Source organism: Rutidosis leptorrhynchoides, chromosome 8 (assembly GCF_046630445.1).
Source record: "Rutidosis leptorrhynchoides isolate AG116_Rl617_1_P2 chromosome 8, CSIRO_AGI_Rlap_v1, whole genome shotgun sequence".
Classification (NCBI taxonomy): Eukaryota; Viridiplantae; Streptophyta; class Magnoliopsida; order Asterales; family Asteraceae; genus Rutidosis; species Rutidosis leptorrhynchoides.
In genome coordinates, this window is record NC_092340.1 from 321,784,947 (window position 1) to 321,929,125 (window position 144,179).

A 144,179-nucleotide genomic window follows, 5' to 3' on the forward strand; every position below is an offset into this window, starting at 1 on the left:
TCATTAAGTTAAAAATATGATTTTTAAACTTCGTCGTAAGTTGAAGACTAGGTCTTTGAACCGAAATTGCTTTACCCGAGGGAGGGACGAGAACTTTTATTATCATTATTTTTAATCTTATTGAATTAAAGTATGCCAAAAACATTAAAAACCCAAAAATCTTAGCTTTTAAAACAATCGCTACAAAAAGACAAATTTTAAAATTTTATCGAAGGACGGACTAGGACATCGATCCGAAACGACCTCGTCCTAAATAACAAGGGAAACAAAATTTTAAAATTAATTACTTAATTGTTTTAATTAATATAAGATGTTATAAAAAAAAAAAAAAAAACAAACTCCGCGACTCGTGGAGTTTGGAGGTTTAAACCCCGCGACTCGCGGAGGGACCGAAATACAGAAAAAAAAATAAAACGCAAAGAACTGATCAGTCCACACCACAACTCAAACATACATCGAAAATACTCCGAAAAAACCCGTAAAAACACCCCCAAAATCACAATTTTTAACCGTTAATCATCAAATCTTTTACTAAAATCATGTTGAGAAGGATGCTATCAAGGAATTACTCAAGAAAAACGGTAAATTTTTACACCTAAACACCATTTAATCCGAAAATTAGTGTTCTTGAGCAATTTTTTCCCCAATTTGATTTTGATGCTTTTTATTGTAATTATGCTTAAATTGTTTATGTATTATGCTTGTATAACCTAGATTGATGCTATTTAACATGATTAGAAGCCTTAAACTTCAAATTTTGAGTAATCTAGGGTTTGTGTTCTTGAGCAATTTGGGGCTTTTTGATATAAACAGGTTATGGCCAATTTTTGTCATGAATTGTTGCTAAATTAAGTAGTGTAACATGTTTAGGTAGTTAAATGATCCAAACTTTGAGCCTAAACATGATTTTGAGAATTAAAGTGGACTTTTTCAAGTCTAAAATTCATGAACTTGATTTTTGAGAGATAATGCCATTTGAAACTTGTTTAATTGCTAGTAATGATTATTTTGACATGTTATTTGAGTTGAATGCTTATGAACTTGGCGAACATTTTCGTATATGCTTATTTGAAAAAGTGTAGATTTGATAAAAATGTGAAAATGAGCTTAAGTTTGATATAAATTGATCATGTCATTGTAATTATTTTGATTGATGATTTTGCTGACACTAATGCATATTTGGATGCACAAAAATTGTGTTTGATGTGTTTTGCAGACTGAAAGGGGTGAATCTTCATCCCAAGCTCGCAATGCTCCTGCTGAGAATGCGGAACAACAGGAGGTGGATAACTACTACAAGCAAGATATACCTCATCCAGTCATGACATTTTCTGATATGCACTTGAAAGATTTGCACCCGAACCTGAGATTTGACAGACTTTGGATAGATTATCCAAAATACCAAAGGGGTTTGCATACTCTTCATTCTAAAGTTGTTGAGGTACCTAGGGTCATAGAATGGGGACCATTAGAAGCTGTAGAATTGGCCGGGCCAATTAGAGAATTACTTGCACAGAGGTATGGTAATTCTACTTTTAACGACTGGGTACGTTTATTCACCATGCGTAGACCTGTATATAAAGTATGGTGTGAAGAATTGTTGTGTAGTATAGAATTAAATGATCGGGTAGCTAGTTTAATCGATCGATCTTTTATTAGATTTTTGTTAGGAGGTTCGATGCGCCACATGTCTTTACTAGACATGGCTCAGGCTTTACGTATATATACGCCTGAGGAGTTAGCATCTGCCGATTGTAGAGGGTTGATACTAAATGGTAGAAAGATAGATGAAAATTTTGATACACATGGTGTATGGAGTCAAATGACAAGCCATCACCGATTCAAAGGGGGAAATTACTCTTATTTGGATATAGATACAACTGAATTAAGAGTGATTCATAGGTTTTTAGCTAATTCGATTACACAAAGAGGTAAGAACAAGGAAAAGGTAAATGAACAGGATTTGTTTTACCATATGTGTATTCGAGACCCACAAAGCGCTGTAAGTATACCTTATTGTGTGGGTTATTATTTATCAGCTATGGTTAGGGGGATGAGACCGCATAGCATAATAGGAGGTGGTATTTTTATTACTTTGATTGCTGAATATCTCGGTGTGGATATAAGTCGGGGGGGATTATTAGTAGAAGAACCAGAACCCCTCGATACAATAGGTTTAAATGTATACCATGGTGCGAAAGTTTTGAAGAGGCGAAATAACGCCGCAGTGCAATACCATGGTAGACATCCACAGTTTGAGAGAAACCAACAGCAAGGTAATGTAGGAGGGGGAAATGAAATGCAAGAAATGCAAAGGTTTATAGCTTCACAGGAGTACGAAAATGCTAGACAGAGAGCATTTGAAGATTGGCAAGTTCATCAAAACCAAATCATAGCTCATTGCCAACATATAGGTAGAAACTATATTCCTACTCCAAAACCCATATTCCCTCCCTGGTCTATAGAGATGCAACCACCGTATCCTACGTATAACTCAGCCGAAGCATTCTATAGCACCTATGGTTATGCATGGAACCCCTATTGGTATCAGTATCATCCCTAGTCTACTTAGTTTTATTTATTTTGTAATTTAAATACTTATGTGATTTTCTAATTTATGTTAATATTGTAATAGTTTTTATAATTTTCTAACTTTTATTCTTAGATTTTAATAATTTTTGAATGTGGGGTAATATACCAAACTTCAAAAATATGTATATATGTTTGCAGTTTATCTTATGTACACAACAGGGTAAAACAACGCATTTTCAAAGACTGGCATTAAGTTCAGCAAAAACAACTAATTTTGACGACAAGATGCAAAATATATGTGAAATAACAACAAGACGGAATGAACAAATGATGTGCACCATTTATCATTCAGCAAACAAACGCCAATATATTTGGAAACTTTGGTAAAATTTAATCATTTTCACACAAATCACCCTCAATAATTTAAATTGTTACTGATTTCTTGCAAATGAGGGCATTGCAAGATCTTAAGTGTGGGAAGGGGTTAAATTCTTTCGGATTTTATAATTTTTATCTTAAACACTTGGTTACCATTAAAAATACTAGTAAAGCAGTAGTTGTATTAGAATCTAGAGTTCTCTGATAATAAAGAACAGCCCTAGTCTTATATACTGACTACCCAATTCTAGTAAAAATTTTCAAAATTTTCAATTAAATGAACTCAAAATCATGTTTATACATATTTATGAACGATAAAACTAGGTTTTAACACCGAAATTATTGTAACCTCGGAAAGGACATAAATTGAGAAACAAACCAAAATGTTAAAATTCATTTAAAATGGAATAGAGGACAATAAATAGGAAAATAAAATCCAAGTGTAGGAAAATTCTCCAAGTTATTCAAAACATATATCACATATTTTTGTACAAATAACTGAAAATACTTTTGCTTTGGACTAAACTAAAAAGTTTTACCTGATTTACTGTAAGAGAGATGGATCTACACGATGAATCAATTCCATCATTAAAAGGAAGTAAAGTCTTCCGAAAAAGACACGCGCTTCTTGATTTAGGTTAAGAAGTTGTCGTCCAGACCAGCTGTAGGTTGACGAAAAATCTAGAAAAGTCATCACTAAAATCAGCAGGAAATCCACGGACCTCAGCATTAAACAGGGTCGCCAAGTGGTCAGATTTATCCTAACCATGAGAAGGATTTATCTCGTAAAATGGGAGGGCACCATGCAAATTAGCTGGATAAGACTAATGAATCAGATCCCCAGAAAGGATAATCTCCTTAAAAGATCAAAAATCAGCTTTTAAGCCTGATATTACTCAATCCTTGAGATTGACCTTAAAGATTGAGAATTACAAACTCATGGAATTCAATGATATCTAAACTCGAGCTTGAACGAGAAAATATTTTGATCAAAATTACAAACCGATTTGTTTTCTGAAAACCCTATTTTCAATGCGTTCATTACCATTGAACGTAAAATTCTAGGAATTCACCTGGAATTTATTAGGTCACCTGAACTAAATCGGGTGTCAACCGTAAGAACGGTGGTTGCATAGTGGTCAAAGACAGGACCTTGTGCCAGATCGAAAAATCATAAGGGTGAGCTTTACTATTGCTCCTACCAAGGATAGTAATTGCGTCCGACACGTTATAGACCATAATTAAAAGCATGTCAGGGGACATTGCCTTAACAGTTGCTTGTTCAACGCTTTCCTTTACAACCGGACGGTAGTTTACCGAAAGGTAATATACGGGACAAGTAAACTGGACGTGTTACTTTCCAAATACAAGGTTAGCAAGTGGGTGACACAAAACCATAAGTTTTGAGCTAAAATTTTCAAATCTGAAACCCACCAAATCCACAAAAATATTTTGCAAACACCGGTAACGGGTTATTCCGGAAAACTTATCTAGGGTAAAAACTAGATTTAATTTTCAAAAGATCAAATGTTTTCATAAAGATCCAATTTCCTTAATGGATCTAAATTTTTATAGTCATGTGGGACTGTAAACCATATCGTTACTACCATTGTTTATACCGCCGTATAGAAATCACTGATGTACAAAGTGTGAAGAATAAAGAAGTGATTCTAGTATTTCAAGACGATATTGCTTGAGGACAAGCAACGCTTAAGTGTGGGAATATTTGATAATGCTAAAAACGAACATATATTTCATAGCATTATTCCTCAAGAAAGACAAGCTTTTAGTTGCAATTGTTCTATTTACAAGTGATATTCGTTTAAATAATAAAAAGTGAAGACAAAAGACAGATTCGACGAATTGAAGACGCAAACGACCAAAAAGCTCAAAAGTACAAAAGACAATCAAAGAGGTTCCAATTATTGATAAGAAACGTCTCGAAAATACAAGAGTACAAGATTCTTAACGCAAAGTACAAGATATTAAATTGTACGCAAGGACGTTCGAAAATCCGGAACCGGGACCAGAGTCAACTCTCAACGCTCGACGCAACGGACTAAAAATTACAAGTCAACTATGCACATAAATAAAATATAATATTTAAATAATTCTTATAATTATTTATATATTATATAATATATTATAAACCGTCGGCAAGAAAGGCTCCAAACTTGTGTGAGCTGTAAAAGCAAACTCCGCGAGTTGCGGAGTTTGCAGTGCAAAAACTACGCGAGTCGCGGAGCCCCTAATTTTGAAACTGCCTATAAAGCTCGCGCATTCTGATCGTAAAAATCATCCAATATATCCATCTCTCTATCTATATACGTAATATTTATAATTTATATTTTAATTTTAATTTTAATTTTAATTTTAATCCTAATAATAAGGGTATGTTAGCGAATATTGTAAGGGTGTAAGTCGAAATTCTGTCCGTGTAACGCTACGCTATTTTTAATCATTGTAAGTTATGTTCAACCTTTTTAATTTAATGTCTCGTAGCTAAGTTATTATTATGCTTATTTAAAACGAAGTAATCATGATGTTGGGCTAATTACTAAAATTGGGTAATTGGGCTTTGTACCATAATTGGGGTTTGGACAAAGGAACGACACTTGTGGAAATTAGACTATGGGCTATTAATGGGCTCTATATTTGTTTAACTAAATGATAGTTTGTTAATGTTAATATAAAGATTTACAATTGGGCGTCCCTATAAATTACCATATACACTCGATCGGACACGATGGGCGGGGTATTTATATGTACGAATAATCGTTCATTTAACCGGACACGGGAATGGATTAATAGCCACTAGAATAATTAAAACAGGGGTGAAATTATGTAAAAGGACACTTGGCATAATTGATAACAAAATATTAAAACCTTGGGTTACAATCAGTCGACATCCTGGTGTAATTATTAAACAAAGTATTAAAATCTTGTTACAGTTTAAGTCCCCAATTAGTTGGAATATTTAACTTCGGGTATAAGGATAATTTGACGAGGACACTCGCACTTTATATTTATGACTGATGGACTGTTATGGACAAAAACCAGACGGACATATTAAATAATCCAGGACAAAGGACAATTAACCCATGGGAATAAACTAAAAATCAACACGTCAAACATCATGATTACGGAAGTTTAAATAAGCATAATTCTTTTATTTCATATTTAATTTCCTTTATTTTATATTTAATTGCACTTCTAATTATCGCATTTTTATTGTTATTGTATTTAATTGCACTTTTAATTATCGTACTTTTTAATTATCGCAAGTTTATTTTATCGCACTTTTATTATTCGCAATTTCATTATCGTTATTTACTTTACGCTTTAAATTAAGTCTTGTATTTATTTATTATTTTACATTTGGTTTTAACTGCGACTAAAGTTTTAAAATTGACAAACCGGTCATTAAACGGTAAAAACCCCCCTTTATAATAATAATAGTACTTATATATATATATATATATATTTGTATTTTTATAAAAGTAAACTAATATAGCGTTAAGCTTTGTTTAAAGATTTTCCCTGTGGAACTAACCGGACTTACTAAAAACTACACTACTGTATGATTAGGTACACTGCCTATAAGTGTTGTAGCAAGGTTTAAGTATATCCATTCTATAAATAAATAAATATCTTGTGTAAAATTGTATCGTATTTAATAGTATTTTCTTGTAAAATTTAATAGCTATTTTATATACACCTCGCATAACTATCAAGAGCTGTGTAATTTGCGGTACACTTTTCGTTCGAAGTGTTAAGGATTGGTTGAAATCCTTCATGTGCCGAAGATTGGAGCGTGATGTAGTGATGGGTCGTGTGAACCCAATTGTTGGTAAAGTCTACCTTTGGTAGCATTGTACGGGTGTACGAGATGCGGTTATGGAACGTAATTCCAAGTGGGGGAGTTACACTCCCGCACGAGGAGGTTTTAGTGTGAGATTTCGGACAATGCTTATGGTAGATCCGAAATTTGTGTCGGGACCTAGATTTGGTCGATTTGTGGTGGAGTACAATTTCGGTAAAATTGTACCTATGATTTTGAATTTGAATTATCACCAAGGTGGTAATGTGGTAAATCTCATTGAGAGATAATGGACGGGTATGGCAAGCAAGGTGGAATCCCTCGGTTAAGGGATGTGCGCGGTGGATTCTCTTATAGAGAATTATTGTTTTGTGCCTATGTTCGATATAGGTGGTTCTTGCTCGAGTGCGTGAATGGTTAGTGGTATCCGTTAGGATTCACTATGGCGTAGCAGAGCGCGATGTTACGCTACTCGTCGTTCGAGGCTAAAAGGGCGTTGATTGATGAAGCATGTCTTTCGGAGTCCGCTGACTTCATCATGGGCGTAGGGTTTTATCGGTGAAGCATGACTTTCGGGGTCCGCTGACTTCATCCGGTGTTGAGATTGGTGGAGCATGACCTTCGGGGTCCGCTGACTTCATCAAGGGAGTAGTGTTACGTCATCATAGCATAACATTATCGGGAAATGCGAGTACCGGTGGGAAATGAGAGTACCATTCATGAGTTGTGTTGTGGGACGTGAATATCGGGTTGTTCGTATTCACAATATTTCGGATTGTTTCGGCCATGTTGTGTTGTGATCTATCGGTTGTTTTATACGCCGATGGTGGGGTCGTGAGGACCATGTTGTATGATTAGTGATGCGATAACCGTGCTTCGCTCACATGATGTTACGGGTGTGACCACAGTCGATTTTGTACGCCTTGGGATTTACGTTACCATAGTCGTTTTGGGCGTTATCGGTCTTAACCGTTTGTTATGATGTTACGGTAGTTGCGTATTGGTCGTATTGCTCACTACAAGGGATGTATAGTGATTGGTGTTATCCGTAAGGATTCGTTCGGTTCGGTCTTCATCGCTTCGGGTGTTGACCTTAGGTTGAGACTTGGTTGTTTTTAGCGTCGTACTCGGTAAGGGTATGCTAAGTAATTGGTATCTCGATACGAGATTGGTTGAGTTTTCCCGATGTGAGGGATTGAGTTAGTGCTAGAGCTCGGAATTATGGAATTTGATAAATCGCGGGTGACGATTTAGATGTTAAGGGTAACTCTTTGAGAAGAATTGTCTAAGGGATCGTTGTAGACTTTGGTTTTTGCGTGTATTGTACGTCTCGGGATGCGATCAAGTGTGTAATTTGTCATTGGATTAACCATCGGGTTAGCGAATTTGTGGTAGAAGTCGGTTTGAAATGCATGTTCGAGGACCATTGAGTGTGGGTCCGTTTGGGTTTGTGACTAGGATCACGAGGACGTGATCGAATTTAAGTGGGGGAGAGTTGTAACACCCCGTTTTCCCCGTATATGATTTATAGGTAAATTGGGTATGTACGAATAGTGTAAGAAAGGTTCGGGGCGTTTTCTAGTATTAAAGCTTTAGGTGCGAGAAGTTATGACAGGTCACGCCTTGAGTCGCGGCGCGACACAGAAGGCCGCGGCGCGGCATTACACTAGAATCAGGATCAGAAAGCTTGTAAACAAGGTCACCAGTTCGAGGCAATCATCGCGGCGCGACGAATTAGGCCGCGGCGCGACAATACGGGCAGACTGGCACCGATTTGTGTAATTTTAAATGAGGAGCAAGGGCATTTTAGTCTTTTCACGTTTGAGCCAGATTTGGGGTTTTAACCTCATCCACTCATTCATTTTCTTATTTTCTTTTATCTTTTCTTTTTATTTTCTCTCAAGAAAACTCAAACACCCAAGTGATTCAAGTGGGATTTTGGAAAGGAAAAAGCGGGTTTTGTTCTTTGGCGTAGTTGACTAGGTTGTTCTCCTCGTTCTCAGCTACACGGTGATACTAGTGGTAAGCTCTAACTCCGAATTTCATTTTCGTGTTCATCATTCAAATTTGGGGCTTTTGATGGTACGAGTCATAGGTGAAACCCATTTAGTTGTTATTTGGAGATTAACACCAATATTCGGGCTTATTGCCGTTAAAGGCGGGTTTTGGGTTGGTTAATGATTTAACCATGTTTAAGACTTGTAAATGGTGTACAATCACTAGCTTTAGTGATTATTGGTGTTTTGGAGACTTTTAGGGTTTTCGTGGTTGACTAATTTTGACTAGAGTCAAAATTAGGGTTTGTTGAGGATTATGACCCGAATGTCGATTCGATGCGGTTTGTAAACTTAAAATGGATTAAGTTGAAGTATAAAACCGAGTTAAACATGTTTTGGTGTCAAAGCTTGTAAATGGTGAGATTTTGACCTTATGGGTCAAAATTAGGGTTTATGGGCGATTTTGAGAACGATAAGTGTTTAACACTTGTGTTCGGGTTTAATTGGCATACTAGGACCATTATCACTTGTGTTAGTGATTATTGGTTAGTTTGGGCGCGATTTGTCCTTGGAAGTGCATTTGGGTCGAAATTGCACTAAGTGTCGAATTGGGTTGGTTTGTAGATCCAATCTAAGTGTGTTGTTGAATTTGTGATAATGGATTAGGTACTTTCCATTGACGAGTTGCGGATTACTTGGAAGCATTTCTTCAAGGCAACAGGTGAGTGTTAATATCCTATGTGCATATGTATGTGTAGGATGGGTGTGGGTCGGGTGAAGTAGTTCTCGGTTATAGAGCTCACTTCACATATAGGTGGATTGATGGACTTGTGTATAGTTCCAATTGGCACGGTTGTGCGTTTTGGTTAACCACCTTTGACGAGGTGTACACCTTGTGTGTACGTTATCACATGGGCGTGTGATGTAGATTATATAACCCCAATGGCGAAGGGTTAATATTGTGAGTGGAGTAATTATACGTATGTGTATATGACGTATTTATTTGTGGGTGTTATGATATGAACCATCGAGCCGGTAGTGCCATAGCATGTGTGTGATAAGATGTGAACCACGAGCCGGTAGCATCGAGTGTGAACCACGTGCCGGTAGCACTATAAAATAATTGATGTGAACCACGTGCCGGTAGCATCGAGTGTGAACCACGAGCCGGTAGCACTATAAAAGAGTATGACTCAAATGCGTATGGTGTGAACCACGATCCGGTAGCACCATAGCGTTATGGTTAACCTTGGGAGTTTTACGCGTTGTTATATATATATTGTATACGTATAATGTTGTATTGACGTGATGTAGCTAACCTTCTGGTTGTAGCTTGTTGGCATTGTTCACACGTTGTTTGCGAACTTACTTTGTTGATATCTTTAGCTTGTTGCTTAGAGATTGTACGGTATGCTTAGTGTAGTTGCCTTATTCATGGATGCTTCCGTATGCGGTAATTGATATTTGTGTGGCGTGTCCATTTTATACATATATATGTATGTAGTATATTATCATTCACTAAGCGTTAGCTTACCCTCTCGTTGTTTCTATTTTAATAGGATCGCATGCTTGGCGGCTCGGGTAAACTTGGAGATTAGAGATCTTGGCTAGGTTGCTAAGAAGATCTTGCTTTTGTATTCGATTAGGATTTGGGTAGCGTAGTCCCAAATCACCATGCTCGGTTTTGGTTGGAAACTAAACTAGTCGGGTCGTGTATGTCCGTTTGGACAATTAATCAATGTATTAAATGTTTTAAGGTTTATTAAACCTTCTATTGTATTAAAGATGTTTATGGAAACACAATTGGGACCTAAAGTATTATTTAACGCGTATTAAAAGGAAAAATTTTTACGGGCCGGTTTTAATACGGGTTGGGACGTTACAAATCGAGGTTACGCTTATGTAGCTATGGAGAACCAAATCACACGACTCTCCTATGAGTCGGCTAAAGCAGGTCTCTGAGAATTCTATCTCATAGATAAGTATGTACAGTTTTTATTTTTATTTTTTATTGCTTTTAACCTTTTGATAATAAAGGCTGAATCGTTCGCTATAAAGTATAAATTGGTATTCATTAAAATTAGGTATGCGAAACCGAAATTATTGATATCATACAAAAATTTATTACATCACTGCGAAATTTACCGTTTATTCTTAAGGTATAAATATCTTTAATCAATTAACCCAAAATATTTTAAAAATTCGTCAGGAGTAAAACTAGGTTATGGAACCGAAATTACTTTACCGAAAAGAGGGGCGTATATTTTTGATAATATTTGATTAATTAAAGTGGGATAAAAGACCAAAAAGATTTTTAATTTTAATTTTTATCTTGTTTTTAAAATTAATATATAAATATTAAATTAATATTGTAAACTTTTTAAATCATTATATTTAAGTTTTTAAAAATTAATATTTTTAATATAAGTTTGTAAAATTAATGTACAAAAATATTAATAATATTAATATGAAATTTTATGCATTTTAAATTTAATTTTGGTGTAAATTTAAAAACAAAAATATACTTTATTTCATTAAGTTAAAAATATGATTTCTAAAAATTCATCGTAAGTTGAAAACAAAGTCATTGAACCGAAATTGCTTTACCTGAGGGCGGGACGAGAAATTTTATTATCATTATTTTTAATCTTATTTGATTTAAAGTATGCCAAAAACATTTAAAAAAAAACTCAAAAATCTTTGCTTTTAAAACAATCGCTTTAAAAACGACAAAATTTAAATTTTGTCGAGGGACGGACTAGGTAAACATACCGAAACTACCTAAAGTAAAAGGAAACAAAATTTTAAAAAATTATTCATTTAATTTGTTTTAATAAATAAAGATTTTATAAAAAAAAAATAATAATAAAAATATTATGTATGTATGTAATTTATCTTATGTACACAACATGGTAAAACATCACACTTTCAAAGACTGGCATTAAGTTCAGCAAAAGCTACTAATTTTGACGATAAAACGAAAAACAAATGTGATGTAACAACAAGACGGAATGAACAAATGATGTGCACCATTTATCATTCAACAAACAAACGCCAATATGTTTGGAAACTTTGGTAAAATTTAATCATTTTTCTACACTAATCACCCTCAATAATTTAAATTGTTACTGATTTCTTGCAAATGAGGGCATTGCAAGATCTTAAGTGTGGGAAGGGGTTAAATTCTTTCGAATTTTTAAAATTTTTAACTTAAACACTTGGTTACCATTAAAAATACTAGTAACGCAGTAGTTGTATTATAATCTAGTGCTCTCTGATAATAAAGAACAGCCCTAGTCTTATATACTGACTACCCAATTCTAGTAAAATTTTTCAAAATTTTCAACTAAATGAACTCAAAATCATGTTTATACATATTTATGAACGATAAAACTAGGTGTTAACACCGAAATTATTGTTACCTCGGAAAGGACATAAATTGAGAAACAACCCAAAATGTTAGAATTCATTTAAAATGGAATAGAGGAAAATAAAAAGGCAAAGAAAGGAAAATAAAAGCCAAGTGTGGAAAAAATTTATAAAATTATTTAGAACATATATCACATATTTTTGTACAAATAATTGAAGATACTTTTGTTTTGGACAATTTTATCAGTTTTACCCAATTTCTTATAATATATTTGAAAGAAAGATGGATCTACACGATGAATCAATTCCATCATTAAAAAGAAGTAAAGTCTTCCGAAAAAGAAACGCGCTTCTTGATTTAGGTCAGGAAGTTGTCGTCCAGACTAGTTGTAGAGTCTACGAAAAACCTTGAAAAGTTTTCTCAAAAATCAGCTGGAAATCCACGGACCTCAGCATCAACAAGGTCGCCAAGTGGTCAGACTTATCCTAACCATGAGAGGATCTGTCTTGTACAATGGGGGGGGGGGGCACCGTGCAAATTAGCTTATAAGACTAATGAATCAGATCCCCAGAATGGATAATCTCCTTAAAGATCAAAAATCAGCTTTTAAGACTGATATTACTCAATCCTTGAGATTGACCTTAAAGATTGAGAATTACAAACTCATGGAATTCGATGATATCTAAACTCGAGCTTGAACGAGAAAATATTTTGATCAAAATTATAAACCGATTTGTTTTCTGAAAACCCATTTTTAATGCGTTCATTACCATTGAACGTAAAATCCTAGGAATTCACCTGGAATTCATTAGGTCACCTGAACCAAATCGGGTGTCAACCGTAAGAACGGTGGTTGCATAGCATGGTCAAAGACAGGACCTTGTGCCAGACCGAAAAACTATAGGGTGATCTTTACTATTGCTCCTACAAAGGATAGTAATTGTATCTGACATGTTATAGACCATAATCAAAAGCATGTCACGGGACATTGCCTCAACAGTTGCTTATTCAACGCTTTCCTTTACAACCGGATGGTAGTTTACCGAAAGGTAATATATGGAACAAGTATACTGGACGTGTTGCTTTCCCAATACAAGGTGGGTGACACAAAACCGCAAGTTTTGAGCTAAAATTTTCAAATCTGAAACCCACCAAACCCACAAAAACAATTTGCAAACACCGGTGAAGGGTTATTCCGGAAAACTTATCTAGGGTAAAAGCTAGATTTAATTTTCAAAAGATCAAATGTTTTCATAAAGATCCAATTTCCTAAAGGATCTAAATTTTCATAGTCATGTGGGACTGTAAACCACATCGTTACTACCATTGTTCATACCGCCGTATAGAATTCACTGATGTACAAAGTGTGAAGAATAAAGAAGTGATTCTAGTATTTTTATTTCAAGACTATATTGCTTGAGGACAAGCAACGCTCAAGTGTGGGAATATTTGATAATGCTAAAAACGAACATATATTTCATAGCATTATCCCTCAAGAAAGACAAGCTTTTAGTTGCAATTGTTCTATTTACAAGTAATATTCGTTTAAATAATAAAAGGTGAAGACAAAAGACAGATTCGACGAATTGAAGACGCAAACGACTAAAAAGCTCAAAAGTACAAAGTACAATCAAAGTGGTTCAAATTATTGATGAGAAACGTCTAAAAATTACAAGAGTACGAGCCGCAAAACGCAAAGTACAAGATATTAAATAGTACGAAAGGACGTTCGAAAATCCGAAACCGGGACCAGAGTCAACTCTCAACGCTCGACGCAACGGACTAAAAATTACAAGTCAACTATGCACATGAATATAATATAATATATAATTAATTCTTAAAATTATATATATATATATATATATATATATATATATATATATATATATATATATATATATATATATATATATATATATATATATATATATATATATATATATATATATATATATATATATATATATTATATTAAAACCGTCGGCAAACTAGGAGACAAATGATAGTGAGCTGTATCCTTGCTCCATGCGATTGCATGGCCTGGAGGCCTAATTCCCACGCGAGCACATGGCCTACTTTTTCTGGCCACATTCCTATAAAAGGCAGTCTGGTGCTCGAGCTCAATATACCATTCATCAATCTCTCTCTCATAAATATATATATATATATATATATATATATATATATATATATATATATATATATATATATATATATATATATATATATATATATATATATATATATATATATATATATATATATATAATTTATAATTTTAATTTTAATTTAAGATTAATAATAATAAGGGTATGTTAGCGAATGTTGTAAGTGTGTAAGTCAAAATTCTGTCAGTGTAACGCTACGCTATTATTAATCATTGTAAGTTTTGTTCAACCTTTTTAAATTAATGTCTCGTAGCTAAGTTATTATTATGCTTATTTAAATCAAAGTAATCGTGATGTTGGGCTAAAATATTAAAGACGGGGTAATTGGGCTTTGTACCATAATTGGGGTTTGGACAAAAGACCGACACTTGTGGAAATTAGACTATGGGCTATTAATGATCTTTATATTTGTTTAATTGAATGATAGTTCGTTAATTTAATATAAAAAATACAATTGGATGTACCTATAAATAACCACATACACTCGATCGGACACGATGGGCGGAATATTTATAAGTACTAATAATCGTTCATTTAATCGGACACGGAAATGGATTAATAGTTAATGGACTTATTAAAACAGGGGTGAATTACATACAAGAAAAATTGGTGTAATTATAGTTTAAGTCCGCAATTAGTTGGAATATTTGACTTCGGATATAAGGATAATTTGACGAGGACACTCGCACTTTATATTTATGACTGATGGACGGTTATGGACAAAAACCAGATAGACATATTGAATAATCCAGGACAAAGGACAATTAACCCATGGTAATAAACTAAAATCAACACGTCAAACATCATGATTATGGAAGTTTAAATAAGCATAATTTCTTTATTTCATATTTTATCGCACTTTTATTTACTGTCATTTTATTTAATTGCACTTTTAATTATCGTACTTTTTAATTATCGCAATTTTATTTATTGTCATTTTATTTATCACACTTTAAATTAAGTTATATTTATTTTTAATATTTTACATTAGGTTTTAACTGCGACTAAAGTTTTAAAATCGACAAACCGGTCATCAAACGGTAAAATCCCCCTTTTATAATAATAATACTACTTATATATATATATATATATATATATATATATATATATATATATATATATATATATATATATATATATATATATATATATATATATATATATATATATATATATATATATATATATATATATATATATATATATATTTATATATATTTATATACAAATTTAGTTTTAAATATAGCGTTAAACTTGGCTAGATCCCTGTGGAACGAACCGGACATACTAAAAACTACACTACTGTACGATTAGGTACACTGCCTATAAGTGTTGAAGCAAAGTTTAGGTATTTCCACTCTATAAATAAATAAATAACTTGTGTAAAATTGTATCAAATTTAATAGTATTTCCTAGTAAAAATTAATAATATTTTATACCCCTTCGCTTTAACATCAGATATGTAACATTTAGTTTAACCTTTTAGGGATAATGATTGGTCTATGATTGTTATCTTGCTATTTGTTAATATAAGTTATGAAATAAATAATATATTTCCCTTATGATTCACACGTCCTTGTAATCACTTCTCTTTTATAATTGTTTACTTTAAATCTTTATTTCTTGCATTATATTTTGTTATTTTGTTTATCTTCAAACATCTCTTTCCTAAGAGATAAATATCAACAACTTTAAAACACATAAAAATCTATCTTTAGTTCTTTAATAAGAGCTAAGCTATTTAATAAACAACTCTTATCTGCTTCCATGCTCTCTTGGGACGATCACCTAAAATACTACATCTGACCGGATTTTGTTGCTCGTTAGGGTGTTAAAAGTGTATTAAATAAATGTTATATAAATTTAAAAGTTTGAAAGGCAAATTAAGCACTGCACACTTTTGCACATCACATACTAAGCAGCATCCCAATGTAAAGCATAGGTTAGGTAACGCCCTGTAAAAAAAACAAAGAATTAATGGGTTAAAATAATCTTTCGAATTAAATCATTGCACCCAAAAAACAGTGTCCTCCTCACGAAAAAACCTCAAGAAAAACAACCGCACAACCCATCAAGATAAAAACAACCTATATCGAACGACTACGTAAAACTAAACATCTACAACATTCAAGCTATGAATGTCAAAGAAAATAATAAAACAACCGTGAGACACCGGAGCTTCTCTATCAATCGATGGTACTCGCCTTCTTCAACTTACCATTAATCGTGTCCCACAAAATCTGTTTTTCGGATCGATTCTCATAATATCTGAACCCATACCCACATTGCAGTTTCTTTATTAATATCTCTCATTTTGAAAATTCTACACTTTGACTCGTTAAAGTCAAAAAACACTAACTATTAATTATGGGTGTATCAATTATACAATAATGAATCAATAAATCAACCAATACAATTTTTGAAACTTTTAACATTCACAGCTAAAAAATCTCATATTTGGAAACTCAGAGGCTCGAAGCTTCCACCACTAACATCATTAGACTCAACCCTCGTCAGGCTGGAAAAAACCGAACGTCAATCACCAAACAAACACACCACCCAAATTAAATCTAATTCATCAATAGAGAGGCTCAAGTCTTTGATCTGTATCATTAAAAAAGGAAAAACCAAAATAAAAATTCATTATTAAACACAAAATACATACACAAATAACATGAAATCAATTAGGCGACATGATAGATAAGCATGCCATTAGATATTAAGAACCATGTAAACCTAAAAGACTCAAGATAAGGATCTAAGCAAATGAACCTAAGAACCATATGTTATAACACGTTATTTTGAAATGTAAAACAAATTAAATTATGAATATTAAATATAGATATAAAAAAAACTGAGATCAGCACCACAATTTGAAATAAAAAAATTGAACACCTTTGAGTGCAGTCCATCATTCAACAAAACAGTGTCACTTAATGCTTGCACTTATATAGAAGTTCCAAGAAGAAATTGCTGCTTAAGAACCTACAATACTTGCATAATTACACCTAAAATCATCTTTCTTGTGCTCAACCTAGTGGCAACTCAAACCAAACTCCATTCTGGTCCACCAATATCTAGCAAGTCAAGGTTTGCAGATCATAACAAAATAAAATAAAACAAATCAGTTAGCAGTGACCTTCTGCATTTTCTATTGTCAACCCACCTCGGGAATTGATTAATAAAGCTGAAACTTCAGGCCATCATAGTGATGCAAGACTGGTCTAAAAGCATCTTAGCATCTTCTTCTAACGGCATTATAGATCATACTCATAACAGATATGTGAGCAAACCAAATGCTAAGATAATATAACAGTGCCGGAAACCTTGATTCCCATTTACACTTCTTCCTTTCTCAAGCAGTTGTATCGATGTTCATACACTAAAATCATAGTGTTAAATCAGAAACAAAAGAAGTTCATATTATTTGTAGAGTTATATTATCATCTAATTTGTGTTTCCGTGGAGTAACCATTTTGCTAGCCATTGCTAATGAGAAAAAAACATCACAAACCCTATTGTGTCTAGCATCTTAATATAGATGCTTCATCCATCGTTAATAACAATGAGACAGCATGAACAGTTTCAACAATATATAATAAAACAATAAAATAACTACATGATTAAAATTAGGACAAATAATGAACCATACCTGAAATTACACAAAGCATTCAAAATAATTCTTAGACAAACAACTAACTGCAAATGACAAAACTGAACAAAAAAATTACCTAGGGTTTGAATATGAATGATAAAAAGATTAAATATACCTGCATCCAGAACAGGAACTGAAAAATCTGATTCTTTATCGGTTGATCGATAACAATCGACATAATAGACCTTGTGAATCGGATGCTAACATTCAATACACGTTGTATTACGATATTTCCTAAGAGAAACATGTACAAACAATTACAAATCATATTGAACGATTTCAGATAAATAGATATACCGAGGTTGAGTATAATGAAAGCATAACAGAAACATGTACAATCAAAACTAACCTGTATAAATTAGGTTTTCGAAATATCAATTTTGAATTGATATTAGATCCTCAACCTTATTTTGATACATATGCAATATATAGTTAGCGAAAATTGATAATTGGTTATCGAAATCATACACTACTCGATACCTTTGTGCCTACCATTTAGGTTTTCAAGCCTAATCCAATTCAATTTAAGATCTTTCATTCAATCACTTCTAAAGATAGCCAAATTATAAATTTGTAACTCAATTACGACGGATGATGATGAAATAGGCGAGAGATTAAGCAAAAGATTTGAGATAAAAATGCAGATGGTGAAGTTGATTACAAAACTCAAGTAGGATCAACTTGAGAGAGGAGGATGTTTTGAAAAATGTGGAACCCTAATTTTTAACCCGTAATTTTTAAATTTTAAAGAAAAAAAAACTTATTTTTAGGAAACAGTTATTGTGGGTATTGATGTAAAATGGGAATTACAAATTGATTAACTGGATGATGAGGATAATATCTACAATTTCGGATTTTATAATTTGGTTACATATATACAGATAATTGTGCATTGACTTTTTTAAAAACCATTCTTGATTTACAACATGTTTCCTATTTTTTAGTTAAACCGTGTTTTAATCATTATTGGTTAACAAAATAATTAGTAAGTAATAGGGGTAGGGTAGTAATATGTCTTTGAATTAAAATTTGTGTTAAGTAATAATCATTTCACATCTTGATCCAATGGTTATGATTAATTGTTTGAAATAAATTAATGGTCAAGATTTGGTTATTGAAATAAATATTACTTATTTTTGCTTTTCTTTTAATAAGAAGAGGGATTGTATCTTCTTGCAATTTGGCCAAACAATAAGCATCTTCAAGTGATTTTGGCCTAAACATTCTCACAGGAAATTCAATTTCTTTTTGTAAACCCCCTAAGAACAAGCTAATAGCTTGTTTTTCACTAATCTCCACTTTATTCAACAGAACTTCAAATGCATCTTGATATTCTTGTACACTTAAGGTTTGCCTCAAATTCTTAAGCTCGGATATGAGATCTTCTACACTCAATCCAAATCTAGTCTGGATTGCTTCTGCATACGTTTCCCAATCTACATGCTCTCCATATATCTTGATATATTGCTAATAAGGGTGTTCATCGGTTCGTTTTTTGGTTTTTCGATTTATTCGGTTCGGTTTTTTCGGTTTTTAACTTATAAAATCCAAACCGAAAACCAAATTTAAATATCAAAACCATAACCAAAACCAAACCAAAAACCGAATTTGATTTCGGTTTGGTTTCGGTTTAAACCAAAAATCACTAAAAATAAAAATCCTAACCGACATAAACTTAAGGAATAACGGTTGTGGAATTAATTTAAGTATAGAGGGTATATAACATGTTTATTGTTTGATAAAGATGTAATAATACATCAAATATAATATAAATATATAAATATTATAATTATAAATATGTTTTAATATGTTATTAATTTCAATTCGGTTTTTAATTCGATTTCCGGTTAATCGAATTTAAAATTTTCAAATCCGAAAACCAAACCAAAAACCGAATTACGAATTTGGTTTTGGTTTCGATTGATCCACAAAGAGTTTAAAAAATTCGGTTTGGTTTTTTTGGTTTGGATTTGATTTGATATTCGGTATTCTGTTTGAAACCAAATGGTTCACACCCTAATTGCTGATGCTAGTTTAATGCTTTATTATACAGATGAATGGAAGCAATTCTCACCTTATCTTCATCTTCTACACCATCAACAAAAAAGAACTGGTTACATTGGTAGATCTACCCTTTCACATCATCACCTTCAATTTTGAGAAAATCTATGTAACAACCCAACCCGTAATACAAACGATCACGCGGAAATATCAATTAAAAAATTTTTTTGCTGGAAAATACAAGTTTTCAATCACATGATTTGTAATACAAAATAAAGACCGAGCATGGCGATTGGGGATACGCTACCCAATCCTAATCAATCCAAAAGCAAGCCTTCTAAAGCAACTACGCAAGCCACTAGTTCCCACGCTTACCCGAGCCACCTCATCCAAGCAAATCTATAAAAAGTAATAAACGAGAGGGTAAGCTAACGCTTAGTGAGTGAAAATATACTACATACATATATATGCATAAAATGGACACGCCACACCAATAATCAAATACCGCATACCGAAGCATCCAAGCATAAAGGCAAGCTAAGCTAAGCGTACCATATAATCACTAAGCAGCAAGCTAGTAACAACAACCATAAAGTAAGTCACCAACAACGATGTGAACAACGCCAATAAGCTACACCCGGAGGGTTAGCTACATCACAACAATACATTAATATAACCCGAATAATTTAACATGCTACACTACAACGCGTAATCATGGTTAACCAATAACACAAGGGAATGGTACTTCGAATTTCCCATCGGTGTTCGTAACAACCGTTAGTGTACAACGAAATATATCACTAACCCCTAGGCGACACGGACAACGAAATATCCGTTCAAGCAATCGTTAGTGTACAACGAAATATATCACTAACTCTTGGGCAATTTCGACAACGAAATATCCATCGTTAGTGTACAACGAAATATATCACTAACTCTTGGACAATTTGGACAACGAAATATCCATCGTTAGTGTACAATGAAATATATCACTAACTCTTAGTCAATTTGGACAACGAAATATCCATCGTTAGTGTACAACGAAATATATCACTAACTCTTGGTGGTATAGACACGTATACCCAGCCCCATCCCCTGCCCTACAAATAGATACATTATATACACACATGTAAAATCATTCCACTCACAACCACGTGTGATAACGTACACCCAAAGTGTGTACTTCGCCAAAGGTGGTCAACCAAAACGCACAACTGTAGTGACCCGAACTTTTCCATGTTTATATATATTAATTGAGATTGATATTTACATGATTAAATGTTTCCAACATGTTAAGCAATCAAACTTGTTAAGACTTGATTAATTGAAATATGTTTCATACAGACAATTGACCACCCAAGTTGACCGGTGATTCACGAACGTTAAAACTTGTAAAAACTATATGATGAAATATATATGGTTATATATATAGTTAACATTATATTATGATAAGTAAACATATCATTAAGTATATTAACAATGAACTACATATGTAAAAACAAGACTACTAACTTAATGATTTTGAAGCGAGACATATATGTAACGATTATCGTTGTAACGACATTTAATGTATATATATCATATTAAGAGATATTCGTACATCATAATATCATGATAATATAATAATTTAAAATCTCTTTTGATATTATAAACATTGGGTTAACAACATTTAACTAGATCGTTAACCTAAAGGTTTCAAAACAACATTTACATGTAATGACTAACGATGACTTAACGACTCAGTTAAAATGTATATACATGTAGTGTTTAATATGTATTTATACACTTTTGAAATACTTCAATACACTTGTCAAAATACTTCTACTTAACAAAAATGCTTACAATTACATCCTCATTCAGTTTCATCAACAATTCTACTCGTATGCACCCGTATTCGTACTCGTACAATACACAGCTTTTAGATGTATGTACTATTGGTATATACACTCCAATGATCAGCTCTTAGCAGCCCATGTGAGTCACCTAACACATGTGGGAACCATCATTTGGCAACTAGCATGAAATATCTCATAAGATTACAAAAATATGAGTAATCATTCATGACTTATTTACATGAAAACAAAATTACATATCCTTTATATCTAATCCATACACCAACGACCAAAAACACCTACAAACACTTTCATTCTTCAATTTTCTTCATCTAATTGATCTCTCTCAAGTTCTATCTTCAAGTTCTAAGTGTTCTTCATAAATTCCAAAAGTTCTAGTTACATAAAATCAAGAATACTTTCAAGTTTGCTAGCTCACTTCCAATCTTGTAAGGTGATCATCCAACCTCAAGAAATCTTTGTTTCTTACAGTAGGTTATCATTCTAATACAAGGTAATAATCATATTCAAACTTTGGTTCAATTTCTATAACTATAACAATCTTATTTCAAGTGATGATCTTACTTGAACTTGTTTTCGTGTCATAATTCTGCTTCAAGAACTTCGAGCCATCCAAGGATCCGTTGAAGCTAGATCCATTTTTCTCTTTTCCAGTAGGTTTATCCAAGGAACTTAAGGTAGTAATGATGTTCATAACATCATTCGATTCATACATATAAAGCTATCTTATTCGAAGGTTTAAACTTGTAATCACTAGAACATAGTTTAGTTAATTCTAAACTTGTTCGCAAACAAAAGTTAATCCTTCTAACTTGACTTTTAAAATCAACTAAACACATGTTCTATATCTATATGATATGCTAACTTAATGATTTAAAACCTGGAAACACGAAAAACACCGTAAAACCGGATTTACGCCGTCGTAGTAACACCGCGGGCTGTTTTGGGTTAGTTAATTAAAAACTATGATAAACTTTGATTTAAAAGTTGTTATTCTGAGAAAATGATTTTTATTATGAACATGAAACTATATCCAAAAATTATGGTTAAACTCAAAGTGGAAGTATGTTTTCTAAAATGGTCATCTAGACGTCGTTCTTTCGACTGAAATGACTACCTTTACAAAAACGACTTGTAACTTATTTTTCCGACTATAAACCTATACTTTTTCTGTTTAGATTCATAAAATAGAGTTCAATATGAAACCATAGCAATTTGATTCACTCAAAACGGATTTAAAATGAAGAAGTTATGGGTAAAACAAGATTGGATAATTTTTCTCATTTTAGCTACGTGAAAATTGGTAACAAATCTATTCCAACCATAACTTAATCAACTTGTATTGTATATTATGTAATCTTGAGATACCATAGACACGTATACAATGTTTCGACCTATCATGTTGACACATCTATATATATTTCGGAACAACCATAGACACTCTATATGTGAATGTTGGAGTTAGCTATACAGGGTTGAGGTTGATTCCAAAATATATATAGTTTGAGTTGTGATCAATACTGAGATACGTATACACTGGGTCGTGGATTGATTCAAGATAATATTTATCGATTTATTTCTGTACATCTAACTGTGGACAACTAGTTGTAGGTTACTAACGAGGACAGCTGACTTAATAAACTTAAAACATCAAAATATATTAAAAGTGTTGTAAATATATTTTGAACATACTTTGATATATATGTATATATTGTTATAGGTTCGTGAATCAACCAGTGGCCAAGTCTTACTTCCCGACGAAGTAAAAATCTGTGAAAGTGAGAATATTTTTGGGATGAGAATACATGCAGGTTTTATAAAAGATTTACAAAATAGACACAAGTACGTGAAACTACATTCTATGGTTGAATTATCGAAATCGAATATTCCCCTTTTTATTAAGTCTGGTAATCTAAGAATTAGGGAACAGACACCCTAATTGACGCGAATCCTAAAGATAGATCTATCGGGCCCAACAAGCCCCATCCAAAGTACCGGATGCTTTAGTACTTCGAAATTTATATCATATCCGAAGGGTGTCCCGGAATGATGGGGATATTCTTATATATGCATCTTGTTAATGTCGGTTACCAGGTGTTCACCATATGAATGATTTTTATCTCTATGTATGGGATGTGTATTGAAATATGAAATCTTGTGGTCTATTATTATGGTTTGATATATATAGGTTAAACCTATAACTCACCAACATTTTTGTTGACGTTTTAAGCATGTTTATTCTCAGGTGATTATTAAGAGCTTCCGCTATCGCATACTTAAATAAGGACGAGATTTGGAGTCCATGTTTGTATGATATTGTGTAAAAACTGCATTCAAGAAACTGATTTCGATGTAACATATTTGTATTTTAAACCATTATGTAATGGTCGTGTGTAAACAGGATATTTTAGATTATCATTATTTGATAATCTACGTAAAGCTTTTTAAACCTTTATTTATGAAATAAAGGTTATGGTTTGTTTTAAAAATGAATGCAGTCTTTGAATAACGTCTCATATAGAGGTCAAAACCTCGCAACGAAATCAATTAATATGGAACGTTTTTAATCAATAAGAATGGGACATTTCAGTTGGTATCCGAGCGTTGGTCTTAGAGAACTAGAATTTTGCATTAGTGTGTCTTATCGAGTTTGTTAGGATGCATTAGTGAGTCTGGACTTCGACCGTGTTTACTTGAAAAATGATTGCTTAACAAATTTTGTTGGAAACTATATATTTTTAACATGTGAATATTATGTGATATATTAATCTCTTAACGCGTTTGATATTATGTGATAGATGTCTACCTCTAGAAAAAGTCCCATTGACTCACCTAATAATAATGAAGAGTCAAATGTAAATTGGAATGATTCGTGGACTGATTCACAAGTTCCCGAAGAGGAACCGAAAGAAGAGTCAGAACCGGAAGAAGAATCGGAACCGGAAGAAGAATCGGAACCGGATGAAGAAATAGAACCGGTGGGGGAAATAATAAAACAGTTAAGTAAAAGAAAATCCTCAACCAACCGACCAAGGTTAATTATGGTCAATGGTGTTTCCGCCAAGGAAGCAAAATATTGGGAGGATTACCAATTCTCCGATGAATCGGATTCCGACGAGAATTCCGATGATGTTATAGAAATTACCCCAACTGAATTTAAAAAGGCAAAAGAAAATAATAAGGGAAAGGGCATAAAAATAGAGAAATATAATTCCAACCCCGATGAACTTTATATGTATCGTCAACCCCCGAAGTCCTTAAGTTGTAACAATGACCCGGGAACCTCTAAACCACCAGGTCTTTCTAAACCAATGTGGATCACGACGGCTCGTATTAGGGGAACATCATATATCCCTAGAAACTTGGCAAAACGAACCAAAACCGAAGAAGAAGAAACAAGCGAGTCGGAATAAGATAGTTGTATTCGTGTGGTGTAATGTATGTAATATAGTGTGCTTATGCTTTATGATATATGTAAAAATTGCTTGTATTAATAAGTATTTTTTTTTTATGAATCTAACTCTTGTCTATTTTACAGTATAAAAACACAAAATGGATAGACAACCCAATATTTTAAGAGACCTACCCGGAGACATGATTGATGAAATCTTGTCTAGAGTCGGTCAGAATTCTTCGGCACAACTATTTAAGGCGAGATCAGTTTGTAAGACATTCGAAGAACGTTCCAAGAATGCCTTGGTTTATAAAAGGCTTTCGTTCGAAAGATGGGGGATATCACATTGGGAAATCCATAAGTTACGATGTGTTTACTTTGACGCATATATTGCGGGGAACCCAAATGCTATTTTACGCAATGGGTTAAGAAATTATTTTGACTCAATATATCCGAATATTGGACTTCGTGATTTAGAAAAAGCGGCTAACATGCAACATAAAGAAGCATGTTATGCTTACGGATTAGTAATGTTCGCTTCTCACCAAAGTGAGAACAAGAACATCGGCCTACAACTATTAAACAAAACGTTCCCACAAGTGACGGAGTCGGTAATTGGGGTAAGAAATGAGGTTTTTAGATTGTTACGGGACTGTTGGACATTACGTAACCCTCGTCCCTTTGACGACGTTACAACACGCTGTCTTATCAACGGCCATAACGGTTATGTTCCACAAGACCAAGGATGGGAAGTAGTCCTAGTAAAACCAGAATGCATGACTTGTTTCTGGACGTATGAATTACGTGTCTTTATTGCCTTTGCTGAACGACTTGTGTACTAGCTAGAATTATCTTCACAACTATCTTGTATCAAAGTTATTGTGTGCTATATTTCATGCTTTATGTAAAATAAGCGGTATTGTAAGTTTGTAAAATATTGTATAAAAGTTTGAACGCGAAATACTATTATAATCAGTTTTTCATATAGAATTGTAGTAGTTGAATTGTATATTAGCTACTAAGTATGAACTTAACGGGTAGGTACTACCCGAATTTAAACTTATAAAACGCTAATATGAAGAAAAAGCTTTTATAAATGAGTTCATATTATGCTACGAAATACTATTAACTACTCTTAATATTCTGTATGATTAACTTGTTCCATTGGACTATTTTGAAGGAAATGACACCGACTACTCGACATACCGTGAATATGAATGAAGAGGAATTCCGTACTTTTCTAGCTTCAAACATAGCCGCATACAGGCTGCGCTACATACCAACAATAACCTTGGATCTAGCAGTACAGGAAATCGTGTAGGATGCACCTACAAAGAATTCACTGCCTGCAAACCTTTGGAATTTGATGGAACCGAAGGACCGATCGGATTGAAACGGTGGACCGAGAAGGTCGAATCGGTGTTTGCCATAAGTAAGTGTACTGAAGAGGACAAAGTGAAGTACGCTACGCATACCTTCACAGGTTCTGCATTAACATGGTGGAATACCTATCTAGAGCAAGTGGGACAAGACGATGCGTACGCACTATCGTGGTCAGCATTCAAGCACTTGATGAACGAGAAGTACCGTCCCAGAACCGAGGTCAATAAGCTCAAGACAGAACTTAGAGGGTTACGAACCCAAGGATTTGATATTACCACGTACGAAAGACGATTCACAGAATTGTGCCTATTGTGTCCGGGAGCATTCGAAGATGAGGAAGAGAAGATCGACGCGTTTGTGAAAGGATTACCGGAAAGAATCCAAGAAGATATAAGTTCACACAAGCCCGCCTCCATACAACAGGCATGTAGAATGGCTCACAAACTAGTGAACCAGATTGAAGAAAGAATTAAAGAACAGACTGCTGAAGAGGCCAATGTGAAGCAAGTCAAAAGAAAGTGGGAGGAAAATGGTGATAAGAATCACCAATACAACAACAATAATCGCAACAATTATCCCAACAATCGCAACATCAATCGCAACTACAACAAACGGCCCAACAACAACAACAACAACAACAACAACAACAATAGCAACTACAACAATCATCCAAACAAAAATAATAACCGCAACAACAACAACAATCAGAAGCAGCTATGCCAAAGGTGTGAAAAGTATCACTCGGGGTTCTGCACCAAATTTTGCAACAAGTGTAAAAGAAATGGTCATAGCGCGGCGAAGTGTGAGGTCTACGGACCAGGGGTTAATAGAACGAAAGGAACAAATGGTGTCGGAACGAGTAATGGCAGAGCAAGTAGTGTCGGAGCAAGTTATGCCAATGTAGTTTGTTATAAATGTGGAAAACCGGGCCACATTATTAGAAATTGCCCGAACCAGGAGAACATGAATGGACAAGGCCGCGGAAGAGTTTTCAATATTAATGCGAGGCACAAGAAGACCCGGAGCTTGTTACGGGTACGTTTCTTATTGACAATAAATCTGCTTACGTTTTATTTGATTCGGGTGCGGATAGAAGCTATATGAGTAGATATTTTTGTGCTAAATTAAGTTGTCCATTGACGCCTTTGGATAGTAAATTTTTACTCGAATTAGCAAATGGTAAATTAATTTCAGCAGATAATATATGTCGGAATCGAGAAATTAAACTGGTTAGCGAAACATTTAAGATTGATTTGATACCAGTAGAGTTAGGGAGTTTTGATGTGATAATTGTAGTGACCCGAACTTTTCCATGTTTATATATATTAATTGAGATTGATATTTACATGATTAAATGTTTCCAACATGTTAAGCAATCAAACTTGTTAAGACTTGATTAATTGAAATATGTTTCATATAGACAATTGACCACCCAAGTTGACCGGTGATTCACGAACGTTAAAACTTGTAAAAACTATATGATGACATATATATGGATATATATATAGTTAACATGATACTATTATAAGTAAACATATCATTAAGTATATTAACAATGAACTACATATGTAAAAACAAGACTACTAACTTAATGATTTTTAAACGAGACATATATGTAACGATTATCGTTGTAAAGACATTTAATGTATATATATCATATTAAGAGATATTCATACATGATAATATCATGATAATATAATAATTTAAAATCTCATTTGATATTATAAACATTGGGTTAACAACATTTAACAAGATCGTTAACCTAAAGGTTTCAAAACAACACTTACATGTAACGACTAACGATGACTTAACGACTCAGTTAAAATGTATATACATGTAGTGTTTTAATATGTATTTATACACTTTTGAAAGACTTCAATACACTTATCAAAATACTTCTACTTAACAAAAATGCTTACAATTACATCCTCGTTCAGTTTCATCAACAATTCTACTCGTATGCACCCGTATTCGTACTCGTACAATACACAGCTTTTAGATGTATGTACTATTGGTATATACACTCCAATGATCAGCTCTTAGCAGCCCATGTGAGTCACCTAACACATGTGGGAACCATCATTTGGCAACTAGCATGAAATATCTCATAAAATTACAAAAATATGAGTAATCATTCATGACTTATTTACATGAAAACAAAATTACATATCCTTTATATCTAATCCATACACCAACGACCAAAAACACCTACAAACACTTTCATTCTTCAATTTTCTTCATCTAATTGATCTCTCTCAAGTTCTATCTTCAAGTTCTAAGTGTTCTTCATAAATTCCAAAAGTTCTAGTTTCATAAAATCAAGAATACTTTCAAGTTTGCTAGCTCACTTCCAATCTTGTAAGGTGATCATCCAACCTCAAGAAATCTTTGTTTCTTACAGTAGGTTATCATTCTAATACAAGGTAATAATAATATTCAAACTTTGGTTCAATTTCTATAACTATAACAATCTTATTTCAAGTGATGATCTTACTTGAACTTGTTTTCGTGTCATGATTCTGCTTCAAGAACTTCGAGCCATCCAAGGATCCATTGAAGCTAGATTCATTTTTCTCTTTTCCAGTAGGTTTATCCAAGGAACTTAAGGTAGTAATGATGTTCATAACATCATTCGATTCATACATATAAAGCTATCTTATTCGAAGGTTTAAACTTGTAATCACTAGAACATAGTTTAGTTAATTCTAAACTTGTTCGCAAACAAAAGTTAATCCTTCTAACTTGACTTTTAAAATCAACTAAACACATGTTCTATATCTATATGATATGCAAAATTAATGATTTAAAACCTGGAAACACAAAAAATACCGTAAAACCGGATTTACGCCGTCGTAGTAACACCGCGGGCTGTTTTGGGTTAGTTAATTAAAAACTATGATAAACTTTGATTTAAAAGTTGTTATTCTGAGAAAATGATTTTTATTATGAACATGAAACTATATCCAAAAATTATGGTTAAACTCAAAGTGGAAGTATGTTTTCTAAAATGGTCATCTAGACGTCGTTCTTTCGACTGAAATGACTACCTTTACAAAAACGACTTGTAACTTATTTTTCCGACTATAAACCTATACTTTTTCTGTTTAGATTCATAAAATAGAGTTCAATATGAAACCATAGCAATTTGATTCACTCAAAACGGATTTAAAATGAAGAAGTTATGGGTAAAACAAGATTGGATAATTTTTCTCATTTTAGCTACGTGAAAATTGGTAACAAATCTATTCAAACCATAACTTAATCAACTTGTATTGTATATTATGTAATCTTGAGATACCATAGACACGTATACAATGTTTCGACCTATCATGTCGACACATCTATATATATTTCGGAACAACCATAGACACTCTATATGTGAATGTTGGAGTTAGCTATACAGGGTTGAGGTTGATTCCAAAATATATATAGTTTGAGTTGTGATCAATACTGAGATACGTATACACTGGGTCGTGGATTGATTCAAGATAATATTTATCGATTTATTTCTGTACATCTAACTGTGGACAACTAGTTGTAGGTTACTAACGAGGACAGCTGACTTAATAAACTTAAAACATCAAAATATATTAAAAGTGTTGTAAATATATTTTGAACATACTTTGATATATATGTATATATTGTTATAGGTTCGTGAATCAACCAGTGGCCAAGTCTTACTTCCCGACGAAGTAAAAATCTGTGAAAGTGAGTTATAGTCCCACTTTTAAAATCTAATATTTTTGGGATGAGAATACATGCAGGTTTTATAAATGATTTACAAAATAGACACAAGTACGTGAAACTACATTCTATGGTTGAATTATCAAAATCGAATATGCCCCTTTTTATTAAGTCTGGTAATCTAAGAATTAGGGAACAGACACCCTAATTGACGCGAATCCTAAAGATAGATCTATTGGGCCTAACAAACCCCATCCAAAGTACCGGATGCTTTAGTACTTCGAAATTTATATCATGTCCGAAGGAGGATCCCGGAATGATGGGGATATTCTTATATGCATCTTGTTAATGTCGGTTACCAGGTGTTCACCATATGAATGATTTTTATCTCTATGTATGGGATGTGTATTGAAATATGAAATCTTGTGGTCTATTGTTACGATTTGATATATATAGGTTAAACCTATAACTCACCAACATTTTTGTTGACGTTTAAAGCATGTTTATTCTCAGGTGAATATTAAGAGCTTCCGCTGTTGCATACTAAAATAAGGACAAGATTTGGTGTCCATGTTTGTATGATATTGTGTAAAAACTGCATTCAAGAAACTGATTTCGATGTAACATATTTGTATTGTAAACCATTATGTAATGGTCGTGTGTAAACAGGATATTTTAGATTATCATTATTTGATAATCTACGTAAAGCTTTTTAAACCTTTATTTATGAAATAAAGGTTATGGTTTGTTTTAAAAATGAATGCAGTCTTTGAAAAACGTCTCATATAGAGGTCAAAACCTCGCAACGAAATCAATTAATATGGAACGTTTTTAATCAATAAGAACGGGACATTTCAGTTGGTATCCGAGCGTTGGTCTTAGAGAACCAGAATTTTACATTAGTGTATCTTATCGAGTTTGTTAGGATGCATTAGTGAGTCTGGACTTCGACCGTGTTTACTTGAAAAATGATTGCTTAACAAATTTTGTTGGAAACTATATATTTTTAACATGTGAATATTATGTGATATATTAATCTCTTAACGCGTTTGATATTATGTGATAGATGTCTATCTCTAGAACAAGTCCCATTGACTCACCTAATAATAATGAAGAGTCAAATGTAAATTGGAATGATTCGTGGACTGATTCACAAGTTCCCGAAGAAGAACCGGAAGAAGAGTCGGAACCGGAAGAAGAATCGGAACCGGAAGAAGAATCGGAACCGGATGAAGAAATAGAACCGGTGGGGGAAATAATAAAACAGTTAAGTAAAAGAAAATCCTCAACCAACCGACCAAGGTTAATTATGGTCAATGGTGTTTCCGCCAAGGAAGCAAAATATTGGGAGGATTACCAATTCTCCGATGAATCGGATTCCGACGAGAATTCCAATGATGTTATAGAAATTACCCCAACTGAATTTAAAAAGGCAAAAGAAAATAATAAGGGAAAGGGCATAAAAATAGAGAAATCTAATTCTAACCCCGATGAACTTTATATGTATCGTCAACCCCCGAAGTCCTTAAGTTGTTACAATGACCCGGGAACCTCTAAACCACCAGGTTTTTCTAAACCAATGTGGACAACGACGGCTCGTATTAGGGGAACATCATATATCCCTAGAAACTTGGCAAAACGAACCAAAACTGAAGAAGAAGAAACGAGCGAGTCGGAATAAGATAGTTGTATTCGTGTGGTGTAATATATGTAATATAGTGTTCTTATGCTTTATGATATATGTAAAAATTGCTTGTATTAATAAGTATTTTTTTTATGAATCTAACTCTTGTCTATTTTACAGTTTAAAAACACAAAATGGATAGACAACCCAATATTTTAAGAGACCTACCCGGAGACATGATTGATGAAATCTTGTCTAGAGTCGGCCAGAATTCCTCGGCACAACTATTTAAGGCGAGATCAGTTTGTAAGACATTCGAAGAACGTTCCAAGAATGTCTTGGTTTATAAGAGACTTTCGTTTGAAAGATGGGGGATATCACATTGGGAAACCCATAAGTTACGATGTGTTTACTTTGACGCATATATTGCGGGGAACCCAAATGCTATTTTACGCAACGGGTTAAGAAATTATTTTGACTCAATATATCCGAATATTGGACTTCGTGATTTAGAAAAAGCGGCTAACATGCAACATAAAGAAGCATGTTATGCTTACGGATTAGTAATGTTCGCTTCTCACCAAAGTGAGAACAAGAACATCGGGCTACAACTATTAAACAAAACGTTCCCACAAGTGACGGAGTCGGTAATTGGGGTAAGAAATGAGGTTTTTAGATTATTACGGGACTGTTGGACATTACGTAACCCTCGTCCCTTTGACGACGTTACAACACGCTGTCTTATCAACGGCCATAACGGTTATGTTCCACAAGACCAAGGATGGGAAGTAGTCCTAGTAAAACCAGAATGCATGACTTTTTTCTGGACGTATGAATTACGTGTCTTTATTGCCTTTGCTGAACGACTTGTGTACTAGCTAGAATTATCTTCACAACTATCTTGTATCAAAGTTATTGTGTGCTATATTTCATGCTTTATGTAAAATAAGCGGTATTGTAAGTTTGTAAAATATTGTATAAAAGTTTGAACGCGAAATATTATTATAATCAGTTTTTCATATAGAATTGTAGTAGTTGAATTGTATATTAGCTACTAAGTATGAACTTAACGGGTAGGTACTACCCGAATTTAAACTTATAAAACGCTAATATGAAGAAAAAGCTTTTATAAATGAGTTCATATTATGCTACGAAATACTATTAACTACTCTTAATATTCTGTATGATTAACTTGTTCCATTTGACTATTTTGAAGGAAATGGCACCGACTACTCGACACACCGTGAATATGAATGAAGAGGAATTCCGTACTTTTCTAGCTTCAAACATAGCCGCAGTACAGGCTGCGCTACATACCAACAATAACCTTGGATCTAGCAGTACAGGAAATCGTGTAGGATGCACCTACAAAGAATTCACTGCCTGCAAACCTTTGGAATTTGATGGAACCGAAGGACCGATCGGATTGAAACGGTGGACCGAGAAGGTCGAATCGGTGTTTGCCATAAGTAAGTGTACTGAAGAGGACAAAGTAAAGTACGCTACGCATACCTTCACAGGTTCTGCGTTAACATGGTGGAATACCTATCTAGAGCAAGTGGGACAAGACGATGCGTACGCACTATCGTGGTCAGCATTCAAGCACTTGATGAACGAGAAGTACCGTCCCAGAACCGAGGTCAATAAGCTTAAGACAGAACTTAGAGGGTTACGAACCCAAGGATTTGATATTACCACGTACGAAAGACGATTCACAGAATTGTGCCTATTGTGTCCGGGAGCATTCGAAGATGAGGAAGAGAAGATCGACGCGTTTGTGAAAGGATTACCGGAAAGAATCCAAGAAGATATAAGTTCACACGAGCCCGCCTCCATACAACAGGCATGTAGAATGGCTCACAAACTCGTGAACCAAATTGAAGAAAGAATTAAAGAACAGACTGCTGAAGAGGCCAATGTGAAGCAAGTCAAAAGAAAGTGGGAGGAAAACGGTGATAAGAATCACCAATACAACAACATCAGCAATTACAACAATAATCGCAACAATTATCCCAACAATCGCAACATCAATCGCAACTACAACAAACGGCCCAACAACAACAACAACAACAACAACAACAACAACAACTACAACAATCATCCCAACAACAATAATAACCGCAACAACAACAACAATCAGAAGCAGCTATGCCAAAGGTGTGAAAAGAATCACTCGGGGTTCTGCACCAAATTTTGCAACAAGTGTAAAAGAAATGGTCATAGCGCGGCGAAGTGTGAGGTCTACGGACCAGGGGTTAATAGAACGAAAGGAACAAATGGTGTCGGAACGAGTAATGGTGGAGCAAGTAGTGTCGGAGCAAGTTATGCCAATGTAGTTTGTTATAAATGTGGAAAACCGGGCCACATTATTAGAAATTGCCCGAACCAGGAGAACACGAATGGACAAGGCCGTGGAAGAGTTTTCAATATTAATGCGGCAGAGGCACAGGAAGACCCGGAGCTTGTTACGGGTACGTTTCTTATTGACAATAAATCTGCTTACGTTTTATTTGATTCGGGTGCGGATAGAAGCTATATGAGTAGAGATTTTTGTGCTAAATTAAGTTGTCCATTGACGCCTTTGGATAGTAAATTTTTACTCGAATTAGCAAATGGTAAATTAATTTCAGCAGATAATATATGTCGGAATCGAGAAATTAAACTGGTTAGCGAAACATTTAAGATTGATTTGATACCAGTAGAGTTAGGGAGTTTTGATGTGATAATCGGTATGGACTGGTTGAAAGAAGTGAAAGCGGAGATCGTTTGTTACAAAAATGCAATTCGCATTATACGAGAAAAAGGAAAACCCTTAATGGTGTACGGAGAAAAGGGCAACACGAAGCTACATCTTATTAGTAATTTGAAGGCACAAAAACTAATAAGAAAAGGTTGCTATGCTGTTCTAGCACACGTCGAGAAAGTACAAACTGAAGAAAAGAGCATCAATGATGTTCCCGTCGCAAAAGAATTTCCTGATGTATTTCCGAAAGAATTACCGGGATTACCCCCACATCGATCCGTTGAATTTCAAATAGATCTTGTACCAGGAGCTGAACCAATAGCTCGTGCTCCTTACAGACTCGCACCCAGCGAAATGAAAGAACTACAAAGCCAATTACAAGAACTTTTAGAGCGTGGTTTCATTCGACCAAGCACATCACCGTGGGGAGCTCCTGTTTTGTTTGTCAAGAAGAAAGATGGTACATTCAGGTTGTGTATCGACTACCGAGAGTTGAACAAACTTACCATCAAGAACCGCTACCCACTACCGAGAATCGATGACTTATTTGATCAACTACAAGGCTCGTCTGTTTATTCAAAGATTGACTTACGTTCCGGGTATCATCAAATGCGGGTGAAAGAAGATGATATTCCAAAGACTGCTTTCAGAACACGTTACGGTCATTACGAGTTTATGGTCATGCCGTTTGGTTTAACTAATGCACCAGCTGTGTTCATGGACCTTATGAACCGAGTGTGTGGACCATACCTTGACAAGTTTGTCATTGTTTTCATTGATGACATACTTATTTACTCAAAGAATGACCAAGAACACGGTGAACATTTGAGAAAGGTGTTAGAAGTATTGAGGAAGGAAGAATTGTACGCTAAGTTTTCAAAGTGTGCATTTTGGTTGGAAGAAGTTCAATTCCTCGGTCACATAGTGAACAAAGAAGGTATTAAGGTGGATCCGGCAAAGATAGAAACTGTTGAAAAGTGGGAAACCCCAAAAACTCCGAAACACATACGCCAGTTTTTAGGACTAGCTGGTTACTACAGAAGGTTCATCCAAGACTTTTCCAGAATAGCAAAACCCTTGACTGCATTAACCCATAAAGGGAAGAAATTTGAATGGAATGATGAACAAGAGAAAGCATTTCAGTTATTGAAGAAAAAGCTAACTGCGGCACCTATATTGTCATTGCCTGAAGGGAATGATGATTTTGTGATTTATTGTGATGCATCAAAGCAAGGTCTCGGTTGTGTATTAATGCAACGAATGAAGGTGATTGCTTATGCGTCTAGACAATTGAAGATTCACGAGCAAAATTATACGACGCATGATTTGGAATTAGGCGCGGTTGTTTTTGCATTAAAGACTTGGAGGCACTACTTATATGGGGTCAAAAGTATTATATATACCGACCACAAAAGTCTTCAACACATATTTAATCAGAAACAACTGAATATGAGGCAGCGTAGGTGGATTGAATTATTGAATGATTACGACTTTGAGATTCGTTACCACCCGGGGAAGGCAAATGTGGTAGCCGATGCCTTGAGCAGGAAGGACAGAGAACCCATTCGAGTAAAATCTATGAATATAATGATTCATAATAACATTACTACTCAAATAAAGGAGGCGCAACAAGGAGTTTTAAAAGAGGGAAATTTAAAGGATGAAATACCCAAAGGATCGGAGAAGCATCTTAATATTCGGGAAGACGGAACCCGGTATAGGGCTGAAAGGATTTGGGTACCAAAATTTGGAGCTATGAGAGAAATGGTACTTAGAGAAGCTCATAAAACCAGATACTCAATACATCCTGGAACGGGGAAGATGTACAAGGATCTCAAGAAACGTTTTTGGTGGCCGGGTATGAAAGCCGATGTTGCTAAATACGTAGGAGAATGTTTGACGTGTTCTAAGGTCAAAGCTGAGCATCAGAAACCATCAGGTCTACTTCAACAACCCGAAATCCCAGAATGGAAATGGGAAAACATTACCATGGATTTCATCACTAAATTGCCAAGGACTGCAAGTGGTTTTGATACTATTTGGGTAATAGTTGATCGTCTCACCAAATCAGCACACTTCCTACCAATAAGAGAAGATGACAAGATGGAGAAGTTAGCACGACTGTATTTGAAGGAAGTCATCTCCAGACATGGAATACCAATCTCTATTATCTCTGATAGGGATGGCAGATTTATTTCAAGATTCTGGCAGACATTACAGCAAGCATTAGGAACTCGTCTAGACATGAGTACTGCCTATCATCCACAAACTGATGGGCAGAGCGAAAGGACGATACAAACGCTTGAAGACATGCTACGAGCATGTGTTATTGATTTCGGAAACAGCTGGGATCGACATCTACCGTTAGCAGAATTTTCCTACAACAACAGCTACCATTCAAGCATTGAGATGGCGCCGTTTGAAGCACTTTATGGTAGAAAGTGCAGGTCTCCGATTTGTTGGAGTGAAGTGGGGGATAGATAGATTACGGGTCCGGAGATTATACAAGAAACTACCGAGAAGATCATCCAAATTCAACAACGGTTGAAAACCGCCCAAAGTCGACAAAAGAGCTACGCTGACATTAAAAGAAAAGATATAGAATTTGAAATTGGAGAGATGGTCATGCTTAAAGTTTCACCTTGGAAAGGCGTTGTTCGATTTGGTAAACGAGGGAAATTAAATCCAAGGTATATTGGACCATTCAAGATTATTGATCGTGTCGGACCAGTAGCTTACCGACTAGAGTTACCTCAACAACTCGCGGCTGTACATAACACTTTCCACGTCTCGAATTTGAAGAAATGTTTTGCTAAAGAAGATCTCACTATTCCGTTAGATGAAATCCAAATCAACGAAAAACTTCAATTCATCGAAGAACCCGTCGAAATAATGGATCGTGAGGTTAAAAGACTTAAGAAAAACAAGATACCAATTGTTAAGGTTCGATGGAATGCTCGTAGAGGACCCGAGTTCACCTGGGAGCGTGAAGATCAGATGAAGAAGAAATACCCGCATCTATTTCCAGAAGATTCGTCAACACCTTCAACAGCTTAAAATTTCGGGACGAAATTTATTTAAGGGGTAGGTACTGTAGTGACCCGAACTTTTCCATGTTTATATATATTAATTGAGATTGATATTTACATGATTAAATGTTTCCAACATGTTAAGCAATCAAACTTGTTAAGACTTGATTAATTGAAATATGTTTCATATAGACAATTGACCACCCAAGTTGACCGGTGATTCACGAACGTTAAAACTTGTAAAAACTATATGATGAAATATATATGGATATATATATAGTTAACATGATACTATGATAAGTAAACATATCATTAAGTATATTAACAATGAACTACATATGTAAAAACAAGACTACTAACTTAATGATTTTTAAACGAGACATATATGTAACGATTATCGTTGTAAAGACATTTAATGTATATATATCATATTAAGAGATATTCATACATGATAATATCATGATAATATAATAATTTAAAATCTCATTTGATATTATAAACATTGGGTTAACAACATTTAACAAGATCGTTAACCTAAAGGTTTCAAAACAACACTTACATGTAACGACTAACGATGACTTAACGACTCAGTTAAAATGTATATACATGTAGTGTTTTAATATGTATTTATACACTTTTGAAAGACTTCAATACACTTATCAAAATACTTCTACTTAACAAAAATGCTTACAATTACATCCTCGTTCAGTTTCATCAACAATTCTACTCGTATGCACCCGTATTCGTACTCGTACAATACACAGCTTTTAGATGTATGTACTATTGGTATATACACTCCAATGATCAGCTATTAGCAGCCCATGTGAGTCACCTAACACATGTGGGAACCATCATTTGGCAACTAGCATGAAATATCTCATAAAATTACAAAAATATGAGTAATCATTCATGACTTATTTACATGAAAACAAAATTACATATCCTTTATATCTAATCCATACACCAACGACCAAAAACACCTACAAACACTTTCATTCTTCAATTTTCTTCATCTAATTGATCTCTCTCAAGTTCTATCTTCAAGTTCTAAGTGTTCTTCATAAATTCCAAAAGTTCTAGTTTCATAAAATCAAGAATACTTTCAAGTTTGCTAGCTCACTTCCAATCTTGTAAGGTGATCATCCAACCTCAAGAAATCTTTGTTTCTTACAGTAGGTTATCATTCTAATACAAGGTAATAATCATATTCAAACTTTGGTTCAATTTCTATAACTATAACAATCTTATTTCAAGTGATGATCTTACTTGAACTTGTTTTCGTGTCATGATTCTGCTTCAAGAACTTCGAGCCATCCAAGGATCCATTGAAGCTAGATCCATTTTTCTCTTTTCCAGTAGGTTTATCCAAGGAACTTAAGGTAGTAATGATGTTCATAACATCATTCGATTCATACATATAAAGTTATCTTATTCGAAGGTTTAAACTTGTAATCACTAGAACATAGTTTAGTTAATTCTAAACTTGTTCGCAAACAAAAGTTAATCCTTCTAACTTGACTTTTAAAATCAACTAAACACATGTTCTATATCTATATGATATGCAAAATTAATGATTTAAAACCTGGAAACACGAAAAATACCGTAAAACCGAATTTACGCCGTCGTAGTAACACCGCGGGCTGTTTTGGGTTAGTTAATTAAAAACTATGATAAACTTTTATTTAAAAGTTGTTATTCTGAGAAAATGATTTTTATTATGAACATGAAACTATATCCGAAAATTATGGTTAAACTCAAAGTGGAAGTATGTTTTCTAAAATGGTCATCTAGACGTCGTTCTTTCGACTGAAATGACTACCTTTACAAAAACGACTTGTAACTTATTTTTCCGACTATAAACCTATACTTTTTCTGTTTAGATTCATAAAATAGAGTTCAATATGAAACCATAGCAATTTGATTCACTCAAAACGGATTTAAAATGAAGAAGTTATGGGTAAAACAAGATTGGATAATTTTTCTCATTTTAGCTACGTGAAAATTGGTAACAAATCTATTCAAACCATAACTTAATCAACTTGTATTGTATATTATGTAATCTTGAGATACCATAGACACGTATACAATGTTTCGACCTATCATTTCGACACATCTATATATATTTCGGAACAACCATAGACACTCTATATGTGAATGTTGGAGTTAGCTATACAGGGTTGAGGTTGATTCCAAAATATATATAGTTTGAGTTGTGATCAATACTGAGATACGTATACACTGGGTCGTGGATTGATTCAAGATAATATTTATCGATTTATTTCTGTACATCTAACTGTGGACAACTAGTTGTAGGTTACTAACGAGGACAGCTGACTTAATAAACTTAAAACATCAAAATATATTAAAAGTGTTGTAAATATATTTTGAACATACTTTGATATATATGTATATATTGTTATAGGTTCGTGAATCAACCAGTGGCCAAGTCTTACTTCCCGACGAAGTAAAAATCTGTGAAAGTGAGTTATAGTCCCACTTTTAAAATCTAATATTTTTGGGATGAGAATACATGCAGGTTTTATAAATGATTTACAAAATAGACACAAGTACGTGAAACTACATTCTATGGTTGAATTATCAAAATCGAATATGCCCCTTTTTATTAAGTCTGGTAATCTAAGAATTAGGGAACAGACACCCTAATTGACGCGAATCCTAAAGATAGATCTATTGGGCCTAACAAACCCCATCCAAAGTACCGGATACTTTAGTACTTCGAAATTTATATCATGTCCGAAGGAGGATCCCGGAATGATGGGGATATTCTTATATGCATCTTGTTAATGTCGGTTACCAGGTGTTCACCATATGAATGATTTTTATCTCTATGTATGGGATGTGTATTGAAATATGAAATCTTGTGGTCTATTGTTACGATTTGATATATATAGGTTAAACCTATAACTCACCAACATTTTTGTTGACGTTTAAAGCATGTTTATTCTCAGGTGAATATTAAGAGCTTCCGCTGTTGCATACTAAAATAAGGACAAGATTTGGAGTCCATGTTTGTATGATATTGTGTAAAAACTGCATTCAAGAAACTGATTTCGATGTAACATATTTGTATTGTAAACCATTATGTAATGGTCGTGTGTAAACAGGATATTTTAGATTATCATTATTTGATAATCTACGTAAAGCTTTTTAAACCTTTATTTATGAAATAAAGGTTATGGTTTGTTTTAAAAATGAATGCAGTCTTTGAAAAACGTCTCATATAGAGGTCAAAACCTCGCAACGAAATCAATTAATATGGAACGTTTTTAATCAATAAGAACGGGACATTTCAATAATCGGTATGGACTGGTTGAAAGAAGTGAAAGCAGAGATCGTTTGTTACAAAAATGCAATTCGCATTATACGAGAAAAAGGAAAACCCTTAATGGTGTACGGAGAAAAGGGCAACACGAAGCTACATCTTATTAGTAATTTGAAGGCACAAAAACTAATAAGAAAAGGTTGCTATGCTGTTCTAGCACACGTCGAGAAAGTACAAACTGAAGAAAAGAGCATCAATGATGTTCCCGTCGCAAAAGAATTTCCCGATGTATTTCCGAAAGAATTACCGGGATTACCCCCACATCGATCCGTTGAATTTCAAATAGATCTTGTACCAGGAGCTGAACCAATAGCTCGTGCTCCTTACAGACTCGCACCCAGCGAGATGAAAGAACTGCAAAGCCAATTACAAGAACTTGTAGAGCATGGTTTCATTCGACCAAGCACATCACAGTGGGGAGCTCCTGTTTTGTTTGTCAAGAAGAAAGATGGTACATTCAGGTTGTGTATCGACTACTGAGAGTTGAACAAACTTACCATCAAGAACCGCTACCCACTACCGAGAATCGACGACTTATTTGATCAACTACAAGGCTCGTCTGTTTATTCAAAGATTGACTTACGTTCCGGGTATCATCAAATGCGGGTGAAAGAAGATGATATTCCAAAGACTGCTTTCAGAACACGTTACGGTCATTACGAGTTTATGGTCATGCCATTTGGTTTAACTAATGCACCAGCTGTGTTCATGGACCTTATGAACCGAGTGTGTGGACCATACCTTGACAAGTTTGTCATTGTTTTCATTGATGACATACTTATTTACTCAAAGAATGACCAAGAACACGGTGAACATTTGAGAAAGGTGTTAGAAGTATTGAGGAAGGAAGAATTGTACGCTAAATTTTCAAAGTGTCCATTTTGGTTGGAAGAAGTTCAATTCCTCAGTCACATAGTGAACAAAGAAGGTATTAAGGTGGATCCGACAAAGATAGAAACTGTTGAAAAGTGGGAAACCCCGAAAACTCCGAAACACATACGCCAGTTTTTAGGACTAGCTGGTTACTACAGAAGGTTCATCCAAGACTTTTCCAGAATAGCAAAACCCTTGACTGCATTAACGCATAAAGGGAAGAAATTTGAATGGAAGGATGAACAAGAGAAAGCGTTTCAGTTATTGAAGAAAAAGCTAACTACGGCACCTATATTGTCATTGCCTGAAGGGAATGATGATTTTGTGATTTATTGTGACGCATCAAAGCAAGGTCTCGGTTGTGTATTAATGCAACGAACGAAGGTGATTGCTTATGCGTCTAGACAATTGAAGATTCACGAACAAAATTATACGACGCATGATTTGGAATTAGGCGCGGTTGTTTTTGCATTAAAGACTTGGAGGCACTACTTATATGGGGTCAAAAGTATTATATATACCGACCACAAAAGTCTTCAACACATATTTAATCAGAAACAACTGAATATGAGGCAGCGTAGGTGGATTGAATTATTGAATGATTACGACTTTGAGATTCGTTACCACCCGGGGAAGGCAAATGTGGTAGCCGATGCCTTGAGCATGAAGGACAGAGAACCCATTCGAGTAAAATCTATGAATATAATGATTCATAATAACCTTACTACTCAAATAAGGGAGGCGCAACAAGGAGTTTTAAAAGAGGGAAATTTAAAGGATGAAATACCCAAAGGATCGGAGAAGCATCTTAATATTCGGGAAGACGGAACCCGGTATAGGGCTGAAAGGATTTGGGTTCCAAAATTTGGAGATATAAGAGAAATGGTACTTAGAGAAGCTCATAAAACCAGATACTCAATACATCCTGGAACGGGGAAGATGTACAAGGATCTCAAGAAACATTTTTGGTGGCCGGGTATGAAAGCCGATGTTGCTAAATACGTAGGAGAATGTTTGACATGTTCTAAGGTCAAAGCTGAGCATCAGAAACCATCAGGTTTACTTCAACAACCCGAAATCCCAGAATGGAAATGGGAAAATATTACCATGGATTTCATCACTAAATTGCCAAGGACTGCAAGTGGTTTTGATACTATTTGGGTAATAGTTGATCGTCTCACCAAATCAGCACACTTCCTGCCAATAAGAGAAGATGACAAGATGGAGAAGTTAGCATGACTGTAGTTGAAGGAAGTCGTCTCCAGACATGGAATACCAATCTCTATTATCTCTGATAGGGATGGCAGATTTATTTCAAGATTCTGGCAGACATTACAGCAAGCATTAGGAACTCGTCTAGACATGAGTACTGCCTATCATCCACAAACTGATGGGCAGAGCGAAAGGACGATACAAACGCTTGAAGACATGCTACGAGCATGTGTTATTGATTTCGGAAACAGTTGGGATCGACATCTACCGTTAGCAGAATTTTCCTACAACAACAGCTACCATTCAAGCATTGAGATGGCGCCGTTTGAAGCACTTTATGGTAGAAAGTGCAGGTCTCCGATTTGTTGGAGTGAAGTGGGGGATAGACAGATTACGGGTCCGGAGATTATACAAGAAACTACCGAGAAGATCATACAAATTCAACAACGGTTGAAAACCGCCCAAAGTCAACAAAAGAGCTACGCTGACATTAAAAGAAAAGATATAGAATTTGAAATTGGAGAGATGGTCATGCTTAAAGTTGCACCTTGGAAAGGCGTTGTTCGATTTGGTAAACGAGGGAAATTAAATCCAAGGTATATTGGACCATTCAAGATTATTGATCGTGTCGGACCAGTAGCTTACCGACTTGAGTTACCTCAACAACTCCCGGCTGTACATAACACTTTCCACGTCTCGAATTTGAAGAAATGTTTTGCTAAAGAAGATCTCACTATTCCGTTAGATGAAATCCAAATCAACGAAAAACTTCAATTCATCGAAGAACCCGTCGAAATAATGGATCGTGAGGTTAAAAGACTTAAGCAAAACAAGATACCAATTGTTAAGGTTCGATGGAATACTCGTAGAGGACCCGAGTTCACCTGGGAGCGTGAAGATCAGATGAAGAAGAAATACCCGCATCTATTTCCAGAAGATTCGTCAACACCTTCAACAGCTTAAAATTTCGGGACGAAATTTATTTAACGGGTAGGTACTATAGTGACCCGAACTTTTCCATGTTTATATATATTAATTGAGATTGATATTTACATGATTAAATGTTTCCAACATGTTAAGCAATCAAACTTGTTAAGACTTGATTAATTGAAATATGTTTCATACAGACAATTGACCACCCAAGTTGACCGGTGATTCACGAACGTTAAAACTTGTAAAAACTATATGATGACATATATATGGTTATATATATAGTTAACATTATATTATGATAAGTAAACATATCATTAAGTATATTAACAATGAACTACATATGTAAAAACAAGACTACTAACTTAATGATTTTGAAGCGAGACATATATGTAACGATTATCGTTGTAACGACATTTAATGTATATATATCATATTAAGAGATATTCGTACATCATAATATCATGATAATATAATAATTTAAAATCTCTTTTGATATTATAAACATTGGGTTAACAACATTTAACTAGATCGTTAACCTAAAGGTTTCAAAACAACATTTACATGTAATGACTAACGATGACTTAACGACTCAGTTAAAATGTATATACATGTAGTGTTTTAATATGTATTTATACACTTTTGAAAGACTTCAATACACTTATCAAAATACTTCTACTTAACAAAAATGCTTACAATTACATCCTCGTTCAGTTTCATCAACAATTCTACTCGTATGCACCCGTATTCGTACTCGTACAATACACAGCTTTTAGATGTATGTACTATTGGTATATACACTCCAATGATCAGCTCTTAGCAGCCCATGTGAGTCACCTAACACATTTGGGAACCATCATTTGGCAACTAGCATGAAATATCTCATAAGATTACAAAAATATGAGTAATCATTCATGACTTATTTACATGAAAACAAAATTACATATCCTTTATATCTAATCCATACACCAACGACCAAAAACACCTACAAACACTTTCATTCTTCAATTTTCTTCATCTAATTGATCTCTCTCAAGTTCTATCTTCAAGTTCTAAGTGTTCTTCATAAATTCCAAAAGTTCTAGTTACATAAAATCAAGAATACTTTCAAGTTTGCTAGCTCACTTCCAATCTTGTAAGGTGATCATCCAACCTCAAGAAATCTTTGTTTCTTACAGTAGGTTATCATTCTAATACAAGGTAATAATCATATTCAAACTTTGGTTCAATTTCTATAACTATAACAATCTTATTTCAAGTGATGATCTTACTTGAACTTGTTTTCGTGTCATGATTCTGCTTCAAGAACTTCGAGCCATCCAAGGATCCGTTGAAGCTAGATCCATTTTTCTCTTTTCCAGTAGGTTTATCCAAGGAACTTAAGGTAGTAATGATGTTCATAACATCATTCGATTCATACATATAAAGCTATCTTATTCGAAGGTTTAAACTTGTAATCACTAGAACATAGTTTAGTTAATTCTAAACTTGTTCGCAAACAAAAGTTAATCCTTCTAACTTGACTTTTAAAATCAACTAAACACATGTTCTATATCTATATGATATGCTAACTTAATGATTTAAAATCTGGAAACACGAAAAACACCGTAAAACCGGATTTACGCCGTCGTAGTAACACCGCGGGCTGTTTTGGGTTAGTTAATTAAAAACTATGATAAACTTTGATTTAAAAGTTGTTATTCTGAGAAAATGATTTTTATTATGAACATGAAACTATATCCAAAAATTATGGTTAAACTCAAAGTGGAAGTATGTTTTCTAAAATGGTCATCTAGACGTCGTTCTTTCGACTGAAATGACTACCTTTACAAAAACGACTTGTAACTTATTTTTCCGACTATAAACCTATACTTTTTCTGTTTAGATTCATAAAATAGAGTTCAATATGAAACCATAGCAATTTTATTCACTCAAAACGGATTTAAAATGAAGAAGTTATGGGTAAAACAAGATTGGATAATTTTTCTCATTTTAGCTACGTGAAAATTGGTAACAAATCTATCCCAACCATAACTTAATCAACTTGTATTGTATATTATGTAATCTTGAGATACCATAGACACGTATACAATGTTTCGACCTATCATGTCGACACATCTATATATATTTCGGAACAACCATAGACACTCTATATGTGAATGTTGGAGTTAGCTATACAGGGTTGAGGTTGATTCCAAAATATATATAGTTTGAGTTGTGATCAATACTGAGATACGTATACACTGGGTCGTGGATTGATTCAAGATAATATTTATCGATTTATTTCTGTACATCTAACTGTGGACAACTAGTTGTAGGTTACTAACGAGGACAGCTGACTTAATAAACTTAAAACATCAAAATATATTAAAAGTGTTGTAAATATATTTTGAACATACTTTGATATATATGTATATATTGTTATAGGTTCGTGAATCAACCAGTGGCCAAGTCTTACTTCCCGACGAAGTAAAAATCTGTGAAAGTGAGTTATAGTCCCACTTTTAAAATCTAATATTTTTGGGATGAGAATACATGCAGGTTTTATAAAAGATTTACAAAATAGACACAAGTACGTGAAACTACATTCTATGGTTGAATTATCGAAATCGAATATTCCTCTTTTTATTAAGTCTGGTAATCTAAGAATTAGGGAACAGACACCCTAATTGACGCGAATCCTAAAGATAGATCTATCGGGCCCAACAAGCCCCATCCAAAGTACCGGATGCTTTAGTACTTCGAAATTTATATCATATCCGAAGGGTGTCCCGGAATGATGGGGATATTCTTATATATGCATCTTGTTAATGTCGGTTACCAGGTGTTCACCATATGAATGATTTTTATCTCTATGTATGGGATGTGTATTGAAATATGAAATCTTGTGGTCTATTATTATGGTTTGATATATATAGGTTAAACCTATAACTCACCAACATTTTTGTTGACGTTTTAAGCATGTTTATTCTCAGGTGATTATTAAGAGCTTCCGCTGTCGCATACTTAAATAAGGACGAGATTTGGAGTCCATGTTTGTATGATATTGTGTAAAAACTGCATTCAAGAAACTGATTTCGATGTAACATATTTGTATTTTAAACCATTATGTAATGGTCGTGTGTAAACAGGATATTTTAGATTATCATTATTTGATAATCTACGTAAAGCTTTTTAAACCTTTATTTATGAAATAAAGGTTATGGTTTGTTTTAAAAATGAATGCAGTCTTTGAAAAACGTCTCATATAGAGGTCAAAACCTCGCAACGAAATCAATTAATATGGAACGTTTTTAATCAATAAGAATGGGACATTTCAACAACCGTGCCAATTGGACCTATACACAAGTCCAACAATTCCACCTATATGTGAAGTGAGTTCTATAACCGAGAACCACTTCACCCGACCCGCACCCATCCTACACATACATATGCACATAGGATATTAACACTCACCTTGTCGCCTTGATGAATGCTTCCAAGTAATCTGCGACTCGTCAATGGAAAGTACCTATTCTATTATCACGAAACAAGCAACACAATTAGGGTTGACTTACAAACCAACCCAATTCGACACTTGGTGCCATTTTGACCCAAATGCACTTCCAAGCACAAACCGTGCCCAAACTAACCAATAATCACTAACACAAGTGAGAATGGTCCAAATATGCCAATTAAACCCAATCATAGGTGTTAAACACCTATCTTGCCCATAATGACACTTAAACCATAATTTTTGACCCAAAGGAGTCAACATCACGCCGTTAGCGAGTTTTGGCACCAAAACATATTTAACTCGGTTTTATACTTCAACTTAATCCATTTTAAGTTTATAAACCTCATTAAATCGACAATTGGGTCATAATCATCACCAAACCCTAATTTTGACTCTAGTCAAAATTAGTCAACCCAAATTCACCTAAAGTGGTTCCAACACATCCATAATTACTAAACCTAGTGATAAACTCAAGATTAAAGCCTAATTAAGGCCAAATCGTCAACCAACCCAAAACCCGCCAAGTGACAAGAATAACTAGTCATCATAAACCCATTTCATCATCTAAGAGGGTTTCACAATAAATCAAACTCAAACCCTAACTTGAATATCAAATCTAACAAATGTAATTTGGAGTTTGAACTTACCAATACCACCAAAATGATGCCCTGACGAGTAGAACAACTTTAAAACCCGAGCTTTGGTGAGAATCCAACTCTTTCTTCTCCAATTCAAGCTCTCTCACTCTAGAACCCTTCCTCTCTCTCTCTAGATATGGATGAGAGTGTTTGTGTGGGTGAGAAATGAGCTCCAATGGAGTTCTAGATCAGTTTTGGTGACCTAAACCGACCCTAAATGAAAAGACCAAAGTACCCCTCATTTAAACCTTTTAAAAAGGCTGGAAATTGCATCAGACGGGATCGGCGCGCCGCGCCAAAAGGTGGAGCGCCGCTCCAACCTACAGGTCAGTTTTTAGAAACTTGTTTTGGCCATAACTTTTTGACCGTAGCTCCGTTTTCGATGAATCAAATATCGTTGGAAACGTAATAAGATTTTCTTTCCAATGGTAAGTCTTTGAAACATCAACTCAAACTTTATTTGGGGTTGAAAAGATACGTACACACCTTGTCACTTCAGACAACGTCCAGTTTCCTTCGACGTTCGAGCAAGCAACACGTTCATGCTTCGTACAACTCATACACGCATCGTACACCATAAATACATTATGTACCATAAACATTTGGGTCTTACAACTCTCCCCCACTTAAACTCGATCACGTCCTCGTGATCCTCGTCATTTAACCATCCGGACCTACACTCAAAGGTTCTCAACATATGTTCCAATCCGACTTTCTTAGGCAATTCTTCCCAATGAATCGCCTTTAACAACTAAATCGTCACCCGCGATTTAACAAAATCACCATCCGAGCACTAAAAACCTGCTCCTTTCCCCATATTGGGAGAAACTCAACCAATCTCGTACCGAGATATCAATTCCTTAGCATACCTTAACCAAGGACAACGCTAAAAGCGACCAAGTCTTAACCTAAAGTCAACAATCCGAACATTGAAGATCGAACCACAAAATCTTTACGGATTACACTTACCACTAAACATCCTTTGTAGCGCGCAATACAGCCAATACGCCACTAACCTAACATCATAAGCAACGGCTAAGACCGATATCGTCCAAAACGACTATCGCAACGCTAAACCCAAGCTGCACAAAAATCGACTATTGTTACACCCGTAACAACATGTGAGCGAAACACGGCTATCGCCTCACTAATCCCACAACATGGTCCTCACGATCCCACCATCGGTATATAAAACAACCGATAGATCACTCAACACCAGATGAAGTCAGCGGACCCCGAAGGTCATGCTTTACCGATATAATAATACCATGATGAAGTCAGCGGACCCCGAAGGTCATGCTTCACCAATCAACGCCTTTTTGGCCTCGAACAACGAGTAGCGTAACAACGCGCTCTGCTACGCCATAGTGAATCCTAACGGATACTGTAGTGACCCGAACTTTTCCATGTTTATATATATTAATTGAGATTGATATTTACATGATTAAATGTTTCCAACATGTTAAGCAATCAAACTTGTTAAGACTTGATTAATTGAAATATGTTTCATATAGACAATTGACCACCCAAGTTGACCGGTGATTCACGAACGTTAAAACTTGTAAAAACTATATGATGACATATATATGGATATATATATAGTTAACATGATACTATGATAAGTAAACATATCATTAAGTATATTAACAATGAACTACATATGTAAAAACAAGACTACTAACTTAATGATTTTTAAACGAGACATATATGTAACGATTATCGTTGTAAAGACATTTAATGTATATATATCATATTAAGAGATATTCATACATGATAATATCATGATAATATAATAATTTAAAATCTCATTTGATATTATAAACATTGGGTTAACAACATTTAACAAGATCGTTAACCTAAAGGTTTCAAAACAACACTTACATGTAACGACTAACGATGACTTAACGACTCAGTTAAAATGTATATACATGTAGTGTTTTAATATGTATTTATACACTTTTGAAAGACTTCAATACACTTATCAAAATACTTCTACTTAACAAAAATGCTTACAATTACATCCTCGTTCAGTTTCATCAACAATTCTACTCGTATGCACCCGTATTCGTACTCGTACAATACACAGCTTTTAGATGTATGTACTATTGGTATATACACTCCAATGATCAGCTCTTAGCAGCCTATGTGAGTCACCTAACACATGTGGGAACCATCATTTGGCAACTAGCATGAAATATCTCATAAAATTACAAAAATATGAGTAATCATTCATGACTTATTTACATGAAAACAAAATTACATATCCTTTATATCTAATCCATACACCAACGACCAAAAACACCTACAAACACTTTCATTCTTCAATTTTCTTCATCTAATTGATCTCTCTCAAGTTCTATCTTCAAGTTCTAAGTGTTCTTCATAAATTCCAAAAGTTCTAGTTTCATAAAATCAAGAATACTTTCAAGTTTGCTAGCTCACTTCCAATCTTGTAAGGTGATCATCCAACCTCAAGAAATCTTTGTTTCTTACAGTAGGTTATCATTCTAATACAAGGTAATAATCATATTCAAACTTTGGTTCAATTTCTATAACTATAACAATCTTATTTCAAGTGATGATCTTACTTGAACTTGTTTTCGTGTCATGATTCTGCTTCAAGAACTTCGAGCCATCCAAGGATCCATTGAAGCTAGATCCGTTTTTCTCTTTTCCAGTAGGTTTATCCAAGGAACTTAAGGTAGTAATGATGTTCATAACATCATTCGATTCATACATATAAAGCTATCTTATTCGAAGGTTTAAACTTGTAATCACTAGAACATAGTTTAGTTAATTCTAAACTTGTTCGCAAACAAAAGTTAATCCTTCTAACTTGACTTTTAAAATTAACTAAACACATGTTCTATATCTATATGATATGCTAACTTAATGATTTAAAACCTGGAAACATGAAAAACACCGTAAAACCGGATTTACGCCGTCGTAGTAACACCGCGGGCTGTTTTGGGTTAGTTAATTAAAAACTGTGATAAACTTTGATTTAAAAGTTGTTATTCTGAGAAAATGATTTTTATTATGAACATGAAACTATATCCAAAAATTATGGTTAAACTCAAAGTGAAAGTATGTTTTCTAAAATGGTCATCTAGACGTCGTTCTTTCGACTGAAATGACTACCTTTACAAAAATGACTTGTAACTTATTTTTCCGACTATAAACCTATACTTTTTCTGTTTAGATTCATAAAATAGAGTTCAATATGAAACCATAGCAATTTGATTCACTCAAAACGGATTTAAAATGAAGAAGTTATGGGTAAAACAAGATTGGATAATTTTTCTCATTTTAGCTACGTTAAAATTGGTAACAAATCTATTCCAACCATAACTTAATCAACTTGTATTGTATATTATGTAATCTTGAGATACCATAGACACGTATACAATGTTTCGACCTATCATGTCGACACATCTATATATATTTCGGAACAACCATAGACACTCTATATGTGAATGTTGGAGTTAGCTATACAGGGTTGAGGTTGATTCCAAAATATATATAGTTTGAGTTGTGATCAATACTGAGATACGTATACACTGGGTCGTGGATTGATTCAAGATAATATTTATCGATTTATTTCTGTACATCTAACTGTGGACAACTAGTTGTAGGTTACTAACGAGGACACCTGACTTAATAAACTTAAAACATCAAAATATATTAAAAGTGTTGTAAATATATTTTGAACATACTTTGATATATATGTATATATTGTTATAGGTTCGTGAATCAACCAGTGGCCAAGTCTTACTTCCCGACGAAGTAAAAATCTGTGAAAGTGAGTTATAGTCCCACTTTTAAAATCTAATATTTTTGGGATGAGAATACATGCAGGTTTTATAAATGATTTACAAAATAGACACAAGTACGTGAAACTACATTCTATGGTTGAATTATCGAAATCGAATATGCCCCTTTTTATTAAGTCTGGTAATCTAAGAATTAGGGAACAGACACCCTAATTGACGCGAATCCTAAAGATAGATCTATTGGGCCTAACAAACCCCATCCAAAGTACCGGATGCTTTAGTACTTCGAAATTTATATCATATCCGAAGGGTGTCCCGGAATGATGGGGATATTCTTATATATGCATCTTGTTAATGTCGGTTACCAGGTGTTCACCATATGAATGATTTTTATCTCTATGTATGGGATGTGTATTGAAATATGAAATCTTGTGGTCTATTGTTACGATTTGATATATATAGGTTAAACCTATAACTCACCAACATTTTTGTTGACGTTTTAAACATGTTTATTCTCAGGTGATTATTAAGAGCTTCCGCTGTCGCATACTTAAATAAGGACGAGATTTGGAGTCCATGCTTGTATGATATTGTGTAAAAACTGCATTCAAGAAACTTATTTTGTTGTAACATATTTGTATTGTAAACCATTATGTAATGGTCGTGTGTAAACAGGATATTTTAGATTATCATTATTTGATAATCTACATAAAGCTTTTAAACCTTTATTGATGAAATAAAGGTTATGGTTTGTTTTAAAATAAATGCAGTCTTTGAAAAACGTCTCATATAGAGGTCAAAACCTCGCAACGAAATCAATTAATATGGAACGTTTTTAATCAATAAGAACGGGACATTTCAGTTGGTATCCGAGCGTTGGTCTTAGAGAACCAGAATTTTGCATTAGTGTGTCTTATCTAGTTTGTTAGGATGCATTAGTGAGTCTGGACTTCGACCGTGTTTACTTGAAAAATGATTGCTTAACAAATTTTGTTGGAAACTATATATTTTTAACATGTGAATATTATGTGATATATTAATCTCTTAACGCGTTTGATATTATGTGATAGATGTCTACCTCTAGAACAAGTCCCATTGACTCACCTAATAATAATGAAGAGTCAAATGTAAATTGGAATGATTCGTGGACTGATTCACAAGTTCCCAAAGAGGAACCGGAAGAAGAGTCGGAACCAGAAGAAGAATCAGAATCGGAAGAAGAATCGGAACCGGATGAAGAAATAGAACCGGTGGAGGAAATAATAAAACGGTTAAGTAAAAGAAAATCCTCAACCAACCGACCAAGGTTAATTATGGTCAATGGTGTTTCCGCTAAGGAAGCAAAATATTGGGAGGATTACCAATTCTCCGATGAATCGGATTCTGACGAGAATTCCGATGATGTTATAGAAATTACCCCAACTGAATTTAAAAAGGCAAAAGAAAATAATAAGGGAAAGGGCATAAAAATAGAGAAATCTAATTCCAACCCCGATGAACTTTATATGTATCGTCAACCCCCTAAGTCCTTAAGTTGTAACAATGACCCGGGAACCTCTAAACCACCAGGTTTTTCTAAACCAATGTGGATAATGACGGCTCGTATTAGGGGAACATCATATATCCCTAGAAACTTGGCAAAACGAACCAAAACCGAAGAAGATGAAACAAGCGAGTCAGAATAAGATAGTTGTATTCGTGTGGTGTAATATAAGTAATATAGTGTACTTATGCTTTATGATATATGTAAAAATTGCTTGTATTAATAAGTATTTTTTTTATGAATCTAACTCTTGTCTATTTTACAGTATAAAAACACAAAATGGATAGACAACCCAATATTTTAAGAGACCTACCCGGAGACATGATTGATGAAATCTTGTCTAGAGTCGGTCAGAATTCTTCGGCACAACTATTTAAGGCGAGATCAGTTTGTAAGACATTCGAAGAACGTTCCAAGAATGCCTTGGTTTATAAAAGGCTTTCGTTCGAAAGATGGGGGATATCACATTGGGAAATCCATAAGTTACGATGTGTTTACTTTGACACATATATTGCGGGGAACCCAAATGCTATTTTACGCAATGGGTTAAGAAATTATTTTGACTCAATATATCCGAATATTAGACTTCGTGATTTAGAAAAAGTGGATAACATGCAACATAAAGAAGCATGTTATGCTTACGGATTAGTAATGTTCGCTTCTCACCAAAGTGAGAACAAGAACATCAGGCTACAACTATTAAACAAAACGTTCCCACAAGTGACGGAGTCGGTAATTGGGGTAAGAAATGAGGTTTTTAGATTGTTACGGGACTGTTGGACATTACGTAACCCTCGTCCCTTTGACGACGTTACAACACGCTGTCTTATCAACGGCCATAACGGTTATGTTCCACAAGACCAAGGATGGGAAGTAATCCTAGTAAAACCAGAATGCATGACTTGTTTCTGGACGTATGAATTACGTGTCTTTATTGCCTTTGCTGAACGACTTGTGTACTAGCTAGAATTATCTTCACAACCATCTTGTATCAAATTTATTGTGTGCTATATTTCATCCTATATGTAAATTAAGCGGTATTGTAAGTTTGTAAAATATTGTGTAAAAGTTTGAACGCGAAATATTATTATAATCAGTTTTTCATATAGAATTCTAGTAGTTGAATTGTATATTAGCTACTAAGTATGAACTTAATGGGTAGGTACTACCCGAATTTAAACTTATAAAACGCTAATATGAAGAAAAAGCTTTTATAAATGAGTTCATATTATGCTACGAAATACTATTAACTACTCTTAATATTCTGTATGATTAACTTGTTCCATTTGACTATTTTGAAGGAAATGGCACCGACTACTCGACACACCGTGAATATGAATGAAGAGGAATTCCGTACTTTTCTAGCTTCAAACATAGCCGCAGTACAGGCTGCGCTACATACCAACAATAACCTTGGATCTAGCAGTACAGGAAATCGTGTAGGATGCACCTACAAAGAATTCACTTCCTGCAAACCTTTGGAATTTGATGGAACCGAAGGACCGATCGGATTGAAACGGTGGACCGAAAAGGTCGAATCGGTGTTTGCCATAAGTAAGTGTACTGAAGAGGACAAAGTGAAGTACGCTACACATACATTCACAGGTTCTGCGTTAACATGGTGGAATACTTATCTAGAGCAAGTGGGACAAGATGATGCGTACGCACTACCGTGGTCAGCATTCAAGCACTTGATGAACGAGAAGTACCTTCCCAGAACCGAGGTCAATAAGCTCAAGACAGAACTTAGAGGGTTACGAACCCAAGGATTTGATATTACCACGTACGAAAGACGATTCACAGAATTGTGCCTATTGTGTCCGGGAGCATTCGAAGATGAGGAAGAGAAGATCGACGCGTTTGTGAAAGGATTACCGGAAAGAATCCAAGAAGATATAAGTTCACACGAGCCCGCCTCCATACAACAGGCATGTAGAATGGCTCACAAACTAGTGAACCAGATTGAAGAAAGAATTAAAGAAAAGACTGCTGAAGAGGCCAATGTGAAGCAAGTCAAAAGAAAGTGGGAGGAAAACGGTGATAAGAATCACCAATACAATAACAACAGCAATTATAACAATAATCGCAACAACTATCCTAACAATTGCAACATCAATCGCAACTACAACAAACGGCCCAACAACAACAACAACAACAACAGCAACCACAACAATCATCTTAACAACAATAATAACCGCAACAACAACAACAATCAGAAGCCGCTATGCCAAAGGTGTGAAAAGTATCACTCGGGGTTCTGCACCAAATTTTGCAACAAGTGTAAAAGAAATGGTCATAGCGCGGCGAAGTGTGAGGTCTACGGACCAGGGGTTAATAGAACGAAAGGAACAAATGGTGTCGGAACGAGTAATGGCGGAGCAAGTAGTGTCGGAGCAAGTTATGCCAATGTAGTTTGTTATAAATGTGGAAAACCGAGCCACATTATTAGAAATTGCCCGAACCAGGAGAACACGAATGGACAAGGCCGTGGAAGAGTTTTCAATATTAATGCGGCAGAGGCACAGGAAGACCCGGAGCTTGTTACGGGTACGTTTCTTATTGACAATAAATCTGCTTACGTTTTATTTGATTCGGGTGCGGATAGAAGCTATATGAGTAGAGATTTTTGTGCTAAATTAAGTTGTCCATTGACGCCTTTGGATAGTAAATTTTTACTCGAATTAGCAAATGGTAAATTAATTTCAGCAGATAATATATGTCGGAATCGAGAAATTAAACTGGTTAGCGAAACATTTAAGATTGATTTGATACCAGTAGAGTTAGGGAGTTTTGATGTGATAATCGGTATGGACTGGTTGAAAGAAGTGAAAGCAGAGATCGTTTGTTACAAAAATGAAATTCGCATTATACGAGAAAAAGGAAAACCCTTAATGGTGTACGGAGAAAAGGGCAACACGAAGCTACATCTTATTAGTAATTTGAAGGCACAAAAAACTAATAAGAAAAGGTTGCTATGCTATTCTAGCACACGTCGAGAAAGTACAAACTGAAGAAAAGAGCATCAATGATGTTCCCATTGCAAAAGAATTTCCCGATGTATTTCCGAAAGAATTACCGGGATTACCCCCACATCGATCCGTTGAATTTCAAATAGATCTTGTACCAGGAGCTGCACCAATAGCTCGTGCTCCTTACAGACTCGCACCCAGCGAGATGAAAGAACTGCAAAGCCAATTACAAGAACTTTTAGAGCGTGGTTTCATTCGACCAAGCACATCACCGTGGGGAGCTCCTGTTTTGTTTGTCAAGAAGAAAGATGGTACATTCAGGTTGTGTATCGACTACCGAGAGTTGAACAAACTTACCATCAAGAACCGCTACCCACTACCACGAATCGATGACTTATTTGATCAACTACAAGGCTCGTCTATTTATTCAAAGATTGACTTACGTTCCGGGTATCATCAAATGCGGGTGAAAGAAGATGATATTCCAAAGACTGCTTTCAGAACACGTTACGGTCATTACGAGTTTATGGTCATGCCGTTTGGTTTAACTAATGCACCAGCTGTGTTCATGGACCTTATGAACCGAGTGTGTGGACCATATCTTGATAAGTTTATCATTGTTTTCATTGATGACATACTTATTTACTCAAAGAATGACCAAGAACACGGTGAACATTTGAGAAAGGTGTTAGAAGTATTGAGGAAGGAAGAATTGTACGCTAAGTTTTCAAAGTGTGCATTTTGGTTGGAAGAAGTTCAATTCCTCGGTCACATAGTGAACAAAGAAGGTATTAAGGTGGATCCGGCAAAGATAGAAACTGTTGAAAAATAGGAAACCCCGAAAACTCCGAAACACATACGCCAGTTTTTAGGACTAGCTGGTTACTACAGAAGGTTCATCCAAGACTTTTCCAGAATAGCAAAACCCTTGACTGCATTAACGCATAAAGGGAAGAAATTTGAATGGAATGATGAACAAGAGAAAGCGTTTCAGTTATTGAAGAAAAAGCTAACTACGGCACCTATATTGTCATTGCCTGAAGGGAATGATGATTTTGTGATTTATTGTGATGCATCAAAGCAAGGTCTCGGTTGTGTATTAATGCAACTAACGAAGGTGATTGCTTATGCGTCTAGACAATTGAAGATTCACGAACAAAATTATACGACGCATGATTTGGAATTAGGCGCGGTTGTTTTTGCATTAAAGACTTGGAGGCACTACTTATATGGGGTCAAAAGTATTATATATACCGACCACAAAAGTCTTCAACACATATTTAATCAGAAACAACTGAATATGATGTGGATTGAATTGTTGAATGATTACGACTTTGAGATTCGTTACCACCCTGGGAAGGCAAATGTGGTAGCCGATGCCTTGAGCAGGAAGGACAGAGAACCCATTCGAGTAAAATCTATGAATATAATGATTCATAATAACCTTACTACTCAAATAAAGGAGGCGCAACAAGGAGTTTTAAAAGAGGGAAATTTAAAGGATGAAATACCCAAGGGATCGGAGAAGCATCTTAATATTTGGGAAGACGGAACCCGGTATAGGGCTGAAAGAATTTGGGTACCAAAATTTGGAGATATGAGAGAAATGGTACTTAGAGAAGCTCATAAAACCAGATACTCAATACATCCTGGAACGGGGAAGATGTACAAGGATCTCAAGAAACATTTTTGGTGGCCGGGTATGAAAGACGATGTTGCTAAATATGTAGGAGAATGTTTGACGTGTTCTAAGGTCAAAGCTGAGCATCAGAAACCATCAGGTCTACTTCAACAACCCGAAATCCCGGAATGGAAATGGGAAAACATTACCATGGATTTCATCACTAAATTGCCAAGGACTGCAAGTGGTTTTGATACTATTTGGGTAATAGTTGATCGTCTCACCAAATCAGCACACTTCCTGCCAATAAGAGAAGATGACAAGATGGAGAAGTTAGCACGACTGTATTTGAAGGAAGTCGTCTCCAGACATGGAATACCAATCTCTATGATCTCTGATAGGGATGGTAGATTTATTTCAAGATTCTGGCAGACATTACAGCAAGCATTAGGAACTCGTCTAGACATGAGTACTGCCTATCATCCACAAACTGATGGGCAGAGTGAAAGGACGATACAAACGCTTGAAGACATGCTACGAGCATGTGTTATTGATTTCGGAAACAGTTGGGATCGACATCTACCATTAGCAGAATTTTCCTACAACAACGGCTACCATTCAAGCATTGAGATGGCGCCGTTTGAAGCACTTTATGGTAGAAAGTGCATGTCTCCGATTTGTTGGAGTGAAGTGGGGCATAGACAGATTACGGGTCCGGAGATTATTCAAGAAACTACCGAGAAGATCATCCAAATTCAACAACGGTTGAAAACCGCCCAAAGTCGACAAAAGAGCTACGCTGACATTAAAAGAAAAGATATAGAATTTGAAATTGGAGAGATGGTCATGCTTAAAGTTGCACCTTGGAAAGGCGTTGTTCGATTTGGTAAACGAGGGAAATTAAATCCAAGGTATATTGCACCATTCAAGATTATTGATCGTGTCGGACCAGTAGCTTACCGACTTGAGTTACCTCAACAACTCGCGGCTGTACATAACACTTTACACGTCTCGAATTTGAAGAAATGTTTTGCTAAAGAAGATCTCACTATTCCGTTAGATGAAATCCAAATCAACGAAAAACTTCAATTCATCGAAGAACCCGTCGAAATAATGGATCGTGAGGTTAAAAGACTTAAGCAAAACAAGATACCAATTGTTAAGGTTCGATGGAATGCTCGTAGAGGACCCGAGTTCACCTGGGAGCGTGAAGATCAGATGAAGAAGAAATACCCGCATCTATTTCTAGAAGATTCGTCAACACCTTCAACTGTTTAAAATTTCGGGACGAAATTTATTTAACGGGTAGGTACTGTAGTGACCCGAACTTTTCCATGTTTATATATATTAATTGAGATTGATATTTACATGATTAAATGTTTCCAACATGTTAAGCAATCAAACTTGTTAAGACTTGATTAATTGAAATATGTTTCATATAGACAATTGACCACCCAAGTTGACCGGTGATTCACGAACGTTAAAACTTGTAAAAACTATATGATGACATATATATGGATATATATATATATAGTTAACATGATACTATGATAAGTAAACTTATCATTAAGTATATTAACAATGAACTACATATGTAAAAACAAGACTACTAACTTAATGATTTTTAAACGAGACATATATGTAACGATTATCGTTGTAAAGACATTTAATGTATATATATCATATTAAGAGATATTCATACATGATAATATCATGATAATATAATAATTTAAAATCTCATTTGATATTATAAACATTGGGTTAACAACATTTAACAAGATCGTTAACCTAAAGGTTTCAAAACAACACTTACATGTAACGACTAACGATGACTTAACGACTCAGTTAAAATGTATATACATGTAGTGTTTTAATATGTATTTATACACTTTTGAAAGACTTCAATACACTTATCAAAATACTTCTACTTAACAAAAATGCTTACAATTACATCCTCGTTCAGTTTCATCAACAATTCTACTCGTATGCACCCGTATTCGTACTCGTACAATACACAGCTTTTAGATGTATGTACTATTGGTATATACACTCCAATGATCAGCTCTTAGCAGCCCATGTGAGTCACCTAACACATGTGGGAACCATCATTTGGCAACTAGCATGAAATATCTCATAAAATTACAAAAATATGAGTAATCATTCATGACTTATTTACATGAAAACAAAATTACATATCCTTTATATCTAATCCATACACCAACGACCAAAAACACCTACAAACACTTTCATTCTTCAATTTTCTTCATCTAATTGATCTCTCTCAAGTTCTATCTTCAAGTTCTAAGTGTTCTTCATAAATTCCAAAAGTTCTAGTTTCATAAAATCAAGAATACTTTCAAGTTTGCTAGCTCACTTCCAATCTTGTAAGGTGATCATCCAACCTCAAGAAATCTTTGTTTCTTACAGTAGGTTATCATTCTAATACAAGGTAATAATCATATTCAAACTTTGGTTCAATTTCTATAACTATAACAATCTTATTTCAAGTGATGATCTTACTTGAACTTGTTTTCGTGTCATGATTCTGCTTCAAGAACTTCGAGCCATCCAAGGATCCATTGAAGCTAGATCCATTTTTCTCTTTTCCAGTAGGTTTATCCAAGGAACTTAAGGTAGTAATGATGTTCATAACATCATTCGATTCATACATATAAAGCTATCTTATTCGAAGGTTTAAACTTGTAATCACTAGAACATAGTTTAGTTAATTCTAAACTTGTTCACAAACAAAAGTTAATCCTTCTAACTTGACTTCTAAAATCAACTAAACACATGTTCTATATCTATATGATATACTAACTTAATTATTTAAAACCTGGAAACATGAAAAACACCGTAAAACCGGATTTAAGCCGTCGTAGTAACACCGCGGGCTATTTTGGGTTAGTTAATTAAAAACTATGATAAACTTTGATTTAAAAGTTGTTATTCTGAGAAAATGATTTTTATTATGAACATGAAACTATATCCAAAAATTATGGTTAAACTCAAAGTGAAAGTATGTTTTCTAAAATGGTCATCTAGACGTCGTTCTTTCGACTGAAATGACTACCTTTACAAAAACGACTTGTAACTTATTTTTCCGACTATAAACCTATACTTTTTCTGTTTAGATTCATAAAATAGAGTTCAATATGAAACCATAGCAATTTTATTCACTCAAAACGGATTTAAAATGAAGAAGTTATGGGTAAAACAAGATTGGATAATTTTTCTCATTTTAGCTACGTGAAAATTGGTAACAAATCTATTCCAACCATAACTTAATCAACTTGTATTGTATATTATGTAATCTTAAGATACCATAGACACGTATACAATGTTTCGACCTATCATGTCGACACATCTATATATATTTCGGAACAACCATAGACACTCTATATGTGAATGTTGGAGTTAGCTATACAGGGTTGAGGTTGATTCCAAAATATATATAGTTTGAGTTGTGATCAATACTGAGATACGTATACACTGGGTCGTGGATTGATTCAAGATAATATTTATCGATTTATTTCTGTACATCTAACTGTGGACAACTAGTTGTAGGTTACTAACGAGGACAGCTGACTTAATAAACTTAAAACATCAAAATATATTAAAAGTGTTGTAAATATATTTTGAACATACTTTGATATATATGTATATATTGTTATAGGTTCGTGAATCAACCAGTGGCCAAGTCTTACTTCCCGACGAAGTAAAAATCTGTGAAAGTGAGTTATAGTCCCACTTTTAAAATCTAATATTTTTGGGATGAGAATACATGCAGGTTTTATAAATGATTTACAAAATAGACACAAGTACGTGAAACTACATTCTATGGTTGAATTATCGAAATCGAATATGCCCCTTTTTATTAAGTCTGGTAATCTAAGAATTAGGGAACAGACACCCTAATTGACGCGAATCCTAAAGATAGATCTATTGGGCCTAACAAACCCCATCCAAAGTACCGGATGCTTTAGTACTTCGAAATTTATATCATATCCGAAGGGTGTCCCGGAATGATGGGGATATTCTTATATATGCATCTTGTTAATGTCGGTTACCAGGTGTTCACCATATGAATGATTTTTATCTCTATGTATGGGATGTGTATTGAAATATGAAATCTTGTGGTCTATTGTTACGATTTGATATATATAGGTTAAACCTATAACTCACCAACATTTTTGTTGACGTTTTAAACATGTTTATTCTCAGGTGATTATTAAGAGCTTCCGCTGTCGCATACTTAAATAAGGACGAGATTTGGAGTCCATGCTTGTATGATATTGTGTAAAAACTGCATTCAAGAAACTTATTTTGTTGTAACATATTTGTATTGTAAACCATTATGTAATGGTCGTGTGTAAACAGGATATTTTAGATTATCATTATTTGATAATCTACATAAAGCTTTTAAACCTTTATTGATGAAATAAAGGTTATGGTTTGTTTTAAAATAAATGCAGTCTTTGAAAAACGTCTCATATAGAGGTCAAAACCTCGCAACGAAATCAATTAATATGGAACGTTTTTAATCAATAAGAACGGGACATTTCAGATACCACTAACCATTCACACAATCGAGCAAGAACCACCTATATCGAACATAGGTACAAATAATAATTCTCCAAAAGAGAACCCGACTCACACACATCTCTTGACCGAGGGATTTCCCCTTGCTAGCCAAACACGTCCATTAACTCTCAACGAGATTTTCCATCTCACCACCTCGGTGATAATTTACAAGTCCAAAATCATAAGAACAATTTAACCGAAATTGTACTCTACCACGAATCGACCAAAACTAGGTCTCGACCAAATTTTCGGATCTACCAAAAGCATCATCCGAAATCTCACACCAAAACCTCCTCGTGCGGGAGTGTAACTCTCCCACTTGGAACTACGTTCCAATATCACAACTCGTACAACCGTACAATGCTACCAAAGGTAGAATTTACCAACAATTGGGTTCACACGGCCCTTCACCATGTCTTGCTTCAACTTGAGCATACCAAGGATCCTAACCTATCCTTAAACACTTCAAACAAAAAGTGTACCACAAATTACACGAACTATACACTCGCAATCGTCCAACTTCTTTAGTTTGTCGAATTCCACCCAATCACTTATGTACCTAAGGGTTTCACTTCGGTACCCTAAGTACAATGTAACCGCAACACCATCGGAGTCGAACACCACGCTAGTAGGTATAAAAAGGCACCTAATGTCGCGTCATGTAGACTCCTTTACCAACATGCATCGAGATCAACACTCGATTTCAAAAGTTTCAATCCACCCGACGAACCTCATGGTTCATCAACTTCAACACGAAAGCGAACACGCGCTTAACGACCGAACACCAAAACCCATTTCCATGGTTTGGTAGAAACATTTCCCAAATACTAAGGAATGCTTGGTTACGCCAAGTCTTACGCCCTTCGCCCTACAATCCCAAGTCACCATAGGGTACTTCCATTAGGAACGTCGCCCATATCAATAACATGCACAACACAATTGAGATCTTAAGGGTCTCACTTGAACGAGCTTAACTACCCGATATCAACAAAAATGCTTAAGCACCCAAGGATTTGCGCCATAGGATCAAGGCATAACACACCACTTATACACTCTACTGAGAGCAAACCGGAACCATAAACGTAAACCGCCCGCTTGCTATGAATTATCTCCAACGGAGAATAAAGTTTAGCTAAGACTTACGCACATACCGCATGTTATTACAAACGAACAACATATAATTTCGTACTAAAAGTACCTGATGTAGCGCTATTGGGCTTCCGTGCTCCACTACCCATCATGTAATCGCGCTCTAACCTCCTAACCTGATCGTCATGCTATTCGGAACACTCTGACTTCCGGTGTCCCTCCATCCGGCAAATGAAACACCTGATTGAGCCTAAAGGCACTACCGTACAATCTTGTGCCAAATGACCCCGTTCCCCACACTTAAAGCACGTGAGCTTGTAACCCTTCTTACTCTTCTTCTTCACAATCCCGACGCCTTCAGGAGTACTTCGTGCCCTCTTATCATGAGCACCATGTAATCCTAACCTTGCAAGTACATCTTCATCATCGCTACCTTGAGGTTTGGGAAACCTCTTTTCAAACTCTTCCTTTACTACTTTAGTCACTTGGTCTCGGACCATTTCCGTCATTTGTCCTTCGACCAACTCCTTGGTTACTTCTCTAAATTTGCCGGTGAAAACCGAGACATATTGTTCAAACACGGCCTCAATCTTTAACGTTAACTCATCCTTCCCTTCGTGAATAGGCTCACTCGTTCCGCATCCATCTTCCGTTTTCATTCTAAGGGATGCAAACGATTAGATCACGAAGGTATAGACCACACGCACAACACCATCCCATCTTGCTAAACACTTGTCGTACATCACTTGTTAGACATGATTTGCACCCGTAATAAGGTTTGCAAGTCCTTATTATGCACACACACCGTATCAACTCATTAGTACAACGACCGCCTCGCTCGATGATATAAACAAACACAAACAAAATTCTACGCGATATGCACATACGCGAGAATTATTATCACAACACAATTAATATATTAATAATATCTGCATTACTAATATAAACGTTAGTCCACCTATAAACAAGGCACTAACTATAACCTATTCCGACCCGTAATCCTACAAGTCTCGCAACAATTTAAGCACATACAGAAGTCTAAGTCTAGGCACCTATCTCAAGTCACCTAAATCCCTTAGACCATGCTCTGTTACCACTTGTAACAACCCAACCCGTAATACAAACGATCACGCGGAAATATCAATTAATTTTTTTTTTGCTGGAACAGCATATGGCGCGGCGCGCCAAACTGGCCTGTCCAAAAAGTCATGAAATGCGAAAATGTTTGACCACTTCCTGACGTATTTAGACAAAACGCTTTTCACAACCTATTCATATATGAAAAACTAACACGTTCCATTCATAAAATAAGTTTTACGAGGCCGGGCCCACATCGGCCGTTTTACGACTTTCATACGAAAATACAAGTTTTCAATCACATGATTTGTAATACAAAATAAAGACCGAGTATGGCGATTGGGGATACGGTACCCAATCCTAATCAATCCAAAAGCAAGTCTTCTAAAGCAACTACGCAAGCCACTAGTTCCCATGCTTACCCGAGCCACCTCATCCAAGCAAATCTATAAAAAGTAAATAACGAGAGGGTAAGCTAACGCTTAGTGAGTGAAAATATACTACATATATATATATATATATATATATATATATATATATATATATATATATATATATATATATATATATATATATATATATATATATATATATATATATATATATGCATAAAATGGACACGCCACACCAATAATCAAATACCGCATACCGGAGCATCCAAGCATAAAGGCAAGCTAAGCTAAGCGTACCGTATAATCACTAAGCAGCAAGCAAGTAACAACAACCATAAAGTAAGTCACCAACGACGATGTGAACAACGCCAATAAGCTACACCCGGAGGGTTAGCTACATCACAACAATACATTAATATAACCCGAATAATTTAACATGCTACACTACAACGCGTAATCATGGTTAACCAATAACACAAGGGAATGGTACTTCGAATTTCCCATCGGTGTTCGTAACAACCGTTAGTGTACAACGAAATATATCACTAACCCCTAGGCGACACGGACAACGAAATATCCGTTCAAGCAATCGTTAGTGTACAACGAAATATATCACTAACTCTTGGGCAATTTCGACAACGAAATATCCATCGTTAGTGTACAACGAAATATATCACTAACTCTTGGGCAATTTGGACAACGAAATATCCATCGTTAGTGTACAACGAAATATATCACTCACTCTTGGTCAATTTGGACAACGAAATATCTATCGTTAGTGTACAACGAAATATATCACTAACTCTTGGTGGTATAGACACGTATACCCAGCCCCATCCCCCGCCCTACAAATAGATACATTATATACACACATGTAAAATCATTCCACTCACAACCACGTGTGATAACGTACACCCAAAGTGTGTACTTCGTCAAAGGTGGTCAACCAAAACGCACAACCATGCCAATTGGACCTATACACAAGTCCAACAATTCCACCTATATGTGAAGTGAGTTCTATAACCGAGAACCACTTCACCCGACCCGCACCCATCCTACACATACATATGCACATAGGATATTAACACTCACCTTGTCGCCTTGATGAATGCTTCCAAGTAATCCGCGACTCGTCAATGGAAAGTACCTATTCCATTATCACGAAACAAGCAACACAATTAGGGTTGACTTACAAACCAACCCAATTCGACACTTGGTGCCATTTTGACCCAAATGCACTTCCAAGCACAAATCGTGCCCAAACTAACCAATAATCACTAACACAAGTGAGAATGGTCGTAATATGCCAATTAAACCCAATCATAGGTGTTAAACACCTATCTTGCCCATAATGACACTTAAACCCTAATTTTTGACCCAAAGGAGTCAACATCGCGCCGTTAGCGAGTTTTGGCACCAAAACATATTTAACTCGGTTTTATGCTTCAACTTAATCCATTTTAAGTTTATAAACCTCATTAAATCGACAATTGGGTCATAATCATCACCAAACCCTAATTTTGACTCTAGTCAAAATTAGTCAACCCAAATTCACCTAAAGTGGTTCCAACACTTCCATAATCACTAAACCTAGTGATTAAACTCAAGATTAAGGCCTAATCAAGGCCAAATCGTCAACCAACCCAAAACCCGCCAAGTGACAAGAATAACTAGTCACCATAAACCCATTTCATCATCTAAGAGGGTTTCACAACAAATCAAACTCAAACCCTAACTTGAATATCAAATTTAACAAATGTAATTCGGAGTTTGAACTTACCAATACCACCAAAATGATGCCGTTGACGTGTAGAACAACTTTAAAACCCAAGCTTTGGTGAGAATCCAACTCCTTCTTCTCCAATTCAAGCTCTCTCACTCTAGAACCCTTCCTCTATCTCTAGATATGGATGAGAGTGTTTGTGTGGGTGAGAAATGAGCTCCAATGGAGTTCTAGATCAGTTTTGGTGAAGGGTACCGACCCTTCACCAAAATGAATTTCTTTCCCTGTAGATCCAGTTTTGGTGACCCTAAACCGACCCTAAATGAAAAGACCAAAGTACCCCTCATTTAAACCTTTTAAAAAGGCTAAAAATTGCATCAGACGGGATTGGCGCGCCGTGCCAAAAGGTGGAGCGCCGCTCCAACCTACAGGTCAGTTTTCAGAAACTTGTTTTGGCCATAACTTTTTGACCGTAGCTCCGTTTTCGATGAATCAAATATCGTTAGAAACGTAATAAGATTTTATTTCCAATGGTAAGGCTTTGAAACATCAACTCAAACTTTATTTGGAGTTGAAAAGATACGTACACACCTTTTCACTTCAGACAACGTTCAGTTTCCTTCGACGTTCGAGCAAGCAACACGTACATGCTTCGTACACCTCATACACGCATCGTACACCATAAATACATTATGTACCATAAAAATTTGGGTCTTACAATCTAATTTTGTGATTCGTGTTAACTGCATTGCTCCTCTTCTGTTGGTGGGGCTCTTACCTTCTCTAGTGAAATGTCCCGTTCTTATTGATTAAAAACGTTCCATATTAATTGATTTCGTTGCGAGGTTTTGACCTCTATATGAGACGTTTTTCAAAGACTGCATTCATTTTTAAAACAAACCATAACCTTTATTTCATAAATAAAGGTTTAAAAAGCTTTACGTAGATTATCATATAATGATAATCTAAAATATCCTGTTTACAAACGACCATTACATAATGGTTTACAATACAAATATGTTACATCGAAATCAGTTTCTTGAATGCAGTTTTTACACAATATCATACAAACATGGACTCCAAATCTTGTCCTTATTTTAGTATGCAACAGCGGAAGCTCTTAGTATTCACCTGAGAATAAACATGCTTTAAACGTCAACAAAAATGTTGGTGAGTTATAGGTTTAACCTATATATATCAAATTGTAACAATAGACCACAAGATTTCATATTTCAATATACATCCCATACATAGAGATAAAAATCATTCATATGGTGAACACCTGGTAACCGACATTAACAAGATGCATATATAAGAATATCCCCATCATTCCGGGACACCCTTCGGATATGATATAAATTTCGAAGTACTAAAGCATCCAATACTTTGGATGGGGTTTGTTAGGCCCAATAGATCTATCTTTAGGATTCGCGTCAATTAGGGTGTCTGTTCCCTAATTCTTAGATTACCAGACTTAATAAAAAGGGGCATATTCGATTTCGATAATTCAACCATAGAATGTAGTTTCACGTACTTGTGTCTATTTTGTAAATCATTTATAAAACCTGCATGTATTCTCATCCCAAAAATATTAGATTTTAAAAGTGGGACTATAACTCACTTTCACAGATTTTTACTTCGTCGAGAAGTAAGACTTGGCCACTGTTGATTCACGAACCTATAACAATATATACATGTATATTAAAGTATGTTCAAAATATATTTACAACACTTTTAATATATTTTGATGTTTTAAGTTTATTAAGTCAGCTGTCCTCGTTAGTAACCTACAACTAGTTGTCCACAGTTAGATGTACAGAAATAAATTGATAAATATTATCTTGAATCAATCCACGACCTAGTGTATATGTATCTCAGTATTGATCACAACTCAAACTATATATATTTTGGAATCAACCTCAACCCTGTATAGCTAACTCCAACATTCACATATAGAGTGTCTATGGTTGTTCCGAAATATATATAGATGTGTCGAAATGATAGGTCGAAACATTGTATACGTGTCTATGGTATCTCAAGATTACATAATATACAATACAAGTTGATTAAGTTATGGTTGGAATAGATTTGTTACCAATTTTCACGTAGCTAAAATGAGAAAAATTATCCAATCTTGTTTTACCCATAACTTCTTCATTTTAAATCCGTTTTGAGTGAATCAAATTGCTATGGTTTCATATTGAACTCTATTTTATGAATCTAAACAGAAAAAGTATAGGTTTATAGTCGGAAAAATAAGTTACAAGTCGTTTTTGTAAAGGTAGTCATTTCAGTCGAAAGAACGACGTCTAGATGACCATTTTAGAAAATATACTTCCACTTTGAGTTTAACCATAATTTTTGGATATAGTTTCATGTTCATAATAAAAATCATTTTCTCAGAATAACAACTTTTAAATCAAAGTTTATCATAGTTTTTAATTAACTAACCCAAAACAGCCCGCGGTGTTACTACGACGGCGTAAATCCGGTTTTACGGTGTTTTTCGTGTTTCCAGATTTTAAATCATTAAGTTAGCATATCATATAGATATAGAACATGTGTTTAGTTAATTTTAAAAGTCAAGTTATAAGGATTAACTTTTGTTTGCGAACAAGTTTAGAATTAACTAAACTATGTTCTAGTGATTACGAGTTTAAACCTTCGAATAAGATAGTTTTATATATATGAATCGAATGATGTTATGAACATTATTACTACCTCAAGTTTAGTAGGTAAACCTATTGGAAGTGAGAAGAAATGATCTAGCTTCAAAGGATCTTGGATGGCTTGAAAGTTCTTGAAGTAGGATCATGACACAAAAACAAGTTCAAGTAAGATTTTTACTCGAATTAAGATAGTTTATAGTTATAGAAATTGAATCAAAGTTTGAATATGAATATTACCTTGAATAAGAAAGATAACCTACTGTATATAACAAAGGTTTCTTGATCTTAGATGATTACTTGGAATGGATTAGAAAGCTTGGAAGTAAATTAGTAAACTTGAAGGGATTTTTGAAGTGTTCTTGAAGTGTTCTTCCTATGATGATTATAGCTTGATTCTTGAAGTGATTTTTGATGAAGATGATGATTAACTACTGGAAAAATACGTTCATAATAGTGTGTGTATGTGTGTGTTGAGAGAGAATTAGAAAGAGAATTGGAAGTGAAATGGAGTGAATGATGAGTGGTAATTGGTGAGTGGTGAGTGGGGTTAAAAGGAGTTCTAGTTAGTTGACTAGCTCATGGTAGAAGTTAAAATTGATTAGTCATACATGACATAATCAAGAGTGGAATCCCATGCTAGTTCCTATTGGTATATACCCATAGTAAGTACGTTTTGAAGCTGTGTATAATACGGGTAAGAATACGACTAGAATTCTTGATGAAAGAAAAGAATGGGAAAGTAACTGTAACCATTTTCGTTAAGTATGAGTGTTTTGATATATGTCTTGAAGTCTTCCAAAAGTATTTTAATACATCTAAATACACTACATGTATATACATTTTAACTGAGTCGTTAAGTCATCGTTAGTCGTTACATGTAAGTGTTGTTTTGAAACCTTTAAGTTAACGATCTCAATTAATGTTGTTAACCCATTGTTTATTATATCTAATGAGATGTTAAATTATTATATTATCATGTATTATGATATATTAATATATCTTAATATGATATATATACATTTAAATGTCGTTACAACGATAATCGTTACATATATGTCTCGTTTCGAAATCCTTAAGTTAATAGTCTTGTTTATATGTATATAACTCATTGTTAATATACTTATGGAGATAATTACTTATCATAATCTCATGTTAACCATATGTATATCCATATATATATCGTCATGTCGTTTTTACAAGTTTTAACGTTCGTGAATCGCCGGTCAACTTGGGTGGCCAATTGTCTATATGAAACATATTTCAATTAATCAAGTCTTAACAAGTTTGATTTCTTAACATGTTGGAAACATTTAATCATGTAAATATCAATCTCAATTAATATATATAAACATGGAAAAGTTCGGGTCACAACAGTACCTACCCGTTAAATAAATTTCGTCCCGAAATTTTAAGCTGTTGAAGGTGTTGACGAATCTTCTGGAAATAGATGCGGGTATTTCTTCTTCATCTGATCTTCATGCTCCCAGGTGAACTCGGGTCTTCTACGAGCATTCCATCGAACCTTAAAAATTGGTATCTTGTTTTGCTTAAGTCTTTTAACCTCACGATCCATTATTTCGACGGGTTCTTCGATGAATTGGAGTTTTTCGTTGATTTGGATTTCATCTAACGGAATAGTGAGATCTTCTTTAGCAAGACATTTCTTCAAATTCGAGACGTGGAAAGTGTTATGTACAGCCGCGAGTTGTTGAGGTAACTCAAGTCGGTAAGCTACTGGTCCGACACGATCAATAATCTTGAATGGTCCAATATACCTTGGATTTAATTTCCCTCATTTACCAAATCGAACAACGCCTTTCCAAGGTGCAACTTTAAGCATGACCATCTCTCCAATTTCAAATTCTATATCTTTTCTTTTAATGTCAGCGTAGCTCTTTTGTCGACTTTGGGCGGTTTTCAACCGTTGTTGAATTTGGATGATCTTCTCGGTAGTTTCTTGTATAATCTCCGGACCCGTAATCTGTCTATCCCCCACTTCACTCCAACAAATCGGAGACCTGCACTTTCTACCATAAAGTGCTTCAAACGGCGCCATCTCAATGCTTGAATGGTAGCTGTTGTTGTAGAAAAATTCTGCTAACGGTAGATGTCGATCCCAACTGTTTCCGAAATCAATAACACATGCTCGTAGCATGTATTCAAGCGTTTGTATCGTCCTTTCGCTCTGCCCATCAGTTTGTGGATGATAGGCAGTACTCATGTCTAGACGAGTTCCTAATGCTTGCTGTAATGTCTGCCAGAATCTTGAAATAAATCTGCCATCCCTATCAGAGATAATAGAGATTGGTATTCCATGTCTGGAGACGACTTCCTTCAAATACAGTCGTGCTAACTTCTCCATCTTGTCATCTTCTCTTATTGGCAGGAAGTGTGCTGATTTGGTGAGACGATCAACTATTACCCAAATAGTATCAAAACCACTTGCAGTCCTTGGCAATTTAGTGATGAAATCCATAGTAATGTTTTCCCATTTCCATTCTGGGATTTCGGGTTGTTGAAGTAGACCTGATGGTTTTTGATGCTCAGCTTTGACCTTAGAACACGTTAAACATTCTCCTACATATTTAGCAACATCGGCTTTCATACCCGGCCACCAAAAATGTTTCTTGAGATCCTTGTACATCTTCCCCGTTCCAGGATGTATTGAGTATCTGGTTTTATGAGCTTCTCTAAGTACCATTTGTAGTGACCCGAAATTTTCCATGTTTATATATATTAATTGAGATTGATATTTACATGATTAAATGTTTCCAACATGTTAAGCAATCAAACTTGTTAAGACTTGATTAATTGAAATATGTTTCATATAGACAATTGACCACCCAAGTTGACCGGCGATTCACGAACGTTAAAACTTGTAAAAATGACATGACGATATATATATATGGATATACATATGGTTAACATGAGATTATGATAAGTAAGTATCTCCATAAGTATATTAACAATGAGTTATATACATATAAACAAGACTACTAACTTAAGGATTTTGAAAAGAGACATATATGTAACGATTATCGTTGTAACGACATTTAAATGTATATATATCATATTAAGATATATTAATATATCATAATATCATGATAATATAATAATTTAACATCTCATTAGATATAATAAACAATGGGTTAACAACATTAATTGAGATCGTTAACTTAAAGGTTTCAAAACAACACTTACATGTAACGACTAACGATGACTTAACGACTCAGTTAAAATGTATATACATGTAGTGTATTTAGATGTATTAAAATACTTTTGGAAGACTTCAAGACATATATCAAAACACTCATACTTAACGAAAATGGTTACAGTTACTTTCCCATTCTTTTCTTTCATCAAGAATTCTAGTCGTATTCTTACCCGTATTATACACAGCTTCAAAACGTACTTACTATAGGTATATACCAATAGGAACTAGCATGGGATTCCACTCTTGATTATGTCATGTATGACTAATCAATTTTAACTTCTACCATGAGCTAGTCAACTAACTAGAACTCCTTTTAACCCCACTCACCACTCACCAATTACCACTCATCATTCACTCCATTTCACTTCCAATTCTCTTTCTAATTCTCTCTCAACACACCCACACTATTATGAACGTATTTTTCCAGTAGTTAATCATCATCTTCATCAAAAATCACTTCAATAATCAAGCTATAATCATCATAGGAAGAACACTTCAAGAACACTTCAAAAATCCCTTCAAGTTTACTAATTTACTTCCAAGCTTTCTGATCCATTCCAAGTAATCATCTAAGATCAAGAAACCTTTGTTATATACAGTAGGTTATCTTTCTTATTCAAGGTAATATTCATATTCAAACTTTGATTCAATTTCTATAACTATAAACTATCTTAATTCGAGTAAAAATCTTACTTGAACTTGTTTTTGTGTCATGATCCTACTTCAAGAACTTTCAAGCCATCCAAGATCCTTTGAAGCTAGATCATTTCTTCTCACTTCCAATAGGTTTACCTACTAAACTTGAGGTAGTAATAATGTTCATAACATCATTCGATTCATATATATAAAACTATCTTATTCGAAGGTTTAAACTCGTAATCACTAGAACATAGTTTAGTTAATTCTAAACTTGTTCGCAAACAAAAGTTAATCCTTATAACTTGACTTTTAAAATTAACTAAACACATGTTCTATATCTATATGATATGCTAACTTAATGATTTAAAATCTGGAAACACGAAAAACACCGTAAAACCGGATTTACGCCGTCGTAGTAACACCGCGGGCTGTTTTGGGTTAGTTAATTAAAAACTATGATAAACTTTGATTTAAAAGTTGTTATTCTGAGAAAATGATTTTTATTATGAACATGAAACTATATCCAAAAATTATGGTTAAACTCAAAGTGGAAGTATATTTTCTAAAATGGTCATCTAGACGTCGTTCTTTCGACTGAAATGACTACCTTTACAAAAACAACTTGTAACTTATTTTTCCGACTATAAACCTATACTTTTTCTGTTTAGATTCATAAAATAGAGTTCAATATGAAACCATAACAATTTGATTCACTCAAAACGGATTTAAAATGAAGAAGTTATGGGTAAAACAAGATTGGATAATTTTTCTCATTTTAGCTACGTGAAAATTGGTAACAAATCTATTCCAACCATAACTTAATCAACTTGTATTGTATATTATGTAATCTTGAGATACCATAGACACGTATACAATGTTTCGACCTATCATGTCGACACATCTATATATATTTCGGAACAACCATAGACACTCTATATGTGAATGTTGGAGTTAGCTATACAGGGTTGAGGTTGATTCCAAAATATGTATAGTTTGAGTTGTGATCAATACTGAGATACGTATACACTGGGTCGTGGATTGATTCAAGATAATATTTATCGATTTATTTCTGTATATCTAACTGTGGATAACTAGTTGTAGGTTACTAACGAGGACAGCTGACTTAATAAACTTAAAACATCAAAATATATTAAAAGTGTTGTAAATATATTTTGAACATACTTTGATATATATGTATATATTGTTATAGGTTCGTGAATCAACCAGTGGCCAAGTCTTACTTCCCGACGAAGTAAAAATCTGTGAAAGTGAGTTATAGTCCCACTTTTAAAATCTAATATTTTTGGGATGAGAATACATGCAGGTTTTATAAATGATTTACAAAATAGACACAAGTAAGTGAAACTACATTCTATGGTCGAATTATCGAAATCGAATATGCCCCTTTTTATTAAGTCTGGTAATCTAAGAATTAGGGAACAGACACCCTAATTGACGCTAATCCTAAAGATAGATCTATCGGGCCCAACAAGCCCCATCCAAAGTACCGGATGCTTTAGTACTTCGAAATTTATATCATGTCCGATGGAGGATCCCGGAATGATGGGGATATTCTTATATATGCATCTTGTTAATGTCGGTTACCAGGTGTTCACCATATGAATGATTTTTATCTCTATGTATGGGATGTGTATTGAAATATGAAATCTTGTGGTCTATTGTTACGATTTGATATATATAGGTTAAACCTATAACTCACCAACATTTTTGTTGACGTTTAAAGCATGTTTATTCTCAGGTGAATATTAAGAGCTTCCGCTGTTGCATACTAAAATAAGGACAAGATTTGGAGTCCATGTTTGTATGATATTGTGTAAAAACTGCATTCAAGAAACTGATTTCGATGTAACATATTTGTATTGTAAACCATTATGTAATGGTCGTGTGTAAACAGGATATTTTAGATTATCATTATTTGATAATCTACGTAAAGCTTTTTAAACCTTTATTTATGAAATAAAGGTTATGGTTTGTTTTAAAAATGAATGCAGTCTTTGAAAAACGTCTCATATAGAGGTCAAAACCTCGCAACGAAATCAATTAATATGGAACGTTTTTAATCAATAAGAACGGGACATTTCAGTTGGTATCAGAGCGTTGGTCTTAGAGAACCAGAATTTTGCATTAGTGTGTCTTATCGAGTTTGTTAGGATGCATTAGTGAGTCTGGACTTCGACCGTGTTTACTTGAAAAATGATTGCTTAACAAATTTTGTTGGAAACTATATATTTTTAACATGTGAATATTATGTGATATATTAATCTCTTAACGCGTTTGATATTATGTGATAGATGTCTACCTCTAGAACAAGTTCCATTGACTCACCTAATAATAATGAAGAGTCAAATGTAAATTGGAATGATTCGTGGACTGATTCACAAGTTCCCGAAGAGGAACCGGAAGAAGAGTCGGAACCGGAAGAAGAATCAGAACCGGAAGAGGAGGAACCGGATGAAGAAATAGAACCGGTGGGGGAAATAATAAAACGGTTAAGTAAAAGAAAATCCTCAACCAACCGACCAAGGTTAATTATGGTCAATGGTGTTTCCACCAAGGAAGCAAAATATTGGGAGGATTACCAATTCTCCGATGAATCGGATTCCGACGAGAATTCCGATGATGTTATAGAACTTACCCCAACTGAATTTAAAAAGGCAAAAGAAAATAATAGGGGAAAGGGCATAAAAATAGAGAAATCTAATTCCAACCCCGATGAACTTTATATGTATCGTCAACCCCCGAAGTCCTTAAGTTGTAACAATGACTCGGGAACCTCTAAACCACCAGGTTTTTCTAAACCAATGTGGAAAATTAAGGCTCGTATTAGGGGAACATCATATATCCCTAGAAACTTGGCAAAATGAATCAAAACCGAAGAAGAAGAAACAAGCGAGTCGGAATAAGATAGTTGTATTCGTGTGGTGTAATATATGTAATATAGTGTGCTTATGCTTTATGATATATGTAAAAATTGCTTGTATTAATAAGTATTTTTTTATGAATCTAACTCTTGTCTATTTTACAGTATAAAAACACAAAATGGATAGACAACCCAATATTTTAAGAGACCTACCCGGAGACATGATTGATGAAATCTTGTCTAGAGTCGGTCAGAATTCTTCGGCACAACTATTTAAGGCGAGATCAGTTTGTAAGACATTCGAAGAACGTTCCAAGAATGCCTTGGTTTATAAAAGGCTTTCGTTCGAAAGATGGGGGATATCACATTGGGAAATCCATAAGTTACAATGTGTTTACTTTGACGCATATATTGCGGGGAACCCAAATGCTATTGTACGCAATGGGTTAAGAAATTATTTTGACTCAATATATCCGAATATTGGACTTCGTGATTTAGAAAAAGCGGCTAACATGCAACATAAAAAAGCATGTTATGCTTACGGATTAGTAATGTTCGCTTCTCACCAAAGTGAGAACATGAACATCGGGCTACAACTATTAAACAAAATGTTCCCACAAGTGACGGAGTCGGTAATTGGGGTAAGAAATGAGGTTTTTAGATTGTTACGGGACTGTTGGACATTACGTAACCCTCGTCCCTTTGACGATGTTACAACACGCTGTCTTATCAACGGCCATAACGGTTATGTTCCACAAGACCAAGGATGGGAAGTAATCCTAGTAAAACCTGAATGCATGACTTGTTTCTGGACGTATGAATTACGTGTCTTTATTGCCTTTGCTGAACGACTTGTGTACTAGCTAGAATTATCTTCACAACCATCTTGTATTAAATTTATTGTGTGCTATATTTCATGCTATATGTAAAATAAGCGGTATTGTAAGTTTGTAAAATATTGTGTAAAAGTTTGTACGCGAAATATTATTATAATCAGTTTTTCATATAGAATTGTAGTAGTTGAATTGTATATTAGCTACTAAGTATGAACTTAACGGGTAGGTACTACCCGAATTTAAACTTATAAAACGCTAATATGAAGAAAAAGCTTTTATAAATGAGTTCATATTATGCTACGAAATACTATTAACTACTCTTAATATTCTATATGATTAACTTGTTCCATTTGACTATTTTGAAGGAAATGGCACCGACTACTCGACACACCGTGAATATGAATGAAGAGGAATTCCGTACTTTTCTAGCTTCAAACATAGCCGCAGTACAGGCTGCGCTACATACCAACAATAACCTTGGATCTAGCAGTACAGGAAATCGTGTAGGATGCACCTACAAAGAATTCACTGCCTGCAAACCTTTGGAATTTGATGGAACCGAAGGACCGATCGGATTGAAACGGTGGACCGAGAAGGTTGAATCGGTGTTTGCCATAAGTAAGTGTACTGAAGAGGACAAAGTAAAGTACGCTACGCATACCTTCACAGGTTCTGCGTTAACATGGTGGAATACCTATCTAGAGCAAGTGGGACAAGACGATGCGTACGCACTACCGTGGTTAGCATTCAAGCACTTGATGAACGAGAAGTACCGTCCCAGAACCGAGGTCAATAAGCTCAAGACAGAACTTAGAGGGTTACGAACCCAAGGATTTGATACTACCACGTACGAAAGACGATTCACAGAATTGTGCCTATTGTGTCCGGGAGCATTCGAAGATGAGGAAGAGAAGATCGACGCGTTTGTGAAAGGATTACCGGAAAGAATCCAAGAAGATATAAGTTCACACGAGCCCGCCTCCATACAACAGGCATGTAGAATGGCTCACAAACTAGTGGACCAGATTGAAGAAAGAATTAAAGAACAGATTGCTGAAGAGACCAATGTGAAGCAAGTCAAAAGAAAGTGGGAGGAAAACGGTGATAAGAATCACCAATACAACAACAACAGCAATTACAACAATAATCGCAACAATTATCCCGGCAATCGCAACATCAATCGCAACTACAACAAACGTACCAACAACAACAACAACAACAACAACAACAACAACAACAACAACAACAACAACAACAACAACAACAACAACAACAACAACAAAAGCAGCAACTACAACAATCATCCCAACAACAATAATAATCGCAACAACAATAACAATCAGAAGCAGCTATGCCAAAGGTGTGAAAAGTATCACTCGGGGTTCTGCACCAAATTTTGCAACAAGTGTAAAAGAAATGGTCATAGCGCGGCGAAGTGTGAGGTCTACGGACCAGGGGTTAATAGAACGAAAGGAACAAATGGTGTCGGAACGAGTAATGGCGGAGCAAGTAGTGTCGGAGCAAGTTATGCCAATGTAGTTTGTTATAAATGTGGAAAATCGGGCCACATCATTAGAAATTGCCCGAACCAGGAGAACACGAATGGACAAGGCCGCGGAAGAGTTTTCAATATTAATGCGGCAGAGGCACAGGAAGACCCGGAGCTTGTTACGGGTACGTTTCTTATTGACAATAAATCTGCTTACGTTTTATTTGATTCGGGTGCGGATAGAAGCTATATGAGTAGAGATTTTTGTGCTAAATTAAGTTGTCCATTGACGCCTTTGGATAGTAAATTTTTACTCGAATTAGCAAATGGTAAATTAATTTCAGCAGATAATATATGTCGGAATCGAGAAATTAAACTGGTTAGCGAAACATTTAAGATTGATTTGATACCAGTAGAGTTAGGGAGTTTTGATGTGATAATCGGTATGGACTGGTTGAAAGAAGTGAAAGCAGAGATCGTTTGTTACAAAAATGCAATTCGCATTATACGAGAAAAAGGAAAACCCTTAATGGTGTACGGAGAAAAGGGCAACACGAAGCTACATCTTATTAGTAATTTGAAGGCACAAAAACTAATAAGAAAAGGTTGCTATGCTGTTTTAGCACACGTCGAGAAAGTACAAACTGAAGAAAAGAGCATCAATGATGTTCCCATTGCAAAAGAATTTCCCGATGTATTTCCGAAAGAATTACCCGGATTACCCCCACATCGATCCGTTGAATTTCAAATAGATCTTGTACCAGGAGCTGCACCAATAGCTCGTGCTCCTTACAGACTCGCACCCAGCGAGATGAAAGAACTGCAAAGCCAATTACAAGAACTTTTAGAGCGTGGTTTCATTCGACCAAGCACATCACCGTGGGGAGCTCCTGTTTTGTTTGTCAAGAAGAAAGATGGTACATTCAGGTTGTGTATCGACTACCGAGAGTTGAACAAACTTACCATCAAGAACCGCTACCCACTACCGAGAATCGACGACTTATTTGATCAACTACAAGGCTCGTCTGTTTATTCAAAGATTGACTTACGTTTCGGGTATCATCAAATGCGGGTGAAAGAAGATGATATTCCAAAGACTGCTTTCAGAACACGTTACGGTCATTACGAGTTTATGGTCATGCCATTTGGTTTAACTAATGCACCAGCTGTGTTCATGGACCTTATGAACCGAGTGTGTGGACCATACCTTGACAAGTTTGTCATTGTTTTCATTGATGACATACTTATTTACTCAAAGAATGACCAAGAACACGGTGAACATTTGAGAAAGGTGTTAGCAGTATTGAGGAAGGAAGAATTGTACGCTAAATTTTCAAAGTGTGCATTTTGGTTGGAAGAAGTTCAATTCCTCGGTCACATAGTGAACAAAAAAGGTATTAAGGTGGATCCGGCAAAGATAGAAACTGTTGAAAAGTGGGAAACTCCGAAAACTCCGAAACACATACGCCAGTTTTTAGGACTAGCTGGTTACTACAGAAGGTTCATCCAAGACTTTTCCAGAATAGCAAAAACCCTTGACTGCATTAACGCATAAAGGGAAGAAATTTGAATGGAAGGATGAACAAGAGAAAGCGTTTCAGTTATTGAAGAAAAAGCTAACTACGGCACCTATATTGTCATTGCCTGAAGGGAATGATGATTTTGTGATTTATTGTGACGCATCAAAGCAAGGTCTCGGTTGTGTATTAATGCAACGAACGAAGGTGATTGCTTATGCGTCTAGACAATTGAAGATTCACGAGCAAAATTATACGATGCATGATTTGGAATTAGGCGCGGTTGTTTTTGCATTAAAGACTTGGAGGCACTACTTATATGGGGTCAAAAGTATTATATATACCGACCACAAAAGTCTTCAACACATATTTAATCAGAAACAACTGAATATGAGGCAGCTAGGTGGATTGAATTATTGAATGATTACGACTTTGAGATTCGTTACCACCCTGGGAAGGCAAATGTGGTAGCCGATGCCTTGAGCAGGAAGGACAGAGAACCCATTCGAGTAAAATCTATGAATATAATGATTCATAATAACATTACTACTCAAATAAAGGAGGCGCAACAAGGAGTTTTAAAAGAGGGAAATTTAAAGGATGAAATACCCAAAGGATCGGAGAAGCATCTTAATATTCGGGAAGACGGAACCCGGTATAGGGCTGAAAGGATTTGGGTACCAAAATTTGGAGATATGAGAGAAATGGTACTTAGAGAAGCTCATAAAACCAGATACTCAATACATCTTGAAACGGGGAAGATGTACAAGGATCTCAAGAAACATTTTTGGTGGCCGGGTATGAAAGCCGATGTTGCTAAACACGTAGGAGAATGTTTGACGTGTTCTAAGGTCAAAGCTAAGTATCAGAAATCATCAGGTCTACTTCAACAACCCTAAATCCCAGAATGGAAATGGGAAAACATTACCATGGATTTCATCACTAAATTGCCAAGGACTGCAAGTGGTTTTGATACTATTGCCAATTGCCAATTGCCAAGAAAATCCTCAATCAACTATTACCCAAATAGTATCAAAACCACTTGCAGTCCTTGGCAATTTAGTGATGAAATCCATGGTAATGTTTTCCCATTTCCATTCTGGGATTTCGGGTTGTTGAAGTAGACCTGATGGTTTCTGATGCTCAGCTTTGACCTTAGAACACGTCAAACATTCTCCTACGTATTTAGCAACATCGTCTTTCATACCCGGCCACCAAAAATGTTTCTTGAGATCCTTGTACATCTTCCCCGTTCCAGGATGTATTGAGTATCTGGTTTTATGAGCTTCTCTAAGTACCATTTCTCTCATATCTCTAAATTTTGGTACCCAAATCCTTTCAGTCCTATACCGGGTTCCGTCTTCCCGAATATTAAGATGCTGCTCCGATCCTTTGGGTATTTCATCCTTTAAATTTCTTTCTTTTAAAACTCCTTGTTGCACCTCCTTTATTTGAGTAGTAAGGTTATTATGAATCATTATATTCATAGATTTTACTCGAATGGGTTCTCTGTCCTTCCTGCTCAAGGCATCGGCTACCACATTTGCCTTCCCCGGGGGGTAACGAATCTCAAAGTCGTAATCATTCAACAATTCAATCCACCTACGCTGCCTCATATTCAGTTGTTTCTGATTAAATATGTGTTGAAGACTTTTGTGGTCGGTATATATAATACTTTTGACCCCATATAAGTAGTGCCTCCAAGTCTTTAATGCAAAAACAACCGCGCCTAATTCCAAATCATGCGTCGTATAATTTTGCTCGTGAATCTTCAATTGTCTAGACGCATAAGCAATCACCTTCGTTCGTTGCATTAATACACAACCGAGACCTTGCTTTGATGCGTCACAATAAATCACAAAATCATCATTCCCTTTAGGCAATGACAATATAGGTGCCGTAGTTATCTTTTTCTTCAATAACTGAAACGCTTTCTCTTGTTCATCCTTCCATTCAAATTTCTTTCCTTTATGCGTTAATGCAGTCAAGGGTTTTGCTATTCTGGAAAAGTCTTGGATGAACCTTCTGTAGTAACCAGCTAGTCCTAAAAACTGGCGTATGTGTTTCGGAGTTTTCGGGGGTTTCTACTTTTCAACAGTTTCTATCTTTGCCGGATCCACCTTAATACCTTTTTTTGTTCACTATGTGACCGAGGAATTGAACTTCTTCCAACCAAAATGCACACTTTGAAAATTTAGCGTACAATTCTTCCTTCCTCAATACTTCTAACACCTTTCTCAAATGTTCACCGTGTTCTTGGTCGTTCTTTGAGTAAATAAGTATGCCATCAATGAAAACAATGACAAAATTGTCAAGGTATGGTCCACACACTCGGTTCATAAGGTCCATGAACACAGCTGGTGCATTAGTTAAACCAAATGGCATGACCATAAACTCGTAATGACCGTAACGTGTTCTGAAAGCAGTCTTTGGAATATCATCTTCTTTCACCCGCATTTGATGATACCCGGAACGTAAGTCAATCTTTGAATAAACAGACGAGCCTTGTAGTTGATCAAATAAGTCGTCGATTCTCGGTAGTGGGTAGCGGTTCTTGATGGTAAGTTTGTTCAACTCTCGGTAGTCGATACACAACCTGAATGTACCATTGATAATGCTAAAAACGAACATATATTTCATAGCATTATTCCTCAAGAAAGACAAGCTTTTAGTTGCAATTGTTCTATTTAAAAGTGATATTCGTTTAAATAATAAAAGGTGAAGACAAAAGACAGATTCGACGAATTGAAGACACAAACGACCAAAAAGCTCAAAAGTACAAAAGACAATCAAAGAGGTTCCAATTATTGATAAGAAACGTCTCGAAATTACAAGAGTACAAGATTCAAAACGCAAAGTACAAGATATTAAATTGTACGCAAGGACGTTCGAAAATCCGGAACAGGGACCAGAGTCAACTCTCAACGCTCGACGCAACGGACTAAAAATTACAAGTCAACTATGCACATAAATATAATATAATATTTAAATAATTTTTATAATTATTTATATATTATATAAATAATAAAAATCCGTCGGCAAGAAAGACTCCAAAGTTTGTGAGCTGTATTTACAAACTCCGTGACTCGCAGAGTTTGAAGGCAAAAAGGGCCGCGAGTCGCGGAGCCCCAAATTCTGAAACTCCCTATAAAGCCAACCGAATTCTGATCATTTTTTCATAACAAATATCCATCCATCTCTCTATCTATAACGTAATATTTATATTTATAATTTATATTTTAATTTTAATTTTAATTATAATTCTAATAATAAGGGTATGTTAGCGAATATTGTAAGGGTGTAAGTCGAAATTCTGTCCGTGTAACGCTACGCTATTTTTAATCATTGTAAGTTATGTTCAACCTTTTTAATTTAATGTCTAGTAGCTAAGTTATTATTATGCTTATTTAAAACGAAGTAATCATGATGTTGGGCTAATTACTAAAATTGGGTAATTGGGCTTTGTACCATAATTGGGGTTTGGACAAAAGAACGACACTTGTGGAAATTAGACTATGGTCTATTAATGGGCTTTATATTTGTTTAACTAAATGATAGTTTGTTAATGTTAATATAAAGATTTACAATTGGGCGTCCCTATAAATTACCATATACACTCGATCGGACACGATGGGCGGGATATTTATATGTACGAATAATCGTTCATTTAACCGGACACGGGAATGGATTAATAGCCACTAGAATAATTAAAACAGGGGTGAAATTATGTACAAGGACACTTGGTATAATTGATAACAAAATATTAAAACCTTGGGTTACACTCAGTCGACATCCTGGTGTAATTATTAAACAAAATATTAAAATCTTGTTACAGTTTAAGTCCCCAATTAGTTGGAATATTTAACTTCGGGTATAAGGATAATTTGACGAGGATACTCGCACTTTATATTTATGACTGATGGACTGTTATGGACAAAACCAGACGGACATATTAAATAATCCAGGACAAAGGACAATTAACCCATGGGCATAAAACTAAAATCAACACGTCAACCATCATGATTACGGAAGTTTAAATAAGCATAATTCTTTTATTTCATATTTAATTTCCTTTATTTTATATTTAATTGCACTTCTAATTATCGCATTTTTATTGTATTTAATTGCACTTTTAATTATCGTACTTTTTAATTATCGCAAGTTTATTTTATCGCACTTTTATTATTCGCAATTTCATTATCGTTATTTACTTTACGCGTTAAATTAAGTCTTGTATTTATTTATTATTTTACATTTGATTTTAATTGCGACTAAAGTTTTAAAATCGACAAACCGGTCATTAAACGGTAAAAACCCCCTTTATAATAATAATATTACTTATATATATATATTTGTATTTTTATAAAAGTAAACTAATATATCGTTAAGCTTTGTTTAAATATTTTCCCTGTGGAACGAACCGGACTTACTAAAAACTACACTACTCTACGATTAGGTACACTGCCTATAAGTGTTGTAGCAAGATTTAAGTATATCCATTCTATAAATAAATAAATATCTTGTGTAAAATTGTATCGTATTTAATAGTATTTTCTTGTAAAATTTAATAGCTATTTTATATACACTCCGCTACCACATCAAGTATTTTTGGCGCCGCTGCCGGGGACTCGCTTAAAAGCCGGAAGCGCAACGCTAATATAAAAAAAAAGATTTTTAGTTTACTTTTATTAAAATTCGTTTTTATAAAAATACGTTTTAAATATTCAAAAATATAAAAAGAAAAACAAAAATATAAGTATTTTTAAGATTTTGTTAAATATTTAAGTTTTATAAAGTAGTTCTATTTTTATTTAAGTTTTTAAATATAAGTTTTTATTATACAAATATCTTGATATAAACAGAAAATATAAAAACAGAAAATAAAAAAAAATAAAAAACACGTCGAATTAAAAACTGTACCTGAGTTGAATTTTGGAACCCCGCGACTCGCGGGGTTTGCTGCTTGGAATACCGCGACTCGCGGAGATCTCTCTGACGCGCCTGACAGAACCCTAATCAGCATTTATTAGGAGTAATTATTATTATTAATTTTTAATTAAAACCCTAATTTGGTTTATAATTTTTAATTAGTTTTTAGTTTTTATTATTATTTTGTATATTTAGTTTATTTAGTTAATTAAATTGTAAAATTAATAGTTTTATGAAATAAATAATATAAAAATAATATTTTTATAAAAATTGTACTTTTTACAACTTTTTGTATATTTTTATATTTTGTCCCTTTTTAATTGTTTTAGCGTAATATTTGTATTTTTCGCTCGTAATTAGTTTTAAGTCATAGTTTTTACCATAGTTATTTTTATTTCTAGATTTTTATGCTTTGCCGTAGAATTCCTTAAGTGCTTTTTCTTTAGACTAAGATTTAGGTACTTTAGAATTTTGTGACGCCTTTTTAAGTTTTAGTTTCTTTTTAAGTTATTTCCATTTGGGATTTAGTTTTTCTTGTAAGCTTTAATATTTTTAGACGACTTTTACCTATGTATCAATTATCATTCCAATTAGTAATCTCAATTTGCGATTATAATTTTAAGTTAGTTGTAGTAATATGGTTAGGTTAGTCAAGTATTTTTAAGTTTTATAAGTTTCTTTTATTTTTCCGTCACCTTTTATTTTTCAACCAATTTTCTTTTTCGACCTTTTTCGACGAACTCTTTTTCTTTCTTATTTCTCGCTATTCTAGTTTTAGGACATAGATTTTTATTCTACTTCTTATCTAAATTTCTTAAAATTACGAAAATTTATTTTAAGTGGTTAAATTAATAGACATCAAAATTTTCTGGTTCGTAGTAATAGTTGGATTTGTACGTGGACCGGGTTATTAGAGCCAAACAGTCCTCAATTATATTGAGACCAAACGAATCCTGCCCCTCTGCTGCATCTTTTGGCTATTCGAAACGTGGGCAAAATCAGAAAAGTCTATTGATTGGATAACTTATTATAATTTTCCTTTCTTTTTTAAAACTAATAGGATATTCAGTGAATGCACCGAGCAAGACGTTCACCACCTTTTGTACGTTCACCACCTGTAACTAGATCAAGACATTTAGCAAATATTACTGCCGTTGATTTTTCTTTAGAATCGTCATCCAGTCGACCAACTACTCCAGTTCAAATTTCCGATAATCCATTTTTTGAACCCGACCTCACAATTGAGAATTCGGAGAATATTCAGGGACGATTCGTAGATCCTGAACCACTAAACTTTCCTCCGGAACCACCAATCATTCAAACAGAGATTGTTGAGGAACGAACCATTAAATCAGAATCCTCTAGTGATTCCGATTCAACAAATTCAATTATGGAGAATCTGGAACCTTTAAGTATGGAAGACCGAATGAGAGCTAAACGCACTGGCCAAGGTCACGCAATTACTCATCCAGACATTAATGCGCCAGATTATGAAATCAAAGGACAAATTCTACACATGGTGACTAATCAATGCCAATTTAGTGGTGCGCCGAAGGAAGATCCAAATGAACATTTACGTACCTTTAATAGGATCTGCACACTATTTAAAATCCGAGAAGTGGAGGATGAACAGATATATCTCATGTTATTTCCCTGGACTTTAAAGGGAGAAGCCAAAGATTGGTTGGAATCGTTACCTGAAGGGGCGATCGATACATGGGAGGTTTTAGTTGAAAAATTTCTTAAACAATTCTTTCCGGCATCTAAAGCCGTAAGACTTTAAGCAGAAATTGCTACGTTCACACAGAAGCCAAATGAAACTCTATATGAGGCGTGGACAAGATTTGGAAAGTTATTAAGAGGATGTCCGCAACATGGTTTAGATACCTGTCAAATAGTACAAATATTCTACCAAGGATGCGACATCACTACAAGAAAAGACATAGATATAGCAGCTGGTGGTTCTATTATGAAAAAAACCGAAACTGATGCTTACAAAATTACTGATAACACTGCTTCCCACTCACATGAGTGGCACCAAGAAAAAGATATCGTTAGATCATCTAAAGCAGCTAGAGCCGATTCTAGCCATGACTTAGATTCCATTTCCGCAAAGATAGATGCTGTCGAGAGACGAATGGAAAAGATGACTAAAGATATTCACTCAATACGAATTAGTTGTGAGCAGTGTGGAGGACCACATTTGACAAAAGATTGTCTCAGTATTGAATTAACAATGGAACAAAGAGAGAATATTTCATACATAAACCAAAGGCCTGGAAATAATTATCAGAATAATTATCAACCGCCAAGACCAATTTACAATCAAAACCAGAATTATAACCGAAATATTCCATACAACAACCAACAAGGTCCTAGCAATCAACAAGTATCCAATAATAATTACAATCAGCAAAGACCTAATTTTCAAAACAAACCACCGCAACAAACCGATGATAAAAAGCCGAATTTAGAAGATATGATGACGAAGCTAGTTGAAACTCAAACGCAGTTTTTCACATCTCAAAAACAAACCAATGAACAAAATGCTCAAGCATTTAGAAATCAACAAGCTTCTATTCAAAATCTGGAATAAGAAGTAAGTAACCTAGCAAGGTTAATAGGTGAAAGAAAACCGGGAAGTCTACCTAGTGATACAAATGCTAACCCCCGGAATGAAACAGCTAAAGCTATTACCACAAGAAGTGGTACAACACTTAAACCACCGGAAATACCTGTAACTTCTGATGAAGCTATTCCTACTCCACAAGAACCACAACCTGATCAAGATAAGGAAAAAGAACCGGTAGTTGAAAAGGATAATGATGATAACACAGTTAAGGCTAAACCTTATGTTAAACCATACCAACCACCACTTCCTTACCCGAGTAAAATAAAGAAAGAGAAACTTGAAGCCGAGCAATCCAAATTCTTGGATATGTTTAAACAGATAAATGAAAATCTTCCTTTCATTGATGTGATTTCAGGAATGCCTAGATATGCTAAATTCTTGAAAGATCTAATCTCAAATAGAAAGAAAATGGAAGAACTCTCGGCTGTTACCATGAATGCTAATTGTTCAGCAGTGCTGTTGAATAAGATACCAGAAAAACTATCTGATCCAGGAAGTTTCACAATTCCATGTTTTCTGGGTAGTCTTAGTTCAATAGAAGCATTGGCAGACTTAGGTGCTAGTATAAATCTAATGCCGTATTCACTATACGCTAAACTAGACCTTGGAGAATTGAAACCAACCAGAATAAGCATACAACTAGCCGATAGATCAATAAAATATCCTAGAGGGATAATGGAGAACATGCTAGTTAAAGTTGGTACTTTAGTATTTCCAGTAGATTTTGTTGTTCTGGACATGGAAGAAGATTCTCAAGTTCCTCTCATATTAGGAAGACCATTCTTAAACACGGCTAAAGCAATGATAGACGTGTTAGGTAAGAAACTGACCCTAAGTATAGAGGATGAGAGTGTTACCTTTTCAGTTGATAGAGCAATGCAACAACCACAATCTACAGATGATACATGTTATTATATTCAAACTATAGATGCACATGCAGAATTATTAGAAGAATTTCCAGAATTACAAGGAACGGGAGAATGTTCTTTAGGAGAAGGTAATGAACCAATTGATGAAGCTGAAATGTTAGCTACACTTATAGCTAATGGATATGAACCAACAACAGAAGAAATTCAAATGCTAAAAGAAGAAGACAGATATCGATACAAATCATCGATAGTAGAACCTCCGAAATTAGAGTTAAAGCCACTTCCAAACCATTTGGAATATGCTTATTTACATGGTGAATCTGAATTACCTGTAATAATATCGTCTTCTCTTACTGAAAATGAGAAATCACAACTCATTTCTGTGTTGAAAGCTCATAAACCAGCCATTGCATGGAAGATTCATGATATTAAAAGAATAAGTCCTTCGTATTGCACACATAAAATCCTTATGGAAGAAGGTCATAAAACGTATGTGCAACGCCAACGAAGACTAAATTCTAATATGCAAGATGTAGTTAAGAAAGAGATTATTAAACTGCTAGATGCAGGTATAATTTATCCAATTTCTGATAGTCCATGGGTAAGCCCAGTTCAATGCGTGCCTAAGAAGGGTGGCATGACTGTCATTACAAATGAAAAAAATGAGCTTATTCCTACTAGAACTGTAACAGGATGGCGTGTATGTATTGATTATAGTAAATTAAATGACGCCACCAGAAAAGATCACTTTCCCTTACCTTTCATAGATCAAATGTTGGAAAGATTAGCCGGAAATAGTTTCTATTGTTTTCTAGATGGATTTTCCGGATATTTTCAAATTCCAATAGCACCCGAGGACCAAGAGAAAACCACATTCACGTGCCCTTATGGTACTTTTGCTTACAAACGCATGCCATTTGGACTTTGCAACGCCCCTGCAACCTTTCAAAGGTGCATGATGGCGATTTTTCACGACATGATAGAAGAATGCATGGAAGTTTTCATGGATGACTTTTCGGTCTTCGGTGATACATTTGAAACATGTCTAGCTAATCTTGAACGAATGCTTATTAGATGCGAACAATCAAATCTAGTACTTAATTGGGAGAAATGCCATTTCATGGTTAAAGAAGGCATCGTTCTTGGACATAAAATTTCAAAAGAAGGAATTGAAGTGGATAGAGCTAAAGTAGATGTAATTGCTAAACTTCCACATCCCACCAATGTTAGAGGAGTTAGGAGTTTTCTAGGGCATGCCGGTTTTTACCGACGTTTCATAAAAGATTTTTCTAAAATTGCCACTCCTATGAATAAACTCCTAGAAAAGGATGCTCCATTCATCTTTTCAGATGAGTGTATCAAATCTTTTAATATTCTTAAAGAGAAACTCACTAATGCGCCGATCATGATAACACCAAATTGGAATCTACCATTTGAACTAATGTGCGATGCAAGTGATTTTGCAATGGGAGCCGTTTTAGGACAAAGGATTGAAAAACAATTTCAACCTATATATTATGCTAGTAAGACGTTACAAGGAGCACAAACGAACTATACAACTACTGAAAAAGAACTCCTTGCTATTGTCTTTGCTTTTGACAAATTTCGTTCATATCTCGTTCTAGCAAAAACGGTGGTCTATACCGACCATTCTGCTCTTAGATACCTATTTTCAAAACAAGATGCTAAACCAAGATTAATCCATTGGATCTTACTCTTACAAGAATTTGATATTGAAATCCGAGATAAAAGAGGAGCAGAAAATCTCGCCGCTGATCATCTTTCTCGTCTTGAAAATCCCGAATTAGAAGTTCTAAATGAATAGGCCATACAAGACAACTTTCCTGATGAATATCTATTGAAGATAGATTATAATGAAATCCCATGGTTTGCAGACTATGCAAACTACTTAGTTTGTGGATTCCTTGAAAAAGGATTATCGTACCAAAAATGAAAGAAATTCTTCAGTGATATAAAACACTATTTTTGGGAAGATCCACACCTGTTTAAAAGTTATCCAGATGGAATAATACGCCGATGTGTATTTGGAGATGAAGCTAGTAAAATTTTAAACCATTGTCACACAGGACCAACAGGAGGGTATTATGGGCCTCAACTAACAGCAAGAAAAGTTTATGATGCTGGATTCTATTGACCTACAATTTACAAAGACGCACACCTTCTTTGCAAATCATGTGATGCTTGTCAAAGGGCCGGAAAAATAAGTCAACGTGATGAAATGCCACAAAATTTCATACAAGTATGTGAAGTATTTGACATTTGGGGTATTGACTTTATGGGTCCATTTCCAAAATCTCATAATAATCTATATATACTCGTAGCCATTGATTATGTATCTAAATGGGCGGAAGCACAAGCTCTCCCAACTAACGATGCACGAGTTGTAGTCAACTTTTTAAAACGTCTTTTTGCAAGGTTTGGAACACCGAAAGCTTTAATAAGTGATCGGGGTACTCATTTTTGTAATAATCAACTTGAGAAAGTTCTTAAAAGATATGGAGTAACTCATAAAATCTCCACCGCATATCATCCACAAACAAGTGGACAAGTTGAAAATACCAACCGAGCTTTAAAACGTATTCTAGAGAAAACCGTAAGATCAAATCCAAAGGAATGGTCCATTAAATTGGAGGATGCACTCTGGGCTTTTAGAACAGCCTACAAAACTCCAATTGGAACCACACCTTTTAAACTTGTTTATGGAAAAGCATGTCATCTTCCAGTAGAAATTGAACACAAAGCATTTTGGGCTTTGAAGACATGTAATCTTGATTTACATGAAGCCGGACGTCTACGATTAAGTCAACTAAACGAATTAGAAGAATTAAGACATGAAGCATACGATAATTCGTTAATCTATAAGGAAAGAACGAAGAAATGGCATGATAAAAGAATCAGAAGTTTAAAAGAATTTAAAGAAGGAGACAGAGTTCTTCTTTTCAATTCATGATTCAAGCTATTTCCTGAAAAATTGAAATCAAGATGGTCTGGACCATTCATAGTCAAAAGAGTTTTCCCATACAGAACAGTAGAATTGATAAATTCAAATGGGATTGAATTTAAAGTTAATGGTCAAAGAGTTAAACACTACATAGATAGTCCGATGGAAGTCGACAACGAAGTTAATCACAATTTCGACACCACAACTAACTAAGTGTGGGGAGAATCAAGTCTTTAAAGGATAATATGTATTTCTATTAGAGTTAGATTGTCTGTTTTCGTGTAGTTCTCGAAAATGGAACCCAAATGGTCTTTCCCTAGCAGACCCTAAAGAACTAGTCTTCTCCCCCCATTCTGAATTTTTATTTTTTTTAGGAAATGAAGACTGCCTGTGAACTAAACCATGGTCTAATGCTACACGCTTTGATCACTAAACGTAATAATGACACACTTCCGAGTGAAATAGTATCAGTAATCAGAGAAAGAATGGACAGAGTTAGAAAAGAATCCAGATGCAAAGATAATAAGTTACAATTTGGTAAAGGAAAATCAAAATCCGCAGCAAAAAGAAGAGCACGACACCTAGAAAGATGTCACAAATGCGGAAAATGGTCACATGGAGGTAAATGTTCAAATAATCAAACCTATTCAAATACCGAATTTGTTACTTTATGCAGAGACGGACCGTTCATATGTTTAGAAGAAAAGACACTGAATGCTCGAGGTTACGCCTATGTAGCTATGGAAAACCAATTAAACCGACTATCTTATGAATGGGATAGATCATATAACTAAGAATACTATCTCACAGGTAAGTCTGTACAGTCTTTATTTTTATTTTTATTTTTAACCTTTTGATAATAAACGCTAATTTGTTCGCTATAAAGTATTAAATTGGTATTGAATAAAATTAGGTTTGGCGACCGAAATTATTGATATCATTCAAAAATTTATTACATCACTGCGAAATTTAACGTTTATTCTTAAGGTATAAATATCTTTAATCAATCAACCCAAAATATTTCAAAAATTCGTCATGAGTTAAATTAGGTATTGGAACCGAAATTACTTTACCGAAAAAAGGGGCGCATATTTTTGATAATATTTGATTGATTAAAGTGGGATAAAAAGCGAAAAAAGATTTTTAATTTTATTTTTACCATGTTTTTAAAATTAATATTTAAATCTTAAATTAATATTGTACACTTTGTAAAAACATTATATTTAAAATTGTAAATATTTGAAAAATTAATATAAGTTTGGTGTGAATTTATAATATGAATTTTTAAATTAAGTTTGGTGTGAATTTTTAATTTTTAAAATATGAATTTTTAATTTTATGCATTTCAAATTTAAAAGTTTGGTGTGAATTTTTAATATTAATTTTGAATTTTATATTTAAATTGTGTGAATTTAAAAACAAAAATTTACTTTATCTCATTAAGTTAAAAATATGATTTTTAAAATTCGTCGTAAGTTGAAGACTAGGTCGTTGAACCGAAATTGCTTTACCCGAGGGAGGGACGAGAACTTTTATTATCATTATTTTTTTTAAACTTATTGAATTAAAGTATGCCAAAAACATTAAAAAAACCCAAAAATCTTAGCTTTTAAAACAATCGCTACAAAAAGACAAATTTTAAAATTTTGTCGAAGGACGGACTAGGACATCGATCCGAAACGACCTCGTCCTAAATAACAAGGGAAACAAAATTTTAAAATTAATTACTTAATTGTTTTAATTAGTATAAGATGTTAAAAAAAAACAAAAAACAAACTCCGCGACTCGCGGAGTTTGAAGGTTTAAACCCCGCGACTCGCGGGAGGACCAAAATATAGAAAAAAAAATATAAACGCAGAACTGATCAGTCCACACCACAAAAACAGAAAACACTGCGAAAATACTCCGAAAAAACACGCAAAAACACCCCCAAAATCACAATTTTTGACCGTTAATCATCAAATCTTTTACTAAAATCATGTTGAGAATGATGCTATCAAAGAATTACTCAAGAAAAACGGTAAATTTCTACACCTAAACACCATTTAATCCGAAAATTAGTGTTCTTGAGCAATTTTTTCCCCAATTTGATTTTGATGCTTTTTAGTGTAATTATGCTTAAATTGTTTATGTATTATGCTTGTATAACCTAGATTGATGCTATTTAACATGATTAGAAGCCTTAAACTTCAAATTTTGAGTAATCTAGGGTTTGTGTTCTTGAGCAAATTTGGGGCTTTTTGATATAAACAGGTTATGGCCGATTTTTGTCATGAATTGTTGTTAAATTAAGTAGTGTAACATGTTTAGGTAGTTAAATGATCCAAACTTTGAGCCTAAACATGATTTTGAGAATTAAAGTGGACTTTTTCAAGTCTAAAATTCATGAACTTGATTTTTGAGAGATAATGCCATTTGAAACTTGTTTAATTGCTAGTAATGATTATTTTGACATGTTATTTGAGTTGAATGCTTATGAACTTGGCGAACATTTTCGTATATGCTTATTTGAAAAAGTGTAGATTTGATAAAAATGTGAAAATGAGCTTAAGTTTGATATAAATTGATCATGTCATTGTAATTATTTTGATTGATGATTTTGCTGACACTAATGCATATTTGGATGCACAAAAATTGTGTTTGATGTGTTTTGCAGACTGAAAGGGGTGAATCTTCATCCCTAGCTCGCAATGCTCCTGCTGAGAATGCGGAACAATAGGAGGTGGATAGCTACTACAAGCAAGATATACCTCATCCAGTCATGACATTTTCTGATATGCACTTGGAAGATTTGTACCTGAACCTGAGATTTGATAGACTTTGGATAGATTATCCAAAATACCAAAGGGGTTTGCATACTCTTCATTCTAAAGTTGTTGAGGTACCTAGGGTCATAGAATGGGGACCATTAGAAGCGGTAGAATTGGCCGGGCCAATTAGGGAATTACTTGCACAGAGGTATGGTAATTCTACTTTTAATGACTGGGTACGTTTATTCACCATGCGTAGACCTGTATATAAAGTATGGTGTGAAGAATTGTTATGTAGTATAGAATTAAATGATCGGGTAGATAGTTTAACCGATCGATCTTTTATTAGATTTTTGTTAGGAGGTTCGATGCGCCACATGTCTTTACTAGACATGGCTCAGGCTTTACGTATATATACGCCTGAGGAGTTAGCATCTGCCGATTGTAGAGGGTTGATACTAAATGGTAGAAAGATAGATGAAAATTTTGATACACATGGTGTATGGAGTCAAATGACAAGCCATCACCGATTCAAAGGGGGAAATTACTCTTATTTGGATATAGATAGAGCTGAATTAAGAGTAATTCATAGGTTTTTAGCTAATTCGATTACACAAAGAGGTAAGAACAAGGAAAAGGTAAATGAACAGGATTTGTTTTACCATATGTGTATTCGAGACCCACAAAGCGCTGTAAGTATACCTTATTGTGTGGGTTATTATTTATCAGCTATGGTTAGGGGGATGAGACCGCATAGCATAATAGGAGGTGGTATTTTTATTACTTTGATTGCTGAATATCTCGGTGTGGATATAAGTCGGGGGGGATTATTAGTCGAAGAACCAGAACCACGCGGTACTATAGGTTTAAATGTATACCATGGTGCAAAAGTTTTGAAGAGGCGAAATAACGCCGCAGTACAATACCATGGTAGACATCCACAGGTTGAGAGAAACCAACAGCAAGGTAATGTAGGAGGGGGAAATGAAATGCAAGAAATGCAAAGGTTTATAGCTTCACAGGAGTACGAAAATGCTAGACAGAGAGCATTTGAAGATTGGCAAGTTCATCAAAACCAAATCATAGCTCATTGCCAACATATAGGTAGAAACTATATTCCTACACCAAAACCCATATTCCCTCCCTGGTCTATAGAGATGCAACCACCGTATCCTACGTATAACCCAGCCGAAGCATTCTATAGCACCTATGGTTATGCATGGAACCCCTATTAGTATCAGTATCATCCCTAGTCTACTTAGTTTTTTTTTTTTAATTTGTAATGTTGATACGTTTAATACTTATGTTAATATTGTAATAGTTTTTATAATTTTCTAACTTTTATTCTTAGATTTTAATAATTTTTGAATGTGGGGTAATATACCAAACTTCAAAAATATGTATATATGTTTGCAGTTTATCTTATGTACACAACAGGGTAAAACAATGCATTTTCAAAGACTGGCATTAAGTTCAGCAAAAGCAACTAATTTTGATGACAAGATGCAAAATATATGTGAAATAACAACAAGACGGAATAAACAAATGATGTGCACCATTTATCATTCAGCAAACAAACGCCAATATATTTGGAAACTTTGGTAAAAATTTAATCATTTTCACACAAATCACCCTCAATAATTTAAATTGTTACTGATTTCTTGTAAATGAGGGCATTGCAAGCTCTTAAGTGTGGGAAGGGGTTAAATTCTTTCGGATTTTAAAATTTTTACTTTATACACTTGGTTACCATTAGAAATACTAGTAAAGTAGTAGTTGTATTAGAATCTAGTGCTCTCTGATAATAAAGAACAGCCCTAGTCTTATATACTGACTACCCAATTCTAGTAAAATTTTTCAAAATTTTCAATTAAATGAACTCAAAATCATGTTTATACATATTTATGAACGATAAAACTAGGTTTTAACACCAAAATTATTGTTACCACAGAAAGGACATAAATTGAGAAACAAACCAAAATGTTAAAATTCATTTAAAATGGAATAGAGGACGATAAAAAGGAAAATAAAAGCCAAGTGTGGGAAAATTTACCAAGTTATCTTAAACATATGTCACATATATCTGTAACAAATAACTGAAAATACTTTTGCTTTGGACTAAACTAAAAAGTTTTACCTGATTTACTGTAAGAAAGATGGATCTACACGATGAATCAATTCCATCATTAAAAGGAAGTAAAGTCTTCCGAAAAAGACACGCGCTTCTTGATTTAAGTCAGGAAGTTGTCGTCTAGACCAGCTGTAGGTTGACGAAAAATCTAGAAAAGTCATCACTAAAATCAGCAGGAAATCCACGGACCTCAGCATTAAACAGGGTCGCCAAGTGGTCAGATTTATCCTAACCATGAGAAGGATTTATCTCGTAAAATGGGGGGGCACCATGCAAATTAGCTGGATAAGACTAATGAATCAGATCCCCAGAAAGGATAATCTCCTTAAAAGATCAAAAATCAGCTTTTAAGCCTGATATTACTCAATCCTTGAGATTGACCTTAAAGATTGAGAATTACAAACTCATGGAATTCAATGATATCTAAACTCGAGCTTGAACGAGAAAATATTTTGATCAAAATTACAAACCGATTTGTTTTTTGAAAACCCTATTTTCAATGCGTTCATTACCATTGAACGTAAAATCCTAGGAATTCACCTGGAATTCATTAGGTCACCTGAACCAAATCGGGTGTCAACCGTAAGAACGGTGGTTGCATAGTGGTCAAAGACAGGACCTTGTGCCAGACCGAAAAATTATAAGGGTGAGCTTTACTATTGCTCCTACCAAGGATATTAATTGCGTCCGACACGTTATAGACCATAATTAAAAGCATGTCAGGGGACATTGCCTTAACAGTTGCTTGTTCAACGCTTTCCTTTACAACCGGACGATAGTTTACCGAAAGGTAATATACGGGACAAGTAAACTAGATGTGTTGCTTTCCAAATACAAGGTTAGCAAGTGGGTGACACAAAACCGCAAGTTTTGAGCTAAAATTTTCAAATCTGAAACCCACCAAACCCACAAAAATATTTTGCAAACACCGGTGAAGGGTTATTCCGAAAAACTTATCTAGGGTAAAAACTAGATTTAATTTTCAAAAGATCAAATGTTTTCATAAAGATCCAATTTCCTTAATGGATCTAAATTTTTGTAGTCATGTGGGACTGTAAACCATATCGTTACTACCATTGTTTATACCGCCGTATAGAAATCACTGATGTACAAAGTGTGAAGAATAAAGAAGTGATTCTAGTATTTCAAGACGATATTGCTTGAGGACAAGCAACTCTCAAGTGTGGGAATATATTTGATAATGCTAAAAACGAACATATATTTCATAGCATTATTCCTCAAGAAAGACAAGCTTTTAGTTGCAATTGTTCTATTTAAAAGTGATATTCGTTTAAATAATAAAAGGTGAAGACAAAAGACAGATTCGACGAATTGAAGACACAAACGACCAAAAAGCTCAAAAGTACAAAAGACAATCAAAGAGGTTCCAATTATTGATAAGAAACGTCTCGAAATTACAAGAGTACAAGATTCAAAACGCAAAGTACAAGATATTAAATTGTACGCAAGGACGTTCGAAAATCCGGAACCGGGACCAGAGTCAACTCTCAACGCTCGACGTAATGGACTAAAAATTACAAGTCAACTATGCACATAAATATAATATAATATTTAAATAATTCTTATAATTATTTATATATTATATAAATAATAAAAATCCGTCGGCAAGAAAGACTCCAAAGTTTGTGAGCTGTATTTACAAACTCCGCGACTCGCGGAGTTTGAAGGCAAAAAGGGCCGCGAGTCGCGGAGCCCCAAATTCTGAAACTCCCTATAAAGCCAACCGAATTCTGATCATTTTTTCATAACAAATATCCATCCATCTCTCTATCTATAACGTAATATTTATATTTATAATTTATATTTTAATTTTAATTTTAATTATAATTCTAATAATAAGGGTATGTTAGCGAATATTGTAAGGGTGTAAGTCAAAATTCTGTCCGTGTAACGCTACGCTATTTTTAATCATTGTAAGTTATGTTCAACCTTTTTAATTTAATGTCTCGTAGCTAAGTTATTATTATGCTTATTTAAAACGAAGTAATCATGATGTTGGGCTAATTACTAAAATTGGGTAATTGGGCTTTGTACCATAATTGGGGTTTGGACAAAAGAACGACACTTGTGGAAATTAGACTATGGTCTATTAATGGGCTTTATATTTGTTTAACTAAATGATAGTTTGTTAATGTTAATATAAAGATTTACAATTGGGCATCCCTATAAATTACCATATACACTCGATCGGACACGATGGGCGGGATATTTATATGTACGAATAATCGTTCATTTAACCGGACACGGGAATGGATTAATAGCCACTAGAATAATTAAAACAGGGGTGAAATTATGTACAAGGACACTTGGTATAATTGATAACAAAATATTAAAACCTTGGGTTACACTCAGTCGACATCCTGGTGTAATTATTAAACAAAATATTAAAATCTTGTTACAGTTTAAGTCCCCAATTAGTTGGAATATTTAACTTCGGGTATAAGGATAATTTGATGAGGATACTCGCACTTTATATTTATGACTGATGGACTGTTATGGACAAAAACCAGACGGACATATTAAATAATCCAGGACAAAGGACAATTAACCCATGGGCATAAAACTAAAATCAACACGTCAACCATCATGATTACGGAAGTTTAAATAAGCATAATTCTTTTATTTCATATTTAATTTCCTTTATTTTATATTTAATTGCACTTCTAATTATCGCATTTTTATTGTATTTAATTGCACTTTTAATTATCGTACTTTTTAATTATCGCAAGTTTATTTTATCGCACTTTTATTATTCGAAATTTCATTATCGTTATTTACTTTACGCTTTAAATTAAGTCTTGTATTTATTTATTATTTTACATTTGATTTTAATTGCGACTAAAGTTTTAAAATCGACAAACCGGTCATTAAACGGTAAAAACCCCCTTTATAATAATAATATTACTTATATATATATATATATATATATATATATATATATATATATATATATATATATATATATATATATATATATATATATATATATATTATATTTTTATAAAAGTAAACTAATATAGCGTTAAGCTTTGTTTAAAGATTTTCCCTGTGGAACGAACCGGACTTACTAAAAACTACACTACTGTACGATTAGGTACACTGCCTATAAGTGTTGTAGCAAGGTTTAAGTATATCCATTCTATAAATAAATAAATATCGTGTGTAAAATTGTATCGTATTTAATAGTATTTTCTTGTAAAATTTAATAGCTATTTTATATACACTTCGCTACCACATCAACCATCTTTCTTCTTGACAAACAAAACAGGAGCTCCCCACGGTGATGTGCTTAGTCGAATGAAACCACGCTCTAAAAGTTCTTGTAATTGGCTTTGCAGTTCTTTCATCTCGCCGGGTGCGAGTCTGTAAGGAGCACGAGCCATTGGTGCAGCTCCTGGTACAAGATCTATTTGAAATTCAACGGATCGATGTGGGGGTAATCCCGGTAATTCTTTCGGAAATACATCGGGAAATTCTTTTGCAATGGGAACATCATTGATGCTCTTTTCTTCAGTTTGTACTTTCTCGACGTGTGCTAGAACAACATAGCAACCTTTTCTTATTAGTTTTTGTGCCTTCAAATTACTAATAAGATGTAGCTTCGTGTTGCCCTTTTCTCCGTACACCATTAAGGGTTTTCCTTTTTCTCGTATAATGCGAATTGCATTTTTGTAACAAACGATCTCTGCTTTCACTTCTTTCAACCAGTCCATACTGATTATCACATCAAAACTCCCTAACTCTACTGGTATCAAATCAATCTTAAATGTTTCGCTAACCAGTTTAATTTCTCGATTCCGACATATATTATCTGCTGAAATTAATTTACCATTTGCTAATTCGAGTAAAAATTTACTATCCAAAGGCGTCAATGGACAACTTAATTTAGCACAAAAATCTCTACTCATATAGCTTCTATCCGCACCCGAATCAAATAAAACGTAAGCAGATTTATTGTCAATAAGAAACGTACCCGTAACAAGCTCCGGGTCTTCTTGTGCCTCTGCCGCATTAATATTGAAAACTCTTCCGCGGCCTTGTCCATTCGTGTTCTCCTGGTTCGGGCAATTTCTAATAATGTGGCCCGATTTTCCACATTTATAACAAACTACATTGGCATAACTTGCTCCGACACTACTTGCTCCGCCATTACTCGTTCCGACACCATTTGTTCCTTTCGTTCTATTAACCCCTGGTCCGTAGACCTCACACTTCGTCGCGCTATGACCATTTCTTTTACACTTGTTGCAAAATTTGGTGCAGAACCCCGAGTGATACTTTTCACACCTTTGGCATAGCTGCTTCTGATTGTTGTTGTTGTTGCGGTTATTATTGTTGTTGGGATGATTGTTGTAGTTGCTGTTGTTGTTGTTGTTGTTGTTGTTGTTGTTGTTGTTGTTGTTGTTGTTGTTGTTGGGCCGTTTATTGTAGTTGCGATTGATGTTGCGATTGTTGGGATAATTGTTGCGATTATTGTTGTAATTGCTGTTGTTGTTGTATTGGTGATTCTTATCACCGTTTTCCTCCCACTTTCTTTTGACTTGCTTCACATTGGCCTCTTCAGCAGTCTGTTCTTTAATTCTTTCTTCAATCTGGTTCACTAGTTTGTGAGCCATTCTACATGCCTGTTGTATGGAGGCGGGCTCGTGTGAACTTATATCTTCTTGGATTCTTTCCGGTAATCCTTTCACAAACGCGTCGATCTTCTCTTCCTCATCTTCGAATGCTCCCGGACACAATAGGCACAATTTTGTGAATCGTCTTTCGTACGTGGTAATATCAAATCCTTGGGTTCGTAACCCTCTAAGTTCTGTCTTGAGCTTATTGACCTCGGTTCTTGGACGGTACTTCTCGTTCATCAAGTGCTTGAATGCTGACCACGGTAGTGCGTACGCATCGTCTTGTCCCACTTGCTCTAGATAGGTATTCCACCATGTTAACGCAGAACCTGTGAAGGTATGCATAGCGTACTTTACTTTGTCCTCTTCAGTACACTTACTTATGGAAAACACCGATTCGACCTTCTCGGTCCACCGTTTCAATCCGATCGGTCCTTCGGTTCCATCAAATTCCAAAGGTTTGCAGGCAGTGAATTCTTTGTAGGTGCATCCTACACGATTTCCTGTACTGCTAGATCCAAGGTTATTGTTGGTATGTAGCGTAGCCTGTACTGCGGCTATGTTTGAAGATAGAAAAGTACGGAATTCCTCTTCATTCATATTCATGGTTTGTCGAGTAGTCGGTGCCATTTCCTTCAAAATAGTCAAATGGAACAAGTTAATCATACAGAATATTAAGAGTAGTTAATAGTATTTCGTAGCATAATATGAACTCATTTATAAAAGCTTTTTCTTCATATTAGCGTTTTATAAGTTTAAATTCGGGTAGTACCTACCCGTTAAGTTCATACTTAGTAGCTAATATACAATTCAACTACTACAATTCTGTATGAAAAACTGATTATAATAATATTTCGCGTTCAAACTTTTATACAATATTTTACAAACTTACAATACCGCTTATTTTACATAAAGCATGAAATATAGCACACAATAACTTTGATACAAGATAATTGTGAAGATAATTCTAGCTAGTACACAAGTCGTTCAGCAAAGGCAATAAAGACACGTAATTCATACGTCCAGAAACAAGTCATGCATTCTGGTTTTACTAGGACTACTTCCCATCCTTGGTCTTATGGAACATAACCGTTATGGCCGTTGATAAGACAGCATGTTGTAACGTCGTCAAAGGGACGAGGGTTACGTAATGTCCAATAGTCCCGTAACAATCTAAAAACCTCATTTCTTACCCCAATTACCGACTCCGTCACTTGTGGAAACGTTTTGTTTAATAGTTGTAGGCCGATGTTGTTGTTCTCACTTTGGTGAGAAGCGAACATTACTAATCCGTAAGCATAACATGCTTCTTTATGTTGCATGTTAGCCGCTTTTTCTAAATCACGAAGTCCAATATTCGGATATATTGAGTCAAAATAATTTCTTAACCCATTGCGTAAAATAGCATTTGGGTTCCCCGCAATATATGCGTCAAAGTAAACACATCGTAACTTATGGATTTCCCAATGTGATATCCCCCATCTTTCGAACGAAAGCCTTTTATAAACCAAGGCATTCTTGGAACGTTCTTTGAATGTCTTACAAACTGATCTCGCCTTAAATAGTTGTGCCGAAGAATTCTGACCGACTCTAGACAAGATTTCATCAATCATGTCTCCGGGTAGGTCTCTTAAAATATTGGGTTGTCTATCCATTTTGTGTTTTTATACTGTAAAATAGACAAGAGTTAGATTCATAAAAAAAATACTTATTAATACAAGCAATTTTTACATATATCATAAAGCATAAGCACACTATATTACATATATTACACCACACGAATACAACTATCTTATTCTGACTCGCTTGTTTCTTCTTCTTCGGTTTTGGTTCGTTTTGCCAAGTTTCTAGGAATATATGATGTTCCCCTAATACGATCCGTCATTTTCCACATTGGTTTAGAAAAACCTGGTGGTTTAGAGGTTCCCGGGTCATTGTTACAACTTAAGGACTTCGGGGGTTGACGATACATATAAAGTTCATCGGGGTTGGAATTAGATTTCTCTATTTTTATGCCCTTTCCCTTATTATTTTCTTTTGCCTTTTTAAATTCAGTTGGGGTAATTTCTATAACATCATCGGAATTCTCGTCAGAATCCGATTCATCGGAGAATTGGTAATCCTCCCAATATTTTGCTTCCTTAGCGGAAACACCATTGACCATAATTAACCTTGGTTGGTTGATTGAGGATTTTCTTTTACTCAACCGTTTTATTATTTCCCCCACCGGTTCTATTTCTTCATCCGGTTCCGATTCTTCTTCCGGTTCCGATTCTTCTTCTGGTTCCGACTCTTCTTCCGGTTCCTCTTCGGGAACTTGTGAATCAGTCCACGAATCATTCCAATTTACATTTGACTCTTCATTATTATTAGGTGAGTTAATGGGACTTGTTCTAGAGGTAGACATTTATCATATAATATCAAACGCGTTAAGAGATTAATATATCACATAATATTCACATGTTAAAAATATATAGTTTCCAACAAAATTTGTTAAGCAATCATTTTTCAAGTAAACACGGTCGAAGTCCAGACTCACTAATGCATCCTAACAAACTCGATAAGACACACTAATGCAAAATTCTGGTTCTCTAAGACCAACGCTCGGATACCAACTTAAATGTCCCGTTCTTATTGATTAAAAACGTTCCATATTAATTGATTTCGTTGCGAGGTTTTGACCTCTATATGAGATGTTTTTCAAAGACTGCATTCATTTTTAAAACAAACCATAACCTTTATATCATAAATAAAGGTTTAAAAAGCTTTACGTAGATTATCAAATAATGATAATCTAAAATATCCTGTTTACACACGACCATTACATAATGGTTTACAATACAAATATGTTACATCGAAATCAGTTTCTTGAATGCAGTTTTTACACAGTATCATACAAACATGGACTCCAAATCTTGTCCTTATTTTAGTATGCAACAGCAGAAGCTCTTAGTATTCACCTGAGAATAAACATGCTTTAAACGTCAACAAAAATGATGGTGAGTTATAGGTTTAACCTATATATATATCAAATTGTAACAATAGACCACAAAATTTCATATTTCAATATACATCCCATACATAGAGATAAAAATCATTCATATGGTGAACACCTGGTAACCGACATTAACAAGATGCATATATAAGAATATCCCCATCATTCCGGGACACCCTTCGGATATGATATAAATTTTGAAGTAATAAAGCATCCGATACTTTGGATGGGGTTTGTTAGGCCCAATAGATCTATCTTTAGGATTCGCGTCAATTAGGGTATCTGTTCCCTAATTCTTAGATTACCAGACTTAATAAAAAGGGGCATATTCGATTTCGATAATTCAACCATAGAATGTAGTTTCACGTACTTGTGTCTATTTTGTAAATCATTTATAAAACCTGCATGTATTCTCATCCAAAATATATTAGATTTTAAAAGTGGGACTATAACTCACTTTCACAGATTTTTACTTCGTCGAGAAGTAAGACTTGGCCACTGTTGATTCACGAACCTATAACAATATATACATGTATATTAAAGTATGTTCAAAATATATTTACAACACTTTTAATATATTTTGATGTTTTAAGTTTATTAAGTCAGCTGTCCTCGTTAGTAACCTACAACTAGTTGTCCACAGTTAGATGTACAGAAATAAATCGATAAATATTATCTTGAATCAATCCACGACCCAGTGTATACGTATCTCAGTATTGATCACAACTCAAACTATATATATTTTGGAATCAACCTCAACCCTGTATAGCTAACTCCAACATTCACATATAGAGTGTCTATGGTTGTTCCGAAATATATATAGATGTGTCGACATGATAGGTCGAAACATTGTATACGTGTCTATGGTATCTCAAGATTACATAATATAAAATACAAGTTGATTAAGTTATGGTTAGAATAGATTTGTTACCAATTTTCACGTAGCTAAAATGAGAAAAATTATCCAATCTTGTTTTACCCATAACTTCTTCATTTTAAATCTGTTTTGAGTGAATCAAATTGCTATGGTTTCATATTGAACTCTATTTTATGAATCTAAACAGAAAAAGTATAAGTTTATAGTCGGAAAAATAAGTTACAAGTCGTTTTTGTAAAGGTAGTCATTTCAGTCGAAAGAACGACGTCTAGATGACCATTTTAGAAAACATACTTCCACTTTGAGTTTAACCATAATTTTTGGATATAGTTTCATGTTCATAATAAAAATCATTTTCTCAGAATAACAACTTTTAAATCAAAGTTTATCATAGTTTTTAATTAACTAACCCAAAACAGCCCGCGGTGTTACTACGACGGCGTAAATCCGGTTTTACGGTGTTTTTCGTGTTTCCAGGTTTTAAATCATTAAGTTAGCATATCATATAGATATAGAACATGTGTTTAGTTAATTTTAAAAGTCAAGTTAGAAGGATTAACTTTTGTTTGCGAACAAGTTTAGAATTAACTAAACTATGTTCTAGTGATTACGAGTTTAAACCTTCGAATAAGATAGTTTTATATATATGAATCGAATGATGTTATGAACATCATTACTACCTCAAGTTTAGTAGGTAAACCTACTGGAAGTGACAAGAAATGATCTAGCTTCAAAGGATCTTGGATGGCTTGAAAGTTCTTGAAGTAGGATCATGACACAAAAACAAGTTCAAGTAAGATTTTTACTCGAATTAAGATAGTTTATAGTTATAGAAATTGAATCATAGTTTGAATATGAATATTACCTTGAATAAGAAAGATAACCTACTGTATATAACAAAGATTTCTTGATCTTAGATGATTACTTGGAATGGATTAGAAAGCTTGGAAGTAAATTAGTAAACTTGAAGGGATTTTTGAAGTGCTCTTGAAGTGTTCTTCCTATGATGATTATAGCTTGATTCTTGAAGTGATTTTTGATGAAGATGATGATTAAATACTGAAAAAATACATTCATAATAGTGTGTGTGTGTGTTGAGAGAGAATTAGAAAGAGAATTGGAAGTGAAATGGAGTGAATGATGAGTGGTAATTGGTGAGTGGTGAGTGGGGTTAAAAGGAGTTCTAGTTAATTGACTAGCTCATGGTAGAAGTTAAAATTGATTAGTCATACATGACATAATCAAGAGTGGAATCCCATGCTAGTTCCTATTGGTATATACCCATAGTAAGTACGTTTTGAAGCTGTGTATAATACGGGTAAGAATACGACTAGAATTCTTGATGAAAGAAAAGAATGGGAAAGTAACTGTAACCATTTTCGTTAAGTATGAGTGTTTTGATATATGTCTTGAAGTCTTCCAAAAGTATTTTAATACATCTAAATACACTACATGTATATACATTTTAACTGAGTCGTTAAGTCATCGTTAGTCGTTACATGTAAGTGTTGTTTTGAAACCTTTAAGTTAATGATCTCAATTAATGTTGTTAACCCATTGTTTATTATATCTAATGAGATGTTAAATTATTATATTATAATGATATTATGATATATTAATATATCTTAATATGATATATATATACATTTAAATGTCGTTACAACGATAATCGTTACATATATGTATCGTTTCGAAATCCTTAAGTTAGTAGTCTTGTTTATATGTATATAACTCATTGTTAATATACTTATGGAGATACTTACTTATCATAATCTCATGTTAACCATATGTATACCCATATATATATCGTCATGTCATTTTTACAAGTTTTAACGTTCGTGAATCGCCGGTCAACTTGGGTGGTCAATTGTCTATATGAAACATATTTCAATTAATCAAGTCTTAACAAGTTTGATTGCTTAACATGTTGGAAACATTTAATCATGTAAATATCAATCTCAATTAATATATATAAACATGAAAAAGTTCGGGTCACTACATCTAGTCTTCAATTGTTGCATTTCATTTGTCAGGTAATTTTGTTGCACCAACACACTCTTTAATTGAGCTGTTAGTTCAGTAAGCGTATTCCTGAATTCGGCCATTGACGAATTCACTATTTCAGTTATGCCTTCTTTCGGGCCTTCATCCATTGCAGAACTTCATGTTGCTGCCACCATGGTTACAGATTGAATACTAGCTTCGATCGAACTTGCCAGGAGACCGCTCTGATACCAAATGGTATGATTCAATTAGGAATCTTGAATGATTCGAAAAGCAATCTACAATTCAACAGATAATCCGAATAATCCGAATATATTATGGAATCTAATTGCTAAAATTGACTTTATTGATCAATTTAGGAATTTACAGAATTTGAGAGAGAAAACTGATTTACAACAGATATTGACTAGCTTCCTATGAACGCCATTACACGAGCTTATAAAGCTCTAAACTAATTGTAACTAACTGCAACTAACTAACAAGAATCGTAGATGAACTTCAAAAGTCAACCCTTCATTTGAAAAAGTCAAATTTCCTTTTGCCGCCAACATGTGCAACTCACGTGACCTTCTACTCAGCTGGTTCCTTGTGCCTCTCACGTGCCATTTTCAAATTCATTTTAAAATCCATAACACTGATGAGTTGATGAGTTTGGGACTATATGTTGCACTATATGGTGCAGTTAGTCAGTTAGTTTGTCGTTGACTATTGATTTGTATGGGATCCATCTTGGGGTGGTTGGTCTGAAGCTGCGCAATTGCAATTTTTTTATTTAGGCATCAGGTCAAAATGGGTTTGGGTCAGATTTTAGTTTTATGAAAAATTCATTACATCTTAAATCTTATTGTTTCTATTCTACTTGTATTAGAAGATGTGTTTATCAATAATTTGATATTGTACCTACAAATCCGACGACATTATGTTGGGACACCTCTCATGAATTTTGCACTCAATGAAGCTTATGAACCTACAATGGCAAGATTTTATATTACTATAGCACCCATGATTGTATAAAGAAATCTTTGTTACAAATTGGGGTTGAAGGTTTACTAAATTGTATCAAATTTATTTATGTTTTTTTTTAAATGTTGAATTATTATTTTTTCGGATTTTTGTGGGCCTAGGTGAGCAACTAACGGGCAAAATGCTCTAAAGACAACAATGGTATGAGAAAAATGGAAGTAGATAAATGCCAAACTTTGACTATCGTTTGTTTTGTAATTTACTAGCGTTCTTTTGCCCCTCTGATTGGATAAGATTTGGCTTTAGTGACAAGCCACATGAAGGATATGGCTTTGACTACATTGGGGTGTGATATTTTTGAGAGTTTAGGATTTTGTTCTCAGAAAATGGCTTTGACTACACTTGTGTGATATTTTGAGAGTTTTGGATTTTATTTTGAAAAGATGGTTTATTGTTTGTGCTTTTGATGAATTTGATTATTTAATTTTTTAGCGCGTTCTGGATATTTGACTTTACTTTCGATACACATCTCTAGTTCATCAGTTAGTTACATATCAATCTAACCCTTAGACCATGGGAATAAGAAATATAAAACTTTGATCTGTACTATAAGAGCTTTTAATAGATGTCAAATAACGACTATCTAAAGTTGTTATAGCATAGATCGTGGTTTTATATCTCTCATCCATGTGGTTTAGTGGTCAAATTGATATGCAAATAGCCAATGTCCTAGAAAAGTGCATCGGAAGGTCAAAGAACCAGAAAGAGCTAAAAAAATTAACATTCAGATTCATCAAAAGCACCAAAAATAAACAACATTTTCAAAATAAATTTCAAACCTCCTAAAATATTAAACATCACATATCCTGCCCGTGGCTTGGCACTAAAGCCAAATCCCATTCAATCAGAAGGACAAAATAGTGCTTTTACATCTAAAACAATAGACAGTTGATGTACGTAGATTGACCTTTAAACTTATAAACAAAACTAACTGACTGACTACTAGCACACATTACATGCAACAATCTCGATCCATGTAGTAATAGATAGTAGGTAAATTAAGTTTGTCGCAAAGAGAGTTTGGAAATTAGATATATTATGGAACCTTGTGTTGTAGCTCATATTGTAGTGGTCTACCTCCTTTAGCGAGAGGTCGGGAGTTCGACTCCCGTGGGGTGTAGCATTGCACATAAGGTTTCCCCTTTACCCTTGAATTCCACCTAAGGGTGCCTTCTACATATCTCGTTGCGCGGGCAGTAGGCGAGGGTTGTTTTACTGCCCATACTCTCGGATTGGGCCAGGTTCCCTTCTAGGCAGCAGTTGGGGGCGGGTTATGCAACTACGAAAGATGAACGCGTGGGTGGTTAAGTCCCCGTGGGTGATCCCGTATTATTGTTAAAAATAGATATATTATGGTTTATTTTCACGATTGATTGAGGAGTTGTTGATTTAAGTAAGACTAAAGCAATCATTTAATAATAAAAACGCTTTTGTTTTTGATTACCTGGAACTTAGCATGTTGGTGGTAGATCTGTTACCTTTTTCTGAATTGAAGCTTCAAGCATTTTTAGTCAAGCACAAGGTTGTTGTTAGTCGGGTTGTAAAACTAGGTCGTTTTGGGTGTATTTTGGTTTGTGCAGATATTGTTGATATGAAATCTATTTTGGAAAGAGAATGTGATGAGTTTGTAATGGTTTCTCCATTAAAGGACCTTGCTCATGATTTCTATAGATTTACCTGGATTGAGATAGTTGGTATTTAGGTAACGCGCGTTTTCGACTGCAATACTTCAAAGGTGGCTTATCTCTTTGGAGAAGTTGTTTCGTTGGCTAATTCCACATTTTCTTTGGGTAACGTTGGGCCTTGTTTTGCAGTCATCAAGATCGCGCGTGTTAAACACGTTCATGACATCGTTGTAGTTGACTTAAAAGACGGAAAGTTCTCGAACACATCTTTATGGGATAATGACGTGAATTCGTCAATTGTGGATGTTAATTAGTTAAATAATGTTTTTCTTTCCGACCTTTTAGCCATATCCAATAGGATCGTTATGGCGGGGCACCCTTTCTATGAACATCAAGTCGGTAATTTAGAAGATGCTTTAGTGGTCTCGGAACCGCTCGTTGAACCGATTGTTGAGAAAGATGTTGGGATTAAACCTGCTGTGACCGAACAGAGGTTTTGAAGTTTGGAAGTGATGTGTCAAAAGTGTGTGCAGTAGTGCTTAATTTGCCTTTCAACTTTTAAATTTATAAAATCTTTATTTTACTTTTAACACCCTAACGGGCAACAATGTAACAACCCGATTTTTTCCGTTACTATCGTTACGTGTCCGTTAATTATTTAACGGTGATTACTTAGACTATATGTGTTTAATGGATTTAAATGCATACTTGATCCTAGTGAATTACTTGAATTAATATGTTATATTAATTTATGAACTTGTTTCGGATAACGAAATAACTAGAAAACGACACGATTAAGTTAATCGCCTAGCAAGCTTTTCAGTTTACGGAACTTAAAAAAACGAGAAAATAACTATTTTTAATAATTATTGACTTTAAGAAAAGCTTATTTAATTTATTATTTATTTAGTAAATTAAACCCGGTGATTTCGTTTCAACGACTAGTAAACGTTCCGGAGACCCGGCACGGTTAACGGCACTCGAAACGAACCACGAGCGTACGAGCTATTAGACAAAACAGGCCCAGGAACACCCCCATAGGGCCCCATGGCCAAAACCAACCCCCCCCCCCCCCCCTTCCCTTTTTCCCCATTGGACTTGTTTTGGGCTAAGTGGTTGCTAGTGATCTTATTAGAGGCCCTAAACCTAAATATAAATAGAGGATTAAATTATAAACCCTCATTATTTTCTCCCTTCTAGTCGATTTTGCTCTCCCCCCTCCCTCTTGAAGCCGTCGCCCAACACCACCCCACAACCATCATCAAAAGTTGAAATTAGAAGAAACCCCTTGCACGAACGTTGTTCCTCTTGTCGTTCTCTACGCGTACGTACTAGAAATTCGTGTTTTTAAGGTATAATTGAAAACCCTAATTTTTCTAGATCAGTTTTTTTTTTTATCAATTTCATAGTGTAATCAAGTCTAGTACTCAATTAAATGCGATTAGAGTTGTCGTTTGTCGTTAATTTGCTCGATTGTTATCGTTTGCATGTATCACGAATTTGTATGCCATGGATCTTATCAAATTGGTTTATATACTGATCTTGTATGTTATCTAGATGAATAGGTGACGAGAAATTAATAAGTTTGGACTTTAATTTCGCTTGATTTCGTTATCGTATGCACACGTTATGTGTAATCGAAGTTTTGACTAGGTTATGCATGTAATCCTAATTTTCTGATTTATATGCTTTGTGATTTAGCTATTGAAATATGTACCATTGTATTCCTTGTGAAAAATCATGCATGTTGGACTTAAGATTTGCGTCAAAAGCTTTTGTAATGCTCTCGGTGTGTCAAAACGAAGATTCGTGTTTTTCTAGTGAGCTGAATCTGTTTTCAAAGTCACGAGAAATGACCTAACATGAATTATAAGTTGATTGAGACTTTGATCTTCTGGAATATGATATTATATATGTTCCTTGGTGTATTTCATTTGTATGCTAACCTCTGAAAATGTGAATTGCCATGATTTATAAGCTTGACCAAACAATATGTCTGATTGAAGTCTAAAACTGAATGGTCTGTAATGTTTGGCTAATCTGTACAAATTGGCTTAATGAATGTCTTTGATTATTTTATCACTAAAACTATGAAGTGTTTGAAGTAATCTCCAATTATCTGTTCGTCAAAATCTATTTTCAATATTTTATGAAAAATGTTCTAAAACTGACGCGCGTGCAGAAACTGATTTGGTAAACCGTAACTAGACCCTTTCTGAAACCCAACTTGTAGACATTGTATGAGGTGCTGGCTGGACTTTTTGGAATAGATTTTGAGTCTAGTTGTGATCTAGAGTTTTCAAAGTTTTCATGAGTTATGTGCTAAGAGTTGTACCCGATGTTTTCTATGATGCGCGTATTTGAAGGACATGCGATAAACTGCGAATGTGCAAATTGTTGAACTATGAGCTATAACATGTTATTTGACTTAGGTTTGACATGTTGACCATGTTTTCATGACCTACTGAAATGTTTGACTTTAATTGACCACTTTGACCGAGTTGACTTTTGGTTTGACTTTGGTTGACTTGCTTTGACTTGTTGGTTTTTACTTGCATATAGAGTCAGTCTGAGCACTAAGACTATGCGTACACTATAGGTTGATATAGTGTGACCTATGTATTTATATAAGTTGACCAATATGACTAGGTTGCGTTGTTTGGTCGTGATTGTTCGACTACCGTACGATTTTTACTATGCGATTTTCAGTGCTTTGCTAAGGCGAGTCTACAGTCCCTACTACTTTTTACAGGGATGAGATAACATGCTTTTTACAAATGTTTTACATATTAGGCACGAGTAACTAAACGATATACATATGAGTTCAGAAAAATCCCTTAGCTTGATTATATTAATTACTTTACGTAAGCTCGACTTATAGGGACGGTACCATTAGGTTTGACAAACCTCGCCTCAACGTACGAGGTGCTTATACTGTTGTAACTTGTACACTTGATCGGTGTATGCTTAGAAAGGGTAAAAGAAATACGCGTAGCGCTTTAGCTATCTCCAGGGTTAAAGTTTTATAAGCAAGTGCTCATGCTTATGTATAATTTTACGATGTTTTATTTTAGAAATCTCGTGGCCTAACTTATGAAATGCTTTATTAAACTTGTAGATTCACTCAATGTTTTTTGTTGACATTTTGTATGTGTTTATTTTAGGTCCATAGAGGTATTGCTTCCGCGTTGCTAGAGTTGTCATGCTTGTTTGCTTCTAGTTCTGAAATGTCATCCAACATGCTTTGTTATGATTTATTTCAAGAACATATATATTTGCATTGAAAACTGTTTGTTTTGAATAATGTTTTGAGTTACTTACGTGGTCATTTATATCAATTGCTTTTCAGAATTATTTCTTTAATAAATGACTTTACTTTGAAATTTAATGCGAATACTTTTCGGAAACGTCTCATATAGAGGGCGTGACCGTTAAACTGTGGGACCGGAGTTAATACGTCGTTAGTGGATTCTGACGGGGTATTACATTTGGTATCAGATCTAAACGGTTACCTAGGCTTAGGCAGCATTAAAGTTTTGGACGTTAGGACACCTTTTGAGTCTAGACCGTAACCATAGACTAGTTAAGTTACATAAACTATAGTTACACTACTTGTTACTTTATTTGATTACTATATCTTAATGATATAATTGCTAGTGTACTAACCTTTTGTTTTTCTTGAGTGCTGGATGACTTCCTCTAATCCTATCATTCTTATCGACTCTGACATGGAATCCGAAGAGACCGTGCAATCACAAGGAAACACTATACTTGAGTTCATGGATGAGTCCGAACCTGAGACGGAGTCTGAACCCGATGAGGATCAAGAATCTGAACCAGAAGAAGAGCCGAAGGAGGAATCGGAAGAGGAACCTGGGGAGACTCTCGAGGAGGACCCGGAACCCAAATTCGAATCTGAACCCAATTTACCCGATTCACCTACTGGCTCCCAATCACCTTTTTTTAATCCCGGCTTTGTTAACCCCTACGGACCGAGAGGCCACCGTAGGATACCGAAAAGACCTGCATGCTCGAGCTAATAACCCATTTTGGAAGAGCTTTAATTATGACAACCAATCCCTTAAGATGTGTCATCGTTTTCATCCCTATGATGCATCTACTTCTGAACCTAACACCTCCACTATTGCTGCTAATGACAACAATACCGATGACCTTAGATCGAGAGTTGAGAACCTGGAAAAGATGGTCGAGTATCTGTTGAAGGAACTTCAAAAACCGAAATAGAGCTGCCTATTTGAACTCGTTCCACTTTACTAGATACTATTTTATATTATTGCTTATTACTTAATATTCGCACATACATTGCTAGATGTGGTTTTGCTTTTATGGTTTTTACTTATGACATCAGGGATACTTTACTTTCTTTGGATATGCATGAATTATGAATGAGAAATTTTTCTACTTAAGTGCTTGGTTTACTACTGTACTGTGATACATGATAAGTTATTAATTACTGCTGCGAATTGTATATTGTAACTACTGATGTTGCTACTTAGTGTTAATGTTATTAGTGTACACTGTCATTACTACTGTTACTACTAAGCACTATGTACCACTACTACTTATTACTAGTACTACTAGAATCTTTATGATTTAATATTACTTACTATGCATCACTGCCCGTTGCTAGTATATTATTACATACTGATTTCATTGAAGCTTACCCAATGTGTTATCTTGACCAGAAAGATAATGCCGCCCAAGAGTGTTACCCAAGCTGATGTTCGTTGTTGGATAGCCGAAGGTCTAACCGAAGCTGTAGCTAAACTTCTGAATGGAACCAATAGCAACCAACGAAATCAGACCAACCAGGATACCACTAGCACTACCGACACCGAAGATTAACAACCCATCAATGTCAACATCAACACCAATCAAGGAGGGTACACGTATAAAGCTTTCACGAGCTACGAGCCGCACACATTCACTGGTACTGAAGGCCCAGTTGGCCTGACTCGTTGGTTCGAGAAGTTTGAGTCTGTTTTCCGTATCAGCGGTTGTAGAGATGCTGATAGGACGAAGTTTGCGTCCTGTAAGCTATCAGATGGGGCTTTAACTTAGTGGAATACTTATGAAAAGTATGTAGGTATTGATCAGACTTTTGAGACTTCATGGAAGGATTTGAAGCAAAGGATGATATAAGAGTATTGTCCTTATAATGAGACTGTTAAAATGGAGCGGGAACTTCAGAACTTGAAACTGGTGGGTACTGATTTAGCCAGTTATAATAGGAGATTCTTCGAGCTTGCTCTTATGTGTCTGAACATGGTTACTCCTGAACGTCGCAAGATCACTTTGTATGTGACAGGATTAACTTAGAACATTCAGAGCGGTGTGACTACTTCGAAGCCAAGGACTGTTCAAGAGGCCATTGAGATGGCTAATGAGTTAATGGATCAAGTTGAATAGCGAGGAAAGGCTCCTGCATCTACTGAGACTAAGGCTTATGACAACAAGAGGAAATGGAATAATAACAACAACAACAACTCTGGGAAGAACTACAACCAGTAGCCCTATAAGAAACAAGATACTGCCAAGGGCAACGCTACTACCCGGAGTGCTAACTCTGGCTATAAGGGAAGATTTCCGTTGTGTACTAAATGCAATAAGCACCATCCGGGAGATTGCATAAAGAAGTGTGATAAGTGTAAGAAGAATGGACACTTGGCCGCATAGTGTAAAACTGGTTCAAATATGTGCTATGGATGCGGGAAAGCTTGTCACTTTAGAAAGGATTGTCCGACTGCAAGTAAGAGTGTTGAACCTGCTAGAGGAAGGGCTTTCAACATTAACTCCAGTGAAGCTCGTGATGATCCCAAGCTAGTCACTGGTACGTTTCTACTTGACAATCACCATGTTTATGTACTTTTCGATTCTGAAGCTGATAGAAGCTTTGTGTCTAGAGATTTTTGCCACAATCTTAAGAATCATGTATCATCATTAGAAAACTTATACTCTATAGAACTAGGGAATGGTAATCTAATGAGATCTGATAAGGTCTATCGTGATTGTACTTTGATTTTGGCTGGAACGTCTTTTAGAATAGATGTGGTACCGATTAAGCTAGGAAGTTTTAACCTTATGGTTGTAATGGAATGGTTAGCTGAGAATAGAGCCAACATCGTTTATCATCAGAAAGCGATTCGCATACCTGTTACCGAAGATCAGCCTTTGATGGTGTATGAAGAACGAAGCAATACACCGTTACACTTCATTAATTGTCTGAAGGCAAGAAACTCGAAGATGTGCTGATTGTTAGAGAATTCCCCGATGTTTTTTTAGATGAGTTACCCGGATTACCTCCGCATAGAGATGTAGAATTTCAGATAGACTTAATACCTGGAGCATCACCTGTAGCGCGCGCACCGCATAGACTTGCACCTTCAGAACTGTAAGAGTTGTCCAATCAATTACAAGAGCTTTTATACAAAGGATTTATTCGACCGAGTTCTTCACCATGTAGAGCTCCTGTTCTTTTTGTAAAGAAGAAGGATGGACCTATGAGACTCTGTATCAATTACAGGGAACTGAATAAGTTGACTATCAAGAATAGATATCCGTTGCCGAGGATCGATGATCTGTTTGATCAGTTGCAAAGATCAGGATGTTACTCTAAGATTTATCTGAAATCAGGTTACCATCAGATGAGAGTTAAGGAGACAGATATACCGAAGATAGCGTTTAGAACACGCTATGGACATCATGAATTTACCGTAATGCCGTTTGGATTGACGAACGCACCGGCTGTGTTCATGGATCTCATGAACCGTGTGTGTAAGCCATATCTAGACAGGTTTGTTATTATGTTTATTGATGATATTCTGGTATATTTTAAGAATGTGGAAGAACATGAGCAACATCTCTGTTTGCTACTTGTGATGCTCAGGAAGGAACGGTTATACGCGAAATTTTTGAAGTGTGACTTCTGGTTGCAAGAAGTGCAATTTTTGGGTTGTATCGTAGGTGTCAATGGTTATCAAGTTGATCATGCGAAGATAGAGATGGTTAAGAAATGGGAGGTTCCTAAGTCGCCAACGCAGATACTATAATTCTTAGGTCTCGTCGGTTATTATAGAAGATTCATTGAGGGATTTTCTACTATTGCCTGACCGTTAACATCATTGACTCACAAGGGGAAGAAGTACGAATGGATTGAGCTACATGAGTCTGCATTTTAGTTGCTATAATAGAAGTTGACTACTGCTCCAATTTTTTCTTTGCCCGAAGAAAATGAAGACTTCGTGATTTATTGTGATGCTTCACGACAGAGTTTTGGTTGCGTGTTAATGCAATGTAAGAAAGTGATTGCCTATGGATCACGACAGTTGAAGGTACATGAACAGAATTACAATACGCACGATTTGGAACTTGGTGCTGTGGTCTTTGCACTGAAGATGTGGAGACACTATTTGTATGGTACCAAGTTTACTGTTTTCACCGATCATAAGAGTTTACAACATATTTTCGACCAGAAACAGCTCAATATGAGGCAAAGGCATTGGATAGAGCTATTGAATGACTACGAATGCGAGATTTTCTATCATCCTGGCAAGGCTAATGTGGTAGCAGATGCCTTGAGCCGGAAGGAAAAGGTTAAACCTCTTCGAGTTAGAGCATTGAACATGACTGTCCGAACGAACCTTACTTCTCATATTCGTGATGCACAACTTGAGGCATTGAAAGAAAGGAACATTACTACTGAGTCACTTTGAGGAATCGATAAGAAGTTTGTTATTCGAGTAGATGGAACCCGATACTTCATAGATAGAATTTGGGTACCTAAGTTTGGCGGATTAAGGGAACTAGTATTAGACGAGGCACACAAGACGAGATATTTTATTCATCCCGGATCCGACAAGATGTATCAAGATCTTAAGGCATGGTACTGGTGGCCTAACATGAAAGCTGATATTGCTACCTATGTTAGTAAGTGCTTGACTTGCACTAAGGTCAAGGATGAGCATCAGAAACCGTCAGGACTGCTGACACAGCCAGAGATTCCCCAATGGAAATGGGAATGTATTACTATGGATTTCATCACTAAGCTACCCAAGACTGTGGGAGTTTATTATACGATTTAGGTTATCATTGATCGTCTCACAAAGTCAGCTCATTTTCTACCGATTAAGGAAACAGATAAGATGTAGAAGTTGGCACAGATCTATATAAAGTAAGTGGTTTCTCGACATGGAGTGCCGATATCCATTATTTCCGACAGAGACAACAGATTTACATCTAGATTCTGGCAAGCATTGCAAGATTCCATGGGAACTCGTTTAGACATGAGTACAGCATATCACCCACAAACTGATGGCCAAAGCGAGAGAACCATCCAAACACTAGAAGATATATTGAGGGCATGTGTTATCGATTTCGTAAATAGATGGGATAAACATTTACCGCTAGTAGAATTCTCATATAGTAACAGTTATCACGCAAGCATAAAGGCAGCGCCTTTTGAAGCACTGTATGGTAGGAAGTGCAGATCACCCGTATGTTGGACTGAGTTAGGAGATAGTCAGTTGACTGGTCCCGAGATCATACACGAAATGACTGAGAATATCGTGCAGATACAGGAGAGATTGAAAACGGCGCGAAGTCATCAAAAGAGTTACGCCGACGTTAGAAGGCGAGATTTGGAATTTTAATTTGGAGACAAATTATGCTCAAGGTATCACCCTTGAAGGGTGTAGTGCATTTTGGTAAACGAGACAAGCTAAGTCTGAGATATATTGGACCGTTTGAGATTATCGAGAGAATTGGACCGGTAGCATACAGACTGAAACTATCGCAAGAACTTAGCAAAATTCATGACACTTTCCATGTTTCTAACTTGAAGAAATGCTTATCACACGAAAGTTTAGTAATTCCTTTGGAGGAAATAGAAGTTGACCCTAAGCTTCATTTTGTTGAAGAACCTATTGAGATTATGGGTCGCGAGGTCAAGCAGTTAAAGCAAAGCAGAATTTCGGTAGTTAAAGTTTGATGGAACACCCGCAGAGGACCAGAATTCACGTGGGAGTGTTGATATCGGCCAAAAAGTCACGTTTGTACCCCCGATATTGAGCTCTAAAACCATAAAGTTCCAAAATTTATCTCCAAAATAATCACTTTGTTGGTTAATTTGGTAGATTTAGTCATTACAAAGGCTATGTTTCAAGAATCACTAAAAACGGATTAGAAACGAGGGAAAACGAGCAAAACCGGCTAAGACGATTAACTCGCGTTTAAATAACTTATTTTATAATTTTTGGAAAAGTTTAATTACTTAACCTCATGTTGTATAATATTCAATTACGAACGCGTGGGCTCAAGAATCGTCAAAAACGGAGCTAAAACGAAGATTCTAGAGCGAAAACGAGAAATCAAGTTACGATCCAGGGAATCAAGGCTGACCAGCACAAAATCCGCCCTGCCATACCACCTGCCATCCGCCCTGCCAGTATGGAAACGACCTGCCAAAAATGGCCTACCAAACGGCTTGCCAAGCAAACGGCTTGCCAAATACGGCCTGCCAAACGGCCTGCCAGCCGTTTTTCTGCCATTTATTTACGAAAATGCCATCAGCTTTGCTTATAAAAGGAGGGCTTCATTTCACACCAAAAAACACAACAATTCTTCACTTCTCTCTCTAAAATATCTCTCTGTAGTCACTCTCTAGTGATCTATAGGAGATTAGTTATCTCTCTACTTTCTCTCTCTAGTTTCTAGAGAGAGAAAAGTACAGAGATTAGGAAATGTAATTATCTCTCTATTGTCGCTCTCTAGTGATCAATAGGAGATTAGTATGTAGTTAGTAGTAGAAGCTTTCAAGCATTGTAACGCTATGGATATTATGAAGTAATACAAGTGTTATTCTGCCGACATTATCCGGTACTATCTATCCTTTCTTTTATCAGTTTATTATAATATTCTTTTTCGATGTTTATGATTTACTGATGTTAGAAATGCTTGTTGCCATGATGTGTGAGTAATTGCTTGATTGTTTGCCATGATTTATTAATGTTAGTTAGGGATGATTATCGTCTCGTACTCGCTTTCTGTCTATGATATTAAACCTCGTTATTATCGTCCTTCCACCAATAAACGTGATTAAAACCTTTTATAAAGTCGACATTATAAAGGTAATTAGTTATCTGTGTTTATACATTGGTCAAGGTATGAACCCATCAGAAATACTATAAAGTACATGGGGAATTACCATAGGACCAGATCAAGATATTGGTCAAGAGTATAAGACTCGAGGAAATACTGTTGCAACAGTAGAGTACAGTGTTGATGTACTATAGGACCACTTGAGCATGGTCAAGGTTAGAAGCTATGGAACCACTATAAGTCTAGTACATGGTGGATAACTAAGGGATTTATTGGGTAGATTTAAGTAAGGGCTGGTTTAAGTCATAAATAGGAGTTTAACGTACTACAATACAAACTAAGCTTATAAATCTTAAGGATGACTGAGAACTATCAGATGTTCTAATTTGTCTACAAACCCTTAGATTTTACCAAACCATTGACAGAAAGGGATTTGAAACACAATCATAACCACTCACTTGGGTGATACACTAAGGTGTTAAGAAAGGTTGGATATCATCTACATAGGGCTATGCTACTTCATTCGTGTGCTCAAGGTATGCACTACATCCAAGATGGGCCGCTTATATCCTTAAACCAGATAAAGCGTCGGGAGTTGAGCATAGTCCATCTGATCAAAATCTTCAAAGCCTAGTTCCTCGTGACATGCTAACCGGGAAACCGCTTTGTAGGGAATCTAGTGTTCACACCAAGGTATATCTATCCAAGGAGTGTCTCATAATCATCCCGACACTACGTTATCTTAAATCATGGTGAACCACGTCTTCTTTGTCCTTAGTTGTTGCATGCTAGCTAGCTTATTTTAATGATATTGCTTTAATATTTTAATTACAATTATAAATCAAATCAACCCAACTATTGCCTTTACATAATTTGATATTCCGGATAAAGTGGTGTCTAGAATAAACCTGTTGGACTTGGTTATTGGATTTTCCAAACAGTCGCCAATTTATTGGGACCAAAAGGATCCTGCCTCTCCACACAAGGTGTACCTGGCCACTAGTCTTGGATACTAAATTGTGTATAAACCCATCTTAATCACTAAATTATCTAGATAAGCTCCGCTTCAAATTCGACCGCTCATGGAACGACCCTAGGTCATATTTGCCCTTGCTAACCCATAGGAAGGAATAATAGATTTAGGCCCAGCACATATAAATTAAACAATCAACTTCTCCCGTTGGTATCCTGAACTGACGTTTTGCGACCTAACGACGCCGCATAAATAAACCGTCCGATTCGGGCATATCACGGGGTAGTTAAGTTTTTGGCGCCGCTGCCGGGGAGTGGTTGTACGATTTGGAGCCTGTTTAGGTTAGTTAGTTTTTAAGAGAACCTTTTGACTGAGACTAGCTTTGTCAGAAGTTACTAGTTTACCGTAGTTAGGTTAGATAATATTAGCATAATTTATATTAATTGAAAAGTTTAAAATGGACTTCCTTATTAGTGAACCTTTAGGATGGTTTAACCTACTTAGACCGCTAAAAATTCTTCCGACACATCCTTTATTCTATCCGATATCATGCATTGTACCCATCCGACGAGATCCACACTTACATGCCGATAGTTCGACGATGGACGCACGCATCACTCTCACCGACATCACCAAACCCTCGTTAGAAGGACGAGGAGGACCAATACTCTATCCAGAGGTTAACGGAGCGTCTTTTGTGCTTAAGCATAGCATCATTCAACTCATTCACAACCATTGCCAGTTCCACGGCTTACCAATTGATGATCCCAACTCTCACTTAGATAGATTCCTCTCCTTATCCAACTCATATAAGCAAAATGGGGTTGAACAAGATGTAGTTCGTCTGTATCTGTTCCCCTATTCCTTAACTCTTCATGCAAAAACCTGGTTCGAGGGGTTAGAACCCAACTCTATCACCTCATGGGAGGAAATGGCAACAACTTTCTTAATCAAGTACTTCCCCCCATCAAAACAAATCAGACTTAGGAATGATATCGTAAACTTTCAACAAGCATACGATGAATCACTCTACACTGCATGGGAAAGATTCAAACACTTGCTTCGAAGATGCCCGAATCACCGTCTTGAGAGCTCTGATCAGATTTTGACCTTCTACAAAGGTCTGAATCAGAACAATAAGTCTACTCTTGATGCTGTTTCTCAAGGTAACTTCATGAACTTCACTGCTGATGAGGCCTGCAGATTGATCGAGGAGATGACTATGCACCATCACGATTGGAACACGGAAGAGCACATTTCATCAGCAACAACGCTTTCCGCCTCCGATCCTATCAAAACCATAAAATATCTCTCGGAACAAATAGAAAACCTCACCAAAGAAGTTGGAGAGCTAAAGAAACTCCCACAACAATTGTCTCAAGTTCAAATATGCCAGAATTGTACTGAACCACATTCGACCAAAGTATACGAGGCTGAATGTGAGGACTCTGTTGTCTACACCGATAAGATCCTAGCTCATCCTCACAACCCACCTACTACCCCACCAGAGATAAGTCCAGACGATGTCCTACTGCGAATCATCTCCATGATCACAGCAAGACAAGACGCAGCTGACTTAGTCATGACTAATCACCTGAGTAGTCTTGAAAATCAAATAAGCTAGCTAAATCAACGTCTCGATTCTCTAGGTTACCCTAAAAATGACTCAAAGGTGGCACATAGCCAACCTTCAGTTTCTTCCAAGGAGAAGAAACTAGCTAATACCCATTCAGTAGTAGTCATTGAGTCATCACCTAAACCCAATGGGAAAGCACCCATTCCATTCCCTAGCCGTCTCAAGCAAAGACATAACAAGATGAAATCTTTCAAGCTTGACGGTAAATTTTTGGACACTGTGTCTAAAAATCCTCATAGTATGAAGTATTTTAGGAAACTCCTATCAACCAAGGATAAGGTACCCGAAGTACCCAATGTTCAACTGAACGCGGATTGTTCAGCCATTCTTTTAAATACTCTTCCTGAAAAACTAGGAGACACCAGACGATTTACCCTTCCTTGTTCTATCTACCATTCTGGTACTATCCATTCTCTCGCTGACCTTGGTGCCAGCATCAATCTCATGCCCTACTCACTGTTCCAGAGACTCGAAATTGGAAACCTTAACCCTACCAAAATGAGCATCCAGCTAGTTGACCAATCCACTAGATATCCTAAGGGAATAGCTGAAAATATCATGGTTAAGATTGACAAATTCCTCTTTCCGACTGACTTCGTGGTTATGGACTATAAAGAAGACATGAAAACCCCTATCATCTTAGGAAGGCCTTTCATGAATACAGCCAAAGTGATCGTTGACATTTATTCACGAACTATTACCTTGAGAGCCCGTGGAGAAGAGGTCACTTTCACGATCGAAGAGTCTGTATGTCCTTCTGATGGGAACGGCGAAGTAAATACCATCTTCACTACAAAAGTCACCTCTTATTCCGAGAATGAAGAGAAGAAGATAGAAGTAGAAGATAAGAAGAATAACCACTCCACACCAACCCAATCTTCACTCTCACCTTACTTTGATCTTTTAATGACTGGAAAGGATTTCGTTCTAGAAGAACTCTCTGAACCGATTATTCTTGAAACTCCTGACCAGAGTGACGAGGAGGTGGATGAAGAAATTGAAATGGAGAGCCCGGAGAAGAAGAAAGAGATGAAGGATTCTAGCACCAAAGTAGTTGTTAATGTTGCTACCGTATTGGAGACGTCAATGGACATCGTCCCACCTCCATCCTTAGAGTACAACATCACCACCAACCTGAAGTCACAAAAAAGAAAGACGGGTTTTGCGTTAGGGCTACCCTATAAACCATCACTCAAATACATAATGACATACACATAATGGAGTGATGAGGACCCCTTTGACCAACCCGCACAAATCAAGGAGGTAGAAGAAACTGATAGCTTTGTTACACCTCAAGTTAAACAAAGCATTCACTTCAAACCACCTTCTCCTCTCATTGGACATACCTTATTCTATGTCCGCTTCAATCTCATCGGTATGTTCCAATATTACCTCTTGTGTCTACTAATGGATGCAAGGGAGCCGCCTAGATTTCTTGAGAAATAAGGCTAGAGTCAGGCTCGTGACTCGAACAAAAACAAGCGCTTCTCGGGAGACAACCCGTGTGTTTATCTTTCTATTGTTTTAGTAGTAGTTAGATTAGGATAATTAGGTTAATTGAATAAATGAGAAAGTGAAACTTAAAATGAGATTTTCAAAGTTTCTTACTTGTCATGAACTTAATTGCAATATTTACATTATTTCAAAGTCTTAAAATTAAAGGCAGTCAACACTTTAAGTGTGGGATTAAGCTTTTTAGTCATACACTGATTTGTTAAATTTTCAAAAACCTAATTTTGAAACCCTCAAGTTTTCAAATAACTTTTTCATCAAAATGCAAATCAGTAAGTCTATGGCCTAAAGCTTAATCACCTGTCTAGGATTAATGTTTTCTATCTCTACAAGTAATAGACAGTTATTGATGCCTGTGGTGGAGACTCTTTGAATAATGATGAAACGACAAGGAAGCTCGTTGATTATTTCCTTGCAAGTTATTGGTGAATGTTGTATGGAGATGAGAACGCCCTAATGAGCTCGAGTACACTTCAAGAAGACCGATTCGAATCCAGCCGAAGATGGTTCCGACTCAGTTTACCTTCAGATCCTCAGCTCACAACCGCACCTAAGGGGAGTAATTCGTTTCTTTATCTTCGTTTATTTAGTTTGCTTCGTTATATCCTTAAACTATACCCTATCCTAGGCTTATCACTAAGTGTGGGATTCCAACCCAATATTGAGCTTAGATATATTTTCCGACATGTTCAAACTCTAAGTGTGGGATTTTAGTCCCTAAAATCTAAGAATGAACATTAGGGGCAATGTTCCTCTAAGTAAGGGATAGCGGTGTAGTACACCGTAATTAGCTATGGGATGCTCGAAAAATATTCTTAACTTAAAATATTACTAAGCTTTTCGAGTATACCTACTATTTAGATTCTTTATCCTCAACGTAAATTTTTCAATAATTTTGACTAAATGATACTTTCTGAAAAAGTACTTTCGAAAATCAAGCGTGTTTGTTCTAAAAATAAGACAAATGAGGACATAAATCTTCTTAAGGATGAACCAATTCTCTAAAAGAGCATTGCATGACTAGACATTATCGACCCAATATAATTGTTGTGAGGCACCCCAAAAATGGCCCAATAAGCATTCATTTTTAATGCTTCACTATATTTTCCGTTGAGAGTGCCGATGTTAGTATTTAGAGTTAGAACTTGACCTTGACATACATTTCGAGGCCAATGGTTAGTAAGCGCCATACGTGGTGTAGGTGCGATACTCCTTCTGAAATCATTCTGAATAGAGAAGACAAAAACCATCCGTTTCCGTTTCCACTCCACACATTTAAACCGACCAACTCACACCAAAGAGTTGATGAATTAGAAAATACTCACCCCCAAATTCAATATCAAATACGTTACCCTTTTCACCCTCTTTTCTTTCTCATTTCCAAAATTTAGAAATTCAAAGAGATAGATCGACCAAGTTTACTTCAAACACTTGTCGAAAAATTCTGAAATTCCAGACTGTTTTTGATAGGTCATAAAAGACCTATTTCTGGTTAAATACCTTTCTATCTGGGTACAAGAAAAAATAGACAAAGTTATGAAGATGGAATATATAAAAATAAATAAATAAATAAATAAATAAAAAATAGTTGAGCAAAGTCTCAAAAATAAAGAAGAGAAAAGTCTTCAAATAAAAGCATATATCCCCAAGAAAATGAAGATTGTGACCCAGGAGGATTGCAGATGAGAAGCAAAGTCTTCGCTGAAAATCAGCACCCTCTAAAGAAACTCTTCAACAAAAATAGAGTATCATCTATCCTAGAAAAAGTGTATCATCATAAAACCGAAATCTATCGAATCTCTCTAAATTTCAATGGTTCAAAAATCACCTTCTTCGCCATATCAAAACCTTCACTTTTCTCCGCAAACTAGCCTTTAAACCCGCTCTTCCTCTTGAAAGAATGATTAGGGAGAAGATCAGTGCCGTCCTTATCTAACTGGTGGAGATTTGATTCTTGGTCAAGCCTATGACAATACTTGCAACATGACTGGTATGAGAGAATTCGTTTAATAGATTGATAGGGAACCCCAAACACTTTAGTGATTTGAGTGACCCGTGTAAGAAAGCCAATGTCATGTAACCTCCTCTCATGCTTGCAGAGATAGTTTCTACCCCTTTTAAAAGACGATTTGTCTGATCTTGCTCTTATAATAAATAACAAGCCACTTGAATAATAGAACGGAAACCTCAGAAGCATCCTTGAACTCAAAATAAAAGAGAGGTTTGCTTGAGGACAAGCAAAGTCTAAGTGTGGGATATTTGATATCGGCCAAAAAGTCACGTTTTTACCCCCGATATTGAGCCCTAAAACCATAAAGTTCCAAAATTTATTGCCAAAATAATCACTTTGTTGGTTAATTTGGTAGATTTAGTCATTACAAAGGCTATGTTTCAAGAATCACCAAAAACGGATGAGAAACGAGGAAAAACGAGCAAAACCGGCTAAGACGATTAACTCGCGTTTAAATAACTTATTTTATAATTTTTGGAAAAGTTTAATTACTTAACCTCATGTTGTAGGATATTCAATTAAGAACGCGTGGGCACAAGAATCGTCAAAAAACGGAGCTAAAACGAAGATTCTAGAGCGAAAACGAGAAATCAAGTTACGATCCAGGGAATCAAGGCTGACCAGCACAAAATCCGCCCTGCCATACCACCTGCCATCCGCCCTGCTAGTATGGAAACGGCCTGCCAAAAACAGCCTGCCAAACGGCCTGTCAAACGGCTTGCCAAGCAAACGGCTTGCCAAATACGGCCTGCCAAACGGCCTGCCAGCCGTTTTTCTGCCATTTATTTACGAAAATGCCATCAGCTTTGCTTATAAAAGGAGGGCTTCATTTCACACCAAAAAACACACCAATTCTTCACTTCTCTCTCTAAAATATCTCTCTATAGTCGCTCTCTAGTGATTTATAGGAGATTAGTTCTCTCTCTACTTTCTCTCTCTAGTTTCTAGAGAGAGAAAAGTACAGAGATTAGGAAATGTAATTATCTCTCAATTTTCGCTCTCTAGTGATCAATAGGAGATTAGTATGTAGTTAGTAGTAGAAGCTTTCAAGCAATGTAACGCTATAGATATTATGAAGTAATACAAGTGTTATTCTGCCGACATTATCCGGTACTATCTATCCTTTCTTTTATCAGTTTATTATAATATTCTTGTTCGATGTTTATGATTTACTGATGTTAGAAATGCTTGTTGCCATGATGTGTGAGTGATGATGTAGCGTGAGGGTACGAAATAGTATTATTTTTACTAGGAAATACTACAAAATATGACACAAGTTTTATTAATTTACGGATGGGATATACCTAAACCTTGCTACAACACTATAGGCAGTGTACCTAATCGTAGAGTAGTGTAGTTTTTAGTAAGTCCGGTTCGTTCCACAGGGAGCTAGTGATTACGTACTATATTTTTAACTATAACTATATTTATACAAAATATATATAATTATATAAGTAGTAATATTATTATAAAAGGGGGGTTTTACCGTTTAATGACCGGTTTGTCGATTCTATATTTTAAGCGTAAAGATAAATGACGATAATTAAAGTGCGTAAAATAATGACAATAAATAAAATGACAGTAAATAAAATTGCGAGTAATAAAATGACAGTAAATAAAGATACGATGAGAAATACAATAAAAGAATTATGCTTATTTAAACTTCCGTAATCATGATGTTTGACGTGTTGATTTTAATTTATTACCATGGGTTAATTGTCCTTTGTCCTGGTTTATTTGATACGTCTATCTGGTTTTTGTCCATAATAGTCCATCGGTCATAAATATAAAGTGCGAGTATCCTCGTCAAATTACCCTTATACCCGAAGTCAAATATTCCAACTGATTAAGGATTTAAACTGTGACGCAGTTATCACTTCTGTCAACAATTACACCAGTTATCAATGTATGTAATCCACCCCTGTTTTAATTAGTTTATGAATATTAATTCATCCACTTGATCAGAATGAATAATCAATTACCCAACCCAATTGATTAATTAAATGATTATAACAGATTCCATATGAACGTCACTAAATAGGACAACCATAATCATTATTAATTATTAGGTTAATTAATTTGAAGATAGGTTCGACAGACTCCAATGAGTTGTCACTCAATTAGACAATACCCCCCATCTATTAATAGTCAATAATCCAATTTCCACAAGTGTCGGTCTTTTGCCCAAACCTTAATTATGGTCCAAAGTTCAATAACCCAATTTTAGTAATTAGCCCAACATCATGAGTACTTCATTTTAAATAAGCATAATAACGACTTAGCTACGAGACATTAATGTAAAAAGGTTGAACATAACTTACAATGATTAAAAATAGCGTAGCGTTACACGGACAGAATTTCGACTTACACACTCAAACGATCTCTATCATAAATCTTATTATTATCATAATTTAAAATTAAAATTAAGATTATTGTTATATCTGATTACATTAACATTATGATAGAGAATTATAAATATAGATATTGATATTTGATATAGAAAAGTAGGAAAATGATCGAAAAAATGATCGAGAAAGTCTCCTCCCAATTCATCGTTACATAGATCCCTTTTATAGGTGAAATTAGAAATTGAATTTTCATTTACGACCCCTGAACTATGCTCAATTAACAACTTTTTATTATTTAATATTATTCTTATTATGAATTATTTAAATATTATATTTTATTCTTGTGCATAGTTGACTCGTAATTTTTACACCGTTGCGTCGAGCGCTGAAAGTTGGTTCATGCCCCGGTTCCGGATTTTCGAACGTCCTTTCGTACAATTTTATATCGTGTACTTTGCGTTTTGTAACTTGTACTCTTGTCATTTTTAAACGTTCCTCATCAATAATTTGAACCTTTTTAATTGTATCTTGTACATTTGAGCTTTTTGGACGTTTTGGTCTTTCAAATCTTTGTTTTTGTCTTTAAATCTTCATTTTCGAGCGATTTGCGTCTTTCGTCTTCGCACTTATTTATTTAACTATTACAACTAAAAATAAGGAAATTACATTTAAAAACTTTACATATTGGAACGATATTGCTACTAAATATATGTTCATTTGGAGCACTATCAAATATCCCCACACTTGAGCGTTGCTTGTCCTCAAGCAATACAGAACTTGAAATAAAAACATACATGAATCACTTTTTTATTCATCACACTTTGTACATCAGTGATTTTGATATAGCGGTATAAACAATGACAGTAATGATGGTTAAAGGTGGGTGTGTCATCCACAGTTGCCTCGGGTTTAGGTCAACGACACTTGCAATCAAATAGCCGATTTACTTTCGGTTTCCAAAGCAAAGTGCACATTTGAAAGGCGGTTTACAGTCCCACATGACTATAAAAATTTAGATCCTTTAGGAAATAGGATCTTTATGAAAACATTTGATCTTTTGAAAATTCAATCTAGCTTTTACCCTAGATAAGTTTTCTGATTTGATCCACCATTGGTGTTGCAAAATATATTTGTGGATCAATATTTTGGCTAAAAACATTTAGGTTCGTGTAATCCACTGCTATCCCGGTATCGGAAAGCACACATCCAGTTTACTTGTTCCGTATATTACCTTTCGGCAAACTACCGTCCGGTTGTAAAGGAAAGCGATGAACAAGAAACTGTTAAGGCAATGTCTAATGACATGCTTTTGGTTATGGTCTTTTAACGTGTCGGATGCTAGTACTATCCTTGGTAGGAGCAATAGTAAAGATCATCCTATGATTTTTCGGTCTGGCACAAGGTCCTGTCTCCAACCATGCTATGCAACCACCGTTCTTACGGTTGACACCCGATTTGGTTCAGGTGACCTAATGAATTCTAGGTGAATTCCTAGGATTTTACGTTCAATGGTAATGAACGCATTGAAAATGGATTTTCAGAAAACAAATCGGTTTTAATTTTGATCAAAATATTTTCTCGTTCAAGCTCGAGTTTAGATATCATTGAATTCCATGAGTTTGAATTCTCAATCTTTAAGGTCAATCTCTAGGATTGAGTAATATCAGTCTTAAAAGCTGATTTTTAATCTTTAAGGATATTATCCTTTCTGGGGATCTGATTCATTAGTCTTATCAAGCTAATTTGCACGGTGCCTCCCCATTGTACGAGATAAATCCTTCTCATGGTTAGGATAAATCTGACCACTTGGCGACCCTGTTTGATGCTGAGGTCCGTGGATTTCCTGCTGATTTTAGAGATGACTTTTCTAGATTTTTCGTCAACCTACAGCTGGTCTGGACGACAACTTCATGACCTAAATCAAGAAGCGCGTGTCTTTTTCGGAAGACTTTACTTCCTTTTAATGATGAAATTGATTCATCGTGTAGATCCATCTTTCTTTCAAATGTATTACAGTAAACCGGGTAAAACTGATTAGTATCGTCCAAAGCAAAAGTACCTGCAATAATCTTGTACAAAAATATGTGATATATGTTTTAAATTGAATAACTTGGTACATTCTTCCCACACTTAGTTTCTTTCTTTGCCTTTTTATTTTCTTCTATTTCATTTTAAATGAATTCAAGCGTTTTAGGGTGTTTCTCAATTTATGTCCTTTTCGAGGTAACGATAATTTCGGTATTATCACCTAGTTTTCATCGTTCATAAATATGTATAAACATGATTTTGAGTTCATTTAATTGAAAATTTTTCAAATTTTCACAAAATTTGGCAAATAAACTAAGTGTAAACCCGAGAGAATTTATAACCCTTCCCCACACTTAAGATCATGCAATGCCCTCATTTGCATGAAATCAGACTATAATTATAAATTCATGAGGGTGATTAGTGTAGAAAAGTGATTAAAAATACCCAGTTTGTAAGCATATTATTTTGCATCACATTTGATATTTTGCTTCTTGTCGTCAAAATCAGTAGCTATTGCTGAACTTAATGTTAGTCTTTGAAAGTGCGTTGTTCTACCCTGTTTTGTACATAATATAAAATACAAACATATATATACATATTTTTGAAGTTGGGTATATTACCCCACGTTCAAAAATTTATAAAGTCTAATATCTTTTTGGCATACTTTAGATCAATAAAATTAAAAATAATGATAACAAAATTTGCCGTCCCACCCTCGGGTAAAGCAATTTCGGCTTAATGACCTAGTCTTCAACTCACGACGAATTTTAGAAATCATTTTTTCAACTTAATGAATTAAAGTAAATTTTGTTTTTAAATATCACACAAAACTTAAAAGCATATTAATTTCATATAAAACCTAAAAAAAACAAAAATTCAGAATGGGGGGAGAAAACTAGTTCTTTAGTGTCTGCTAGCGGAAAAGACCAATCGGATTCCATTCTCGGAACTACACGAGAACAGAACAACTAACTCTAGATAACATTTTCTTAGAACATTTAAATCTCCCCACACTTAGGTAGCTGTGGTGTCGAAATTGTGATTAACTTCATCGTCAATTTCTTTTGGTCCATAATCAACTTGCCTATCTGTGACTTTTTCTTTAAGCCAGTGCCCGGCTTCTTCCGTAATATCCCAAAATTCAACTAGTTTCGCCTTTTCTTTAGGCGACAGATTGGATACTAACCGGTTACATAACTTAAAGTTCCCCTTACTTCTAGCATCGATAGCCCGTTTAAAAAGTTTCTTCATTGAACTGTTAATAACGGGGTCATTTAATTTCGTATCAACAACGGGGTTCTTTATTATCAAGTCATCATTAGGTTTTACTTCATTTTCCCCACACTTAGGCGTTTTATTATTGCTAAGCACTACCGTTGGAGTTGGTAAAACAACATGGTTATTACCAATCATTTTTACTGGTTCAACGGTTTTAGTTGGTGGAGATTTAGACTTTCGAATCATAAAGGTGATTGATTTGTTACCACTTTTAAGTGTCATTCTTCCATTTCCTACATCAAATAACGCCCCGGTGGACGCAAAGAATGGTCGACCTAAAATTAGAGGAACGTTTGGGTCCTCTTCTATGTCAATGACAATAAATTCGACTAGAAAGGTTAAATTGCCTACTTGAACGGGTAGGTTGTCAGCAATTCCAACTGGGTGCTTAATGGTTTGATCAAAGAGTCGAACACTCATATCCGTTGGACTTAACTTACCTACACCTAATCTCTTATATAAGGAAAGAGGCATAACACTTACACTTGCACCTAAATCTGCTAGTGCATCATACATGACACAATCACTAAGTAGACAAGGAACAATAAATTCACCCGGATCACCTACCCTAGGTGGAGGTTTTGATGGAACTGTCTTCACCGGGTTTATATTTACGGCTTTTGTTTCTTGCACTTTCTTATTCTTTTTCTTCTTCTTCTTTCCAGAGGTATCACAATCTTTATTACCTATCACTTGCTCATACTCAACTCCTTTTCTGGGAAACGGGATGGGTGGTTTGTATGGTGCCACCACTGGCTTTACATACTCGGGTGGTGGTGGTGTAACTTCTTCATTGTTACTCTCATCTAAAACCTTCCCATCTTCTGGTGCTGGTTTTTCAGAATTCGTTGAAACCATATTAACATTCTCATTCCGAGGATTTACTTCAGTATTACTCGGTAGCTTTCCTTGTTCCCTCTCACTCATCATGCTAGCAAGAGTACCTACGTGTTTTTCTAGATTCAAAATGGAAGCTTGTTGAGTTCTTAATGACTGATCAAATCTCTCGTTCGTTTGGGTTTGAGTTTCAATAAATTGTGTTTGAGATTCAACTAGCTTGAATACCACGTCTTCCATATTTGACTTTTTCTCTTCGGTTTGTTGTTGTGGTTTATATAAGCCAGGTCTTTGTTGATTGAAAGTGTTGTTTTGAGTTGGTTGGTTATTCGGACCTTGTTGGTTATACCAGTTATTTTCGGGTCCTTTTGGATTGTAAAGAATGTTTTGATTTCGATTGAAGTTTAGCTTTGGCGGTTGATAATTATTTTGATAATTATTTCCAGGCCTTTGGTTCATATAGGAAACATTCTCTCGTTGTTCCAATGTTGGTTCAATGTGACAATCTTTCAATAAGTGTGGTCCACCGCATAGCTCACAACTGATTCGTATTGCGTGAATATCTTTATTCATCTTTTCCATTCGTCTTTCGAAAGCATCTATTTTTGCGGAAACGGAATCAAAGTCATGGCTAGAATCGGCTCTAGCCACTTTAGATGAACGAAAAATATCTTTTTCTTGGTGCCACTCATGCGAGTGGGAGGCTGTGTTATCAATAATTTTGTAAGCTTCAGTTGCGGTTTTCTTCATAATGGAACCACCAGCTGTTATGTCGATGTCTTTTCGTGTAGCAACGTTGACACCTTGGTAGAATATTTGTACTATTTGGTAAGTGTCTAAACCGTGTTGAGGACATCCTCTCAACATCCTTCCGAATCTTGTCCACGCCTCATATAATGTTTCATTTGGCTTTTGCGCGAACGTAACAATTTCTCCTTGAAGTCTCACGGCTTTAGATGCCGGAAAGAATTGTTTAAGAAATTTTTCAACTAAAACATCCCATGTGTCAATCGCCCCTTCAGGTAACGATTCTAACCAATCTTTGGCTTCTCCCTTTAAAGTCCAGGGAAACAACATGAGATAGATCTGCTCATCTTCCACTTCTCGGATTTTGAATACTGTACAAATTCTTTTAAACGTACGAAGGTGTTCGTTAGGATCTTCATTCGGTGCACCACTGAATTGGCATTGGTTAGTTACCATGTGTAGGATTTGTCCTTTAATTTCATAATCTGGAGCATTAACTTCTGGTTTAATAATGGCGTGACCTTGGCCCGTGCGTGTGGCTCTCATTCGATCTTCCATACTTAGAGGTTCCGTTACTTCCATAATTGAATTTGTTGAATACGAATCACTAGAGGATTCTGATTTAATGGTTTGTGGCTCAGGAGGAATAATTAGTGGTTCAAGATCTTGGAATTGTCCTTGAATATGCTCCGGGTTCTTAATTGTGAAGTCGGGTTCAAAAGATGGATTATCGGAAATTTGAGTTGGAGTTCTTGTTCGACTATATGACGATTCTAAAGAAAAATCAACGGCGACAATATTTGCTAGATGTCTTGATCGAGTTACAGGTGGTGAACGTATGACCGGCGGCGAACGTCTTGCTCGGTGCATTCACTGAATATCCTATTAGTTTTTAAAAAGGAAAGAAAAATTATAATAAGTTATCCAATTAATAGACTTTTCTGATTTTGCTCACGTTTCGAATAGCCAAAAGATGCAGCAGAGGGGCAGGATTCGTTTGGTCTCAATATAATTGAGTACTGTTTGGCTCCAATAACCCGGTCCACGTACAAATCCAACTATTACTACGAATCAGAAAATTTTGATGTCTATCAATTTAACCACTTAAAATAAATTTTCGTAATTTTAAGAAATTTAGAGAAGAAGTAGAAAAAAATTCTAAGTCCTAAAAACTAGAATGGCGAGAAATAAGAGAGAAAAAGAGTGCGCGTCGAAAAGTGTCGAAAAATGAAAAAGACGAAGAGTGGTTTGTAAACACGCGGTTAATCCAACCTTATAACGATCACTATCTTAAAATTAAAGCTACAAATGGAGATCACTAATTGGAATTGTAATTGATACATAGGTAAAAGGCATCGAAAAATAAAAATAAGAAAATAACTATGGCAAAACTAAACTTAATATTAAAAGTTGCGACTATAGTCTAAAAATCTAAAGGTAATAAACTAAAAAAAACAATTTTTTTTTTTATAAACAAAATCTTAAAAAATATATTTTTTTTTAATAATTTTTTTTTTTTTACGTTTTTTTTTCTTTCTTTTTTACGTTTTTTTTTTTTTTTTTAAAACGATTTTTTTTTTAAAAAAAAACGTATTTTTTTTTTATATAAAAAACGAATTTTTTTTTTTTTTAAAAAAAACGTATTTTTTTTTTAATTTTTTTTTTTTTTAATTTTTTTATAAAAAACGAATTTTTTTTTCTTTAAAAAAAAAAAACGTTTTTTTTTTTTTTTTTAACGTTTTTTTTTAACTCATTTACTATTCATGAATAGTAAATGAAAAGAAATTAATTAATTTATTATTCACATGAAAGCGACATGATAGTAATTATTAATTACAAGTTACATAATATACCCCTGAAGTATTTAATAAATACGACTTTTTAAAACTTTTACGATTATATTTTGATTCTAAAATATTATTATATTATTATATTCTATTTCAATATTATTATATTATTATATTCTATTTCAATATTATTATATTATTATATTTATTTCAATATTATTATATTATTAAAAATATAGCGTTTTAGCGTCCCCGGCAGCGGCGCCAAAAACTTGATGATGTAGCGTGAGGGTACGAAATAGTATTATTTTTACTAGGAAATACTACAAAATATGACACAAGTTTTATTAATTTACGGATGGGATATACCTAAACCTTGCTACAACACTATAGGCAGTGTACCTAATCGTAGAGTAGTGTAGTTTTTAGTAAGTCCGGTTCGTTCCACAGGGAGCTAGTGATTACGTACTATATTTTTAACTATAACTATATTTATACAAAATATATATAATTATATAAGTAGTAATATTATTATAAAATGGGGGTTTTACCGTTTAATGACCGGTTTGTCGATTCTATATTTTAAGCGCAAAGATAAATGACGATAATTAAAGTGCGTAAAATAATGACAATAAATAAAATGACAGTAAATAAAATTGCGAGTAATAAAATGACAGTAAATAAAGATACGATGAGAAATACAATAAAAGAATTATGCTTATTTAAACTTCCGTAATCATGATGTTTGACGTGTTGATTTTAATTTATTACCATGGGTTAATTGTCCTTTGTCCTGGTTTATTTGATACGTCTATCTGGTTTTTGTCCATAATAGTCCATCGGTCATAAATATAAAGTGCGAGTATCCTCGTCAAATTACCCTTATACCCGAAGTCAAATATTCCAACTGATTAAGGATTTAAACTGTGACGCAGTTATCACTTCTGTCAACAATTACACCAGTTATCAATGTATGTAATCCACCCCTGTTTTAATTAGTTTATGAATATTAATTCATCCACTTGATCAGAATGAATAATCAATTACCCAACCCAATTGATTAATTAAATGATTATAACAGATTCCATATGAACGTCACTAAATAGGACAACCATAATCATTATTAATTATTAGGTTAATTAATTTGAAGATAGGTTCGACAGACTCCAATGAGTTGTCACTCAATTAGACAATACCCCCCATCTATTAATAGTCAATAATCCAATTTCCACAAGTGTCGGTCTTTTGCCCAAACCTTAATTATGGTCCAAAGTTCAATAACCCAATTTTAGTAATTAGCCCAACATCATGAGTACTTCATTTTAAATAAGCATAATAACGACTTAGCTACGAGACATTAATGTAAAAAGGTTGAACATAACTTACAATGATTAAAAATAGCGTAGCGTTACACGGACAGAATTTCGACTTACACACTCAAACGATCTCTATCATAAATCTTATTATTATCATAATTTAAAATTAAAATTAAGATTATTGTTATATCTGATTACATTAACATTATGATAGAGAATTATAAATATAGATATTGATATTTGATATAGAAAAGTAGGAAAATGATCGAAAAAATGATCGAGAAAGTCTCCTCCCAATTCATCGTTACATAGATCCCTTTTATAGGTGAAATTAGAAATTGAATTTTCATTTACGACCCCTGAACTATGCTCAATTAACAACTTTTTATTATTTAATATTATTCTTATTATGAATTATTTAAATATTATATTTTATTCTTGTGCATAGTTGACTCGTAATTTTTACACCGTTGCGTCGAGCGCTGAAAGTTGGTTCATGCCCCGGTTCCGGATTTTCGAACGTCCTTTCGTACAATTTTATATCGTGTACTTTGCGTTTTGTAACTTGTACTCTTGTCATTTTTAAACGTTCCTCATCAATAATTTGAACCTTTTTAATTGTATCTTGTACATTTGAGCTTTTTGGACGTTTTGGTCTTTCAAATCTTTGTTTTTGTCTTTAAATCTTCATTTTCGAGCGATTTGCGTCTTTCGTCTTCGCACTTATTTATTTAACTATTACAACTAAAAATAAGGAAATTACATTTAAAAACTTTACATATTGGAACGATATTGCTACTAAATATATGTTCATTTGGAGCACTATCAGTGAGTAATTGCTTGATTGTTTGCCATGATTTATTAATGTTAGTTAGGGTTGATTATCGTCTCGTACTCGCTTTCTGTCTATGATATTAAACCTCGATATTATCGTCCTTCCACCAATAAACGTGATTAAAACCTTTTATAAAGTCGACATTATAAAGGTAATTAGTTATCTGTGTTTATACATTGGCCAAGGTATGAACCCATCGGAAATACTATAAAGTACATGGGGAATTACCATAGGACCAGATCAAGACATTGGTCAAGAGTATAAGACTCGAGGAAATACTGTTGCAACAGTAGAGTACATTGTTGATGTACTATAGGACCACTTGAGCATGGTCAAGGTTAGAAGCTATGGAACCACTATAAGTCTAGTACATGGTGGATAACTAAGGGATTTATTGGGTAGATTTAAGTAAGAGCTGGTTTAAGTCATAAATGGGAGTTTAATGCACTACAATACAAACTAAGCTTATAAATCTTAAGGATGACTGAGAACTATCAGATGTTCTAATTTGTCTACAAACCCTTAGATTTTACCAAACCATTGACAGAAAGGGATTCGAAACACAATCATAACCACTCACTTGGGTGATACACTAAGGTGTTAAGAAAGGTTGGATATCATCTACATAAGGCTATGCTACTTCATTCATGCGCTCAAGGTATGCACTGCATCCAAGATGGGCCGCTTATATCCTTAAACCATATAAAGCGTCGGGAGTTGAGCATAGTCCATCCGATCAGAATCTTCAAAGCCTAGTTCCTCGTGACATGCTAACCGGGAAACCGCTTAGTAGGGAATCTAGTGTTCACACCAAGGTATATCTATCCAAGGAGTGTCTCATAATCATCCCGACACTACGTTATCTTAAATCATGGTGAACCACGTCTTCTCTGTCTTTAGTTGTTGCATGCTAGCTAGCTTATTTTAATTATATTTCTTTAATATTTTAATTACAATTATAAATCAAATCAACCCAACTATTGCCTTTACATAATTTGATATTCCGGATAAAGTGGTGTCTAGAATAAACCAGTTAGACTTGGTTATTGGATTTTCCAAACAGTCACCAATTTATTGGGACCAAAAGGATCCTGCCTCTCCACACAAGGTGTACCTGGCCACTAGTCTTGGATACTAAATTGTGTATAAACCCATCTTAATCACTAAATTATCTAGATAATCTCCACTTCAAATTCGACCGCTCAAGGAACGACCCTAGGTCATATTTGCCCTTGCTAACCCATAGGAAGGAATAATAGATTTAGGCCCAGCACATATAAATTAAACAATCAACTTCTCCCGTTGGTATCCTGAACTGACGTTTTGTGACCTAACGACGCCGCATAAATAAACCGTCCGATTCGGGCATATCAAGCGTGAAGATCAGATAAGACTGAAGTATCCGCAACTGTTTCCCGAGGACACGACTACGGCGAACGTGCACTAAAATTTCGAGACAAAATTCTTCATAACAGGTAGGTAATGTAACAACCCGACTTTTTCCGTTACTATCGTTACTTGTCCGTTAAATATTTAACGGTGATTACTTAGACAATATATGTTTAATGGATTTAAATGCATGCTTGATCCTAGTGGATTACTTGAATTAATATGTTATATTAATTTATGAACTTGTTTCGGATAGCGAAATAACTAGAAAACGACACAATTAAGTTAATCGCCTAGAAAGCTTTTCAGTTTACGGAACTTAGAAAAATGAGAAAATAACTATTTTTAATAATTATTGACTTTAAGAAAAAACTTATTTAATTTATTATTTATTTAGTAAATTAAACCCGGTGATTTTGTTTCAACGGCTAGTTAACGTCCGGAGACCCGATACGGTTAACAGCACTCGAAACGGACCACGCGCGTACGAGCTATTAGACAAAACAGGCCCAGGAACACTCCTATAGGGCCCCACAGCTGAACCTCCTCCCCCTTTCCCCATTGAACTTGTTTTGGGCTAAGTGGTTGCTAGTGATCTTATTAGAGGCCCTAAACCTAGATATAAATAGAGGATTAAATCATAAACTCTCATTATTTTCTCCCTGCTAGTCGATTTTGCTCTCCCTCGTCCCTCTTAAAGCCATCGTCCAACACCACCCCACAACCATCATCAAAAGTTGAAATTAGAAGAAACCCCGTGCACGAACGTTGTTCCTCTTGTCGTTCTCTACGCGTACGTACTAGCAATTCGTGTTTTTAAGGTATAATTGAAAACCCTAATTTTTCTAGATCAGTTTTTTTTATCAATTTCATAGTGTAATCAAGTCTAGTGCTCAATTAAATGCGATTATAGTTGTCGTTTGTCGTTAATTTGCTCGATTGTTATCGTTTGCATGTATCACGAATTTGTATGACATGGATCTGATCAAATTGGTTTATATACTGATCTTGTATGTTATCTAGATAAATAGGTGATGAAAAATTAATAAGTTTGGACTTTGATTTCGCTTGATTTCGTTATCGTATGCACACATTATGTGTAATCGAAGTTTTGACTAGGTTATGCATGTAATCCGAATTTTCTGATTTATATGTGATAGTGCTCCAAATGAACATATATTTAGTATCAATATCCTTCCAATATGTAAAGCATTTAGTTTCAATTGTTCTATTTTCAAGTAATATTCGTTTACATAAATAAGTGCGAAGACAAAAGAAGAAAACGACGATTTGAAGACGCAAATGACCAAAAAACTCAAATGTACAAGATACAATCCAAGTGGTTCAAATTATTGATGAGAAACGTCTAAAAAATGATAAGAGTACAAGCCGCAAAACGCAAAGTACAAGATATTAAATAGTACGCAAGGACGTTCGAAAATCCGGAACCGGGACATGAACCAACTATCAACGCGCGACGCAACGGAGCTAAAATTACAAATCAACTATGCACATGAATATAATATAATATATATATAATTATATAAAATTATATATATATTATATATATTAAATAAATATGTCGACAAGCTAGGAGCCAAAAAGTATGTGACCAGGAAATGACGGCCATGCGATCGCATGGCCAGAAGGCACAAAACTCATGCGACCAGCAGGCCACATTCTATAAAACTCACATTTTCTGGCCGAAATAAAACACACATATTTTTCTTTTCCTTCTCTGTAATGATAATATATATATATATATATATATATATATATATATATATATATATATATATTTATAATTTAAAGTTTAATTTAAGTTTAATAATAATTGGGTTAATGTAAGAAATGTTTTATGGGTTTTAAAGTCATAACTCTGTCCGTGTAACGCTACGTGATTAATCACCACTGTAAGCTATGTTCTTCCTTTTTAAATTAATGTCTCGTAACTAAGTTAATATTATGCTTATTTGAGCCAAAGTAATCGTGATGTTAGACTAAATATTAAGACGGGGTTATTAGATTTTGTACCATAATTAAGGTTTGGACAAAAGACCGACACTTATGGACATTGGACTATTTACTATTAATAGATAGGAGGTATTGTCTAATCGAATGACAACTCATTGGAACCTGTCGAACCTATCTTCAAATTAGTTAATCTAATAATTATTAAAATGATTATGTATGTTCTATTTAGTGACATTTATACGACATCTTTTATGATCATTTAATTAATTATTCGGGTTGGGTAATTGATTATTCATTCTGATCAAGTGGGTAGATTAATATTCATATCTCATTAAAACAGGGGTGGATTACATTTAAGGATAATTGATGTAATTGTTAACAAAGTATTAAAACCTTGGATTACACGCAGTCGATAACCTGGTGTAATCATTAAACAAAGTATTAAAACCTTGTTACAGTTCAAATTCCTAATTAGTTGAAATATTTGACTTCGGGAATAAGGTTAATTAGACGAGCATTTTATAATTATGACCGATGGACTATTATGGACAAAAACCAAATAGGTATAAAATAATCCAGGACAAAGGACAATTAACCCAGGGTAATAAATTAAAATCAAAACATCAAAAATCATGATTACGGAAGTTTAAATAAGCATAATACTTTTATTTCATATTTCATCGTACATTTATTTACTGTCATTTTAATTACTGCAATTTACTTTATCGCAATTTAAATTCTGTCATTTATATTATCGTCATTTATCTTTACGCTTAAAATATAAAATCGAAAAACCGGTCATTAAACGGTAAAAACCCCCTTTTATATTAATATTACTATATATAATTATATAAATTTTATCCAAATATAGTTTTTAAAATATAGCGTTAAACTCAGCTAGCTTCCTGTGGAACGAACCGGACTTACTAAAAACTACACTACTTTACTGTTAGGTACACTGTCTATAGTGTTGTAGCAAGGTTTAGGTATATCCACTCTATAAATAAATAAATAACTTGTGTAAAATTGTATCGTATTTAATAGTATTTCGCAATAAAAATATAACTATTTCGTATACACCTCGCACTACATCAATATGCTTTGTGATTTAGCTATTGAAATATGTACCATTGTATTCCTTGTGAAAAATCATGCATGTTGGACTTAAGATTTGCGTCAAAAGCTTTTGTAATGCTCTCGGTGTGTCAAAACGAAGATTCGTGTTTTTCTAGTGAGCTGAATCTGTTTTCAAAGTCACGAGAAATGACCTAACATGAATTATAAGTTGATTGAGACTTTGATCTTCTGTAATATGATAGTTTATATATTCCTTGGTGTATTTCATTTATATGCTAACCTCTGAAAACGTGAATTGACATGAGTTATAAGCTTGACCAAACGATATGTCTGATTGAAGTCTAAAACTGAATGGTTTGTAATGTTTGGCTAATCTGTACAAATTGGCTAAATGAATGTCTTTGATTATTTTATCACTAAAACTTTAAGTGTTTGGAGTAAGACCCAATTGTCCGTTCATTCAAAATATATTTTCAATATTTTATGAAAAATATTCTAAAACTGACGCGCGTGCAGAAACTGATTTGGTAAACCGTAAATAGACCCTTTCTGAAACCCAACTTGTAGATATTGTATGAGGCCCTGGCTGAACTTTTTGGAATCTATTTTGAGTCTAGTTATGATCTGGAGTTTTCCATGCTTTCATGAATTATGTGCTAAGAGTTGTACCCGACGTTTTCTATGATGCACGTATTTTAAGGACATGCAATAAATTGCGAATGTGCAAATTGTTGAACTATGAGCTATAACATGTTATTTGACTTAGGTTTGATATGTTGACCTTGTTTGTATGACCTACTGAGATGTTTGACTTTAATTGACCACTTTGACCGAGATGACCTTTGGTTTGACTTTGGTTGACTTTTGTTGACTTGCTTGGACTAGTTGGTTTTTACTTACATATTGAGTCAGTATGAGCACTAGGACTCTGCATACACTATGGGTTGACATAGTGTGACCTATGTATTTATATAAGATGACCTATTTTACTAGGTTGCGTTGTTCGATCGTGATTGTTCGACTACCGTACAATTTTTACTAACCGATTTTCAGTGCTTTGCTAAAGTGAGTCTACAGTCCCTACTACTTTTTACAGGGATGAGATAACATGCTTTTTACAAATGTTTTACATATTAGGAACGAGTAACTAAACGATATACATATGAGTTCAAATCAAAAATCCCTTAGCTTGATTATATTAATTACTTTACGTAAGCTCGACTTATAGGAATGGTACCGTTAGATTTGACAAACCTCGCCTCAACCTACGAGGTGCTTATTCTATTGTAACTTGTACACTTGATCGGTGTATTCTTAGAAAGGGTAAAAGGAAGACGCCTAGCGCTTTAGCTATCCGTAGGGTTAAAGTTCTATAATCAAGTGCTCATGCTTATGTATAATTTTACGATGTTTTATTTTAGAAATCTCGTGGCATAACTTATGAAATTCTTTACTAAACCTGTAGATTCACTCAATGTTTTTCGTTGACGTTTTGCATGTTTTTATCTCAGGTCCATAGAGGTATTGCTTCCGCATTGCTAGAGTTTTCATGCTTGTTTGCTGCTAGTTCTGGAATGCCATCCAGCATGCTTTGTTATGATTTACTTCAAGAACATATATATTTGCATTGAAAACCGTTTGTTTTGAATAATGTTTTGAGTTACTTACGTAGTCATTTATGTCAATTGCTTTTCAGTATTATTTCTTTAATAAATGACTTTACTTTGAAATTTAATGCGAATACTTTTCGGAAACGTCTCATATAGAGGGCGTGACCGTTAAACTGTGGGACCGGAGTTAATACACCTTTAGTGGATTCTGACGGGGTATTATAAACAAGACTCGGTCAGATGTAGTATTATAAACAAGAGTTGTTTTATTATATAGCTTAATTATTATTAAAGAACTAAAGATAGATTTTTATGTGTTTTTAAGATTGTAGATTCTTATCTCTTAGGAAAGAGATGATTGAAGATAGATTCTTAATAAATAAAATAATAAAATATAAAGCAAGAAATAAAGATTTAACATAAATAATTATAAATAAAAGCAGTTACATGAACGAATAACTCATACGGGAATCATATTAGGCAAGTTTCATAACTTATATCAACACAAATCAAGATAACAATCATAGACCAATTATTATACCTAAGCAGGTTAAGACGATTGTTGCATAACATCCAATAAGCAGGACTTAAAGCATATGCTAGACAAGTGATGTGCATGACTAACATCTCAATTCTTAGTATTCAATTCAATTACATGATACATATCAACCTAATGATTCGGATCAACATGCAAATAGATGACAAATTATATAAGCTATTAAACATCAAGTAGATTGACTCAAGTTACTAGCTGAAAGTCAGTTATTACTTTGTTCTCATGCAATCATTAATCAAACACATTCAAACAGAGGATCTTCGACTAAGCCTAACAATATGAAACTCTATTATATATGCGTAACTCAAATTCCACAGATTTATCACTAACCATGTTTTTGAACTTAGTTGCATACAATCCAATTTAACAAGTTTGATTGACTAGATCTAAACAAGTAGCATGAATCGAATAATAGATCGTTGGATTAAGTGATAATCAATCCTAGAATCTAGCATTTAATCATTAAGCATGGAAAACAAACATACTAAAACATAGCAGATCCAAAACAGTTTAAACATTATCACAGAAACTCAGTTTATACAGATCTGGAAAAAACCAGAAACTGTACGGATT

General features: G+C 34.9%; 1 non-coding gene across 1 annotated transcript; it reads right to left on the minus strand.

Moving 5' to 3' along the window:
- Positions 1-121,644: 121,644 nt before the first annotated feature.
- On the minus strand, positions 121,645-121,751 carry LOC139865128 (small nucleolar RNA R71). Its single transcript, XR_011764653.1, has one exon. It is a non-coding gene; the product is annotated as a small nucleolar RNA R71 (small nucleolar RNA).
- Between the last annotated feature and the right edge of the window lie 22,428 nt (positions 121,752-144,179).